The sequence below is a fragment of the Symsagittifera roscoffensis genome, chromosome 10, assembly GCF_963678635.1.
Source record: "Symsagittifera roscoffensis chromosome 10, txSymRosc1.1, whole genome shotgun sequence".
Taxonomy (NCBI): domain Eukaryota; kingdom Metazoa; phylum Xenacoelomorpha; order Acoela; family Convolutidae; genus Symsagittifera; species Symsagittifera roscoffensis.
The window spans coordinates 43,697,529-43,841,707 of record NC_087071.1 but is presented as its reverse complement, the minus strand read 5'-3'; the positions used below and the strand labels follow the sequence as shown (position 1 = coordinate 43,841,707).

Genomic DNA, 144,179 nt, shown 5'->3' with positions numbered 1-144,179 from the left:
ATATTCGAAAACATTTGCCTGCAAAGTGAAGGACAGACAAAAAAAATTTAAAAGATATATTTTATTTTTCTTTTTTCAAATCTTTTGCAATTTTGTTGTAAGCATTTTTTTAAAATTCAAACCTTCGTTGCCAAGGAAGCGCTAAAAACTTCCAAAAATTGTTTCTCAGAAAAACAAATTGTTTAGCCTAAGTTCTAAAATAAACACAAACTTTCATATAGCAAACGCTACTTGAGCTCTTTATTGCTCGAAATTGAACTAAAACTCAAAAGTTCAACGCATGAGTGAGAGTGCTTCAGATTGTTATAGCACTCGGCCCTTTCCAATAATTGAGTTTTGTGTCTTTATGAAACCAGTTTGTGGTTTTTTGATCTGATTCTTGGATCATGATGGTGGGCTTTAAGCGCTAGGGGCTACCATTTGACAAGCATAAACCGCAGTTATCGAAGTTTTCTGATAAATGTGCCGGCTTTGTATAACGTTTTGCATCTGTGGGGAACAAACAGACACAATAAGTCAGAAAAAGGCCGTTTGAAGTTTTATTTGGATTTTATTTATTTATTTATTCAAAGTTTATTGGGGAATGTGATCAATCATTTGGTCGGAAGGAGTCAAAGTCTCGCGACTAAGCTTGTCTTTTTTTTCTGAGACGACACCCTTCTTTGAATTATAAGGTTTGCATCCCCAATTTAGCATTTTTGCATTAAAAATATAATTTTCTAACGTTTTTTTGAATTTTTTTCTTCAAGTCAACGCTTGATCTTTCATAACAAATCTGTTGAAATACGTTATTGAAATCGAATTTACATTGTTCGTCATAATGGCACTGTAATTGACCAGTTATACGCCTGAGAATAGGTCTAAAATTGCTAATTTCTCGACCAAAAACAGGTGATTGTTTTTAAAAAATGATCAGGAACAAATTTTCAGACCAAGTGAGATCCAGAATGAAATATTGCACTTCCGAGCAGCTAACGATTTGTCCATTTGCAGGTGCCTTAAAACATTCGTCACCCTCCTTTGCAAGAAGGTAAATTTACAAAAATAATGGACAATTTAGTTCAACCTAGTTTTATGTCAAGCTCATTGAATTTACAAATGCTACTTAAACAATAAAGACTTAATCTGCCTTACACTTTTGAACAGTATAAAAATTTCGACATAATTTTGGAAAATTCGTTTATAGGTTTTTGACAAAAAATTCATTCATAGGTTTGTTTTTTCGCAGCCCAAAATTAGCATACTTTGTTGGTTCAGACAAAATTTTACGTTGAAAAAGGGTTAAAATTAAATGCCGTCTTCAGAATAGTAGGTCCTGTCACCCATCAAACCATCTCAGGTGAAAGCTTAGTTAAAACAATATGCAACAGATATATTTCAGATATGCGGCAAACAATTCATTAACGGCAACTAAAATATTTCCGGATATTCAAAATAGATGCCTCATTTTTTTTGTTATAATCGTTTGAACCTGCACCATTTTAAACTACCATTTTGGAAACTTCTATTTACCAAAGCTGGATTAAATTGCGCTATTTTTATGAAACATATATTATCTAATCACTGACAGTGTGTTAGTGTATTAAAAATGAGGTCTAGTTGCTTTTCATATGAAATTTTTTTCTGACTAGATTTCGAGCAAATTTATAAAAAATGCATAGCGGTTTTTTAACTACAAACACACGCACACTTGTCAACTCTAGATCTTTTTGATCACAGAAGAATATTTATCTAAAGATGTTTAAAGATGTTTCATTAAAAACATATTTTTAGCTTCTGTGTCAAGTTTAGCAGCTTTTTTGTGAAAGTTGTAAAATTTACCAGATTGAGGGTAACTTCCCATTCTCTGTTGAACTTTTTAGTTCGGGTTTCGTATTGAATTTTGTTCACGTTGCTCGTAAAAATGCATTCAAATTTATTTCTTTTTGGTTGCTGGTGTTTTTCTGTTATAGTTCGTTCGTGATAACTTCAACTCTGGGTTTTGTTCACACATTCCGAAAAATATTCTTCATGTTTATTTAATTCTTGGTTAATGATGCTTCCTGGTTCCAATGAGTTTGTTCATACAGCGTGATCGTGACCCGCTAACTTTTCCCCGTCACTCAAAGTGGTGTTTAGGGAGAGATCTTTCACCCAATTGGGTACTTTTCCCAACAACAGACTCTGTCTTTTCCAGCTGCTTTGACCAGAAGTGAAACAGACGTTTTGTCCCAAGTCACGTGCGTCTGTTAATAAAATACTTAAGGTTTAGTTAACAAATTCATTAACGAGTTTTGAAGCATTTAAAGTTTTTATCTTATGTTGTTTCACAAATTTTGTCTTTTGAGTCTCCAAATTCCTCAGAAGGAGCGCTTTTTGTACTCGCCTGATAATGGGAGTGTATCTTATTGATTAATTGATACCATTTGCACTTTCAATGAATTCTGAAGTCTGATAAGTTCCCTTTTGCAAAAATAATTCGAGTCTTAATTAGTGTTTTTGTCTTATTTAGTGTTTTTTTTTCTCTGTCTTAATTAGTGTTTTTTTCCTGTCGTAATTAGTGTTTTTTTTTCTGTCCTAATAAGTGGTTTTTTCTGTTTTAATTAGTGTTTTGTTTTCTGTCCTAATTAGTGTTTTTTGTCTTATTTAGTGTTTTTTTCTGTTTTAATTAGTGTTTTTTTTTCGTCTTAATTAGTGTTTTTTTTCTGTCTTAATTAGTGTTTTTTTTTCTGTCTTAATTAGCGTTTTTTTTTCTGTCTTAATAAGTGTTTTTTTTTCTGTCTTAATTAGTGTTTTTTTTCTGTCTTAATTAGTGTTTTTTATTTTTTTATTCTGTAGCATACTCACCTGTGGTTCCATCCATGTAATACAGGATGTAGAAATTACACATCTCGTCATCAGCAGTCGGCCCAATCCGAACTTCCTTCTCGCTTGTCTCGTACACACACCTGCCAAATACACACAAATATAAATTGTAAACACAAACAAACAACTATCAGAAAAAAACAACAGACAAGAAACCGATCTAACTACATTGTAAACTCTTTTTACAAAGAGAAAACTGCGTTGTAAATTATTTTTATAAAAATAAACTCATGAATCGAAAAAAGGCATTTTTTTCAGCAGAGAATCTTGGATTTTTTCTAGCGTATTAACAGCTTTGTTCATGCTTATGTAATGAGGGTTGAAAAAGGCAGAATATCTAATCAGTTTTTCATTCAGTTTGAGTGGTTTGATCATTCCTATAAGCAACTTTTTGTGACGTATGACGCGTGGCTGATCCATACGAAAGACTAATTTAAAAGCGAAACTTTTCAGCTTTTTTCACACTATTTGCAAAAAAAATATTCCAAACCGGCTGAGATTTAAACCTTTTTAGAAAAAAAACGTTAAAATGGTCTGCTCTATTTTTGATTCTTCATCGGTACAGATGAGATATAATTTCGAGAACAAAAAAACTGTTCACCTTAATCTTGTAATGGCCATTCTGTTTTTTATAGCTTATGGCTTTGCGTGAAATAAAACGAAGAGAAGAGTTAGACCTTGCGACGAGGATATCGGATGGTTCAATTAGCATATCAGACACATTGTAGAATGTCTGTTCTTCTTGAGGACTCTTCACCCCCAATGTCATCCACACTTTGTTCGCGTACTGGGGACCCTCAGAGCGATAGCTCATATACCTGCACAAAAAAAACAAGCAATAAGAAACAAAAATGACATGAACTTCATTTTAGCGTTTTTTCCACATGATATCTTTATGATTAAACCTACTTGTTAGCTAGTACTGTTCAAAACAAGATGATTAGAACACTGCTGTACAAGTAGCGCACAAATTTTTCCATCACGGTCATTGAAATTATCACAAAACAAAGGAAAAAGAAGGAGAAAAAAGATGTTTTAAGGATTTTTTTTCTAATTTTTGAACCAATTTTTTTTACCGGTTTCATGGGCAGCAAACACACTAAAACTAAATAGATTGACATTAAATAACAGTAGGTGTTTAATGGTCAAAGAACTCCGACAACATAGCGTTTCAAGGTATTGAAAATTAGTCGGAAAATTCCCTGTATGAAAAAAATTCTGAACAGAGCCAACAAACGGAGGAGAACTCGATTTAAATCGAGGAGACCAAAAAATGTGTTCACTCATTTTCAAAATTTTTTCAAATCATTGTCAAAGCTCTTGAAATTTCAAGAATGAATTATGAATCGCTTTTTGATAAAATGATTCAATTAGAGAAAACTGGGTCAATATGTATATATTTTATTGCCCTGTGAGATCTTAGTACTAAAATTGACTTTTGAAACTAAAATAAATCAAGTTTTTTGTCTCCATTTGAGTTTTCGTTTCTTAGGAGCGCTTCTATGCTCCATCAATGTATTTGAATTTCAAGCGCTTCAAAGTATTTGTATTCAATGCGTCCATTGACTGTGAAAATGTAAAATAGGAACCAAATTTTTTCAAATTTCACGCTAAATTTCAAGACCCCACTGGACCCTCATTGTGGTACTCCATTTATAGAAATATCAAACAAAATCTGGTTTTTTTCCCGATATCTTAGGGAGATCAGAGCATCAAAAGCTATTATATCTTTTGTTTCCTTGCGATCTACTATAAATATGAAATCTAAACTTGAAACTATTACAAAAATGTTGCAACATTGCGATTCAAAAGAAAATTTTGCTTCAGAATGGATTTGCAATGCTCCAACTAATTCAAAAACAATTTTTTTTCCAGTAAAATTAAAAAGATAAGTCCTCAATGCCACAGAAAAACTTTTCACCATAGAAAACTTTGAAAAAAAATCCTGAGACGAAATTTGCCAAAGAGCTGGTAAAACGCATGCAGTAGCCTGTAGATATGGTAACATTTAATTTTTGCATGCTCGTTCTTTTCTATGATAAAAAAGTCAAAGTAAATCTGTGGGTGCAATGTCACTCAGATAAGAATTGACAATCAATGCGTGTTATTAGCGACTATGATTCGTATGCATTTACATACTTCCATGATCACTGTTTCAAAAAAAATCCAAAAAATGAATTGAACTTTTCAATAAACAACTGTGTTTTAGCGAGTTTAGGCAGGCCAGAGCAGTAAGTATCACACCCAAAAATTTTTAAAATAAGAATGTTTTTTTTTGTTATTTTTCAACTGTTTTTGACAGCTTCGAACAACTAAAAAAGCTGTATAAAAAATGAAGTCCCAGATTGTTTTTACTTAAAATCTTTCACAATTCACAAAATTGTTGAGCAACCAATGCAAGCCATTACTTTACAAACAACTCTTTTAAACGTTGAAGTTTAGTTTTTTGAACTAAAGTTTGATCATCTGTGATAGCTTTGCTTGATGTCCAAGGAGAAATTTAGAAACTCAAACCAAACGACGATCTAATTTTTTTGAAGCCAAGGAGCAGTTTAAAAAGTGCTGTTTTACTTAACTATGCACATACTTTTTGCTATTTATCATAACTTTCAAAAAAACCTTTCAGTTGGGTTAGCGTTTCTCACAACAAATCCGCTGATAAGACGCCCGTGCGAATGAGAGTGCACTCGGAATGCAAACGGTTTCACGGTCTGATACCTCGGTATTGATTGTGGCGAACATATGATATCCATACCATACGTATCCTTTCCAGCCTCACTTTTAGATGGAATCGAACCAGCCGATCCGAGAACCAAAACACCTGCCATGAACTTAGTTGGAATTTTCTGGTACTTGAAAATGATTCCCGAGCTGTCTGTTGCGTCCGAGTTGTCTCGAAACATATCGGCCATTTTGTAGTGAAGTTGAATCACGAGATACTGAATCGGGGTTCCTCGGCCGACTTTGAAAGACAGCTCTTTCGGTAGCTCGTAATCACCGGCCTGGAAAGCCTCGAGGAATAGAATGTTGTCATCTTCTCCACCGAGGCATATTTCACCGGGAACTAACCCTTCATTTTTCTTTCGGTCGGATCTCGACTTCATATCACCACAAGCCCATACTTCGGCGTTTGCGCCTGGTTCCCGGCAACCATATAAAATTATGTGATGCGCGACTCCGTTTCTGTCAATGGGGGAAAACTCTCGAAGATACATAGTCCCGTCTGTGAGTTTTTTAAACGTGCACACATATTGGTTGTCGTAACTTGGTCGAAATTTGGAAATTTTAATTGAATCGCTTTTGATTTTGGCAGAATGAATCAATCCAAAAAAAACTGAAACCAGTACGAGAAGTTTTACAGAAAATGATGGCGCCTGATTGTACATTTTGTTGTTGGCTTTGTTTGAAGTTGTCAAAATATCGACTAGCTTGAAATGTGGATGCAGCTATAATCAAAATTATTTTTGCCTTTTGTATATTTTTAACGAGAATCTGGAAATCAATAAGTATGCCTTTTGAAACTAAAAGCGTTGTCTTAATTAAGCTTCTACAAAACGAAATAAGAAACATAGGTCTATGGAAAAAATCAATTGAAGTTTCTATTCAACACAATTATTGAAAACTGCAGTATTGAAAAGAATTGTTTCAAAATTGAGATACATTGTTTTGGTTTAGACCTGGACTGAAAAAAAAGGATGAGTTTTGAAAACTTTAGACACAAAGAATTTACGAAAAAAATTGATGATCTTCTGAGATTTTTATAAGAGTTCTTAGCTTAAAAAGCTTTTAGTTTCGTAATATGGTACTAAATTGTATGTAAAAATAAGCAAATAAGTAGATAAAATGCGCCTGAAATTTTTTTATTCTAGTTATATTGTTCTTTTTTGTCAAACAAAGCAAATTAGCGTTTTCAAAAGGTATCTAAAACGTTAAAAATGATAATGTGCTAGACAAAAATCACCAGCTGAAAATAATTCTGAACATAGCCAACAAACAGAGGGGATTTCAAATGAACTCGAGGAGACCAAAAATTGACCACAGTTCAATCTTTTTTCTTCTCATTGTCTGTTAGAGCTCTTTTAATCTCAAGAAAAATTAATGATCACTTTTTTGTTAAACTGACCCATTAGAGAAAACTGGGTCAATGTGTAATCATTTTATTCCGCTGCGAGTTCTTAAAACTTAAACTGTTTTTGAAATAAATCCACTAAGTTTTTTGGCTTCATTTGCATTTAGCTACTGAAGAGGGCATTTCGCCTTTTTGTCGGCAACTGAATTCGAAATGAACAAAAAAATCAAGTCAAATTGGGATAAATTAAATTTGAAGGTAAAAACATTTATTTTTTTTTCGAAAGTAGAAACATAAGCAAAATTAGTGTCTTCAATACCTTCCTTGTCATTGAAAAATTGAAAATAAGACAGTTTTTTTCCGAATTTTATGATCCTTATCAAGACCCTTATTGTGGTGCCTGATTTTTTTTTTGAAAACAAAAATTAACTCAATCTTTGACATATTTTTTCCCATAGTTTGGGGAGGTCAGAGCAACAAAGGCTGTGACTTCTTTCTTTTCCTTGCCACTTATTTTGAATATGAGAAAATTGTTATAACCAGACTAACCGGTAAGTTTTGGATTTGAAATGGATTGAAAACTTCTCTTTCATTTTAATAATACATTCGCTAAGCAACCTAATTCTCGATTTTCAAATAATAAAGTTTTCACCAAGTCTTAGAAATTGAGGCAAACTATTTAAGCAATTGAACTAGAAACGTTTCACGGAAATTTTGCGACATTGCCATTCAAAAGATTAATTTGATTCGGAATGGATTCGCAGAGATCCAACCGATTCGAAAAAAAATACTTCGAGCAATTGATGCAAGCTATATTTCACGAACTAATCTCTTAAACAATCAAACGTACAATTAATTTTGACCATCTGGGATAGCTTCGATTGATGCGAAAAAAGAAATTTAGGTGTTCGAGCCAAACAATGTACTAGTTTTTTGATAGCGTAGGAACAGGTAAAAAAGCAATTTATTTGCTGCAGTAAAGCTGTTTTCACAACGGAGTTTATATTTAAGTAATCTGAGAGCTCAAATTTCCAGCAATTTTTAGTCCAAAAAAGCACATCGCTCTTTTAATTTAACTATGTTTGAGCTTTTCGCTCCAATTACTATAAGAAAATTACCTTTCAGTAGGGTTGGCGTCCCTCACAACAAATCCGCTGATAAGACGGCCGTGCGAATGAGCGTGCACTCGGAATGCAAACGGTTTCACGGTCTGATACCTCGGCATCGCTTGCGGCGAACACATGATATCCATACAATACGTATCCTTGCCAGCCTCACTTCTAGACGGAATCGACCCCACCGATCCGAGCAGCAATACACCTGCTGTAAAGTCAGTCGGAACTTTCTGGTACTTGAAAATGATTCCCGAACTGTCTGTTGCGTCCGGGTTGTCTCGGAACATACCGGCCATCTTGTAGTGGATCTGAATAACGAGGTACTGACTCGGCGTTCCTCGGCCGACCTTGAAAGATACCTCGTTCGGTAGCGCGTAGTCACCGGCTTGGAAAGCCTCGACAAATAAAAGGTTTTGATCTTCTCCGTTACTGCAAACATCACCAGGAATTAGCCCTTCGTTTTTCTTTTGGTCGGCTCTTGAGTTCATATCACCGCAAGCCCAGACATCGGCATTCACTCCCGGTGCTCGGCAGCCATACAATATTATATGATGCGCGACTCCGCTCTTGTCGCTGGGTGAAAATTCTCGCAGATACATGGTCCCGTCTGTGAGTTTTTTAGACGTGCACACATATTGGTTGTCGTAGCTCGGGCGGAACTTGGAAATACGAATTGAGTCGCTTTTGAGTTTCGCAGAATAATTCAGTCCGAATAAAACCGAAACCAGAACAAGAAATTTTACAAAAATTGACGGCGTTTGATTGTTCATTTCGTAGTTGGCTTAGTTTGAAAATGTCGAAAGATGTCGATTAGCTTGAAATATGGCTGCAGCTAAAACAAAATTAATTTTGACTTCCAGATTTTTTCAATTCGAGGAATCAAGACAAACTGTATGACTTTTGAAACAAAACTCAATGTCACAAAAAGTTTTTTCAGTCTGAACTTTTCAAGAGCTCTTAATTTAGGAAGCTATTGGTAACCAACTCGTATATAAAAATGAGCAAACATGTTGATAAAAAAGCGCATTAATTTTTTTTAGTCTAGGCATATGGTTCTAATTTGTCAAACAATACAAATAAAAACTTTTAACGGGTGTCTATTACTAAAAAATTTAAAAATAGCAGACAAAACTAGTTCAATAAAAAACCTTTCACTTTTTCATACTAGAGAGAGTTAATTCAAATAGGCACAAATTTATTCGATTTTCGTTAAGTTTCCAAAATGTTGCATAACTATTATATAACTTGACAGCATTTTTGAATAGTTTATATGGTAGCTGGTTTTTGTCTTTCCTGGTTTGCATGACGCCCATAAAGGAAATGGGTAAATTTTAATTTTAAATGATGGTTTACTTAAATTCGATTGATTACTTGTTTTCGAAAAGCTTCTGAAAATGCCCTAAATCTGATTACTTTTCACTGATTAATAATTAATCACAAACTTGAGGCCGTTTTGGGCAAATTTGTTGGCTTTTAGAAATTGTCAGTGTTTTCGATTTGCGATAACTGATGGGTCCAAAATTCCCAATCATTCCTTCAACACGTAGTCGAGGTGGAGAAATTACAGGGCTCTGACGTTTTGCTCTTTTTCCTTTTCCCCCACCTCACACTAGCATCACTTTTAAGGTGTAACGAGTGGTTTTACGAGGTTAATTGTGAAGACCAAATATGTTTGCCATGGCCTTATTATTCCGTATGCCAATTTTCATTACAATCGAATAATATGAACAAGTATGAACAAGTTTTTCACTTGTAAAATTTTGCGGGTGGTGGGGAAAGGTAAAAGAGCCTGACGTTTTTCAAATATAAATTGATGGCCCCCTATTTCCTAATTAATATGTTAGTTGACCCAAGTTTTATCACGTACTTGAATTGCATGTGGTGAGTTTTTCAAAAAGAATGAACAAAAAAAATCACTTATCTGTCCTCTTTCTCGAAATTTAATTTTTTTTGTATACAGAATAGTAGAACAGAAACCCTGAAAAGCGGTTAAAATTTGCCTCGATTTCCTTCATTTTAATTTTTTATAACCAATTTGGCTCAAACTCTGAACAAATTTAATTTTTTGTTACGGTGATACGAAAAGATATGATTCCGTTTTGATGCAAAAATGAAGCTTTTCAGTTCGATTTCAATCGAATGTAAATCGAGCTAAACTTGTTTTTTTTTCAGTTCTGATTTTAGTGACAAAAAAAATTGATTTGTTTCATTTTATATCAAATTTCATCCACTTCTGTGTAATCATTTTCTGCAGATTTCAAAAAGCGTATTCTCCTAACTTTTGGCCTGAAAAAAAAACTATGAAGTTAGCTAATATGTAAATTTCATGCACCATAATTGAAATGTTTAATTTGAGTTTTTTTTTAATATGCCATCTGTCTAAGAAAGTCGCACCTAGAACGTTGATTTACAAAAAAAAACATTTTCATAAAAATTGCTTAATTTTACTTTTCATTAACGCAGAAACATTTAGATTTGCAAAACTTAAAAAGGATTCTATTTAATTCGTGTATTTGTAATAAAATATCCTCCTCAAGTGACCCTTGCTCTTGGTAGTCCTGATGTGGAGGTTTTTCTTGAATACAAATTTTTGATCAAGTTTCGATACAATAAAAATGATTAATTTAAAAGAACTAGTTTTATGAGAAAGAAGAGTTTTGTTTGAAACGTAACGAAAAATTAAATCAATTTTGGTTGAGATTTGGTTGATTTCACTAGCATAAAAAAAAATCTAAACAAATTGATGGAATACAAATTTTTAGAGAAAAAAATTTTTTCTTTTAAATGTAAGACTTCGTTTAAAACCATTCTAAAACAAATTACGCTTCTAAATGGGCTACCGTAAATCAAATACTATACAGTATGAAATATGTATAAAAGTTTATCTAAATCGAAATCAATCTCAAGTTTGTCAGTACGGGCAGTCTTTAATTGTTCCCATCGTTTTCCAAAAAGAAATTTTTTGCAAAGTATACGGAACTCTTAGTTACATTTTTTTTGAAAAATCTGCTTAAATATCGTGTAATTTAAAAAAAATAAGTTTAACATTGCCAGATGGTTTGAGCCATGCAATGAACTGAACTAAATGTCAGCTTGTGGGTATGAAATATGAAGAAAAGAATGAAAAAATCGCCTCTTTTTTCCATTTTTAGAACAATCGGCCATAGTGAGAAAAATTTTACACGCTAAATTTTGTAGGTTGGGATGTGGAAAAAAGCCAAAAAAAACAAAGTTGGATGTAATTTTGCTTACTTTTGATCGATTCAGGCTAAAACTGCATGAGGCCAAAAAACACCCACACTCAGTAATGAAAACGTAAAGCTGTTTATAGCAAATTAGCGAGGAAATAAATCAAATTATAAATCCAAGGGAAAATACACAACGAAGTTGAGTTTTTTGGGGAAATTGGTCTAAAAGAGGAAACGGGTTTTACAACAGGAGCACCAAAAAGCAATGTTTAAATTGGTACTACATGCACATGTGATAAGATAGCGTGAATAGATACAAACTAAGCGTGCTGCTAGCCGAAAATCAAATGTGTTACCATGTCATTAGGCCAAATTAATTTGCACTTTTTAATGCAATTTTTCAGATCTTAGCGTTAATATTGAGATTTTTCATTAATTCTCAGCACAAAACGAGAAAATGTACATCAAAAATTACTTGATGTTAAGATGGCCTATTTTAGTTGTGACCTTTTATGACTAATTTTTGGTTTACTGATACGGTGGCTCTGTGAACAGACTAGAATCATAGATATGTGCTCTAGATAGGAAAAAAGATGGCTTGATAATCAGGGGCAGAATGTATATTTCATTTCCCTTATCTACTCACGTTCAATTTCCACTTTTTCCTTGTTTCCTTTTCAATCTTTCGGGTAATATTTGGCCCGTGACGTACCCTTAAATGGGACTCCAATTTGTCTGTTACGTGGAGAGGTAATAGTCGGAAATCAAAGAGAAAAGAGAAAATTTCAATTTAGAATGCAAATGGAAAAACTGAACAAAAAAACGTGGATTTTTGTCTAGTATCTAAAGTTCACCAATACTATTTTTGTTTGTTGATTTTTGTTTGTATCAACATAAAAATAGTGTGTAGCTATGTTTGGTAATTATGGCGCATATCTTTACAAAAGATAAAATAAAAAAACAAATGAGTTTGAGCTCAAGTGTTCATTTTCAATCAGAAAAATGGTAGCCTTTAGTTTAACGCGGACAGGTAAATATATATAAAATTAAAAGCCACTGACGTAATAGAAATTGTTTATGTCGGTATATTGAAACTGTACAATAGATTGGTTATATAGATTCGGCGAGATTGAGATTTACAGGTAGTGAAAAAATGTACAGAAAAACAGGGAGAGAAAGAATTAAAAAAACATAATATACGGGATTAAAATAACAAGAACACATTTTTTCTTGTTTCTCAATTTGCTATACGTTTTTGTTTCATTTACTAGCAAATAAATATTTATGAAAAAGAGTGGCTGTTTTTTTTCTCCACTTTATTAAATTAATATGTAACTGGATTCGGTTTGAGAGTATGCCAGGAGTGAAAGGGGAAAGGGCGATTATCGGTCTTGCTTTCGATAAATTGCTTTCAAATTTACCTGAACTCGGAAATTTACATTGCTTCCAAATTTAATCTAGAAAAAAAATTAGGAAAAATTTTGACCAGTTTGGTTGAAGTAAAAAAGTCCAAATGTAAAACAAGGGTAGCTAGTTACTGTGCAAGTAGCACAGAATACTCCGACCATTGTTGTTAAAAAATACAACAAAAATGATTTTTCTTATTTGTGTAGTTTTTCTGCGTGGTGTGATATTACGTAAAAATACAAATTAGGCATATTCAACAGTCATAGTAATATTAATAATACAGTCAAACATTCAATCAATGGATTTTTTAAAAGGTTCGTCAGGTAATCAGAAGCCAGAGTAACTGCAAACTTATCAAAACCAAGATGTCTGATCCTTATTTTCAATTACGGCTATATAAAATTAATAGCAATAGGTAGACAACCTACCAAACAGACAGACCAAGTGGCAGAAACGTTTATAATCTCAATTTATTAGATCATTTTTTTCCGAAAAAAAGAAACTATCAAATGAATCACTGGCAAGTTTTAAGCGGTTTTGATGCAACTAATTATATCTAATTATAGGAGTGCTAATATATATAATTGATTTGAGCTTGCAAAATTGTTAGGTAGAAATACATGTTTCTAAAACAATAAGCCGCTGATTATGCATTCGCTTTAGTCAAAGAGATTTCGAGATCGGTGAAACTCAAGACCGCTTCAGTTGAAGAGTTGATTAACTCATTCACTAGTCAAATCTATTGATTTGAATAGCTGTTTTGTTGAAATTGTTCAGATTAATAGAATTACCTTCTTTAAAGTTGCAAGTTCGATTTATAAATTGTTTTATTTCAAATTTTCAAGAACAATAAGCTGCAGAACGTTTCAATTATGATTGTTTATTGCGATTAACATTACGAGGCCAAACTGTGCATTTTGTGTGTTTTTAGAGGATTCCGCAACAGGTCAAAAACAGAATTGTTTTTCTTCATTGATCTTCTTTGCTGTTTTGGATTCCACAGAAAAATAGCTAAAACACTGTTTTGCTCAAAATTGCTCCAAATACAGGCAACTTGCGGAATCAGCAACAAAATTTGTGGAACTCGCAACTAAATTTGTGGAATCCGGAACAGTTTGTGGAATCCACAAAAAAAATATGTGCTAAGTAAAATTAAGCTGTCTTGGAATCCGCAACTGTAAGTGGAGCCCGCAAATTGTAGGCGGATTCCGCAATAGGGAGCGGAATCAGCAAAAAATTGTAAAATTCACCTAAATTTGCTGAGTTCGCCTTCATTTGTGGAATCAAGAACAACTAAAAATATCGCTCATTGCAGAAACCGCAACAAAACTAATGTGCAGACAAACTTCCTGTTAGAGATATTTGTACGTGGAACCAACGGAAGTTTTGTAAGTGAATTCCACTTACATTTTAGAACGAATCTAAAGACTTGTCTCTGGAATCAAGGAACACACATACACCAAGTTGTGCGCCTATCTGATGTGCAGTTTGGCCTCGTGATAAACTGTACACTACAACCATTTTGAAAGCGTGAAATTGGCATTGACTCGATTTTTCTTTTGTTTCTTATTAAATTGCACTCAATTTTTATGGGAAAAATTTCGGAAAATTATGTGATTAGCCATGGAAGGTTTTTCACAGAGACGGGTTGTCTTTTTACATGCAAAGTTGCTTGTGTCTATAGATTTTTTGATGATTTTTTAAAAAAATTTTCATGTTGCGCCTAGATTAATTCATTGAAATCATAAATCAGCTTATGTAGCAATTACCGCACAGCACATCTTGTATTTAGATCTCACAAATTGTTATCAGAGTCCAGAAATTACGCCATTAATTCGCAATGTGTATGAAACTTTTTTTATAAAAGACCTTAATGGCTAAGCTAGATTTGATAATTAACAAATTCAAGGATTACCCTAGAACTCATTCAATTGTGTTTTCAATAGCCAAAAAAAATCCATACGAGCAACGCAAACACAAGCATTGTAGCCCATATGTTGTTAATATGAAAACATAAGTAGCAAAATCTGGCTTTCTTCTTGCACTAACTCGTGATTTATGGTTTAGTTAGTTTCATAGTTTCACATATATGTCCCATTTGATTTTTTTTAATTGTTCAGACTATCGAAAAAAGTGACGGATTATTTGTGCTCGGGATGATTTTTTCTCCAGACAAATTTCCACTTTTTAACTAGCCTTTTTTGACGAAAGTTTTCAAAACTAACTAAAGGGTATTGTCTTCTGGAACTCAATTTTGATTAAATAATTCACCTGTGATTATTTTTCGTAAAGTTATGGGAATTTAAAGATGGTCAATTTCGCCAATTTGAGAAATTTAACTCGCGATATATTTTGTGCTATTATCGCGTATTTAAACCGTCTTTGAATTGTGGTATGCTATTTGATCAATTTGATCTATTTAATTAGTTTAATGTATTACTTTGTACTTTAAATTGCGTGTGGGACAATGAATGTCGCAAAAATTATCTGAAATTTTTTTTATTATTATTTTTTGAATGTTTCGTCAATTTTTTCTAAAGCAAGCACTACTACATAGAGATTAGAACGTTGTCAAAACATTTAGAGCTTCACCTTGATACGAGCAGTTTTGTATGTTTTTGGCTTCCAAAAAAAAGTTACTTTTTGTTGATCAATTAGAAGTTCGCGAAATAACTGATATGCTACAAAAGTTAGTGAGAACTAGGTTAAAATTGTGGAAATTGATTCTTTTTAAATATCTCAACACAAGATGAGAATTCTGCAAATAGATAAGTTAGTTTTTCCAAATTCGGGTATCGTGGAACTACGCAAGGCGTAACTTGTATCAATGCAAACATGAAATACATCAGTGTATTTTCAGTACGCATTGATTCAAATTTAAGCCTTGCTTATTTTCATGGAATCCGTATTTAGAAAAAATACGGCTCGTTGTCAACCAACGAAAGCGGTGGTTGAAACCATTAGTTCTATGGACACCAGATTGAGTGCTCTATAAAAATAAATGACCGAAAAATGTCAAAATCTTCAGGAGCCGCAGAGTCAACCTCATATGTTTGTTAAAGGAAGCCCAAAATTTTTGAATGCAAATAAAAGTATATAGAGGTGGAGCTAATTTTTGAGAAGCTTTGCTTTCTCTGAAAACACTTCAAGAGTCTTCGAAACCAATGAACTACGTACATTTTTTTTTCATTAAATTTCTTTACAAATTGTGAATGCGGTAGTCCAGACGCACATACAAAAACCATACTAATTTGGTAGTGACGTGCTTTTATAGCAAAGCGGTGCATGTTTTATACAAAACTTTTAAGAAACAGATTCCAGTGAAAACAAAAAAAAATAAAAAAAGAGAAATAGTAGTAACAAAGCAGCTTGAGTATGTGTTAATGATATATCGAGATATATATTCGAAAATTATAACTTTTCAAACTGCAACTCGTACAAAAGTTTGAATTGCACGTTTTACATGGCTCGTTCCATCTACGTTTGATACGCTTAGAAAGAACAAAAAAACTCAAGTGGAAATCAGCCGCCAAATCTAGTATTTCAAAATTCATCGAAGAAAACCTGGAATAACGCTTCGCATGCTTTTAACATAACTTGTTGCTTGAATTATTTTAATGAAAATTGTTCGCTGTTTTTTGAAAATCAAACTAGACTTTTTGAGGATTGGAAATTTTGATTTATGAAATAAACGAACGCTTTTTACATACTTTCTTTTGTAGGTTGTGCTTAGCGAGAGTAGTTATGCATCTACAATGATGAATAACTTTTTCAGAGTTTTAAATCCTAAGAAAAAACTGTTTCGTGGAAAGTTTTAAGTACCAAATCTTTGTGGAATAACGTGGAAAAGTTTAGATGCCAAGTTTTTACTATAGATTGACGGTTTGTTTTTATGCTAAAGAAGATGTAAGGAATAATTTTTTCAACTGTAAAATAATTTCAAAAAATTATTTGTTTTCAAGAAAAAGAGGCGATTTTCAAAAATAGACCCAAACAATTTTCCCCGTCCTCAGCTGAATCTACTCCTAAGCGTGTCCTTCCTTGACACACTCATACCTGAAACTTCAAGTCTCCAAGAGCCACTGGCGTCTTAGGCCAGTTAAGAAAAAAAAGTATCATCGACTTGTTCTATACTTCTGCCATCTGAGCAAGCTCTCCAATCATCATAGACACATACGACTACGACTTCAGCTTATTGGAGAGATACCACGACACCACGTTTCCTTTTCAAAAAATCAAGTATCAAAAAAACAGTCGCACAAAATTAATACGACGATAAGTTAGCCTTAATTCAATTTGGAACATTTTTTGGCAATTTTTTAACTCTGCAAAAAATGATCGGAGGTACAATATATTTTTTATAAATTTGCTTTTAAAGAAGTCATTTTTCAATTTTGCAAGAAATGATCGGAGGTACAATATTTTTTGTAAAATTGATTTCAAAAAGTGAAAATCAACAATGGCGAAAAAAAATTTTTCGTTGAAAACTATTTTTTCGATCGCCAAACATTGACTGAATAAAAAAAAACACATCAAGCATAAACATTTCTTTTTTTCTACAGTTGAAGCAATCATTCAAAAAAAAAACTATGATCTTCTCATGAATAAGATATTTTTGAAAAAGTGAATCAAATTGGATCATTTGAAGTTTTTTAACTTGTCTAGATTTACTTGAGACAAAAAAGTGTTGCGTTCAAAAAAAGCGTTCTTAACTTAGACAAAATCAAAAGTTTAATGAAGTGATTTTTTGAAGACAACTTGCGCATAATTAATCTCTCTCATCTTATATGGTTCGATTTTACAAAAGTTTTTTTTCGAATTGCTGTAAAGTTCAAAAGAAGTCCTCAATGTGTTCTGGTTTGTTCTGGTCCAACTTAACTTTGTGCAGGCACATCTGAATAATCTTAAGATTGTATTTTAATAATACGGTTTTGATGAAACTTGGGTTGGGAATTTCCTTCTATAGTTCTAAAAAAGTTCAGTTGACCGTACTCAATGATTTTTGAAAATTTTGTTTAGTTTTTATGATGTTTTCGCACTAAGATAAATGAGTTTTTTTTGCTCAATTCAGATCTGAAAAAATCAATTTCAGATCCAAAATAAAAAAAGTTCCGACGAATAAAATAAAAAGCTTTAAGCCATTTAACAAGTTCACCAAACGAAGGATCTGAATTTGTTTCAAAGAAAAAATTTTCAGTCAATTGAAATCAAAAACGATAAGCAACTTAAGCAACCTAATTATTGCAACAAATTTATTTGATTATTGTTTTAGACGGATGATAATATCAAATTAAGGGTTAATGTATGTTGAGTTGACTTAGTATGTCATATTAGAAAATTTGTATCATAAAAATTTTCTCTGAAACCTTCTTTCATATATTTGAAAACTCAAAAGCCACGCAATTGGTCAAAATTATTCGAAAGAAATAATAAAAAGAGAATCTTTCGAAACAAAAATTCGGGCTCGCAATCTTCTCCCTAGATACTGGTTTTAAAATTTAGATATCAACAATCTCGGACCATCGTTCCAGGGAAAAAAATTCATGCAAATTATCATTTTATTTATAGAACAATTGGAGGTTATGTGCGCTAAGAGCAGAAGTTCCGTTAATGGGTAGATCGCTTTGCAAAACAGACAGACTGATCTAAATACTTTTTTTTGCATAATTTGCGCTCAAAAAAATAAAATTGAACCTTTTTTTTGGAAAATATGTACATGTAAAACAATTTGAGGCCATTTCGGCAAATTGCAGATTGAAACAAGAGTAGCCGGATCCTGCTCAAGTAGCAGAAAATATTGCGATTATTTTCTTCAATGTTCCTCCCAAGGCCAAAAAAGAGCAGTGCAATATCAAGAAAAGCCTAAGGAAAAATACTGAAAAAAAAGGGAAACCCTGGTCAGTTTTTAGTTTTTGAGAAGTTTTCTTTGTAGTACATTTGCTTTTTCTGCCTCTAGAGTGTTTTTTGTATAGTCTTATAAAAATAGTTGCCAGGAAACAAAAGCAGAAAATAGCGCTGGTCAAAAGGCGCCACTCTTGTCAGAAAATCTTCTAAAACTACTATATAAAACTTTAGCTCAAGACAATTATTATGATTTTTTCCCAAAAACAATTTTAGCAATATTTTTTTGATTTTTTTTCAGACAACTTTGTGGTAAAAGGAAATTGTAAAACGAGACCTGCTTTAGACTGAGCTTTCGTAATTTTTTCACTTTTAATATAAAAAAAATCACCATAAAAGAAAAAACTGTTAATAAAAAATGAAAAAGTAACCCCTTTCGTTGGGTTTTAGATGTTAGACACAAGCTTGATGCACCAAACCATAATTAAAACTGTGGTAAATAAGATTTTCAATCAATTTTTCCTTCAAATATGTCGCCCTTGTTGATGTTTTATCAAAAGAACATACATGTAAACTTACCAACCATCACACTAACTAGATGCGTGTTTGTAAATAAGTAAATTTTTTTAAAGCTATTAACAGTACAGAATCACAGTAAAATGAATGCTAGTTTAATATCAGTAAGTTTTATGACATACTAAACCATCTGAGTTTTGTTAGCAAAGCTTCCCAAAAGTAAAGTCGATATCTCTTTTTGTAAGGTCATTTACGGAGAACTTTGGATTTTCAATGGACGAAAAAAAACGGCTAGAAATTAATTTTTCATAAAATTTGTTTTTTGATAACTTTACTAGTTAGGCGAAATTCACCGGATACCGTTTAACAACAAGAACTCAAAACATTCTGTTAATTTTAAGCGTGCATTCTTGTTCCAATATCAAAATTGATGAAAAACAAAGGAACCGATTATTGAAAGAAATCGATGTTTCAATCGATTATTTTCAAGTTTTAAAAAGGCCTTATAATCCATTAAAACCAATCATAACACGTTTTGTTTTCATTAAAATCATTATTGTTCATGAAATCTCATCAAATTGAATACTTTGGTATTTGAAATTTACTCAACTTTTTTTTGAAACACTTACTCAAGCATTATATAAAACAACAACCCGAACGAACAAATTCATGTCCGTAGAAACCCCTCCCCCCATCCCATTGGTCAACATCTCACCCTACTTTAAGAACTCCTCCCAACCCACACCCCAACTCATAACCCCCCTTACCCCCGCCCTTACTCATCCCATACCACCCACCCAAGCGGAACCCATTAATAAACCCATCCCCCCTTTCTGATACGCATCCCCCCACGTTCAACCCCCTCTCATTTTACGACAATTACCTCACGCCTTTTATCTCCTTCCCCCAGATTACCGCCACTTGCCTTGCTTTCGCCCCACCCCCCACGTTCAGTAATTTTGGAGGGGGCGATAGACTGAAAAAGAAAATGACATTGCCCCTTCCTTAAACATGGCGGGGGGCAATGATTGGATTGAAGAGGGTGGAAACGAAAAGAAGCAATACTTGGAAAAATGAAAATTTATAGATAATAAGAATAAAATGTGTAGTAATCAGTTGGAAACAGAATAAATTTTTCCTAGCCAAAGTAAATCTCACGTTTGCAAACAATCCATTATTTTCGATTATAATCCAATTTTGTTTTCATTAAAAAACAATTTTGGTTGATGTGAAGTTTTTGTGAAGGCAGCACTTTACTTTTTGCAGCACTTTCTCATCAAGACCGTCTTCCAAGTTCGATTGGACGAGTTAGAGGTTGAGCTATTCGACAATGGAGCGCTGAGGACTGAGGAGGCGACGAACGTGCCGGACATTTCAACTTTTGTGCCACCTAATCTAGAGACACGCTTGGGACAAGCCTCAGGCATGCCACAAAGAGTGCAGACTGTCTTCCACTACTTGTGGCATGGCTGGGACTGATCCCAAGCGTGTCTCCAGATTAGGTGGCACAAAAATTGAAATAGCTGGCACGTTCGTCGCCTCATCAGTCCTCAACCCTCCAGTGTCGAATAGCTCAACCTCTAACTCGTCCAATCGAACTTGGAAGACACGATTCATCCAGGCGTGTCCTTCTATACTATCGAAGTGTATTCCATCAGTCGTGAATTTGGCATGAAACAGAGCTCTCAACTTGTGCTCCAAGTCTATTTGAATCATTCGTCCATCATTGCGACAAGCCAGATTACGCACTATGTTTTTCCACCTCACGATTCTTTCACTGGGCCTTCTTGTTGTTGCTGATTGTGTTGTTGATTTCATTGCTACTGTGCATACGGTCCTTACCGCGCACTGAGATTTCTGCTGCACCGCGGTAAGCAAGCACACTAGCATTGCTTCCTTTTGACCTGCTTCTGAATCTGAGCTTCTGGACACGTTGTTGGTGGCTATCAGAATCATCACACCCACAATTCTGCCCGGGTTCATCAACTTAACCCTTCTACAATAAAAATTTTAGCTATAACAATAGATTTATACCTATTCCCTCTCCTAGTTTTACCGTTTTTAATTTCATTTTTCTTTCTTAGAGTAAAACTATCTTGTTAGGATCTGGGCTCAGTGTTCGGCCTCATCTCCCGGATATGAAATACTTTGCTAAGTAACTCTTCTCTAGCTTCTTTATCCAGTCCAGTTCCCATCACGATAAGTTCTCCGAATTCAACCACAATTTCCCATAACTCCTCCTCAAACTCCTCGACATCCATCTTTCCTTGTTCCACCCTCTTATCCATCTTTCCTTGTCCAATGTATCCAGAAACATCGTTCTGCTTCCCTCAAAGGCGTTCTTTTCCTTGCTCTCATTACTAAAGAGCACCACGCCCATGTCCACAGGTTTGCTTCCAATTTGCAACTCTAAATTCTTCGGGGGAGATCCCAAAGGTGGCGCCGCGGTATCCGCCCACTCTTCCCCCTCAAGTCTTGGAGCAATTCTTTCGTGGTGCCAGGACTGTAACTCCCTGGCACTAATTCTTCCGCTGGGGTCGCCCCGATGTCCATATCTTCTTCAGGCTCACTGAGAGTCTCATCCAAATTTTCACTTTCATCACTTCAGATCGCTCATTCTTCAAGGCTTCCTCAAACCTGTTTTCCACAGGAAGATTCCTCTTGTCTCCAGGGGTATCAATCGGCAGAGGCGAAGGCATTGCCGGGTCCAGTTGCCTGTGCTCCGTGAGGGGCACAAAAAGAGAGCCAGCCTCATTCAGCCTACGTTCCTCATGTTGTAGCTCTATCTCCTCCAATCCGTAGGCACTAAATTCCTCCTCGTTCTGCATCTAGATTCTGCTTTCAGAGTCACGTGTCCTTCTCCAACTATCACTCGGCCGTCGTCATACACTGGTTTCTTTTTCTCGAACTTGACCTTCTCTAGCACTCTCCTGACCCCCCGCACATCGATTCTCGGAGGCATCGAGCCCCTCATTTTCTTGGCCTGAGTCGTCCAAGAATTTATTTTGAATTCACTCTAGTGGAAATATGCAGCTGCAGAATATCCGATAAACAAGGGGTCCCAGCCACACGTGATCGCCCTTTGCCGTCGTTCTACAACCCCACTAGCTTGCGTTGATGGCACCAGCATCGGACTGTTCATCCCCAGAGTCATGCGCCTCACTGTTGGAAACTCCGGGATGGTAGCCGACAGCACGTCCTGCACCAGGATTATCTCGGGCTCTTTCCTTATCAGGTGAAAGGCCTCCGTCCAAGTTGGTAATCTCCAGACTTTTCTAGTTTGCTTCTCAAGGGATTTCAGTTTCCAGAATTTTGGATAGGCCTCGATCGGGCCTTCTCGCTTTCCTCCCATCCTGAATTGTTATTGGCCTCTGAAATTCAATACAGTCAGCTCCGGATCCTTCACTCTCTCAAATAGTACTTTGTCGCTCATCTGAGTCCTCAAGTGTTTGTGCTTGCACCAATTTCGCGCCGTACCATCCAGAAGGCTGATTAAACTCACGTGCACCACCGAGTGTCGGTACGCCGTTATCAAGGGATCAGGAAAAGCATACGCCACAGCGGGCCCATAGATACAAGTCACTACTTCCTCTAACTACTCCCAGGGGATCCGACCGCATTGCCAGACACTGATTCGTCAGAAGGGGGATGCCCCCATTCATCTCCTTGACTTCTTCCATGGTATTCGGGTCCATTAATTTTCCCGTCAGGTGTCAATTTTGTATCAAGAGATATTACACCAGGAGAGTGTTAGCACTTTTATAGGAGTATGTCTCCAGACTCGGGTGAGCTCCATTCATAGCCATTGGATCCACACATTTCATCAAGCGGTGGAATACTGCCACTGTTTCTTTCTCCAAGAGGATCAGAGTCAAGTACCCGTATATCCTGAGAATATCCACGCCCCTGCTGAACATAAAGCCAGGTCTCATGTTGAATAGAAATCTGGGAAACACTAGATATAAGACCAATAAGAGGTTGATTGACATGCTCAAGAGGTCATTAATGAATGCTTCGAAGAGCGTTTTCCCCGCGGCGAATATCTCGTCCATGTAACTCTTTCGCCAACACGGACTCGAAAACCTCAGGATCTTGTGCGAAGTCCTCGTCCTCAAGTTGCCCGTGGCGTGACTTTTCCAGAAATCAAGGATTGTCGTGTGTTTTGCTAGGGTAACGATTTCCCCACCGTCAACACTTTCTCTCGGCCTGCTCAAGTTGGGTCTGCATCAATTTCCAAACCGATTTTATCAAAGGAGGTGCCGTTTCCTTCGCCTTGTCCGTCACATTCTGCCGCCTCGGTGTCAAGAATGGCCATCTCCCATTCTCTTATGTCAAGTGGTTTTTCATCGACTCCAGCTGCTTTTCCGCTCCCGCCACGTTGTTCCGTTCATTAATCAATCGTTTCGAGCCACTCGTGGAGCTTAAGATAGTGAGATACGTACTCCGGGACCACAGGCTCGCAGTTAAATGACTTACCACAGGATTGTCGTCCGCTATTTCCGTTTGAAACTTTAGCTGTCTAGCCAGATTCGAAACCTCCAGGCACAGCACTTCGTCCAACACAATCAAGATACTCGCCAGATCATAGAAGCCTCTCAATACATGAGACCGTCCGCCCAGGCCGCCGCCACTTCTGACTTTAGGAGCTTTGAGTTCACTGGCTCTAATTCACGGTTCGGCGCAGCCATCATCATACGTAGCCCACTGCCTTCCGCAATCAAGAACAACATCTCATACACAAACTGAAGCGCGAGTGGCATGCTCGAGCATCCAGGTGACGAAGTGAGCCCCACCTTCGTCTTCGATCCCAACCGGGTCTCTGCTAACTCCTGTACCTCGTTCATCGAGGCGAACAACGTCCGCACCTCCTCCCAGATCTATTTTGGAGTCAGGTTTCCGTTTCTCAAGGGTTCCAACAGTCCAGCTAAGTGCAGGTGATCATTCATCCCCGCAAACAACAACACCTCGGGTTCACAAGGCATCTCGGATTTTATTGCTACAACCAAGTTCAACATCTGGTTGAGCTCCGCTCCTGGTAGCAGATACCCAATAATTTCGGGCCAAAATAGCTTCGGTGATGTTCCCGCGAAATCCGAACCCGCCACGATCACCACTCTAGCAGCTCCAGGGTCCGATCGATCATATACAGCCAGTGCCTTGCCCAGCTGAGAAGACCCATATGCCTCTCCGTATCACGGGTCTTCTGCCAGTCCCGCGACCGCATAGGCCGTGTCCGGAAGTCCCATAATCTTAGGATCAAGAAGTTTATTCACCGCTCATAATTTTACCGATATCGCCACTCTTATTGTAGCTATGCCCGCACGATGCTTGGGTGGTTCCGCAATTAGACCTGGGCTCCCCAGCTCCTTAAGGGTTGATAGTTGACCGGGCCAAAAATTGATCATTTCGGGATTCCTGTCAAATCCGCTTTCACCAAGGTCTTCTCTCGAGAAAAATGCGCCTCGTGTGCCTTCAACCAGTCCAAACAATAGTGACTGCTCAGGTCCGCATGAGATAGGCTCTTGAGCTCTAGAACCTCCATCAACTCTCGCCTGCAGGCTAACTATGCTAAATCCAGGTTTTTCACTTTCTCCATACCTGGCCTAGACTCCCGGGCCTTCTGCCAACATTTTGCTCTCGTTGGTCTTCTCCACTATCACTACCGACAATAATATTGAGCTCTGAGGCGTCGACGATTCCGTCAAGTCTTTGTCCAAGGGTGTCAAGGCCGGGTGTCTGCTCTTACTGCTTACTGAACTTTCTCTAGAATCGATACTTTCCCATAGCCTGTCTTCCACTGACCTGGTCGCAAAGAAGGAGGCCTTGGTGGTGGACCAAAAGTGAAATGGCCAGCCTCCAGCAAATCTGACTCTAGACTAATGATATGCCTCTGGAAGACATTGTTCAACCATTCCAATCCTTTAGGCCGATCAAAGTGGATAACATCGAGCAATGTTAAGGGAAGAAGACTCTTCTCTTCGATCTCTCGTATTACATCATTGATCTGGCGCACTATTTAATTCATGCTCATTGAAGTCTTTGTCCAAAGGTGTCAAGGCCGGGTGTCTGCTCTTGCTGCTTACTGAACTATCTCTAGAATCGATACTTTCCCCTAGCCTGTCTTCCACTGACCTGGTCGCAAAGAAGGAGGCCTTGGGGGTGGACGAAAGGTGAAATGTCCAGCCTCCAGCAAATCCGACTCTAGACTAATGATATGCCTCTGGAAGACATTGTTCAACCATTCCAATCCTTTAGGCCGATCAAAGTGGATAACATTGAGCAATCTTGAGGGAAGAATACTCTTCTCTTGGATCTCTCGTATTACATCATCGATCTGGCGCACTATTTCATTCATGCTTATTGAATTCTCGTCCTGCATCATATTGTACGGCGCCGTGCAGATCGTGAGTATCGTAGGGTCCCAGTTTATCCTCATATCCTGCAGGAGACAGCTCACCTTCTCCAATAATGTCGTATCTCGTCATCTTCCTTGACTCATCGCCGGAGAAATCGTTGGTCCCCATCATCATGATGACCGCGTGGGGCCTGAAGAGCCCAAGATACCTGCTTGCCAATGCGCCTGGATCCTCGTCAGAACCCTGACGAGACTGTTACCTATTATCAGGTGAATTGTGCCCTCCGGTATCCTGGGCCGTCTGAATTATTCCACCCAGGCTGCATCGTGGAAAGTCGCTCTCCTTTCCCACTGGGCACCCGTCCAACCTTCTTTACAGTGTCGGTGGTATCTGCCTTCGGTGTTCATCTGATAATCGAATCTCAAGGCACTCCTCACTGGTTGTCTTCTCCAGGTATGCGCTCTGCTTCCGATGCGGGACTGTCAGGAGTTCGCGACTGCAACCTCTCCTGCAGCTCCTTGAGACATGATGTTCCTGCACTGGCCTGGCTGCCTACAGTTAAACTGGCGTCAGACCAACTAGCACCACATCCACCATCAGTGGCCTGATCCGACCTGACTCAAGATCTCGAGGAAGGAGTAGGTTCCGGGGAGTCCAGGTCTCCAGATCCTCGTTCATCTGCTCCTGCACTATTCTATCGAGATTAAAGCGACCACCCGCTCGACTCTGGTCTAGATCTTGTCATCGGGGGTTCAATTGGTGACCTTGCTTTGCGGTCTTTGCTGCTCCCCATCTCCTGCTGTCTTCTTTTCAGTCATTCAAGGTCCGACTTCAGCTGATCGCGATTGGCCGTGGTCTCCTGCACCATCTGGGTCTGTTCTAACTCGGCATTCAACAAGTCTCTTTCACGAGCAGCTTTGTCTTTATCAATAGTAGCTTGATATCTGTCAAGCACAGCTTGGTTTCTTTCGAGAGAAGCTTGATCCCGTTCTTTCTGGGCCTTTTCCAATTCTCTCCTTAGCTTATCGATGTCCGGATATGCCTCCTCCGTTTGTTGAGATCGAATAATCGACGCATTCTTGCCGGTTGACTGAGCTCATGTCCTCGTGATTGGCCTGGTCGGTAGGGGAAACTCACCCCCCCCCCCCACCATACTCAGTGGTGTTGTTCAAGCCAGGGTTTCTCGCCAAGTCGAATCCCCTCGGGCCTCCGTCAGTACGCCACGATAGCCACCTTGTCTGCTCCTGGTTGGATATTCCATCTGATGTATTACATACCATCAACACTGCTTCTGTCGCCGATTCTCTGCCCCCTCCTTGGCATTCCAGCATCACTGCCATCCTCTCGTTCTTTTGCGAATGGTCCAGTTCCCGCAGGCGTCTGTATAGCTCGTCAAATGTGGACTTCTTTTGAGCTGCCGGCATCGGCTTCCAGAAACAATCAGCCAATATTTTAGTTTATTCAACACTCAAGAAATTACCGTACCAGTTCAAAACTCAAGAAATTACCAATAGCATTTTGAAATTCAAAAATTTACCGTACCAGCTTGATACTCAAGAAAAACTGCCCTGTGGTGTGAATTGCTGAATATTGACTGATACTCTTGCTACTGGATTCTCCGCATGATAGTTTGGTTCTTGTTGATTACCAATCAAAGTCAATCTGAAAACAAAACTGAACTTTGGACCTGTCCTTTTCTTATCACCAATCTAATTTCCCTCCCCAAGCTTCTAAAACCTCATCTGAGCAGTCTTCGGTAAAATGATTTAATTAGTCGTTAAAATCATGCTGATCCATTCATGTTTTAGCACCATCATTTTTAATTGGTATTCTGATTGTCATGCTTTTTAGATTAAAACCTAATCTTAAGCCATGTTCTACCCCCTTCTTAACTCACGACCCTCTTGTGTACTCCAGACCCAAATCCCAACTAAAGACTTCCGTGTCCAATCGAGAATCAAGCAGAGCTCAGGTAATACTTCTTGTGTAGGTGTAGCAAAAACCACCTGCAGGATAGCATACAGCTCTTGGGAGCTAAATCTGCCTCTAATCGGATCGTAGACTGATATTGAGACTTCTTTTGTTAGAAAGTCCCTCAATCGCGTCCAGGCTAGTTCCACATCTTCAGGGTCCACCACATTCTTCTCACTGACCCATTCCTGGTCTCTGTCTGAACAGGAACTCCACATTTTGCTATTCTCTTTTGCAATCAGCCTCCAGACTGGTGTTAAAACTCATATCTGCTGTTATGCAGATTTCACTGGTCCTGTCTGACATGATGAAATCCTTATCCGTGATCAAGATGTTTTCAGAGTATTAATTTGGTGTACTCACGACCCTCTTGTGTACTCCAGACCCAAATCCCAACTAAAGTTTTCCGTGTCCAATCGAGAATCAAGCAGTGCTCAGGTAATACTTCTTGTGTAGGTGTAGCAAAAACCACCTGCAGGATAGCATAAAGCTCTCGGGAGCTAAATCTGCCTCTAATCGGATCGTAGACTGATATTGAGACTTCTTTTGTTAGAAAGTCCCTCAATCGCGTCCAGGCTAGTTCCACATCTTCAGGGTCCACCACATTCTTCTTACTGACCCATTACTGGTCTCTGTCTGAACATGAACTCCACATTTTGGTATTCTCTTTTGCAATCAGCCTCCAGTCTGGTGTTAAAACTCATATCTACTGTTATGCAGATTGCACTGGTCTTGTCTGACATGATGAAATCCTTATCCGTGATCAAGATGTTTTCAGAGTACTAATTTGGTATTTCAAATTTGGTCTTGAAATTTCTTCCAATGGTGGGCTCAGCTTCCTCCTGCTCCAGTTCTAATTCACAGGTTTCTCTCATTTCTCTGAGTTTGTTTTCCATTGAACTTTGGATGTGGGTAAGTCCTAACCCAACTCCCCGTACAAAAACGTTTATCGACGGCCCGTCGATGGTGCCGAGCTTAAGTTATCTGGTGGTATGTCTAACGGTCGATCCGCCGCTGTCCAGCCAAACAAGGGGCTTTACTTCTTCTAGGTGTTTGGCTGCGGGTATGTCACTAGTTGATTGCTTTGTTTCTCATTTTCATAGACTGACAGGCCATGTATTCATTCCAAAATCCTCAAGTTTTTGTGCTCACTTCTTTCTATTTCACTCTATTTTAGGTCCACTTCTTTTTCTGGATCAGTTTGATCCTCCTGCCTGTTCATTAGTTTGACTGTTCATTATCGTTGATGATCTGCAACTCCTTATCTAAGACTAAGTCACCCACGCTCACCAGGTCTGCCCCTATCTCGTCTGGCTTCATCTTGTCAATCAGGAAGTCATCACCATACCTATTGTACCTCATGCTGGTCTTTTTGCTCCCGCCTCTTCTTGTCTCCATTGTCATGGGCTTGTATGGCTCCACTCCGGCACCCCGTCCTGCTCAGGTTCATTCCAATCTTCTTCTGCAAAAGAGCCCTCAAACGACTTCTTTCTTTTCATTGTCATCCGTGCTCGTGTTCTCCTTGCCATCATTTTTCTCTCTGGCGCCCTTCTCGTTTACCTCGCTTGCCGTTTCCACTATCAGATACTCTAATCCTTCCATGTTTTGAGGCACGCACCAATCCTCCGGTGACGGGACATGAGGCTTCAGATTTTCATAATGCGCAGAGCGCCCTGTGCTCAAGCGGTAAAACCTACCCTGCTGGTGTACTTCTGTTATCATGAATGGTCCTCTCCATTTCTTGAATGACTTCTTTGTTCCCTTAGTAGGTTGACATTCTGAAACACCCAGAAAGATTGTCCCTTGTATTTTGGGTAGAAAAATGTCAACAGCACTGCCCTTTCACTGCCTGTAAGCATCATGAATGGATCGATCCCCGTTGTTGAGTGTTGAGTGCTGTTGTATGCTCTCACCACTTAGGCGAGTATTTTTCCCAATCCGTCATATACCTCGAGCAGTATACTCTAAGCATGTTTTAAGGGTTCTATTTTGCCTTTCCACCAGTCCATTCGTCTGGATGGTAAGTCGTCGAGTGTGCTTGGGCAATGTGCGATCTTTTTATCAGTTTTTGTCAAATCCCCAACGAAGGCCTTTCCGTTGTCTGATTAAAAATTCATGGGAAAGCCATTACTTGAGACCCAATGCGTGATTAAGTGGTCGCAAACTTCCTCCGCAGAGGGCATTTGGCACGGTACCGCTTCCGCTAGTTTCGTGAAGTGGTCTATGACTACCAGTATCTGATTGTATCCCGAGTCTGTCATGCAGATTTTTTGGTGGATTATCTGCACGACCTCGTTGAATTCTGAGCTCTCTACCGACTTGATCGGAAACTTCATCTTCCTCGGGTCTTTCACTTGCAGACATGACAAACATGCATTGGCCCACCTTTCGCAGGCTTTTCTCATTCCGGGCCCATCAAACCGATGCATTATTCTTTGTTGCAATTTGTCTATACCCTGATGTCCCATTTAATCATGCGATCTGAATAGCACCTCTGTCTGATATAGCTGTGATAGTATGATGAAATTTTGTTTGTGAAGTATCTTTTCTTCATCTCTTCTCTTGAAGGTCATCACGCCATCTGCCATGTGATAGAGCAATTCCTTTCGTTCCTTGTAGAGTTGGCTCAGGATCTTGCAGCTATCCTCCTCCAGATCTCCTTCTTCTTTCATCGCTATTCGGATCCATTTGGAGAGATGGTTAGTCATCTTTTCATTCTTTTGATAGCCTGTACCTTGTCTCCACATGCTCTTTCAATGCCATCATTTGCGCGGCAAGTTCTCCTGGATTGTTATTATCATCTCTCAACTTTACGCATACTATCCTGCTCAATATTTCCCTATCACTCTCTGGTTCTAGATTCCTCCTGATCTTCGAACTGCATGATAGCTCCCTGAAAGGTTTCCTTGACACTGCTATCATCTCTAGTTCTTCTCCTCCGTTCGTGACCTTACAGTCCAAATTGTACGTTCCAGACGAAGAATCCGTCTGCAATTTCCCTGTCCTGATTCCTTTTCTTTGCTTCTGCTAGTATCGTGCACAAACTGTATTGCTCGCCTTCACTATCCACAGAGTCTTTGTCGCACTCTTCTGACTCCCCGGAAAATCTTCAACTTCGCCTTCTTTTCTATTCAACACTCACTCCCCGGATTCTTGCTCTAGTCCGAGTTCTTCAGCCACTTCCTTCAATGACACTCTCGTCCTCCTTAGCGTTGTCTGCTTGAGTATTCCTTCCGGAATATTCTCTACTAGTGTCTGTTCCACTTCTTTGCTCTCTAGATTTCTCGCCTCCAACCGGTTTTTTTCACACGATCCTGCTCAATTTTGTATACTCTGGTTCTACATCCCTCTTGGTTGTGTCCACAGGTTTGTTGTGGGCCAGTTTCTGAAGCAACCTCATTAAATACTGCCCTACTATTGCTTTTCCTTTCTCAACTTCCTCTAGGTCGTAACTTTTCGCCCTCAACGTCTCTCTAGCTAATTTTGACCTGAGCAGTGTTTCCACCGGTATCCCTGATTGTCTCTCTACGATCGTTGTCACCTGGTGTTCAGTGGGTAAATCAGGGTGATCTTCGATCGTTTTCTCCGACTTGTCGAGCCATCTCGTGAGTGGTAAGCTGTCATAAGTCTCCTTACCCATGAATGAAAATCCATCTTTTATGTCAATCCTGTCAGATTCTATCTGCTCTTGCCTCTCGTAGCACTCTGTTTTCTTGCTTAAGCTGTCAGCATTCTTGTGCTTAACCCTTGCCATGTGCTCAATTATCATGTTGTAACCATCTAGTCACATTATCCATCTCCCCATGTAACTTGAGGTCCATTTAGTGCGTTTTCAGCCAGGTAGTTTGAATGGCTCATTGCCCAGGTATGCCCTGTATTTTTCCACAGTGACCACCGCAAAAATTTCCGCTTTGGGCGCCCCCTACTTCATTTCCGTGTCACTCAGTACTTTGCTCACGTGGGCTATCGGTCTCAAGACGGTCTTGCCATTTCATTCCTGCTCTTGATTGAATATGCCAGAAATCGCCACCACTGAAACGTCTGTGTCTAGGACATACCTTTCATTCTGCGTAGGCATGCCTAACACCGGAGCCTCACACAATTCTCTTTTTATTCTTTGAAAGGATTACTCAGCTGTGTTATTCCGCATGAACTTCTTGCCCTTGTGACTCATGAGTTGTTGCATCGGATACACCTTGTCCGCGTAACCCTTGATGAGTTCTCTGGAGTAGTTCACGAAGCCAAGAAAGCACATCAACTGATGCTCAGTCCTTGGTGATTTCCGTGTCAGGACTGCCTCTACAGCATCTGGGTATGGGGTCGGATGCTATGCTTGTCCACCATCCTCCCGAGGTATTTTATCGAGTCTTTCAAGGTTTCCCATTTCGAGGGCTCGAATTTCAGTCCTGCTCTTTTCATACAGACAAGCATTTCCTCCAATCGTTCGATTTGATCCTCCAGGGATGGCGTTGCTATAACCCAGTCGTCGACGTCACACATATCCAAGTAAACATAGGTCTTCGTCACTCTTGTTTATGCCTGCGCTATCAGTCGCTGAAAAGTTGCTGTTGCGTTGCATAGGCCAAAGGGACTCCTTTTTTCATTGGAACAACCCCAGTTCGCAGGAAGACCCCGTTTTCTCTCTGTCTTGTTTCCTAAGTGGTACCTGCCAAAAGGCTGACCCTAAATCAAGAGTTGTGAAAAATTTTGCGTCCCCCAATCTTGAAAGGCTTTCATCTATTCTCGGGAGGGGATGAGCATCCTTCGCCGTGACGGAGTTCAGATATCGAAACCACAAAAAATATCAGTTGATCTCTTTCTTCTTGTCCATCACTACTCCACACGCCCACAGTGATTTGGATTGTTCTAGCAACGTTTCAATTGTTTTTATTCATGAATCAAATTTGTGTGGGGTCATGCGTCTCGCCCCCTTCCTGTGTGGTACCGCCGCCTCTTCTAGTTCTATTTCGTGCTCAATAAAATTACAGCGCCCGATATCCGCTTTATGTCTCGAGAAAATGTCCTGATTCCTATCTAACACATCCTTGATGGATTCGAGCTGTTCATCCGTTATTTTTGTCCTTGAGAGTTCAGTTTCTGGTAATGACGGTTTATTCATCGGCAATTCGTATCCCAGTTTCCTTCCTCTCTGGATTGTGATCGGTATATCAAGAGTATTCAACAAGACACTGACGCAGAAGCCACTCCTGGTGATCGAGAATGATCTTCCTAAAATAGCAGCACTTTGGATTTTTGATTTTGGTACTATACATACCTACTTATTATCACTGAGTTCATTGTAGTTCGTCTTTCTCAAAATTACTATTGCAGCCTCATTAGCATTCAATATCACCCTCCTACTCAATAAAATGGAGTTTTGTTCTCCTTGGTTATAATCAAAACTACCGGTTTTATTACCTAATTCCTTTCTAGATTTGCAAACCTGAAAATCGCGTTGTTGAGAACAATTGTTATATCAAAGTGTCTGATAAAGTCCCTGCCTAAAATGAATTGATCCGAGTCGTCTAAATTTACCACTTCAAGAAAACTCATCCACAAGTTGCATTTCCCCCGATTTAAGGCTAATTTTGGTGTTCTGCCAAAGACCCTTAGTGCCCCTTATTTGCCGCTGACAGCCGTATTCTAGAGTCTATTAGGTCCTTCTTGTCAAATCCCATTCGTCTCCATTTTTTATTGATATCACGCTGAAGACAGCTTCCGTATCCAATAGTCCTTTTGATGGAGTTTTTTTTTGTTTATATCTAGTACATGCGTGGACACGTCTGCTTCTGTTCCCATGTGCATGGCGTCTTCCTCTAGCATGGCGCAATGCCCAATCGATCTCACTTTGAATTCCTCTCGACCCACTTAGATTTGACCCACCAGGTCCTCATCACACATTACCATCAGCACGATATCATCTGTTCAGCATGACCTCGTGTGGGCCATACGCTTTTGTGTATCTGCTATCTACCCTAATCGGTTTTCCGCCACTTCTTAACGCTCTAAGTGCTCTCGAAGGAGTCTGTGGGCTAAGGATACGCAAATAGTCAGCATTAACATCTATGTACATCAGTGTTTTGTCGCTTGGTTCGCTCAGATTTCTTTTTTCCCTCGTGGCCACTAACGGTGATTGTTGACATGATTCTCGCCCCTATTTTCGTGATCCTGAAAGGTTTTCCAGTTTCCATTTTCAAGATGTTGCAGTGGCTCCTGGTCTTCAGATTGTTGCCTGTTTCAGGTTCTAATCTTGCCGCTGAAAACGTTTCGTCTTTTGCTGTTTTTCTATTTCCTGTTTCAGCTTTTGTTCGATCTCTTTTGTTGCCAAGTCTTGTTTCACTTTGTTGATCGCGTCTGGTGCCGCCTTCTGGTAGTTTTTCTCCAGCGTATCTTTTGTTGCTAACCGGCATTTCTCTCTTCGATCACTGCCTTCACAGATTTTGTCAACAACTCATTACTTATCATGTCCTTGTTCTGCAAGTCATTCTCAGACTGTCTTTTCCTTTATTTTGCACAACCGCAAGCGCTAAATTGTGTTTTGGGTGATTCTGATTTTTCAATGCTTCCCAAAACAGGGGAAAGTTCATACTAAAGTGACCTTCTTGATTACCGAAGAAGCATCTCGCACCAATCTTGATGATCAAGCCACTATAGAACTCATGTTCTTCCATCTGACTCATGAAATCTGCATCTGGTGTATTTCCCACGCTTTTCATCCCTTCTTTGTAAGAGGTACAACCCGCTACGTGATGATCTAACGATCCACAATTTGCACATGGCCTTCGCTTGTCCATATCGTCTCTCGGCTTTTACCACGTCGACATTTGTTGTTGGCTTCCCCCCTTGCAGATTTCGACCGTCTAGAAACCAATACTTCTTCGATTTTAATATTATGTACTGTCTAAATTTTTTGTTCATCTCTTCTGGGGTGGGTGCGTTATCCTTCGATAGCGTATAGTATGTCGTCACTTTTCACCCCACCGATGAATTTTGAAGCAATGCTAAAGTTCTTCTTGTTGGCCGATTCCTTCGCATCGATTCCTCCTTGTTCTCCTCATGCTCTCTAGGTCGTCCAGAAATCAATCTATCGATTCGTCATCTCTCTGTCTAATTTTTTCAATTCTCATCATGGCTTGCTGCCACTTCATTCCGGATCCGAAGCGATTCAACAGAATTTCGAAATTCTTGTCAGCAGTGTCACGTTCTTCTTCCTTCTTGGCTACCACACACTTCAGTGCCATGCCCTCCAAATTGCTTAGTATCGCTGTGCAGGCTTGTCTTTCATCATTCAAGTTGTCTTGCGAAAGATGTAGTCTCAATACCTCAACCCAAGTATCTGTGCAATCATCCGAATCGTCTTTAAACTCCTTTGGTTTCTTGAAGGTCTCTCCGATTTGCCTCCTCCTCTATCGCTCGACTCCATGTTCCTCGTGGCAAATGCTTCTAATGTCTTGTTCATCGTTTCCGAAGTGTTTGCCCATGTCATGGCATCTGTTGTTACACTCGTGTGTGTTTCCGAATTCTTTGGTATCCTTGTTCAGTTCGACGCGCCTCCTTTTTTGAAACCATTTTGTCATCCCTGATCATATGGTAATATGGATCTGAGGCAATGGAGTAGATTCCTGTTTCTTGCGATGAGATTTTACAAAGTCCACCCTTGGGCCGGGTTGATTCTCCATTTTGTCTGATACCGTTTTTTTTAGTAGTAGAGTTTCTGAACAACGCATCCAATTTGGAGTGTATGGCACAGGAACTCTAACTCTCTGCTTGGTCTCTGCTCATCGTGTCCATTCTCTCCATATGTTGTAGCCTCTCTTCAGTTGCTCTTGCTAAGTTGAAGTAGTTGTAAAAGTTATCGTTTTTATTTTGTCGGAGCTCCTTCATCGTTTCCTGGCGGTCCTCCTCGCTGCACTTGAGTTTTTTGTCCATCTGTTCTAACTTTAGCATCAGATCTCCCCAATCAACTAATGATGCTTTCGATTCTGCTACATGCCTTTCCGAGTGACTCGCCGTTCTCTCTGTGACCTGTTCCTCTCATCGGCCAGCCTCCGTTACTATCGCGCAAACCGTTCCAAAGGACTTGCTTCTGTCGGTTCCTATTATCACCTCTTACTTATACCTTGTTTTCATCCCCACCATCGCTGCGATTCTCTCCGTGAAGGATGCCCTTTTTGTTTGTGAATTGTCTTTTATTGTTTCCGGTGTGTTGCCAGTGACCTCGTCCCATTGCCTATTGGTGCGAGCTCAATTGTTTTTTTTCCTTGCTCCTCTGCATTCGGAATTGATGTCGATTCCGTTGTCTTTCTTCCAACTTCATCCATGCTCTGTTCAGGCGTCTCAATATCAAGTTCCGTGATGGGCGCCCTTTTTGTCTTAAAAGCTTTTCTTCAGTCGTCTGCTCTTTGTTGTTCCGGGTTTTGACCATGTTAACTGAAACAATTTTCTTCAGTATTCTCGGTTTAGTTGTTGATAGTGTCTGCCTCTGTTGTCTTGATGGGCGATTTTGCTTTTGCCCAACTTCGCTTTTTTTTCCGGTAACAGCACTCTTGTTCTCTTCATGATATTTATTTACAGTTTCTTTCTATGTACAATTCTGCCTATTTACAAGTTTTAACGAAGAAATGCGGACTAAATAAATGAAAATATACAACTCATTCAGTATTCTAAAATTTTTAAAACAATCCCAGTCTAATATATATAAATAACAGTCCGATTTAAAACATAATTCTCCTAGTGTTTTATCTGGTTCCCAAAGAGCTATCTATGACTCTTGATTTTAGTGCACAGGTAATGTCCCTTTATTTACCTTCCCTAGACTAAGTGTTCGGACACTTAATTTTCTATTCCAGGAGCAAGTGTTGGTACACTTATTTTACTATATCAGGACTAAGCATTGGGCCACTTAATCTAATATCCCAGGACTATGTGTTGGGAAACTTAAATTACTATACCAGGACTCAATTGTTGGGACCCTTAAGTTACTATCCCAGGACTCAGGTGTTGGGAGACTTATTTTACTATAACAGGACTTAAGTGTTGGGACACTTAATTCACTATCCCAAGACTCAAAAGTTGGGACCCTTAAATTACTATCCAAGGACTCAGGTATTGGGACACTTATTCTACTATCCCAGGACTGCTTCAGGAACCCGTGTGAAATACGTCCACTCTCGGAACTCAAGTCTTGGGACACTTAATTTGCCATCCCAGTACTGCCTCCGGAACTCGTGTAGCCGTCCACTGTTGAAACACTCAATTTGTTATACCAGAACTGCCTCAGGAAATCATAAAAAATGTTACAACACCAAGTTTCATTAAAACCTTTTCCCAGTTTTTTTAAAATTACCTGTTTTTCCTCAGTCAACTGCGATGTAAAAGACAGCTGGTTTTTTACCCCTGGTTTTCGTTGAAATCGCACCAATGTTTTTCGAAAACTCTACGTAACATTTCAAAATCTGTTGTAAAATCTCGAAAAAATATCAAACTTATAATTCAAAATCGGCGAAGCCGTCTTTCAAAAAATTTGTCTGGTAACTGATTGTCACGCGTTGTTCCTCCCCCTTTAACGTTGTTATGGGGTGTTTACCTTCTGGGTTTCTAAAAACTTTCTATTTCCGATCCCCTCACGCGATGCGGCCAGGTCACCTACCTTGTTTGGAGTTTGTTAATGGGTACATTTGCGTTCCAACTCTTATTTTGGATCTTATCCTGATTAATCTAGACTCTAGTTAACCTATTGTAACTAAATCGACGGTATCGATTGTAAAGTTAATGTAATGAGACGCCCCACTTTACGATTTCCAATCACTAACCTCTACGGTAACCAACTCCCCTATCTAGCCCCCCACTAAACTCGAAAAAAACCTTAAGTGCGAAGGGTGCTAAAGGTCTCAAGAGAAAATCCGTAAAACATGTTGCAAGCTCTGCTCAATTAAAAACGTTTTCTCAAAAATGTGGGCTTCCGCTTATTCCTTTTTATACTTATCTCCTATAGTATAAAAAGGATTTTAACGACACCCGTTTAACCGAACAGCACACCCCGTTGATCCCCTACTGCTCTGGTCACACTGCTGGCAGTCTCTTCCCGGTAATGTCCTCTCTTGATTCCAAACTCTTAGTCTTAAAAACCACTTTGCTATCCGTCTGTTCACCTCTTCCAGTGAAGTCTCCCAGTGGTTCTCCAAGGTTGCAAGGCTATCTGAAAACCCTTTCAACGCCCCGTATCGGGCACCTGCTGAGTACTTGGTGTTTTGATTGAAACGATCGGTCTTATTGTAAAACAGTATCAGGATACTGTTAATTATTATGAAAGTCTGATCCATCTAATCTGGAAGCCAAAGTCACTGTCTTTTTTTTTTTTAGCTTTTCAAGGTTTGTTCTTCTATTTCTATACTTTTTTTTGGTTTTTGTTTCGCTATTTGTCTCTTACCCGTTTTTTGTTCTCTAGTGGGACTCCTCTTATGATAGGACGTCTGGACGTTCAAAAATAAAAACAATTTCTTATAATTTATTTTCCAGTAAAGTGGTTCAAGTCAAAATCAACAACCTTTGTTTAATTGCATTATTTTTGATGTCTTTTAAAAAGTTGAAAGTCATAAAACAAAATTGTTTCACTCCTTTCATGAATATAGCAATTACAATTTCGTTTGGTTTTGGAGTCTTTTGGTTCTAAACAACCATGTCTGAAAATTGACCAATCACAGACGAGTATTTCAACACTCCCCCTCAAAAGAAACTTCCAAAGAGAAGCTTGCGTACCTGCATCAAACCAATGCGTGGAAGTCTTTTCATCAGAACATCTGCAACCATAACTGTAGTAGGAAGATATTTAACGTCATCTTACCAGATCGAATTTGTTCTCGAATAAAGTGAATTTTAATTTCGATATCTTTGACTCTCGATCTTGAACCTGTTTCATGAGCTACACAGATTGCTCCTTAACACTCTCAAATACATGTTTCAGGAACAAAATTTCCTGAGCCAATGCCGATAGGGCCATAGGATCCGATTAACATGTAGATAATGATACGGAACTTTGTTTGCCAGTTCGCCAAAATACCGGTGAGTCTGACTCATTTAGTTTAATAAACATGTCAGATACAGAATTTCTGGTCTTTACGTCGCTTGTCCAATCGCCATCACTGTACGCAAAAATACCTAGACCATTATCATGTCGTGAATAAGTAAAGAAATATTCCGTGCCCTTTAAATAGCGTAGTACAGTCTTTGCTGCAATAAAATCTTCCACTGTTGGACTTTTGCACGCTTGAGAGAATAAGTTTACTGCAAAAGCAATATCCGGCCTAGTTGTTAAGGCTAAATACAATAACGCCCCCACTAACTTCTGAAAAATGGAACGATCTGTTAGACTTTTATCATCTGTTGCATTTTTAGTTGTAACCACAGGTTCATAAACCGGTTTTGCATATTCCAATTTACGATCAAATTTTTGACGTATCTTTCTTAAGAAAGTTTGGTACGCTTTTCAACAACGTGAGTTTTTGTTCCCAGGAAACATTCAGGAACGCCCTTATCTTCAATACGAATCCGCTTACCAAGATTGGCAATCAGCTCTTGTGCTGAAACTTCGTCAATATCAAAAATTATCATGTCATCAACATACACAGCAATGAAAATCATTATCTTAGAAAGATAAAATAAACAGGTGTCTACAGAGCTTCTTAAGTAACCAAGTTCCAATCAAATTTTTGTTAGAAACTGATTTCAAGCTCGACTCGCTTGTTTTAAACAGTAAACACATTTATTGACTTGCATACATCACGTTCACCAGACTCAAAACCACGAGGTTGCTCAATGAAAATTTTATCTCCTAGAGTAGAATTCAAAAAAGATGTTTTGAAATCAATTTGCTGCATTTTTCAAACCATGTTGTGCTGCAATGGCAAAAAATGAGCGAGTAACTGTCATACTAATAGTAGGTGAAAAAGTATCAGTATAATTCTGTCCATAAGTTTGACTAAATCCCTCAGCCGTATAACGTGCCTTATATTGTTTAATTGAACTATTGCTTTGATGCTTTATATCAAAAACTTATTTGCCTTTCGTTAATGGTTTTCCAGAAAGTGAAACCACAAGATCCCATGTTTTATTTTCTACTAGACTATTGAATTCATTATGCATTGCATCCTGCCTTTTTTCAGCATCAGCTGACAAAATTGCTTCTTCATAATTGAGTGGAACATTGCCATTGACGCTAGCAGCCAGAGCAAAATTACAGTTTTTGTCAGTAGAAAAATCATAATCGACCTTAGTGTCATGCTGGTCTTCAAATCATCCGACCCGTCCTAAAAGTTTTAGGAGTTTCAATTCCCAAAGCAGTAGAATGTTCTTCGCCACTCACAGATTGTTTTCTTGATTTAGATGATGTAGAAAGTTTTGATAAAAATGTATCGAACTGTCAGGAGTGGAGGAAGTAGTATTTTGCAGATTGTCTGCAGTTGGAGTGTGAGGAGAAGACTCAATGGCATTAGATAGATCAAATTCATCGTGAATTGTGTAATTTTCACGTGTATCTAAGTAGATTGGATCATCTTGAATCTCCATTTGCACATTATGAAGACTAAATGCTGAAGATAATCTTTGGGAAGTATCAATAGTTGTAGAAGTAGCTCCCCCTGTCGGTGATAACGGCTGTTTCAGAGTAGGCAATATTTCATTAGCATAAGTACACTTGTTTGTGCATTATTGACCCCCACTGAATCTGTGACAGCCCCCACTGGATCATTGCCCGGAAAAAAACAAAACACAAGCAGGCCTTGGTCCGTTATTGAGATCTCGGACTTGTTCTTCGTGAAATGTCACATTCCGAGAGCCATAAATGTTCTTTTTCAGAAAATCATATGAAATATATGCAGGACTTGAACCGTCATAACCAGTAGAAACTGCCTTTTGGCCTTTGGGTAATAACTTATGCTGGTGGCTTTCAATTTTTGATATACGTAAGCAAGCAAAAACTTTTACATGACGAACACTGGGTTGCTTTCCAAAATAAATTTCATAGGGTGTTTTATCATCTTTAATAGCAGATGTTAGTACACAATTTCTTGTGTATACTACAGTAATAACTGCCGTTACCCAGAAAGATTCTGGTAGAATTGACGATAATAAAAGAGCCCGTGCATTGTCAAAAATCGTTCGCCAATAGCGCTCGGCTATAACATTTTGACCTGAGTTCCCCACCATTATCTGACCTGAGTGTAAATCCACCATTATCTGACCAGAGTGTAAAAGGACACCGTATTAAGAAAAAATTATAGTTTTGCTAACGAATTGACTTTGGAGGCCATAAAATAGACTGTTGCATATCTTGAAAAATCATCAAAAAAATTATTGCATATTTGTTTCCATACAACGATTCCGGAAAAGGTCCTCAAATGTCATTGTGGACCAGTTCAACTTTTTGTGTTGCCCTATTTTGAGAGTTTTTAGATATGTCAGACGTAGATATCTTACATTCTGAAAGCGTAGTACACTTATCAATTGTCAATTAACATGATATAACCATGCCTTTTACTGCTTGATTTGTAGTTTTCTTCAATGTTTCACAATTTGCATGTGAAAGCATTGCATGCCACTTAGCAATAGACAAAGCCGATATATTCGGCTCTTCTCAAATATTTTAAAACCAAAAAAGACCATCTCTTTCATTAAAATAAGCCTTTTGTTGTCCCACACGTATGTGCGGATTTTAGTTAAAAGAATTGAAACCCTTATCAAATGAAATTTGAAGCTCGGCACATTCAATGCGCCTTGGAAATTAAACGTGTACTTAGCGTTATTACGATCGTAGAATGGGAGTCAAACTTCTCCAACACCATGTACTCGCTGTTGCGTCCCATCCCCATAGTTAATAAACATCGCACTTCCGTCCCCTTCCAGCATAGAAAGCGTATTCAACATTGCTTTGTCTGGAATGATATGATTCGTGCATCCACATTCTATCACAATATCCATCGACCCATTTGAAGTTGCAGTTAGTGCAAACCCAGAGAAACCGCCTTGATGGTTGCTCGATTTTTGCTTGTTTACATGCTGCTTTGCATAGCACCTGTCAGCAGTATGATTGTTACGTCCACACTTTGTACAGTACAAGGTTTTCTTGCTTCCTTGTCCAGTTCCTCCATTATATCGTCCTCGGCCAATTCTTTGAATCGCTAGAGCCGCAATGGACGTAGAACTCGTATCTTGGTTGTTTGAGCTCCCTCCAAGTGACCGTTCACTCAGTTGCTCTTTCAATTGTAGATAAGATATCTGCTGAAACTGTATTGCAGCTATGAATGAGTCGTATGCTTGTGGCAATGTTTTAAAAACTATGGCTATTTTCAGGTTGTCGCTGATCTTTTCATCTACAGATTTTAGTTTGATCACAATGTTGTCCACTTTGTTTAGAAACTCTATCACCGATTCATCGTTATTCTTGAGTTCCAGAAACTCTTGCTAAAATTTTTTGTAAGCATTTCCATATTTCGAATCAATTCCTGTTATTCTCAGCAATGATCATCTGTAAAGTAGCATCTTTGAGGTGCATAATGATTTCCTGATACAACTCCTTCTAAACAGCATCTCTATTGGCTTTTTTTCAGATTCTACTTTTAGGTTTTTATATTCAAACCATACAGGAAAATTTTCAGGTTTTCCATTTGAATTGAGCATTTTTTTTGTTCGGAGTCTATCAAAAAAGTTTGGTGCTTGGAAGCTTCAATCGACCATAACTTCTTATAATAGTACATCTGGTTGCTTAAAAATAAAAAGAATTTCTGATCGATTATTTTCATTAAAGTTGTTTAAATCAAAATCAACAACCTTTCTCAACCGCAATAATTTTGATGTCATTTAAAAAGGTAAAAGTCATAATTCAATCCTAATTCACTCTTTTCAATTCACTACAATAACGTTTAGAGTCTTTTGGTTCAAAACAACCATGTCTGCAAAATTGACCAATCACAGAGGATTATTTCAACAATCCCCATACTCGGTTAGCTAGGCCTCGTATTGCAAAGCGCACCGAGAAATTTTCACAACTTTCCTTAAAAAACTATCACGGTACAACCAGAGGGTTTACACGTTCCAGTTAAACCGTACCACTGGTACTCTAGAATGGGCTTGTGGCCCTGAGCTGCATCAAGTGGGTTCGATTCAGTAGTCTTGATATCGTAAAACACCCAGGAGCGCCATAAAAACACTATGTAACAGTCGTCTACTTAAGTCACATATGGGGTCAGGAAAAACAAGTCCTATAACCATTGGCTCAAGGGTCAGGGACATCATCTCTTGTGCTTTTATACCTCATTCAGTCGGAACCAATTCGTTTCGCGTAAGACATGAATCTACAAATCGTGTTACTGCTTAAAGCCACTCCTAAATTACCCCCACCCCACTCTAGGTATAAGAACGCCCCCATGGCTAAGTCTCTTAATACCTAAAACACGCGAACGCTTTTAAAAACAGGGCCGGAAGCTCTAGTATACCGTTAGTATTTATTGGACACTGAACCTTCGATCCATTTCAGATGGATCAACCTAAAACTCGCCTTATTTCAATATAATCATATACAATGCACTCGAGAAGTTAAATTAAGTACTCACTTAGTGACGATACTCAAGAATTATGTAATAAATATAAAAAAAGCAACTCTAGAAGTTTTTTAGTAACAAAAAGTTTTAAATCAAAAAGTTTAATTTTTTGAACTGTTGGGCAACTTCACTCATTTGCCTGCCCAATCAAAACTTTCTCTCTTCCAACGATGATACTCTCGTAAGATTTCGCGTTGCTCTCTATCAGGAACAAAGCAGCTCTACTCGAGTTGTTGATTGCAGTAAAGTTGCGAACAGCCATTTTACTCTTGACTGTTTTTTATCGATTATCCCGCAATTCTGATTTTCTCCTCTGATATAATTAACTTCTGATTTTCAGCTGTCGCAAGAAATTTGAGCACGACCTGTTCGATTCGAACTTTTCAAAAATAACGTCTTTTTCTACAAAATTAAGGTTAAACTTAAAAATCAAGGTCAAAATTCCAAATATGAGCGACTGGCACATCAATTCAAATTGACCCCTCAAAAGACGTTCATTCAAAACAGCCAGTTTTTGCACTGAACTGTTCCAAACAAAAATTCGTTGACGACATGCATTTCAGGTCATTTTGGTCGATTGTCACATCTCTTCGTCCGGATTCTGGAATCCGGAAGAATACCGGAGAGCAACTGTAAATTTTTATTTTATCAAATTGTAGCTTTGTGGAAGGTCCTCAATTGAATTAAATTACCATCAAGGTCATTTTCAGATCATGAGAAGCTGGTAGTTGAGGGAAAGGGTTGCTCCATCTCCGATTGATATGATGATTTTAATACTAAAAAAAAACAATAGTAATATGATTATTAAATAGTAAAACTGTTTTTAGGAGTACCGTCGTGGTCTGGGGATAATGAGACGCAGCCATGAGCTCAATATTTTTGCAGGTAACTGAGATAACTTGAGCGGTTCGGCCGATAGCCCTTAAGTTGTAAAATTCTGTCGACCCGTTGTTACGAGAACCACACACTGAACTGGTTTTGGTAGAGACGGTTTAAAGCATGTGAAGCGGTGTCTAAACGCTAGCCCATCGTTTTAGAACCTAGCCTTTTTTTCCGTCGGTATGTACTTCCGGGCGAAAGTTACAATAGTAATTCAGATAGTTTCTGTTGCAAGATATCAAAATTTAAAACCTAATTGCTGAAAAGAAAATTTTTCATGACAGTTTTTGTGCCATTTTCTCGTTTTGAAATCATTTGGCGTCTACTGTTGTTGGGCTCAGGTGCAGCTGGTAAGTTCTGAAGTTTTATCAAATACAATTTTAAGCTTTGACCTCAAAACTGTTTTCTAGTTTTGACCTCACAACTGTTTTCTATCTTTGACCTCACAACACAGAGGTCAAAGCTAGAAAACAGTAGTTTTTTTATGACTCAACCTTGATGAAAAATTTCTAAAATTAAGAGATGCCAGCTTATGCCATTTTTTTTCATGATACGAGGAACATTTCAAAAATAAGCAATAAATCCCAAATCTTACGTAATTCAACTCAAATCTTGAAAAAAAATTCTGAAAACTTCTTGAACATCGAAATTTTAAAAACAAAAATTGAACTCAAATATTCTTCCATAATACCGAATAAACTAGAAAAAGTAAATTGAAAGCAAATCAATATAGTTATCTGACACTTCCAAAATAAACATTTTCTTGATCTCGAAAATTTATTTGGTCTACACTCATTCTATTTACAGCTGATTACTTGCCTTCTAACTCTGCCAAATTTTTGCCCAATTATCCAATAAAATTAGACAAACCATATTGAAAGTTAATTCACATAACTATCCGATATTTCTGAAATATAAATTTCTTGATTTCCGAAAAATTACTACAATCAAAACATGTCTAGCCATAAATTAGCAATTGAGGAGTTTGACAAAATTAATTAAAATGCTCTATAAGAAATTTATGCAGATTTGTACGACCAGAAGGAGGACTATAGAAAGATTATCAACATCAATAATCAAATAGGGGGAAGTGCGAGTGGAATTTCAGGGCCGATTCAGCAGTCAAGCACCCAAAACATCAGTACGAGGACCCCAGTTATACGTGAATTTGAGCCCTTCAAAGTTCTCGAAGATACTAAAAACTTAATTTTGGGTTCTAGTATCACAGCTAAAATCAGAACAGAAACTATACCCAACGACACGATACTACATTCATATAGGGGATATAGCACAGAGGAAAAAATGAAAGTGCTAACTAAATATCCAAGCTCGGAACTTAAATGCGAAAAAATACAGGTTGGAACTAACTCTATTTTAAAGAAGAAATTGAAAACTTTGAATGACTTCTCGAGTTGATTGACTTAATAATGCAAAAACTTGCACCTGAATTTGCAAAATACAACCAATTTTGGATTACGTAGAGGCAAAAAAAATTGTGGACTTATATAATGCATACATCAATTGTACATACGGCGCTAAATCTGGTTATCTAGTGCTGAAACTAAATTTAATGATAAAAAGCAACAACAACTGGAGCTTTATCTACTGGGACAATATTCACTTAAAGGACGAGCACGGTGTCCCCGTTTTACGCAACTGCCTCAGATCTTTCATATGCCAATATTCTAACAACCTACCCCGCCGAAAAATGTACAACATTTCAACAGTCAGAAGCAAAACAATTCTGTAAGTCGGTTCCATCTTTATCAACGGTCACGCAGTAATTTCAATAACCTTGCTACGCCTCTAAACCCACATATAATTATATGCAGAGTTACTAGGGCTAGAGCTAGTTAAGAAGAATGTGGTATAAGTCTGGAGATTTCATTATTGCCAATGTTAACAAATAACCTCTTAACTAGCTTCTTTGTGCTTATGTTCACCGATTGCAACAAAATCATCATTTTTCGAGAATTGAACGAATTCGACAAAAGTAATAAAATTCCATGGGTTGCCAACTTATTCCCATTAGTATAAGTTGGGTGCCTCTCAAGCGCACTAATAACATCACTATAGTGCCTCTCTAGCGCACTTTACCTTAAATTTTTTTATTAGTAATTTTATTTTTACTAAGGTTACTACTTCTCATATTATTGATTTTATTGTCAAATTTACTTTTATGCTGCGGCAACATCTACCCAAATCTAGGTCTAACTGTACAATTTAATGGCATATCGGAGAGACTAAACGATTACAAAAAGAACATACAAATTCTACACCTAAACTCTAGGAGTTTATACAGTAAAAGATCAAGCCGAACAAAACTGGTAAAAACATGTTGATTAAACACAATTTATGGGTTCTCTGAGACATGGTTTAATGAATCTAAAGAAAACAACTTGTGGTGTTGATGGTGATCATTTTGTCACCTTTCGATGTGATAGATCAACAGTCGCAAGCGAAAAAAAACAAAAGGAGCGGGCGTCATCATACTCATTCGAAAAATCTTACACCCTAAACTACGCGCAGATCTAAGCCTAATTCATCAAAAGTATGACAGCATCTGGGTAGAATATAAAACATCAAAGAACAAAACTGAAAGATAAACACTTTTAAATATTTCCTATAATCAAAATAAATCTAACAAAACCGAGTTTGTCAATGAACTTGCTCTGTCAGTTGAATTTGCACAATCCTATAATTCAAATATTGTTCTCATGCGCGACTACAACCCTAACTATTTGATTACCGAAGAAAAAGAATCCTTGGATACAATTTTAACGCCCTATCATTTAGAAGTTGTCAATAAATTGACGCAAACCTAATCAAAAACACTGATTGCCTATATTATCACTGATTTAAACTCAAACGAACTGAAGAAAACAGTTTTAAACTTCACTACACCAAATACAACTGATCACTCAGCTACAATTTTTGATATCTGAAAAAAAGTTAGTTGATAAAACAAGGCCGTTTAAGCGCACCATCTACGATAGATCAAAATATTTAGAGAAGGCATTCAAAACTGCCCTCACAAGCATTAATTGAGAGTCTTTCTACAGGCAAAATAACCCTGAAAAAAAATTCAACATTTTAAAATCTATTATAGTAAGCTGCCTGAAAAGATGCTCACCACTCAAAACAGTCTACCTTCGTATTGATAAACTAAAAGTCAACCTGAAGGACGATAGTTTCATATCGAAATTATTTAATCCTAAAACAACTGAGCGGCAGAAATGGAACATAACGAATGAGCCAAGAAACTCGAAAAAATCAGAAAACAAAATCACAAAAGTAAAAAATTCATTTGGTGAAGCGGTAGCAAACAACTTCAAAATAGCAAGTTTTTTTAATTACAAGTTTTCTAGAATCGGAAGTTTGTTTGAGGAAGAAAACAATGAAAAAGTAATTGATTCAACCATCAAAAACACAAGGACAAAAAAGGAACTCAAAAAAATTGTTTCCGCTTTGGAAGTGAAATTAAATGCAAAAAAGAAAAAATAAATTTAAACGCAAATAGACCCCCGGACCTTCTGATTTTCCTGGCTGGGTTCTAAAAGATGGGATCAATGAAATATATTCACACCTTACATTTCGTATAAATTAAATTAAATTTAATGATAAAAAGCAACAAAAACTGGATCTTTATCTACTGTGACAATATTCACTTAAAGGACGAGCACGGTGTCCCCGTTTTACGCAACTGCCTCAGATCTTTCATATGCCAATACTCTAACAATCTACCCCGCCCGAAAAATGTACAACATTTCAACAGTAAGAAGCAAAACAATTCTGTAAGTCGGTTCCATCTTTATCAACGGTCACGCAGTAATTTCAATAACCTTGCTACGCCTCTAAACCCACATATAATTATATGCAGAGTTACTATGGCTAGAGCTAGTTAAGAAGAATGTGGTATAAGTCTGAAGATTTCATTATTGCCAATATTAACAAATAACCTCTTAACTAGCTTCTTTGTGCTTATGTTCACCGATTGCAACCAAATAATCATTTTTCGAGAATTGAACAAATTCGACAAAAGTAATAAATTTCTATGGGTTGCCAACTTTTTCCCATTGGTATAAGTTGGGTGCCTCTCAAGCGCACTAATAACATCACTATAGTGCCTCTCTAGCGCACTTTACCTTAAATTTTTTTATTAGTAATTTCATTTTTACTAAGGTTAATACTTCTCATTTTATTGATTTTATTGTCAAATTTACTTTTATGCTGCGGCAACATCAACCCAAATCTAGGTCCAACTGTACAATTTAATGACATATCGGAGAGACTGAACGATTACAAAAACAACATAAAAATTCTACACCTAAACTCTAGGAGTTTATACAGAAAAAGATCAAGCCGAACAAAACTGGTAAAAACATGTTGATTAAACACAATTTATGGGTTCTCTGAGACATGGTTTATTGAATCTAAAGAAAACAACTTGTGGACACTAGATGGTGATCATTTGTCACCTTTCGATGTGATAGATCAACAGTCACAAGCAAAAAAAACAAAAGGAGCGGGCGTCATCATACTCATTCGTAAAATCTTACACCCTAAACTACGCGCATATCTTAGCCTAATTCATCAAAAGTATGACAGCATCTGGGTAGAATATAAAACATCAAAGAGCAAAACTGAAAGATCAACACTTTTAAATATTTCCTATAATCAAAATAAATCTAACAAAACCGAGTTTGTCAATGAACTTGCTCTGTCAGTTGAATTTGCACAATCCTATAATTCAAATATTGTTCTCATGGGCGACTACAACCCTAACTATTTGATTACCGAAGAAAAAGAATCCTTGGATACAATTTTAACGCCCTATCATTTAGAAGTTGTCAATAAATTGACGCAAACCTAATCAAAAACACTGATTGCCTATATTATCACAGATTTAAACTCAAACGAACTGAAGAAAACAGTTTTAAACTTCACTACACCAATTACAACTGATCACTCAGCTACAATTTTTGATATCTGAAAAAAAGTTAGTTGATAAAACAAGGCCGTTTAAGCGCACCATCTACGATAGATCAAAATATTTAGAGAAGGCATTCAAAACTGCCCTCACAAGCATTAATTGAGAGTCTTTCTACAGGCAAAATAACCCTGAAAAAAAATTCAACATTTTAAAATCTATTATAGTAAGCTGCCTGAAAAGATGCTCACCACTCAAAACAGTCTACCTTCGTATTGATAAACTAAAAGTCAACCTGAAGGACGATAGTTTCATATCGAAATTATTTAATCCTAAAACAACTGAGCGACAGAAATGGAACATAATGAATGAGCCAAGAAACTCGAAAAAATCAGAAAACAAAATCACAATAGTAAAAAATTCATTTGGTGAAGCGGTAGCAAACAACTTCAAAATAGCAAGTTTTTTTCATTAAAAGTTTTCTAGAATCGGAAGTTTGTTTGAGGAAGAAAATAATGAAAAAGTAATTGATTCAACCATCAAAAACACAAGGACAAAAAAGGAACTCAAAAAAATTGTTTCCGCTTTGGAAGTGAAATTAAATGCAAGAAAGAAAAAATAAATTTAAACGCAAATAGACCTCCGAACCTTCTGATCTTCCAGGCTGGGTTCTAAAAGATGGGATCAATGAAATATATTCACACCTTACATTTCGTATAAATTAAACTAAATTTAATGATAAAAAGCAACAAAAACTGGATTTTTATCTACTGGGACAATATTCACTTAAAGGACGAGCACGGTGTCCCCATTTTACGCAACTGCCTCAGATCTTTCATATGCCAATATTCTAACAATTTACCCCGCCTGAAAAATGTACAACATTTCCACAGTAAGAAGCAAAACAATTCTGTAAGTCGGTCCAATCTTTATCAACGGTCACGCAGTAATTTCAATAACCTTGCTACGCCTCTAAACCCACATATAATTATATGCAGAGTTACTATGGCTAGAGCTAGTTAAGAAGAATGTGGTATAAATCTGGAGATTTCATTATTGCCAATGTTAACAAAAAACCTCTCAACTAGCTTCTTTGTGCTTATGTTCACAGATTGCAACAAAATAATCATTTTTCGAGAATTGAACAAACTCGACAAGAATAAGAAATTTCCATAGGTTGCCAACTTTTTCCCACTGGTATAAGTTGGGTGCCTCTCAAGCGCACTAATAACATCACTATAGTGCCTCTCTAGCGCACTTTACCTTAAATTTTTTTATTAGTAATTTCATTTTTACTATGGTTAATACTTCTCATTTTATTGATTTTATTGTCAAATTTACTTTTATGCTGCGGCAACATCAACCCAAATCTAGGTCCAACTGTACAATTTAATGACATATCGGAGAGACTGAACGATTACAAAAACAACATAAAAATTCTACACCTAAACTCTAGGAGTTTATACAGAAAAAGATCAAGCCGAACAAAACTGGTAAAAACATGTTGATTAAACACAATTTATGGGTTCTCTGAAACATGGTTTAATGAATCTAAAGAAAACAACTTGTGGACACTAGATGGTGATCATTTTGTCACCTTTCGATGTGATAGATCAACAGTCGCAAGCGAAAAAAAAACAAAACGAGCGGGCATCATCATACTCATTCGTAAAATCTTACACCCTAAACTACGCGCAGATCTAAGCCTAATTCATCAAAAGTATGACAGCATCTGGGTAGAATATAAAACATCAAAGAACAAAACTGAAAGATCAACACTTTTAAATATTTCCTATAATCAAAATAAATCTAACAAAACCGAGTTTGTCAATGAACTTGCTCTGTCAGTTGAATTTGCACAATCCTATAATTCAAATATTGTTCTCATGGGCGACTACAACCCTAATTATTTGATTACCGAAGAAAAAGAATCCTTGGATACAATTTTAACGCCCTATCATTTAGAAGTTGTCAATAAATTGACGCAAACCTAATCAAAAACACTGATTGCCTATATTATCACAGATTTAAACTCAAACGAACTGAAGAAAACAGTTTTAAACTTCACTACACCAAATACAACTGATCACTCAGCTACAATTTTTGGTATCTGAAAAAAAGTTAGTTGATAAAACAAGGCCGTTTAAGCGCACCATCTACGATAGATCAAAATATTTAGAGAAGGCATTCAAAACTGCCCTCACAAGCATTAATTGAGAGTCTTTCTACAGGCAAAATAACCCTGAAAAAAAATTCAACATTTTAAAATCTATTATAGTAAGCTGCCTGAAAAGATGCTCACCACTCAAAACAGTCTACCTTCGTATTGATAAACTAAAAGTCAACCTGAAGGAGATAGTTTCATATCGAAATTATTTAATCCTAACACAACTGAGCGACAAAAATGGTACATAATGAATGAGCCAAGAAACTCGAAAAATCAGAAAACAAAATCACCATAGTAAAAAATTCATTTGGTGAAGCGGTAGCAAACAACTTCAAAATAGCAAGTTTTTTTAATTACAAGTTTTCTAGAGTGGGAAGTTTGTTTGAGGAAGAAAACGATGAAAAAGTAATTGATTCAACCATCAAAAACACAAGGACAAAAAAGGAACTCAAAAAAAATTGTTTCCGCTTTGTGAGTGAAATTAAATGCAAAAAGAAAAAATAAAAATTAAACGCAAATAAACCCTCGGACCTTCTGATCTTCCAGGCTGGGTTCTAAAAGATGGGATCAATGAAATATATCCACACCTTACATTTCGTATAAATGAATTTATTAAGTAAAATTTATTTCCAACTAGAGTCAAAAGAGCGATTGTTACGCCATTATACAAAAAAATGACCCAGAAAAAGCAGAAAACATAGACCAATCTCTATAAAAGGTGCACTCTCTAAAGTGTTTGAGAAAGTACTATACAAACAAATCAATGAATACTTATTATCTAATAACCTGCTCAGCAAAACCCAATTTGGTTGCAGAACCTCATATTCAACGATGGACGACATCCTTTATTGCACTGAGTTCTTCCGCGAATCATTGGATGAAAAAAATATGTTGCCGTATCTTTATTAGATTTATCAGAAGCTTTCGATTCTATCAATCACGATCATTTAAAGAACAACTTGTATGATTTGGGTTTCTCTGAATCGGCAATTGCACTGAGTTCTTCCGCAAATCATTGAATGAAAATAAATATGCTGCCGTATGCTTATTAGATTTATCAGAAGCTTTCGGTTCTATCAACTACGATCATTTAAAGAACAACTTGTATGATTTGGGTTTCTCTGAATCGGCAATTGAAAAGATTCATAGCTTTATAAATAATAGAACGTAGAAAACTGTAGTAAATAATACTGAATCCAATTGTATCTCACTTCACTAAGGCGTACCGCAAGGTAAAAATTTGGGAGCTCTAATTTTCAATCTATACATAAATGACCTGAACACAAGTTTAACTGAATCTTGCAAAGTGGTACAATATGCAGATGATGCACAACTATTTTAAGATAATAATGACATCAACAGTGCTCTACAGCTATTGCTAAAGTCCTTTCAGAATTTTTTTCTGTAGTTCACAAAACATTCTGTAAAACTCAACACAAAGAAAACTGAGTTGATAATGTTTAGCAAAAAACATCAAGGCAGAAACCACAGTTTAAAGCTCAGTATAATATTAGATGATAACAAAATAGAAGAAAAGCCAGAAGTTAAGTATTTGGAGGTAATTCTAGATCAATTTCTAAGCTCTCAGGGAGAAGTTGAAAATATATTAGGAAAAATGGCTTGCGGGATCAAAACATTACAATTGATAAAAAAAACCACTGACAATAAAAACCTGATTACTCTTATTGAACGCTTTAGTCATAAGCCATCTGCACCACTCAGCTATTAAGCAGTTTGACATCCAATCTAATAAAATCCCTTGTGAAACAACTCAGTTGGGCAATAAAGATCTGCTGTGACAAGAAAATTTGATTCCAATCTTAAGCTGGAATACAAGGTTTTTCCGGTTTCCTTGTTTCTCGATTGGAAAATAGTTTACCATCTATGGAAAATCAAACATAAACTACTACCGGCATGCACAAAAATCAAGTAGCTGAACAACATAATTGACGAGAACAAAAGAACTAAAAAAACTACGTTTTAAAGCAAGATTCAGCAGCCATTATGTCGAAAATTGTTTTTTTTTTCTTCAGAAAATCAGTTCTTGTTTGAAACCAAATTCAAAAGGCAAATTCAATTATAAACAGCTGGAATTTAATTTACAAGTCGATGAAATTTAAATTTAAGCAATATTTTCTTAATATTTTTCGTGAAGATCCTTCTATGGCAACCTATGCAAAAAAAAACATGGAAACAATGTGACATTCGACCAGAATGGACAAAAATGAAGATGCAGCATTTTCGAGTTTTTAGCAGCGAACCTTCCGAATTGGCGGTTTTGAAGGAATAAGAGCGTTATTCGGATGATTGAACAAAATGTGAAGGCTGAAGGATTCGGAAGTTCCTAAATTTTAAAAAATCGAATTGATGACGTAATAATTCTAAGAAACGTCAAAAACGGCCATTTTGGCAGAAAAACCAAAATAAGAAGCAACAACAACAGTAGTTGCGACGATAACAACGGAAAAACTCAGAATCGGAATTAGAGACGAGCAGAAATAGCAGAAACCGTTCCGAGTTGCAACTATTGTGTCGCTACAATAGTTGCAAGGCCGTTGCGAACAACGGTGAAGGGTAGAAGACAGCCTTCCGGAAGGAAAATAGAGGTCTTACGTCCCCGGATTCAAGAATCCGGAGGGGTCTCGGGACTGAAACTCTTAGCCTTTTATATAAACTTTTAGCTTCCCTATTATGCCTGAATTGAATTTAATTAACATCTGAATTCATTTCGCTAGGATGAGAAGCTAGGAGTTGGGGGAAAGGGTTGATCCATCTTCGATGGAGATAAAGATTTTTTATCTACTGAACAAAAACAACAGTAATATAATAAGTAGTAGTAGCCCTGATTTTAGAAGTGACCTCGTGGTCTGGGATACTGAGACCCAGCCATGAGCTCACTATTCTGCATGTAATTAAGTTAATTTGAGCGTTCTGGTCAAAGCCGGAGAACAGTGACGTTTTTGTCGACCCGATGTTGAAAAAGCCACCAAAAGAACTGGCTTGGTAGAGACGGTGAAAAGCATGTAAAGCTCTGTTTAGACGTTAGCCAGTCGTCTGAGGACCTATTTTTATTTTCCGTCGATATGTATCTTCCCGGCGAATGTTACATAGATGTTTTTATGGCGCTGCTGGGTGTTATTTTTTTTAACATCATGACCGGCAGAACCGTAAACGAGCATTCCGCGCCGAGCAGATGCTCACATTAACGCCCTCAATAGGCCAAAACCGCAGGGGCGGAAGGGTAGTTCGGAACGCGGAAGCCTTCCGGATTACCGTGAATAGCTTTTTAACCTAGTTAAGACCGAAAATTCACGAACCAGGAAGGGTGGGGGGATTCGCGGTCCCGTCATCTCCTGAAATGTCCGTGACCAAAAACCCTTAAAGATATATATAAAACCAAACAAAAAATAGTATAGTACCCCAGAAAAACAAAAAACATAAAAAAATAACCGAAAAAACCAAAAACAGTAAAAAAAAAAAAAGTAAAAAATCAGTAGAAATCATCCCCCCAGACAAAATGTGATCCGACCCTCCCGTTTGTTGTTGATAGATATATTGTTGTTACAGGCATTTATATCAGTCAAGATTGTTACGATCAATTTGGTGGCCCGTTTGTGAGGCTTGTACTGTAGGGTTATTTGAGCATTTAAGCACGTTAATGATAAATTGCGCTCAATCCGGAAGGGTCTGCTGATTTGCGCTCAATTCGGAAGGGTCTTGGGAGGCGACTGATCCGGCAAGCAGTACAAGGAGCAACAAGAAGGGGCTCAACAACAACGAAATCGACTGTTGGGTATCGTTGACAAGTTTTGTATCCCTTTTGGTACAAAAAGTAAGATAGCAATCTGTGGGGGGCTCGACAGTGCTGCACTGTAGTGACCCTTCACCGAACTGCGAATATCCGAGTTAAGCACCTTAATTCGGATATTAAACAAACCCGGAGGGGTAAAGTATTACTAATATTATTACTTATATAGCCTATATTATTACTCTTATATCCTTTTCAGTAAAAAAAAACAAAGGAAACAGACCGGTTTTTAGGGTCAAAATAGCGATATTTTGATCCCCCCACAAATCGCGATTTTTGACATATCGATATTTTTTGAAACGAAAAAAAAGCGCTAAATAAGTGCGTTAAATTGTAATTGCACTACTATAGTAGGTAGAACCGGTTAAGTTTAGTTCGGAAGTGGTTGGAACTATTTTGGTACCAAAAACCGAGTTTTCGTGATTTGTGAGAAAACGGAATACTATAAATTCAGAAAATTTTTGAAAATTTTTGAGTTAGGACAGTAAAAACAGTTGTTCGGACAACGTCCACTAGTTAATCTACAGATTCTAAAACCCGCTTCCCGAAAGCCTTCCGGGTTACAGAGAAATCGAACTTAACGTGTTTGATTCAAAGGATTCATCAATCGGGAGGGGTCCAGGTAGCATAGTTTTTCGCAAACTTTTTCAACTAAAGCGTTTTGGATCGGGTCTTTTGCATTGAACTAAAAAAATATGGGCCTTTTGAGCTCGGATCAATAATTTTTAGGTCGAAAAGAACAGAATTGCGGAAAAAGTTAGGCGGAACCTATAAGAGAGAAATTTCTTGGCTTTGGAAAAAAGATGTTTTGGTTAAAAACTTTGAAACTATTAGACAGATCTAGTTGATCTTGGTACCAATAGATCAGAAATTAGCTGACCTTACTGATAGGAGCAAAAGTTTTTCGAAAAGTAAGCGTGAAAATTTTTTTTGAGATTGTTTTTAGCAAATTCACCAATACGGGAGGGTAGACCCCTCACGTTTTATAATTTTTTTTTTGGAAAGCCCTTACACCCCTACCAAAAGGTAGAAACGGTAGGGTAAGGCAATTTTACGCCGTTCTAGAAAAATAGGGAAGATTTGAGGCACCAGAAAACCTTGATAGAGCCGGAATTAGGCTAGCGATAAGACCCTTCACCGTTAGCGTGAATTGTCAAATAAGAGGCTTAACTTCAATCCGGAAAGGTCTAGGGAAGGACCACATACCCTTCAATGTTGATACAAAAAGCATAATAGCATCGGAGAACGTATCCGGAGGGGTATAGGTTGAAAATTAAGGAAGTCTCAGAAAAGCTAATTTTACGAAACCAGAGGGCTCCAAATCCGGAGGGGTCAAAATTTTTTCAAACTCGAAGGGGTCCCAATCCGGAGGGGTCTTGTTTTCACAAAACCGGAGGGGTCCCAATCCGGAGGGGTCTTACATTTACTAACTCAGAGGGGTCCCAATCCGGAGGGGTCTCATTTTTGCCAATCCGGAAGGGTCCTATTTTTGCCAATCCGGAGGGGTACTGTTTTTTTTTACATGCACAAAAATCAAGTAGCTGAACAACATAATTGACGAGAACAAAAGAACTAAAAAAACTACGTTTTAAAGCAAGATTCAGCAGCCATTATGTCGAAAATTGTTTTTTTTTTCTTCAGAAAATCAGTTCTTGTTTGAAACCAAATTCAAAAGGCAAATTCAATTATAAACAGCTGGAATTTAATTTACAAGTCGATGAAATTTAAATTTAAGCAATATTTTCTTAATATTTTTCGTGAAGATCCTTCTATGGCAACCTATGCAAAAAAAAACATGGAAACAATGTGACATTCGACCAGAATGGACAAAAATGAAGATGCAGCATTTTCGAGTTTTTAGCAGCGAACCTTCCGAATTGGCGGTTTTGAAGGAATAAGAGCGTTATTCGGATGATTGAACAAAATGTGAAGGCTGAAGGATTCGGAAGTTCCTAAATTTTAAAAAATCGAATTGATGACGTAATAATTCTAAGAAACGTCAAAAACGGCCATTTTGGCAGAAAAACCAAAATAAGAAGCAACAACAACAGTAGTTGCGACGATAACAACGGAAAAACTCAGAATCGGAATTAGAGACGAGCAGAAATAGCAGAAACCGTTCCGAGTTGCAACTATTGTGTCGCTACAATAGTTGCAAGGCCGTTGCGAACAACGGTGAAGGGTAGAAGACAGCCTTCCGGAAGGAAAATAGAGGTCTTACGTCCCCGGATTCAAGAATCCGGAGGGGTCTCGGGACTGAAACTCTTAGCCTTTTATATAAACTTTTAGCTTCCCTATTATGCCTGAATTGAATTTAATTAACATCTGAATTCATTTCGCTAGGATGAGAAGCTAGGAGTTGGGGGAAAGGGTTGATCCATCTTCGATGGAGATAATGATTTTTTATCTACTGAACAAAAACAACAGTAATATAATAAGTAGTAGTAGCCCTGATTTTAGAAGTGACCTCGTGGTCTGGGATACTGAGACCCAGCCATGAGCTCACTATTCTGCATGTAATTAAGTTAATTTGAGCGTTCTGGTCAAAGCCGGAGAACAGTGACGTTTTTGTCGACCCGATGTTGAAAAAGCCACCAAAAGAACTGGCTTGGTAGAGACGGTGAAAAGCATGTAAAGCTCTGTTTAGACGTTAGCCAGTCGTCTGAGGACCTATTTTTATTTTCCGTCGATATGTATCTTCCGGGCGAATGTTACATAGATGTTTTTATGGCGCTGCTGGGTGTTATTTTTTTTTAACATCATGACCGGCAGAACCGTAAACGAGCATTCCGCGCCGAGCGGATGCTCACATTAACGCCCTTAATAGGCCAAAACCGCCGGGGCGGAAGGGTAGTTCGGAACGCGGAAGCCTTCCGGATTACCGTGAATAGCTTTTTAACCTAGTTAAGACCGAAAATTCATGAACCAGGAAGGGTGGGGGGATTCGCGGTCCCGTCATCTCCTGAATTGTCCGTGACCAAAAACCCTTAAAGATATATATAAAACCAAACAAAAAATAGTATAGTACCCCAGAAAAACAAAAAACATAAAAAAATAACCGAAAAAACCAAAAACAGTAAAAAAAAAAAGTAAAAAATCAGTAGAAATCATCCCCCCAGACAAAATGTGATCCGACCCTCCCGTTTGTTGTTGATAGATATATTGTTGTTACAGGCATTTATATCAGTCAGGATTGTTACGATCAATTTGGTGGCCCGTTTGTGAGGCTTGTACTGTAGGGTTATTTGAGCATTTAAGCACGTTAATGATAAATTGCGCTCAATCCGGAAGGGTCTGCTGATTTGCGCTCAATTCGGAAGGGTCTTGGGAGGCGACTGATCCGGCAAGCAGTACAAGGAGCAACAAGAAGGGGCTCAACAACAACGAAATCGACTGTTGGGTATCGTTGACAAGTTTTGTATCCCTTTTGGTACAAAAAGTAAGATAGCAATCTGTGGGGGGCTCGACAGTGCTGCACTGTAGTGACCCTTCACCGAACTGCGAATATCCGAGTTAAGCACCTTAATTCGGATATTAAACGAACCCGGAGGGGTAAAGTATTACTAATATTATTACTTATATAGCCTATATTATTACTCTTATATCCTTTTCAGTAAAAAAAAACAAAGGAAACAGACCGGTTTTTAGGGTCAAAATAGCGATATTTTGATCCCCCCACAAATCGCGATTTTTGACATATCGATATTTTTTTAAACGAAAAAAAAAGCGCTAAATAAGTGCGTTAAATTGTAATTGCACTACTATAGTAGGTAGAACCGGTTAAGTTTAGTTCGGAAGTGGTTGGAACTATTTTGGTACCAAAAACCGAGTTTTCGTGATTTGTGAGAAAACGGAATACTATAAATTCAGAAAATTTTTGAAAATTTTTGAGTTAGGACAGTAAAAACAGTTGTTCGGACAACGTCCACTAGTTAATCTACAGATTCTAAAACCCGCTTCCCGAAAGCCTTCCGGGTTACAGAGAAATCGAACTTAACGTGTTTGATTCAAAGGATTCATCAATCGGGAGGGGTCCAGGTAGCATAGTTTTCGCAAACTTTTTCAACTAAAGCGTTTTAGATCGGGTCTTTTGCATTGAACTAAAAAAATATGGGCCTTTTGAGCTCGGATCAATAATTTTTAGGTCGAAAAGAACAGAATTGCGGAAAAAGTTAGGCGGAACCTATAAGAGAGAAATTTCTTGGCTTTGGAAAAAAGATGTTTTGGTTAATAACTTTGAAACTATTAGACAGATCTAGTTGATCTTGGTACCAATAGATCAGAAATTAGCTGAGCTTACTGATAGGAGCAAAAGTTTTTCGAAAAGTAAGCGTGAAAATTTTTTTTGAGATTGTTTTTAGCAAATTCACCAATACGGGAGGGTAGACCCCTCACGTTTTATAATTTTTTTTTTGGAAAGCCCTTACACCCCTACCAAAAGGTAGAAGCGGTAGGATAAGGCAATTTTACGCCGTTCTAGAAAAATAGGGAAGATTTGAGGCACCAGAAAACCTTGATAGAGCCGGAATTAGGCTAGCGATAAGACCCTTCACCGTTAGCGTGAATTGTCAAATAAGAGGCTTAACTTCAATCCGGAAAGGTCTAGGGAAGGACCACATACCCTTCAAGGTTGATACAAAAAGCATAATAGCATCGGAGAACGTATCCGGAGGGGTATAGGTTGAAAATTAAGGAAGTCTCAGAAAAACTAATTTTACGAAACCAGAGGGCTCCAAATCCGGAGGGGTCAAAATTTTTTCAAACTCGGAGGGGTCCCAATCCGGAGGGGTCTTGTTTTCACAAAACCGGAGGGGTCCCAATCCGGAGGGGTCTTACATTTACTAACTCAGAGGGGTCCCAATCCGGAGGGGTCTCATTTTTGCCAATCCGGAAGGGTCCTATTTTTGCCAATCCGGAGGGGTACTGTTTTTTTTGTCAACCCGGAGGGGTATTATTTTATTAGAGAATTTAGGTAAACAGAAGAAAAGATAATAGTGAGGGGTGTTAATTTATTTAGAGACAGGCTAGGAACCAGTGACTGCACTGGTAACTTGCCTTTCAAGAAAAAGACCAGACCAAAACAAGACAGGTCCAAACTCGGATATTCGCGACACTAAGTCTAAATTAAAAAAGAGTATGTAACTCATTGGTGTGGATTGAAATCTAAAAAGTTTTTGAGAAAAATGACTGCCCTGAGGATTTTAGTAGGTGTAGCTCGGGCAGTCCGAAGGCAAATAGGTAACACAGTACTCGGTGGGTGCAATTGAAGCCCACTTGAGAGAATTACTGCCTTCAAAGTTTTGTCTGTTTGGTGCAGCACCAAGCAGGGAAAGCTCTTTCTTTATAAAAAAAAGTTCGACTATTGTATTGCGACTGACTAAAAGTACAATACACATACGTGTTTCATAAAATTATTCTTATTTTGTTATATCTGGTTTTGAATCAACAATTTCTGCTTAATAGGGTAGTGAATACACTATCTTTTAAATTGACTGATATCATCATACTTTGCTAGTTCTCAAATCTTACGGCTATAATCGATTGTTGTGAATAAATTGTGAATACGCTGTGCTGTGATAACATACAAGGATTCGTGGTCACCATTTAATAGAAATTTTTGGAATTTTTTGTGTTGTGTTATATTATCGATAGTCGAACTAGAAGGTCACTAACAATCGAATTGAGTGTATAGGCAATAAGAAGTGATAAATTGAGAATGAGTCTAGACAAGTCAAGAATACCTAAACGAGGTAATAGCTCTAGGAAATTCATACCTAAAAAGCAAAGAAAAGCATGGACCGATCCTTTTGTGGATCGGATCACACGAGCCTGGACCGACAAAGGGGAGACGGTTTCAGGAAGAATGGTTGAAACTAGGAGTCAGAAGTCCTCAGAAGAGCGAAAAACTATGTTAGAAGTGGAGGTCCAATCGGACCATGCCGTGAATGAGAACCAGGAAATACATGGACCGTAGGGGAGAGACAGAAGGCTGGCGAGTGAATTTACTCCGGTAGAACAAGGTTATGATTTTGCCACTTCCACCGGGACATTGGACCGAGAGGAGATGTCATAACTGTCCGACGACTCTACTGAGATAGTGGCAACTAGAAGATCTCCAACAGACAACACCATGATGGCAGGCGGGACTGAGAAACAAACAACGTCCTCATCGTTCTCAGAAAGAATGAAGAACACCTTCGGAAACATCTTCCCATTCACCATGGGAGTGGGCACAGGAAATGAAGGTGAATCCCAGGAGGAAGAAGAGGACGAAGAAGAGCAAGTGGACTTTGGATCTCAAGTCAGCCTCAATAGTTCGACCCAGGAGAATGAGGCATACGTCGAAAGAGAGACTGGAACCATGGACAAATTTGGTTTGGTAAGAACGATAAGCAAAGACGCAAACACACCAGGCCAGTCGAGAGGCTTTGCGACTATGACAAATCCAGAGACGCGAACTGGGGAGAGTAGAAACAAAGGGCTAGGCAACGCATTGGCGGATCCTGAAGTGGATAATGAAATGACGTCGAGGCAGAGAATCAAAGCCCGAATCTCAACCAGCACGAAGCTACCTGGGACCAACAGGGTGACACCGCCACTAGTGACGCCACTAGTAGATAACGGGGCAGCATTAGAAGAAGCCTTGAACAACATAGTGGGCAGTATAGGAGAACAGAACGAACAAATGTCCTTAAGAATGAGTGAACTAGAAAGAGCAGTTCACATTTAAAGAGAAAGTCTACGGGAAGAAATAAACCGCAATAGACAAGAAGTTGGTAAGAGCGAAAAACGCTTGAAGGAAACAACGGACGAGCACATAGCGAAAAACTTGTCGCGAATGACAAGAGAAGCGAAAGAGAGAGAGAGAGAGTTACGCTTAAGAGACGACATGGAGAAGTTAAGAATTCAGCAGTCTCTTGGGACTCTTCTTCATTTTTTCTGAGAGCAGTCTCTTGGGACTCTTGACACAAAGATAGATGCGATGATGGAGTGGCGAACTCAGGCTATCATGGATAGGTTGGACGGGCTACTAGGTAGCAAAAGTGGACCAAAAGAAGGGGAACCGAACTCGGGAGGTCCCAGCAGGGAGCCGAAGGTGAACTTCAATGACGATCAAACGAGGAGGACATATGGATCCACTAGAGGTAGGGGCAATTCATCAGGCTATGCCACAAGGGATAATAGAACATGGGGCCCAAACAGTAGAGCAAGTTAAACTGGGAACAGACAGACCTCTAACGAACGACCGACGCAAGGCACACATGCGACTGGGAGAGGTGATTCCGGTAACAGGAGACATGCGAGCCCAGGGAGGAGTCATGAGGGCCAAGGGGCAAACAGGCACGGCGATTCGGATTGCAGGGATGCATCGAATACAAGGTGCGATGATACTCAGGCGGGGCACTCGAGAGATGCTACGGCAATGGCCAACAGCCTTCGAAACTCTGAACAGTTCTTTGGAGACAATCCTGACGAGGTTATCCAGAACCAATGAACGCAGTGAAAAGTCCAGAAGAGTCTTTAAGAAACCAAGATGCTACAAAGACGAATCTGATGGCTGTATTGATACCTGGATAGAGGTAATGAAACTGCATTTCGAGGAAGAGGATCTTTCGGAAAGTGGAGGGGACAGCCCTGAACTGTGTCATGGCAAAGAAGCAATATCAGCGAGATACCGCTGAGAAAATTTTCGAAATCTTGTTAAATCGTTTCGGAACAGGGGTGCAGGGGCACCAGGCAATGATGCGCTTCGAGAAACGGAAGCAACGAGAAGATGAGACGATAGACAAGTTTCTAGACGATTTGGAGATGCTTAGAAGACGCAGCCAACCGGATGAGTCAAACAGAAGGATGAACCTGGCAGTAGCCTCGAAATTCATCGATGGTGTGAAGAATGATGAACTTCGAACAAAGCTAGCAACGCATTACACACCACTATCAACCAATGCGCCAACACCAGAGGAGTTGAGACTCAAGTCAAAAGAATATCTTTTGTTGAAACCTCCTTCGAGATCTGGATACTATAAGAACAATTATGGCAATTTTAACAACGGACCAGCAAACCAAGGGAACAACTGGTACAAACCGAGGGATGATATGGACAAGAGACGCTCTTGTGGCAATTGCAGTTCAACGGACCATCATGTGTCAGCATGCCCAACTTACAAACAAGGCATGAAAGCAATAGGCTTTAGCCTCGAGGACGGAGATGCGTCAGAAGTTGACCATGAGTATTTCATGAGAGGAGTAATTGCAAAATTCGGCCCGAGGTGTTTCTTTTGCAACTTGGAAGGTCATTTTAAATCAGATTGTCCACAGTTCTGGGATGCAGTGGCAGACATCAAGCATCCAAGGCATGAGGAAGCTTTATCAGGAGCGAAAGCCAGCAAGGCTCGCCTGTTGAGTGAAGCGGAGGCGCGCAGAAAAGACAAACCGCAAGAGCTTGCGACGAAGAAAATGCAAGCGGTAACTGAAGAGACATGTGAACCGGAACCAGTGACTGCGGCCGATGACTTCAAGATTGATTATAGGTCAGCCGCGAGGGATGCTCTAAATAGAGTGCAGCAGGAACTGGTGACAAAAAAGATCGAACAGAAAGTGAAAATGAGAAACTACAGGAGCAACTGAATACCTTCGAAACAACGGAGGTCTAAGAGACTAAAGCACCAATCAGTTTGAGCATGAAACTTAATGCGATCTCCGGTCAGAGCTTCGGCATGGTGCCGCAAGGAAGCAAGATACAGTCGATAATCTCGGTGGCTGGACACCAGGTAATCAGAAATCTGAGTGAACCATCCGAGTTCACTTTGATGCATTTGGACGCATATGCAGATTATCTGAGGCAGGTGGAGTCACGCACTTAGTCGAGAGCTGTGCGAGCACTACTAACAACGGGTGGCCCTCGCATAAAGAAAGTTCATGGACGCTACGAGGAAGTCTATGGGCCGTATCAAGTGATGCTGAACGTGGATGGAATCAGTATCTACACTAGGACTTATGTGACAACAGACAGTGAACAAATAGGGCAGATATATTTGGCTGAGGAGGAACCGCAGGATATGCCATGACGCCATGATGGAACAAGATGCAGTACACATTGGGTACGAAGCAGATGTGACCGCACATCTGCTCGACACCAACGGAAAGAAAATCGGAGTCACAGGGCTTCTGGACACGGGAGCGGTAGTGAGTGTGATGCCGATAAAAACTTGGGAAAGAATGGGCTTCATGAGGGAAGATCTAATTCCAACGAATCTCCGACTGGCAGCCGCCAATCGAGGAGCGATTTACGTAGCCGGAAGAACACCAATAACGGTTCTCCACATGGGAGGACGGGATCTTTGGATGAGCTTCCTGGTAGAGAATTTGGACGACGCCGAACAATTCATCTTGTGCAGAGATTTCGTCAGGAATTTTGACGTGATGATTGACCCGAACAACGGTCTGATACGGATTAGAAACCCGGACCGGAAGTATGTTAAGAAACCATTTAATAGGATAATAACAGACGAAAACAAGGTACCAATTTTTTTAGACAGAAAAGTAAAACTACAGCCAGGGCAGGCTGTGGTAGCAATTTTTAGAATGAGAAATTTAAATTCGTTAAGTGATAGTAAACAGGTTTGTTTGGTACCGAATCCAAATAGTCAAAGCTCAGTGATTTTAGGCCGGAGCTTCTCGGTACGCGAAACGGACTGAGTGTCAGTGTGTTATTGAACACACTGGACACTACGGTTTCAATCCAGCGTGGAAAGAAGCTTGGTTACGCTTTGCCAATGAGGACCGACTATGAGGAGACACAAAACTTGAAGAAACATAGTGTGAAAGACTGTCCTTATAATGCAAATAAAGATAAAATTTTAAAGAGGATTAATGAATTAAAATCTATTCATAAATTGTTTTCAATGAAATCCGAAACGGATGACGGCTTATCAAGCTGCTCGAATTTTCCGGAACGCCCCTCGTCATATGAACTAGAGTCTGACAAACCGGTTTTGCCAGAGATAGAAAACTTAAAAGGGAAAATAGGCGAGGGAGATTTCGAGCTAATAAGAAAGGTTTTAAATCGGAACGCGGATGTATTTTCAAGACATAAGGCGGATAACGGTTGCTGTAATTTCGTCGAACACGAAATCGAACTCGAGGATGGCGCCGTTCCCCATAGGGAAGGCGCAAGACGAATGACGCCACATAAATCGGAAGCGTGCCGAGCTAAAATAGAAACGCTGCTCGAATACGACATGATAGAACCCTCAAAATCGCCATGGGCTTGCGGGGTAGTAATGGCGAAAAAGAAAGGGGGCAGCTTAGGTTTTGTTGCGACTTTCGCTACTTGAACGCGGTAACGATAAAAGATGCGTACCCGATACCGCGAATAGACGAAAGCCTCTCTAAACTTGGTGATGCCAAGTTCTTCACTACATTGGACTTGGGTTCTGCCTTCTGGCAGGTCCCGCTGCGGAAGAAGGATAAGGAAAAGACCGGATTCGCGTGTGAGTTGGGGTTTTACCAGTGGAAGAAGATGCCCTTCGGCTTGTGCAACGCAATGGCCACTTTTCAAAGACTGATGGCTCAGGCTTTGACCAGAGTGACCAAGAAATACGGGAATCTCGAGATATGTTACGTGGACGACGTGGTCATAGCGACACCGACCCTGGAAGACCACATTGATCGGCTCGATGAGGTCTTTGGATGGATGAAGAGAGCAGGCTTGAAGTGCAAACCATCCAAATGTGAAATCCTTAGGGATTCAATCAAGTACCTGGGAAGAATGGTGGACAGGCATGGTGTGAGGCCGGACCCAGAAGCAGTAGAAGCAGTGTTGACATGGAAGGCTCCCAGAACGGACACACAGCTCCTGAGCTTCCTAGGGTTTGCCAACTACTACCGTGAGTTCATAAAAGGATATGCGGACAAGGTGTATCCGATGCAGAAGCTGATGCGCAACAAAGGGAAAAAGTTCGAATGGAACGATGAAGCACAAGTTGCCTTCGAGAAAATAATGCGGGAACTGTGCGAAGCGCCAGTGCTAGGCATGCCTACAGAAAAGGGCATGTATGTTCTTGACACAGACGCATCGGTTTGTAGCCATCTCAGGAATATTGCATCAGGAGCAAGAATGGAATGGAAGAACGGTTCTCCGTCCCATTGCATACGGCAGCAAGGTCTTGAGTGACACTGAGATGAAATATGGTGCACCAAAAGCAGAAATGTTTGCAGTAGTCACATTTGTGGAAAAATACCGCGCATACTTGGGGAGCGCTCCCTTTAAGTTACGCGTAGACAACAGAGCGTTATCCTGGTTGAAGACCTACTCGATGGATCAGAGTTATATTGGTAGATGGATAGTAAGATTGGATGGCTACTACATGATAATCGAGCACAGGATGCGTGATAAACACCAGAATGCTGACCGCATCAGCAAGAAAACTGAGTTCTATGAAAGATTGGAACAGAAGCAAGCCAATCAGGCAGATTCTCGTTTCTGGACAAAGAAACTTATGAAGCGCTTCCCTTGTCGAGATGGTTGGATAAGTCTGAACATCCGATTCCAGGGCATCCTGAGTTACCTGTCGAGGAAGCAGCTGAGATAAAGATCCAATCCAAGGAGGACCCGGTCCCCTTGGATCTGTTGCTGCGCTCAAACCTGGTCCAGCAAGAACTCTCTCGCATGAACATAAACAGCCTCTCATTATTGGACCAAACGGTGTAGGTCACACCGCAAGTGATGCGGATGCTGGGTGGATTGATAGAAAGAGAAGTGACCAGAGATGACCCTGAGTGGACAGCAGCAGTGGCATCATTAACAGTTAGGGAGAAGGTGAAGATCATGCCGTCCAGACGACAACACGAAGAGAACGAGAGGGATTGTAGGACGATAGTTCAGCAACAAGTATCCTCAATACCACATGAGGTTTTAACCAGTACTTCGTACGGACGGAAAGAACAGGGGAGCAATACGCGGAGGAAAACCGTTACCTTTGTGGAACAGGAAAAAGAAGGGGTAAAGGTAGAACGAAACCTGGTGCAAGATTGTTTGTCCGGGGAGACGAACAATGAGGAGAGCCAGCGAGTACAAGAACAACACCCGGGACAAGGAAGTTTGTCCGGGGAATCTGAGATGAATGAAGAAGTTCCTGATGAAAAACAGGACCTGGGGAACAAAGTTTTGTCCGGGGAGTTCCAATGGATGCGAAGAAGGCACAGACATGATCTTGAGGAGGGTGCACACTCCATCACAACCTCCTCAACAGATAGAGACTCCCGAAACTCCTCAGGAATTGACACCTACTCAGACAGGAACTCGAGCTCGGGATCAGAACTGTCCGAACTAGCGATCCACACACTACTAGTGGAAACTCGTGCAAGGGATCTGGATAAGGAGATGTACCAGGACCCTGATAGTGATCGCTACCTCATACCAAGTGAGAGAGTCTTTGACAACGCAGCGGATGATTTGGAAACAATAGCGGTATCGAAACGTTCGATAAGTCTAATGCCACAAAAAGAGGTAGTCAGGACTGATCTGCAGCCGTTCAAGCAAGAATCACAGCCGTTGGCAAGGATTTGGTGCGTTAAGATGGAAGAAGACACACACCAGCCCAATGAGATGAATAGTCAGATGAGGGTCATGAAGACGTACTTGAAGGCGAGATACAGACTCTCGGATCTTCTAAGGGCGCAGAGAAATGATCGCATGACAAGCAACCTGAAAAGGTGGATCGAGAATGGTTCTCCGGATAAAGGGGACCTCGAGGAATACAGTTACCGTATCCTTAGACAGTACTTCATGCAGAAGGAGGGGAGGTTATATTTGAACAAGGATGGGATTGTGGCTTGCAAGAGAAGAGAAGAAGACAAAGTCCTATACAAGTATAACGCAATAGTGTTGCCGCAACTCTATCAGACAGAACTCTTGTTTAGGTCGAATGATCAGGTGGGCCATCAGAGGATGGATAAAGTATATCCGAGGATCCTGAAGCGCTTTGAGTGGCGTGGAATAAAAAGGCATGCGAGAAGTGGGTAACAGCATGTCTGTCATGCCAGCAGGTCAAGGATCCAATGAAATTGCGATTTCCTTTAGAATCGACCGAGTCGTCTGAATTCAACGAGGTGGTGCAGATAGATCACCAAAAGATATGCATGACAGACAGTGGTTATAATCAGGTATTGGTCATGATAGATCATTTCACAAAGTATGCAGAGGCCGTGCCCTGCATAACTGCCTCGACGGAAGATGACATGCGACCACCTGATCAATACGTGGATAGCGAGACATGGTTGTCCGATGACGTTTCAATCGGATAATGGAACAGCTTTCGTAGGAGAGCTTACGAAAGAGCTTATGAGACGCTCACAGGTTGCTCAGGCTCACTCCACGACATACCATCCACAGACAAATGGCTCAGTGGAAAGGCAGAATTGGACGTTAGTGTCGATGCTGAGAGTATATTGTTCCAGGTACATGACCGATTGGGACAGATACCTTCCACAGGTGATGGGAGCCTATAATAGCACAAAACACTCCACCACTGGGGTTAGTCCACACATGATGCTAACTGGACACGAGAAGTCTTTACCCTTAACACTTTTCTACCCAGAGTATGAGGGAAAGAAAGCGTCTCCACAGGTCTACGTGAGGGATGTAATCAGACGTCAACAGGAGTTGAACGATTTGTGTAGACGAAATACTCAGCAAGCACAGGCAAGGCAGAAGAAAAAATTTGACAAGAAAGCAGCTGGTGCAAAAGCTTACTCGGTGGGAGACTACGTATGGATATTTCAGAACGTTATACCACCGAAAGGAACGAAAAAGCTCCTAAGAAATGGAGGGGACCCTTCATGGTTACGGAGGTGCACCAGGAGGGACGCTTTTATAGACTGAGTACTGGCCGAGCCCTCCACTACGAGAACATTAAGCCACACAATCCATCGACAGAAGACTGGTGTATACCCGCAGACATGGAAGAAGGGGATTATCTAATGATGGACCCTGCTTGTGAGGTCAATGAGAAGGGCACCAGGGAAAAGAACGATGGAAACGAAGTCGTGGAGGAAGGAACGAATACACCACTGGACCTGGATCCAAACGAGGTGATCGAAGCGGACGATGAAACCTTAACCTACGCAGAGGAGGATTGGCAGGATCCCGAACAGATGGAGGTTCCCAAGAATTTGGAACCAGATCTTCCGCTTACGGTACAGACTCGACAGAGCGCCGGGACAAGACCAAGAAAGAAATATAACCCTTAGGGTGACGACTTTGTAGTGGATAGGATAGATCTGAAAAAGATAGTGGAAGAAGTAGTGGGTCTAGAAGAAATAACTGTGTCACAAAACATTGACATAGTCGATGATCACGACGAGGAGTGGGTCGACGACTGGTTGAAACCCGAGGTAGAATTCGACGACGAGCAACAGCAGTCATATGAACAAGACTTGACGAATCTGCGTGTCTTAGAATGGTTGAACGAAATGACGTCGGACCCAAAGGAGACCAGTGTCACGATTCAAGATGTAGATCGTGAAAGCATACAAAACATGAAAACCGAACCAGATGATCCTCCCTGCGCTGCCCAGGAAGGCGACTACTCATTCCGGCTTCCAATCTCGATTTGATACCCGGTATCCGATCGACGGGGACGTCGATGGATATTTTTGTCCGGGGAGTGGGGGTAGGACTTACCCACACTGAAAACTTGATAATAAAAAAATTGAGAATAGCAAGAGAGACAGGAGACTTAGAAGCAGAAACAGGCAAAGAACCTAAGAAACCTGACATAGGGAGGGTAGTTGAGTCATATTTTAACCTACCAAATGAATATTCAAGTAGCATAATACTAACGGACAGTGATTTCATACTCACAAATAGAACATGTGCGATAGCAATCACAGCAGATATGAGTTTTAGGACAGCGTTAGCGGCAGATTTTAAGAGGGAATATAAAAACATAGAATTTCTTTGGAAACAAAGACCAGGAGTAGGGGGTGTAGCAGCCTTGCCTCCGGCGGCGTCACAAATACCGGGGAAATACCTATGTTTCTTAGTGACACGGGCGACGGAGAAGCGGCACGTAGACCCGGAAAACCTAGTCTTGTCCTTGACGAGATTGAGAGACTTCCTCGTAGAAAGGGATGTGAAGGAGCTTTCGCTTCCCGTGTACGACCCGAACAGAGGACGACTACATCCTCGAGAACTGTACGCGCTCATACATGTAATCTTCTCTGATACTAATATACAAGTATATTTACATAAAAAATATTACTTAAGTATAGGCTGAGTGACGTGTGAGAGGGTGTTAGGAATAGTTGTGTGATATGTGTGAATCGTTAGGAATAGTTGTGTGAGAGGGTGTTAGGAATAGGCTGAGTGACGTGTGAGAGGGTGTTAGGAATAGTTATGTTATGTTATGTGTTATGTTATTAAGATCTTGGATAAGAAGGGGTTAGTGACCACGAACAACTGAATAACGATCTTAGGAATAGATCCAAAGTTTGGACTGTCCAATCTTAGGTCGAATTCCAAAATTTTAGAGACCGATTGATTTTAATAAATTTTACGATAAAAATCTTTTTATCTGACTGTTTTTAAATAAATTTTAACGAAAAGTTAAGGTGAGACTGACAAATGTGATTTTCGTGACCTCTTTTCTAGATCCTGATTGATCATATAATTGCTCACTTGAGTCAAATCCTTGGAATCAAATCAAATCGAACCTGAAGAACAGAATGGATAATTTCAACTTGGATGAATTGATGGACCTGGCAGAGGCATATGTAGGACCGATGATAGATGCGATCTATCGTCGGCTAATGGATCGAGACTTCGCTCTGGAGGGCCCAGAGGTGGTCATGTTGCTGACCGCCCTGATAAACATCTTGGGGCATAACAACCGTGGGGACCGCCGCAAGGAAGTCCTATTGATGGCAGCATACGGAGAAAGGGGAGTACTAGACCGCCCGAACATGAGAGTGATGAGCTGGAGAAACGAGGCTCTCTCAGGGAGTAACTTGGCGAATGAGCCTGGATTGGGAATGCATCGAGAAATGAACAGCGAGGCTGCCTCGTCTGGTTCACCACTGAGAGCAGCTGTGCCACCAAAGAGGGCGAAAGTAGAAAAAAGTTTCAGACGAACCAAACCATGCAAGATCTAGATGGGATGAAGGATGAGCTGGAAAGGACCAGGAAGGAGCTGGATGAAGTGACTAAGATCATGCTCATTACGGAGGACGACAGAGACATGTGGAAGAAATTGTTCGAAGACTGCAACAAAAAGCAGGGTGAAGAAATTGAGCGCTTGAGGCGGGACTACAAGGAGCGATCAGACCGGGCGGCATTGACTGCAGCCGTGGAAAAAGCGATACCTGCAAGGAGTAATCCTCGTGGGCAGTCCCCGATGGAGCTCTTGACGCCTCGAGAGATGAGTCAGACAACGGAAACACGACTCCCGACAGCAACAAGTCGAGTGACAATCCCGGACCCTAGTGACACCTTGGGTGACCCAGTCGTGGAACAAACGGTGAAGAGACTGATAGAGACAGCTGGACGACTAGTCACCAACAAGAATGCACAAGGTTCCGGGGTGACTGCACCCTATGGAACGATCGACGACACGGGCAGAGTACGACTCTCACAAACCGTAATCAGACAGGGAGTTAGCGACACGACGCCACCAATAGGGAGCTCTAAGGCCCCAGAGAGAAGAATACAGAAGATGCCAGCGAAGAAAGTTTCTCGAGTAATAGACGTACAAAAGAATAATCAGTTGAGATATAACTTCACGGGAGTCCCGGAGACAGATCCGAGAGCTTGCTTCAATCGAGCGACTTGGAACCCGGCAGTAAACCTGCAGCAACCGCCACTTGGGACATCACATCTGATACTGGGAGACAGCTTAGTCAGAGTACTCTCGAATTTGAGGACCTCTTGGGTCAACACTGTGATGGCCTTCGGAGGCGCGACGATAGCCCAGTTATATCGGATTGTGGAACTAATTAATCCAGGGAGGATCCCCAATGTGATGATCCTGGTTGGAACGAATAACATCTCGAGAGGTTCGGATGAGCAGGAAGCACTATGGGAATCAATGATGGTGTGCTTGTTTACTACTCTCTGGCAGAAATTCAACTGCGCGGTACTGACCGTTTGCACTGTGCCAATGAATACAAGGAGCTTGACAGCAACAGGGAGAAGGCACAACGAAGGAGTGGTCAGGTGGAATAACATCTTGAGGAATCTCGCAAGTCGGAATGCCGGAAGAATGATCCTCATGGACATTGAACATGAGTTGAGAGCTATGGATCAGGCCAGGCTGACCACGGACGGCATCCACTTCGATAGTATAGAAGGACAAGCTTGGTTGAATCGAGTCTTCCAAGAGCGTTTGGATGAGTTGGAAGTAGAACTCTTTGACACAGGAGTGCTAAAGGAGAAAGGAGCATCGAATGAAACGGCGATTACCACCTTTGTGCCTCCTAGCCTGGAAACACGCTTGGGGACGGTTCCGGCCGTCACGAACTATAGACAGCAGAGCTCCAGCGAACCAGGGCAAAGAACAGACGTTCAAGATTGATTGGGAGAAGCGCCGGTGAGGAGGACCATTCATCCTAGGAGAAGACTAGGGCCTGTCAACCCGATGGAACAGACAACTAGCACGTCTAAAGCAGACACGAGATCGGAGACGACAAGTACCAGTCGAGAGGAGAGACGCCCGGATAGAGGCTCGTTGATGTGGTCAAGGCCCATACCATCTCCCTGGCATGTGTATAAGGACGAACTAATGAAGCTGGATCTCCAGAGGGTGAGCTTCATCGAGGATGCCAGGAGGATGCTGAATGGAGCGAGGCTATCCGTCAGTAGATTGTACTCGATAACAGGCGTAGACTGGTTGATAGCCGCTGGCATAAACTTCAGCTCCACGACGGCCTTGAGATTTGCTGATCTAGAGGGACTGCCCTCTAATAACACAATGGGACCATTGAATGCAAGACCATTGCAGGACATGAGGTTGAATCATGATGAGGGGAATCGAGAAGAGAGACCGGGAAGATTTCTGACAACGAGGGCGCCGATTGGACAACATGTGAAGATGTTCGGGCAGGTGGCGACACCCCCGAGTCATGTGAAAGATAGAACATACCCGAAACAAGTGAATCAAGATGGTGATGTCCAAAGGTACGGCGGATTGAAAGCGATAAAGAAAGATGAGTTCATCTTTGCCGCGTACGACAAAGCAGAACTGAGGAAGGCCAAGATTATGATAGTAGCGAATTCAGAGTTCGTGTACACTTCCAAGTCTCTGTTTTGGCCGGATGTCATAATGTTGGCAGCGGTCGATCTGGACCTACTGCAAGCCGTATCTCTGGCAATAGGGGTACAAAGACAAACGGACATGAACCCAATTACGATCGTGTTTGCTGGCATCAATGACCATTTACACAGTAGAGGTTTTCTGAGCAGACTCAGAGATCCTACAACGGCAGAAAGTGCTGTGTGGCCAGCAATAAAGGATATCCTTGAGTCAATGGGTGAAGTGGTGGATGCGACGAAGGAGGGGTCGTTCACCAAGGTGACACCGGGAGTAGTGTTCGCGCTGTCTCCCGGGTATGCATGTCTCCCGGTTGAATTGAAATTCGTGTATGCGATCGTGACCTTGCTTTCGGAAGGGAAATATGATGTAATCATATCGGCCCCAAATCGCATGATAGAGATGGAGAACCTGAGACCACTCAGGACTGAACTACCTGCGGTGTGGTCAGATATCTCGAACGCGATCAGAGGATTCAAGGACCATGCGCTGCACATGTTAGTGTTGGATGAGGTGCTGGGGTTGGAACTGTCCAATTTCAGTCGACAGCTCAAACTTAAACCGGGAAAAGACGACGACCATCGAGTGGTCATAGCGATGTCGAACGACGTATGGTTCCGAGCAATGGAAGCGACAGGTGAAAAAGCGAGAAGGAAAAATTCCCAGGAGACTAGAGCTCATTTGGAGGCGATGGTTTTGAGGACCAAACCGGAGGCCAACCAGTGGCTACATCTAAGTCCTCGAGTAGCGGCATTGGGTGCAGATGCTTTTGAGCAAGGCCTCGTAATGATCAAGAAGATCCATGCCTACTTGTTAAAGGAGGCGAACCTAGCGGAAAATGCTGAAGAAAAGACAGCTGAGTTTGTGAACAGAATGGGCCAGATTAGCCTGGAAACCTTCTGGACCCAGGAAGTGAGGGGGGAAGAAGGCTTTGAACAGACAGATAGCATGCTGGAAGGGTTGGGAGCCGGATGGACCGCGTCCTTCTTGGCGAAAGTCTACCCCAAAGTCTCTCAATACTTGATAAAGGAATTCTTCCAAGCAGTAGTGGAAGTATCGATTGTGGAACTATTAGCCTTGTTCGTGACGTTTGGAGCAGAGAGTTTCGTGAAAGGACCGGCGGTACTGCTCACCGAAGGGGTTCAGAATCTGCGGTTAGATGGGCTTCTAACGTTGATTGCGATTACCCACGGAAACTTGGGAGGATTGATGAAGCTGACACGTTGTCCAGAGCAGATGAGAGAGAAGAAGAGAAAATTAGACATGAAGAAAGCCACGGACTCGTGGAATAAGATAAGAGACCTGAGACACACTCTTATCCAGTATCTCTTGCACCAAAATCGCTTTGGAACGGGAGAAGATGAGACTATCGAAAGAGAAGAAGATGTGAGACGACATGTTGGGGGCATGCCCCTACTAACCGATCTGAGCTTGGCTATGAGGACCGACCCCTTAGCGTTGATCAGAGGAGCCACGGAGTTTGTGACAGTGATCTATGGACCAGCAGTCACATTTGCGTTCCCTGATGTTAAAGTGGAGGCGTATAGGAGGTCGGTGCTGCACCTGAACCTCATATCAGCAGTGGACGGTAGTGCGCCGAACTGGTGTGAGCAGCACGTGTTGCGGGAGCTCATGAACGAAGATCTGTTTTTTGCGAAGATATCAGAGCCAGAAATGAAAGTCATCAATTTTGACGATCATTTCCGTGATCGCATGGGAGAAGTAGAGAGAGGGCACATTGAGGTGTTTCCGAAGCTCTGGAATCTGAGACCCTATGATAAGACGAATGGTGAAATAACCAGAGTTCCTCGTCTCACTGCAGCATATCACGAGGTGAAAGAAGAGACGAAAGACTGGGGTGATTACGAGAAGCTGCCGGAAGAGATCCCTGAATTCCCTCTGATAAGAAGGATGTTGTTCGGAGCAGTCTCCTTGGTAGAAACTCCTAGGTTGAGAGCATTTGAAACCAATGAAAGGAGAGTAGGGAAATTCGTGGAAACAATGGATCCATGCTTTGTGTGGAGGAATGCTGCCGTTTTACATTACACACGATTTGCCTACACGGATCAAGCGACAAGGAGACGAATCAGCAACGCCGCGACTCCCAAGCCTGGAGGGTTTGATGAGGAATGGGCGAGGTTAGACTTAGCGCCTATGAAGATGAGAGGCATAACCGAACTGCCTGAGGCCTCCTTGATCCTGACTAGTGTGAAACCGGAGTTGAAAGAAGGATGAACGTTGCAGACGAGAACCTTCCTAGCACCCTTCGGCTGTGAGGAAATCAAAGTGGTCCATGTAGAAGAGGAAGATGGATCGGCCGGCACACTGATCATACCGAAGCCTGAGCCAGCAGATGAAGGCACTTCGACACTGGAACCTCCGTCAGCCTTTACAGAAATGAAACGGAATTTGCCGGAGAGCAGCTCTCCTGGCAATTCGAGAAATAACGAACAAAGAATCCTCATGGAATCACCTAGGAGAAGAAGAATAGAGGGCTCTGCCAGAGTACCTTTCTTGGGAACGTTGCCCGAAGACGAGTGGGAAGTACATCACCGAGACCATGAAAGTAGGAGGGGATGTAGATTGGACAGAGTGGCGTTCATGGAAGAAGTCTGGACAGTGGTTCAGAGCTATGAGACCCAGTCCATTTTGAAAATAGGTCTCAATCGACCATTGATGCGGGAAGTCCTTGACAAACTTGATGAGTGCGAAGGGAGATTGAGTGAGTTGTTGATTGACTCAGCCACTGATGAAAGTGAGGCGAACTCTCCCATCAAGATGAGACCGCAAGATGATAAAGGAGAGGTGGTATATCTGTCAAGAACCAGGAGGGGAACGATGCGATCGAAATTGGTGATTGATAAGATCAACGAGATGAAGATGAAGTTAGGCAGCAAAGTGATGCCGAGGAGAGTAGGAAGGACGAAGGTGGATTCAGAGATATTAATGAAGGCTGTCAATTCAGCGAAACGAAAACGAGTCGAAGAGGCCATGGATTTGGGACAAGGTGATTATCAATTGCCTGGCACGGACAGAATGTTAACCGATGTAGCGATGGTGCCACCCATTCTCATGGCAGGGATAAAGTCAACAGGTTACAAATCCAAAAGGAGTGACCGCACTCTGACTGGAGCAACCTTAGAAATGGAAATACTTAGCCAATGTGGAGAAAGCACGATGAAAGACTTTAAACCATCTCCCATGAACCACGGAAAGGGAAAAGTCGCAGGACAACTAGTACCAGTGGAGTATAACCGACTGACAGTGTCGGAGACGGAGTCAATAGATGAACTCGCCGGTGGATACATGGAGATGTTAGAATACCGAAACTCGGCTAGAGGGTATGTGATGGCTCTGGAAGACAAGGGTGCCATGGAGGGTTATCTGGAAACGATGTTGCAAGGCACCACCCTCAAGCAGAAGGCGTACGGGACTCTAGCGTCGTCTGAGATGCAGGCGGAAACGATCGAGCAATTAGTGAACCTTCCATGGAAAGCAGTGGTGTTAAGGTACTATGAAGAGGAGATGAGAACTACGCCGAGAATACACGCTCTCATGGCAGTACCTTACGTGAGAACCGAATTACAACTGAGGTTCGCCTGGTGCATGATGGGATTAACTCTCGGGGAATATGACTCAGAAGAAAGGAAAAGGTCAAAAGGAGAAAAAGTATTCCTGATGACGAACCTGAGGGATCTGATAATCCAGGAAGGAATGGCAGTAGCGTGTGCGAAGCGGAGAGATGCTCTCTGTTTCATTCGATTCCTGATAGAGCAGATTTCAGTACCAGGATTGAACACCTGTGTCAAGATGCTGAGGGAGGGCGATGATTGAGCAAAATCCTTACTCTTGCTAGCACTGCTGGAGATGCATCAAAGCAAGCCGATGAGAGTGAATATGAAAGAACCTGAGGAGTTAGACCCTATGAGAAAGATAGACGAAATCAGGAGAATTTCAAACAAGGAGCTGAGACTCACTCGAGAATCTATGGGGGCACTACCGAAATCCAGTGAGTACTGTGGACCGATCAAGAAGAAGTCGTACAGCTACGTGTCCGGAATCATAGGGATAGCGTACAACCCTTTCCTGAGTGAAGACATACGTGATTGCTTCTTTGATTACGAGCAGGCAGTGTTGCTGAGATTCTGGACGTCGAGAATTGTAACGATCAAGAGCGCTAATAATCCGCAGACCAAATTGGGACTGGTCTTGGAGGAAGAGGTGACTGCACCTTCCGTACCAAAATCCGACAAAAGAGTGGAGTTTGGGTTGGGATTCTCAGATGAACCACTGAGAACGAGCTTGATGGTAGTGTGGGAACTGATGAGACCATCATGGTGTCCTAGTCCCAATGCTGACTCGATATTACGGGCGACACAAGATGTGCAGAGGGAGCTGAATGCAGACTGTAACATGCGTGACCTTAACATCATATATAATGTGATGATAACAGCCTCTAGGAGCAACGGGGAAGACAAAGTGGAGTTGCCTGGCTGGGGACCAGAAGACTGGGTCAAACCTGGTAGCTGGCTGGCGGAAGTCTGTGGACTGGAAGGTCACGTTTGTGGAGGTCTGGATTGTGTGAAAACCCTAGAGAGACAACACAAGCAATTGACGATATTGTTTGGGAGTGTCGTGATGAAAGCAAGGACGGAAAGGGAACTGATTGCAGATTGCCATGGAGGGACCGAGGTGAATCTAGTGACTGCACTAGGATTCTACAGCATGTTTGGTTCTTTAGAGTCACTATTGAATCTAGAACAGAGACATGAGATGGTCACAGCCATCAGTGTGGAAGTGTTCCCAGGAGTTTTGCAAACTGAGCAGAAGCACATAGGAAAATGGAGGGAAGCGATCGAGGCGAAAATGAACATCAGACATAGGGAGACTTATTGTAGACCATCAGGAGCACGATATTTGGTGGGATCGACATTGGCTCCAATGTGCAAGAGCAGGTCCCAGTGCATTTCGTAGCTGTGGATGTAAAGAGTACGAGAACGATCGTGGATCAATTCTTCTCAGTGCCAAAGTGTGTGAGACTAACGAGAAAGTCCAAAAAATCTTACGAGTTGCTATGTAAGATGTTCTCAGCAGTTCCAGAGAGAACAAAGGAGTTGGAATTGATATTGGGAAGGAAGTTCCTGGGATACATGAGTGGGAACTTTAGTGACTTTGAAAGACAGAAACAGAGAGGATCAACCGTTACAGATTACAATACAGTAGACGAGAATGCTGAAGTTCACCGAGTGATAATGCAAGTGGAACCATTACTGGAAGCTTCGGGAAAACTTAATTGGAGGAGCATCATGTTGACACATGACGAGTTTCCCTGCCACTGCTTGCTGCTGACTTGGTGGTATTCCGAGCGTAGTAATCTGGTGTTGATTTGGGACTCTGGAAAATTGCTCTTCATGGGTTCACCAGACTCATCACGGCCCATAACAATAGTGATAGTGGGCGTTATGATGGCGATACGATGGCTGGAGGCTCATGTGAGAAAAAACAATAGACAGGAGGCACCAACGAGAGAACAGTTGCAGAAATTGGATTGTCTAAAAGATTTGGATCTTTTTGAGACAACGTGCAAGATTCTAAAAGTTCCGAAGGAAGTGAAAAAGATATGGGCAAGAAGACGATTGATGCCATGGTTCAGAGCTAACATGACTGCATGGTTGTACGAATATGCCAAAAAGCATATGTCGAAGCACGGCAGGGTGTACAGTGGATATCAGCTGGTATTGGAGCAGAAGCTTTCAAGCGAGCTTTCGTGACTCATCGGAATGCAATGACCACCGCTGTGAAAAGAATTTCCAGGACAAGTGAACGTAGTGAAAAGGAGAAGGAAGAGATGTTGAAGGAAGATTTGGAGAGAAACGTGACGTTGTGTCTCCACAACAGCTTCCAGCTTCTGCAGGAACAGAGAGTCTAATGTGGATCCTCTACCTTGTTGCAAACAGAGGGTAGAAGAGCAGAAGTGTTGGAGGACTGCTTCCAACAGCGTCAGAATAGCTAACGATGTGTTGCAAGACACAGAAACTGAAAGTGCAGAGTCAGTGTCACAGGAGGAAGAGATGGAACATTGACAAATGGTCGAGAGAACAAGAGATAAAAAGAAAGAAATTTAGAAGAATTTAGAAGTTTTAGAACTTCTAAACGACGAAAAGAAGAGAAACAAAGGAGTGACGAAGAGGAAGAAGTTAAAACTCAAAATTGTTTTATGTGTGTGAAAAAACTCAAGTGAGAAACCAAGCAACCAAGTTGTAATTGAAAACTGAAACATTTAGTTGAGTTTTGAACATTAAAGAATTTGTTGCATTTATAAATTTGCATTTTGACTTTAGTTAGTGGCTTTAGAGACACTTACTATTTATTTAGAAAGGCTTGAGTAAAGAGTATATTTAAATATTCCAGCCTGCATGACTATTTTTAATCATCTAGGAGAACTGATTACTTTGTGGTGACATGAAGGGCTTGGGTAATCTCTTGAAGAGGGAGATTGTTTCATTGTTCTTTCTAACCACAGAGTTACTTAGTTTTAATATTCAGGACAATAACAAGCAAGATATCCGACGGGAAGAAGCATAGTAGGATAATTTTAGCCTGTTGGTTAGCAGGACTGTCCTGCGAACCAACATCTTTTAAAAATCTAGGAGAAAAAGTTTTAAATCAGGACATTGACATTGGAAGTCACAAAAGATGTTTTTATCTTGGGTCATATACTCAAAGTGCAGATTAGTGAAAAAATTTAGAAGGCTATAGCGATGTGGTATGATGCCATTTATATTCTGCAGTGAGTCGATATGACGTAGATAAAAGTTATTTCGTGCATTTTGTAAATTCTGTTCGATGACACTGTACCAATTTTACGAACATTGCGAGATTCAATGGGGACATTGACCGGACTGTCCGGGGAGTATGTGACATTCGACCAGAATGGACAAAAATGAAGATGCAGCAATTTCGAATTTTTAGCAGCGAACCTTCCGAATTGGCGGTTTTGAAGGAATAAGAGCGTTATTCGGACGATTGAACAAAACGTGAAGGCTGAAGGATTCGGAAGTTCATAAATTTTAAAAATTCTAATTGATGACGTCATAATTCTAAGAAACGTCAAAAACGGCCATTTTGGCAGAAAAACCGAAATAAGACACAACAACAACAGTAGTTGCGACGATAACAACGGAAAAACTCAGAATCGGAATTAGAGACTAGCAGAAATAGCAGAGACCGTTCCGAGTTGCAACTATTGTGTCGCTACAATAGTTGCAAGGCCGTTGCGAACAACGGTGAAGGGTAGAAGACAGCCTTCCGGAAGGAAAATAGAGGTCTTATTTCCCCGGATTCAAGAATCCGGAGGGGTCTCGGGACTGAAACTCTAAGTCTTTTATATAAACTTTTAGCTTCCCTATTAGGTCCTGAATTGAATTTAGTTAACATCTGAATTCATTTTGCTAGGATAAGAAGCTAGGAGTTGGGGGAAAGGGTTGATCCATCTTCGATGGAGATAATGATTTTTTATCTACTGAACAAAAACAACAGTAATATAATAAGTAGTAGTAGCCCTGATTTTAGAAGTGACCTCGTGGTCTGGGATACTGAGACCCAGCCATGAGCTCACTATTCTGCATGTAATTAAGTTAGTTTGAGCGCTCTGGTCAAAGCCGGAGAACAGTGACGTTTTTGTCGACCCGATGTTGAAAAGGCCACCAAAAGAACTGGCTTGGTAGAGACGGTGAAAAGCATGTAAAGCTCTGTTTAGACGTTAGCCAGTCGTCTTAGGACCTAGTTTTATTTTCCGTCGATATGTATCTTCCGGGCGAATGTTACACAATTTAAGTTTATTTGAAATTCGAACCATTAATTTGAATATTTTGTAAATAAGTATGTAACCCAGAAAAGTTGTGGGACTTACTTTTGCTTAATAATATTGATTATCACTTAAGTCAAGTCAAGTCAAGTTTTTTAAGACCATTAGGCAGTGCCTCTTGTGGTCATTTCAAATGTTTTTTCCTATCTCCGTTCGAATTCGTACAGGTCCATTCCAATCGCTTTCCAATGTTTGTCCAGTTTCCACTTGAATTCGTCGATGGTCTTGCTTTGCACTGTTTCCTGCATTTAATTTACCAATTGAAGTGTTCATTTTTTTATTTCGTTATTTCCGTGTCATTTCTGTTTGCTATCTTGCAATGCTGAGCTTTATAGTTGATTTCATGTCTTCTTTTGTTTTAGGTGTCTTCTTTTGTTAGTCTTCCCATGTTTGTCCAGTTTCCACTTCAATTCGTCGATGGTCTAGCTTTGCATTGTTTCCTGCGTTTAATTTAGCAATTATATGTTCATTTTTTTATTTCGTTATTTCCGTGCAATTTTCTGTTTGCTATCTTGCAATGCTGCGCTTCATAGTTGATTTCGTGTCTTCTTTTGTTTTAGGTGTCTTCTTTTGTTAGTCTTCAAGTGTTTTTTAGAAAAAGCAATGGATTTCACGAAACTTTTAGATGATACCAGAGTACTTCTCAATGATTGCGTTGCTGACGAGCGTGAAAATATTACTTTTGCGGGTCGACGTAGTCTTTTGAGTAACACAACAGTTGGTTTTGATCATACGTTTTTATCAGCCAAGAGGCAGACAATGAACGAAACCACATTTGTTGCTAATGAGCACTCAGGAAATACTATGGCCCTAAGAAGTTGCCAAAATTTTGCCGAAATTATGAAAGATAATGAGATGCTGTCTACAATGGACAAAATTGAGAAATTTATTGACTTTCTCACTTTTGAGCTTTCGATAGTTAAAGAATCCGATCGCAGTTTACCCTCAAATCTTTTTCTACAGCTTGAGTTGAATACTTGGAAATTGTTACTTTTCCTTTCCCAAACCCGATTAATGGATGAAAACGAAAATATTGATGTTCAAAAAATTCTTGAAAGTAATTATAGCCACAAAGTAATAAGCAACGCGCTTAATAGCTCAAAGCAAGAACTGAAAGAAGTTGGAACTCTGATTCACTGGCTAGAATCGATCTATGCGAAGCCATCAATTGCGCCTCCAGTCGGATTCACTTACCTGGAAGATACTATTCATGAGTTGGCCGCTAAATCGAAAAAGGGAGAATCACAATACCACGTAGATATTGAGTTTGACCCGAATCTGAAAGTAGGTGCAGGTGATAGAAGCAACGTTGACGCTTTTATGCGCTTTGCTTTTTCGCTAATTCGTAGCGGTAAATTTTCCGATATGGAGCAGTTTGCCATCAAAATGGGGTTCACGTGGCTTCTACCTGTACTAGAGGGTAGTAAATTATTTGATGACCCTAATTACAAAAGATTTGCGACCAGCAACGAGGAGAAAAGTCCTTCAGGTAACAAAAATAGACATCTTTGGAGGCAAGTTGTTACTGAAATAGTCAAAAATCCGTCCATCAATAGCTTCGAAAAAGCTATTTATGCTTATTGCAGTGGAAATATAGATGCCCTTTTAGTAGTTGCTAAAACTTGGGAAGATAAGCTTTGGAGTTACTTAGTTTGTCTCAAATCAGCGGTCGAAAATTACAACATTTCTCTCTACGCTGCTGAAAATCAAGATACAATGCTTGAAGAGCCCGAAATTGATTTCCGGGATATTTTCATGAAAGTTGATGCTGTCGAGGAAACACGGGAAAAACATGAATTGAGGTCATTTTTCCGTGGTTTGCAAGCTTGTGTAATCTTAAATAGTTTGGATACTTCTCTTGTTGCAAAACTAGAGAATCTAGAATGCTCTGAAGAATCTATGTCTCTTCTTTGGAATCGGTTTAGTGCTACCTTCTGCATTGTGGTATCGCAGTTGTTCAGCACTTCACTTGAAGATACAATTGATCGGTTTGTGACTAATTTAGGCGCCTTTTTAGTGACGTCATCTCAGTTCATGACAATTATGCCATTTTTGAAATATACAGCCGACCCTGAAAGTGTATGTCTTAAGTTGCTCGTAAATTCGAAACTAGCAACTCATAATAGTTTTCTTAATGAGCTTGAAAAAGATGGTTTCGATACTTGTGCGATACGAAAGCAATTAATAGAGCACTATCAAGGCAATTATCATCCTCAAGAAAACGAAGTTGAAGAAATAAATAACGAAGAGGTATTACTCATTGATTCGACGCTGAAACTTCGAAAGGGTTCCGAAAACCCGATTGAATTTTTATGCGCCGTGAACTCTCTTGGTAGAAAATTTCTTGGAATGAAAAGATACCAAGCGGCCCATAAATTGCTGTCGGAAGTTCCGAGATCGATAATAGAAGAAACTCTTGCATTTTACAAAAATGTCTCTATGTCTGTCCAATCAGTGGTTGAACTGCCCAATCGGGAGTCAAATATTCTGCACGAGTTTCTCGACTTAAGAAATGTTGCGCTTATGATCCTCGATTTGGATCAAATTAGAAACGCTTTCAATCGCAGTACCCTTGAAAACGGAGAAATTAGTTTAAATATAGACCACGAAACAACAAGAGATCTTATTGCGGTTATTGAAAAAGTTTACCAGACTTTGAGTTTGGAGAAAGGATGGCTTTTGGATGAATTTGACTTAGAACGGACTAACGACTCATACTTTACGGACATGCGAACAAGACAAATTCAACTCGTTCGTTCAATTGCAATTCCGGATATAGTTATAAAGTCGCTAAAATTGTTGAAAGATCACAATCTGTTCAGCATTGTGCAAAGTTTGATGGTTTGCTTGATGAGCGAAGAGAATAAATTGATCGAACTTTTCAGCCCTGAAACTCTGGAAATTGTGAACGAAGTTGTGCTTGATGTCGATATAATAGAAGATGTTTTGATCAGTCATTAATATATGCGTGTATTAATTAAAGTAACTTGTTGTTTTGGATTTGTTGAGTTGATTATCTGCCAATTTATCAATTGAGTGTTCAAAAATTTCTTTTTGAATTAGGCATTCACAAATTTAAATATAAAACTACAAAAGATTTTTTTTAGTGTTAAGTTTTCAAAGCCGTGGATGCAGTTTGCATCTTCGACTTTGGTAAGATTGAATTCGAAATCTTCTAAATGGGTATTGCAATCAGGTACTAGACTTTTTTCCCATAATTAACTTGGTACAGAATGGTCAAAATTAGAAATCGTAAATTTAGGTTCAGTTTTTAGTTCATTCTAATTTTTTGTGTCTCCGGCACAATTGGTCTGAAGGTAACGAATACGCCTGGGATGGCAAAGGTGCTGGCTTCGAATTTGACAGAACCTTTTTTTTCAGATGGGAATTTTTCCGTTTACAAAAAAATTGTCTGATCATTATTTCTCTGCTTATGTTTTGTCGTTTTAGTTGTCATGTTGTAGAATTGTTTTTTTTTTTAGCTTTTTGTTTATTTTAGTTTCTTTAAGTGTTCTGATTTACATCCGATGCTTGTAATTTTAGTAAACTTCATTCTGCTCAAATGATTTCGGCCGTTTTATATTGGCTTAATGACCTAATATCGATTCGTTTCAAGGAAAACACAGTTTTTATGCTCACCTCTGGATCGCACAAGATGCTAAAAATCTTAATAGAAATTTTAGTCCAAATTTTTCGTGACAACATTTTTTCGGCTTTTTTTCCTTTTTCGACTTTATCGGTTTAATGGCCATATTAGGCCTTTCGACGAGCGAAAAAAATTTATGCGCGTGTCTGTGTTTTGAAGGCGAGGGTGACTTATTAACTTCAGTCTTGTTGATTTTTTTTTGGCATATAGTGTTTCCTCGAAGGTATTTTTTGTCTTTGTTACCGTTTGTTATTTTTTCGTCTGATGCTTATTTCACATTCCATTGTCTTGGCATGTTTTTTTTTAAATTTGAAAACTAACCTTATTTTTTTTGATAGATCTAGTTTTTTTTCTATTTCTTAGATTGTTTTTTTTCCATTCTTACTTAGCGGCTTTCTTGTTTTATAACGGAAGTGGTGCGAAGCTCAGGTTCGCCTATAAGTAAAACATTGAATTTTTCTTGTGAGCCATTTTTACTCAATGAGTTGAATTGTTACCGGTATGAAAGTGAGATCTACCGAGAGAGTTGAATTGTCCTTGGAAACAAATGTTTGATTTCGCAAACCAAGCAATCCATTGAAATTGACATTCAAATGTGAATGAAATGTTGTTCGGTTAAATAGCCTGAGTAGAAAGGTCGTTGTTGGCTTAACTTTATTAATAGTTTGATTGATATAAAAATGAGGCCTGTAATTTACTTCAAAAGAACCAATTTAATGATTTTCCATTTCACATTAACTTTTTTGATGCTTTTTTCTTACTCAACTCATGGAAAAGTATCGAATTCTGGTGATGGAAAAACGGAAAAACTAAGTTATAAACCAATATCGACAATTGTGAATGGATTGGATAGCAAACCTAGATTGTTCTATGTGCGTGTGGCGACTGCGGTGGATTTGACTTGTGGCGGGGCAATAATCGACCCCCTGTGGGTCATAACTGCTGCCAGATGTGTATTTGAAGGCAACGGTAAGGACGGAACAAGGCTTCAGTTAGTAATAAAAATGGTTTCCAAGTGAGGTCATTACACGAGTTTGGAAACATTACGAGGCCAAACTGTGCACTGGATAGGCGCACAATTTTGTGTCTGCATGTTCCTGGATTCCATAGAAAAGTCTTTAAACATGTTAAAATTTTGTCGGAACGATCAAAGGAAAGTAAAAAAAAGAAGAACAAAGGGAGTGTCCTTGTTGCGGAATCCCCTTACACTTCACAAAATGCACAGTTAGGCCTCGTAATGAATAAGGAATTCTTTTACAGAATCATCACTTGGGAGAGCGCCATAAGAGTAGTACCTAGCCTGTTTTAGGCGTCTCAAATGAGTAGTAATTTAGGAGTTTGTCAAACAGATGCTTGGGATCGATCTGTAAAGATTTCGAGAATGCTATTAACTGTGGCGGACTTCTGCAGCTTTTGCGGTTGCATGTAACTAACTCGAATAACAGCATACACTAAACAATAAAGCTGATGCAGCTTTCGATTTGAATGACGATTTTTTTAGTTATCACTTTTAATCTTCAAATCTCGTGTCTGAGAACTGGAAAATGTCTAAATGATTTTTTTTTGCTTTTCTCAGAACATTTCCCCCTCAGAAATAGCATACCCAAGGTAGAGTAAGTTTTTGATTGAATTGAATACAAAGAATTATTTCTCGTGAACTTTGTTCAATGGATTATCTCTTGGAGAAATCGCACAGGAGGATTCTGTTGACATTTTACATCTTTTTTGAGCATGTTTGTATTTTAAATACCCGTTCTCATTGAAATTTGTATTTTATTTCGGTTGCACAAGTACTAACTACGTTTTGGTACAGCTCTTTAGTAAAATTTTTATTTCTTATGTAAAGGTTTATTCAGCTTAAATCGTATGTTATATTGGCCTAATAGTCTATTTTTATCTCATTTATTGAACAAAAAATTTGTTGGTGGAAGGCGGCGTGTAACCTTCATTTTTATGCTAGGGGGATCAATTTTTTTCATGCTAGGTTAAAAGGATATTTTTTTCGGCGCAATGGTCGTATAATTTAGCTTTGTTGGCTTACTTACCGAGTTGTTATTTTTGTTCAAATGCTATTCTAAGATCGGCAGTTGTCTTTCTCGAAAGTTTTTCAAATGAGTTTCATTAGCAAATGGTGCGAAGCTCGACTTCGTCTCTGTGTAATCATTCGACCACCGAAAGTGAAAGTCAGCAAAATGATACAAGCTGCAGATAAAACTTACTTTCGAAAAGTTTTTTCATTTCCTTTTAAACATTTTCGGTAACAAACAAGAGTTTTTTTTGACGAAGGGACTAGTCGCAGCATTTTCGGTCTTTTGCACAGTGATCTTCTTGCGTTTGCATATTTTTATAGCCTGCTCATTAGTTGGCGATAATATTGCGAAGGAACTGAATTTTTCGTACTAATCAACTACAATGAATGTAATGTCTAAACAGAACGACTTTAGATCTGAATACCGATAAAATTCGAAAAAAAAATCCTTTGGAGGGTTTTTTACAAACTACTTGAATCACTATTTATAGAGTTGGAAATTGAAACCTTTTTTGAGACGGCAGAATTGCTATTTTCATCCAACATTGATATCAAATTTTACTAGTCTTTTTTTCAGCTAAGTTGAGTGTGCTACGAAGCGTATATATTTTTTTCCAACCAAGATGCAGAATTTATTGCTCTTTTTGAAGCTTAATTGCATAGTGCTTAAGCTAAATTGCAGTAAGCTAAATTTCCTGATGTTTCTACATTATTCAATAAGAATTTCATTTGAGACCTTTTTAAGTAGTCCCAATGTTCTCATTGTTCCGACCATTTGAAAAAAGGCAGAGGAAATTTGTAGTCAAGTGTGTTTTAGTTTTTTTTGTTTTTCGCGCAAAGTCAGGTACCACAAATAATAATTGGATTGAGTTGAGTGATATATCATATTAAAAATCTTTTAGTCGTGATACGAACGACATTGAAAAATTTCGAAAAAATCGCAGTGTCAAGAAAAACGGGTTTGAAGTTCGTGGGTTTTCGTCTAATTTTGACAGAGTAAAGTGGCAGTAACTTAATAATTTGTTCATTCATTTAGGCTGAAAAAACAATTTTCTAAACGTAAACTATTTTTGAAAGCTATATATTGGGCACTTTCTTGGCAAAATTGGTATCGAGTTTTTGTAAAGGTTACCATCAAAAAGTTTTTTAAACATAGCAAAAGACTGCAATTTCAAAAGAAGGATAGACGATTGCTGTGCAAGTAGCACAGAATGTTCAGACCAGATTCATAACAACTGCAAATAAAAGTTCTTCAAATTACAAAGTTCTACTAATCAATGTCGTTTTTTGTATGAGGTGTGATGCGAAAACTTTACATACGCGTAAAAATAGTAAACTAGCTTCTTGCATAGATAGACTCTCGGCCCTTCTTTATAGAGCGGGAGACAGGTAACTGCTGAGATGAAGGACCCAGTTTTTTTTATACAAGAATGATGAGAATTTTTTCACAATGGGGACAATTGCTGACCGGCTTGCTTTAACAAGTCGATTAGTTTCTTATTTTTCTGTTTTGCTTAGCTTCATTAAAATTGTTAATTTAAAATTCTGTAGCCCGGATATTTTTTGCCTACAAAAATACGTTTTTTCAAAAGATAAAAATACAAAAAACACGCTTTTTTGAGGATACAAGGCCACTAGGATTTAGATATTTAATTGCCAGTTTAGTTTTGTTAGAAAAAAAAATTAAACTCATCTACAAAAGCTGCATGATAAGTAACCGTTTCTCTATTTGATATTTGATGGAAATGATTTTACCTCGATGTCTGCCAGCAATATCTTTAAAGTGTTTGCTAATCTTTCATACCTTTATTGATTTATCAATATTTTTTTACAGAATTTTTTTAACGAAGTTGCTTCTTTTTTAGAAGTCTCAATCGATTTTTATGCGGTTTTTTTATCAAAATTTTTGAATCAGGCGCTGATTGTCTTATGTTATGTGAAACCTGATGGATTTCTCAAACATATTTTTTTGATATGTTATTTGTTCCAAAAGAGCGTAAGTATTATGTGGAATCTCTATGATCCCCTCAGATACTCATGTGTGATACCTGAATTTGTGAGGGAAAACACGCCCGAATACAAAGTATCTCCCCACCTTGGTTGGTCGAACAAAAATGATCTCATTTTGCATGAAACGATTTTTTTAATAATAAATAATGCTTTTTTTCATTTGAAATCTACCAGCTTGAGGCGCTTAAAGTAGACAATCATCATACTTGCTTGATACATATATGACAGTTAAAGTTGATGCCAAAGTGATCTTAATACTTGCAGTATGGTTTCCAGCTATTGAATCTGAACGAAAATTAAATGGAAAAAAAATGCTGGTAAGACAATCCAGGTCAATAAAAAATTTATCTGATCCATCAATCTAACTTAAAAAAAGCAAAATAACGGTCAAGTTAAAAAAGTTTCTACTTATTCAGTATAATGAACTGTAATTAAGTTTGCAAAAATAAATTGAGATCATGTTGTTTTTTAGCTTCCAGGGTGCTGATTGAGTCTGGTGAATTCACTCCTCCGAAACAAAGTAACAAATTCTTCGTTGGAGTAGAGCAAATAATATTTGCACCCAAGTTAGTTAAAAGTGGTTTGAATCTTTTATGATGGTCACATTATAATTTTTCAATCTATTCGTTAAGCAGGTATTGTCTTACCTTGACTACTGTTTAGTTGAAGTGTGTTCTTTACTTTTTATTCTAAGTTTAGACTGGGTAGTTCGAAAGAGCATTTTATTATGGTGCAGTCATACATTGACAAATCTGGCATGAGAGGGAATCCCCCCATTATCGCAAATCACACGATTGACCCCTCAACTCCATGAGAAAAACGGATGGAAATGTTTCAACTAGCACTGAAAACTAGAGAAAACATCAAAAAAGAAAACCTTTTTGATTTCGTTGAAATTGTTGAAATCTGAATTTCTAACAGATAGAAGAGGAACAACACAATAAATCAACTACAGCAAGAACTGAACGTCTAGCTAGAAATCTAGAACAGAAATAAAAGTTCGTTGAAAAAAACGCCAAGCAAAAAAGAACTTTTTTCTTCAGACAAATTTCGACTTTTAAACTAGCCGTTTTTGACGCAATTTTTTTATATCATTCGAAAGCTTTTGTTGTCCTGAGCTTGAATTTGAAAAGATATTTCACCTGTGATCATTTTTCGTAAAGTTATGGGGGTTTAAAGATTGCCATTTTGGCCAATTTGGGACAATTAACGCGCGATAAATTTCGCGCTGTTAACGCGTAAGCGAGATTTAATCCGTCTTAGAAATCGTTCCAAATTGGTTCAAGGAAACTTATTTGCCATAAGTGATTTGTTAATAGGCGCACAATCTAATAGGCGCACGCTCTGTTAATAGGCGCACGCTTTGTTAATAGGTGTACTTATTATGACGTGTGGGGGGATGTTTTTACATAAAATCTCAAATTTTTTCAATTTTTTTTTATTATTTTGAAATTTTTCATCTTTTTAATGCTCCATAGACCTTAAAAGGCAGTCGGAACATTCAGGGCTTCGCCCTGATACGAGCAGTCTTGTTTGTTTATGACATTGGTTTATTCGAGGAAGAGACAGATTCAATTTTCCAACAAAACGAAGCACAAATTGAATCACTTTTAGAAACTCATTTAATTAAAGAGCAGAAGTGTACCATTCTATCTTGTAACCCCATTAATATAAAATTTGGATGATAAAAATCTAGCGAACACCACAAAAACTAGAAAGTCGAAGGTAGGTTTATAAAATCAGTTTTTACTACTTGCAAGAAAGGCACGTAAATCAAACTCGAGTGAGACTCGGAAAAAAACAATAAACGGATATTTAAGAATAAGCACTAGATGCCAAACATACACGAACTGGTAAATCACGTCAGATCTATTTTGTTCAATAACTCCAAAGAGGAAGTATGTTTTACTAATTCAGAATATTTTTGAACTCCCCATAAAAAGATTTTTACTGTAAAAAGGCCAAGATATATAAATTCTTTAAAAAAAAATTAAGGGTTAAGTTTTGAAAATTCTGAAACACGTGGGATCCCATCCGAAGATAAAATCACTGCAATTAACTCTACAATGATTCCTCGGAATTCAAAAATTTTTTCATAGTTTGGGTCGAATTTTCAATTCATGAAATTTGTTTCAAAATTAGCATCCTAAATGAGTCCCTTGCAATCTTTTTTGAAAAAGAAATCAACATTTAAATGCTAAAATTAACACACCATTGTTTTGAAAAACTCAAATCAAAAATTCTCAACCTGACGTAACGACAAACTTCGATGTAAAACGTAATATCAGAGTTAAAACCGATGCTTTCCACAACAGACTGGACATTTCCTTCCACAAGATTGATTGAAGAACAACTTGTGTAGGAAAAATCTGGTCGGTCAAAAGAACAATATCATTTTACACAACGCAAACCATTTTTGTTGAAAGAAAGAGCTTTCAAATGGGCTGAAATTTGAAATTTGAATTACTTTACCAGCTACATATACAACGCCAAAAGCAATATATTATGCCTGGAGGGAGATCCTAAAGAGCAGTGCTGCTCATCGAGTAGGATATCCTGGAGAGTGAAGAGAAGACAGCCAGCATCAACTCAACAAACAAATTAAATTAAGGGCTGAAATTGAAAAATAGTTTGTAGAGGTCCTGATTGTCTTTTAGGTAAGTTTGAAAAAATTGTTTGTAGAGTCTCAAACAACTAACTTCTGACATTTCATGTATATTAACAGATATCAAGTCATTTTGTTTTAAATTGTTAAAAGCCTGCACAATTCTAACTGTACGCGATCTCTGTTTAGCGGTAGTAGAAAATTTTGCCACTTTAATTAAGCCTTTCGCTTTGCTCCTGGTACATGGTCCACTTTTTTGGGAGTAAATCTGAGACAGAAAACCATTTTTTCTGTCCGATCGCAATTCCATAAGCAAGTACTTAAACATCTCAAAAAAGTATAAATCAAAAACAGTAAGCAACTTGTATTCGTCCATATTTTCTTTAATTGATTCATATCTACCTTTAAAAAAAATTGCTCTCAAGTTTTTTTTTGTAGTTTCATTATCTCGGTAAGGTGAGATTGGGATGTACTGCCGTATATTAAAATTCCATAAGTGATTGTAGGATTTACATATGCTTTGTAGAAGCGAAGCATCTGCTGTTTAGAAAAAAACATACCTAGCTTTCCAGACAATGCCACAAAATTTAGTTAACTTTTTGCACACATGTTCAATGTGAAATTTGAAAGTAAGTTTCTTATCAACAAAAATGCCTAAATATTTACACACATTTGTAATTTGAACTGTAGTACCAAAAGCAAAGTAATCTTTTGAAAAGTTAATACCAAATTTTATTATTTGAGTTTTACCAGGAATGACACAAAGTCCATTCGTTCTGAACCATCTATCCACTTTATTTAACGAACTATCAAAGCTATCGCAACAGTTTTTTTCTGCATTGCATATTGTAGTATCATCAGCAAACAGAACAACCTCAGATCCTTCAGCAATTTTCGGAAGATCATTTATATATATTAAAAACAAAAACGGACCTAAAACTGACCCTTGCGGTACTCCACACGACATAGAGCGACTAGAAAATATTTTATTATCAGTTTGAACAAATTGAAACCGGTGTGTAAAGTAATTTTTCAGAAGACAAAAAATCCGGCCTCTAAAGCCGTATTTTTCCAATTTTGCCAAAAGAAGATCATGATTTATGGTATCAAATGCTTTTTTGAGATCAACAAGACATGATTGACCAAACAATTTTTTGTCCCATCCCTCTCTAATAAATTCGGTGAATTCGATTAATGCGTCCACGCATGACTTTTTCTTTTGAAATCCAAATTGCTTTTCATAAAGAATCTTCTGCTTGTTAGCAAAAATATACATTCTTCTGAATATTATCCTTTCGAAAATTTTGCTGAGTGAACTGAGTAAACTAATAGGTCTATAATTTTCCAAAGATTCTTTTAAACCTCCCTTAAAAAAAGGAATAACTTTTGCAACTTTTAAACCTTGAGGAAAATAACTACTCTCAACACATTGGTTGAAAAGGCTGCAAAGTCTTACAGAAATTACAGGGAGCGATAATTTTATAACTTTGTTATTTATGCCATCATGACCATTTGAACCTTTATTTTTTAACATATATATGGCATTTTCAATTTCCTTGTGGGTAATTTCATAAAACACCATTGATTTTTCGATGCGATCTACATAACCCAACGCTTGTTTGTAATCAAATTCAGGATTTCTCAGTTTCTCGCCAATTGAGGCAAAAAATTCATTAAAAACATCAGCAGCAAAAAAACTCGTGTTTTTGGAGTTTTCTTTGCAAATTTCATTAAAGGCCTGGAACAGCGTTTTCGAATTTCTACCAATTCCAACTTTTTTGTCGTAATAAACTCTTTTTTCATTTCTTATTACCTTGGTTGCTAAGTTTCTAGCTTGAGAATATTTCAATTTATTCAATTCAGTGGGATTTTTTACCCACTTATTGAAAAGCCGATCGCGGTTTTTGAGGATCTTTTTGGTTGAGTCGGTAACCCATGACTGTTTTTGTGATTTCGATTTTTCTAAGGGAGCAAAACGATCAACTGATGAAACTATCGATTCAACTAAGAGACATAATTTTTCATTGGGATCACTAAGCTTATAAAATTCGACAATTTATTTTCTAAGAGGAACAAATATTTATAGATATTATCGTCACGGTAAAGATTTTCAAGATTTCTATAGCAGTAATCTTGCTTTTCTTGCGGATCAACATTCACGTAACCAGATATAATTACGGGAAAATGATCCGAAATGGTTGAATCCAGTGTTTTTACATGGCGTCGAAATTAGCAATTAAATGATCAATACATTTACTCGATGTTGGAGTAATGCGGGTTGGATCTCTATTGAAAATTTCAGCACCATAGCTTTTAATTAGATTAATATAAGATTTGGAAATTGGCTTGCAATCTAAAGTGTCGATATTAAAATCTCCACAAACAAGAAAATTAGTTTTCAAAGTATTTAAGTACAGAAGGTAATTCTCAAAGTGATTCAAAAAAACCTCATTTTTGCTCTGTGGGGGTTTATAGACAACGGAAACATTTGTCTTGACTGATTTATAAACGATGGATTTGTTGATGCATTCGAAATTAACCTCTACATTGTTTAACTGAAAATTCACATCGTCGCGCACATAAAACGCAAACCCCATACCTCGTTGATATTTCCGATGTTTAGAAATTAAGGGATGGTAGCCATCAAGATGATAGAGATTCAGACAATCATTATCACAGAGCCAGGTTTCGCATAGCGCAATAATCAAAGGTTTTTGTTCTAACTGATTAATATCTACAACGAGTTGGTCATGATGGCATCTGAGGGACCTTATATTTAAAAAATACAAAAAACTGTCTTTTAAGTCGCCCATTTGACGTTCTTCTACATTTCTCTCCATTACAAAAAAAATAGGACTTCAATCAAGTAGGTTGAATTTATTTGTTAGCTTCTTCTGTTACTGTTTTTTCTATATTGAGCGCTTCTGATTCATTTTAAATATTTAATTTCTTCGAGGCCTGATTATCAAGATTCAATGTTTCTGGCGATAAATTCCTCTCTGACCATCTCCTCGAAATACCAGGAGTTGAATTGGTATTTAGTTGAGCACCAGTATGGCGCCCGGTAATGAAGGATTTTTTGAACTGCTGGAGGATAGTTGTGAGGTCTTGGCCGGCTTTGATTGATCTGTTTTTTGGCTGCAATTTTAGCTAGTTGTTCCACGCCAGCAAGACTATTTACACTTTGGGAATAAAATGAGCCATTTGGTCGTTGGCAAAAAACTTTCACTTGGCAGTTATGTGTCGTTGTAATAAGATTCATGTTATCGCATTTCCTTTTAATTTCCATATCTGATTTCGGCAACCGTTCATTTATGAATAAACTTTTTCCCTGAACGCCCTTCTGCCCAGATAACATACGTCTCCTTCCGAAAATCTCATCTTTGTCCGAAAAATAGACAAATTTCAAAATGATTGGAACATTCTTACCAGAATCCTTGCGCGTCGGAAGAGGATGACATGCCTTGATAGCTCCCGGTGATAATACATAGCCACCAAAGTAATGGTAAACTAGGTTGCACATGTCAGAAATCAGGTTGGGGGAGTATGGGTTGATATCAAAATTCGAAAAAATTAGGCAATCTTTGCTCGAATATCTTTCCTGAAAATTTACTCGCTTTTCGAGATCAAAAACATTGTTTTTTAAGTCTATTATTTCCTGGGTCCTTTCATTTAATACATTTTCAAGAGAATCAACTCTTGCCAAAAGGCTATTGATAATAGGAATAATTAATTTAGGGTCAATAATGGAATCTGGGGGAAGATTTTTCAATAAATCAACGTAATTTATTGGATTTTTTTCGGCCATTTTGATGGTGAAGGTCAAATATTTCAAGCAATAAATCCGAATCAAAAAGCGCAACAATAAGAGCAACTAATCTCTAGAATTCATTTCGTCTCTGACGACGACAAAACCAAAGATAGACAACTTGATAGTCCGCCGGAGAAAAGAAACAGACAACCAGATACCTCTAACTAGCCATGCCAAGAAATTATTCTAAATTTATAAAAACATTAATCGAAAGAACGGGGAACCGACTTTCATACGTGAAAATTATACACTCCTTGGATTCTGCAATTAAAATAGCCACCGCTAAAACATTCCGGGAAATTGGATGTAGCGACCCGGGTCGAGATCCGCTACTTAAGAAAAGACTTTGTAAGTCGCGACGCATACCGTTTTTAGACTGGATTTCGCAGTTGCGCCGTGTGCTTAAGTCGCACCGTCAGTTTTTTCTTAAGTCGCGCCGCATAAGTCTTTTCTTAAGTCGCGCCGCTTAAGTCTTTTCTTAAGTCGCTCCGCTCAAGTATTTTCTTAAGTCGCGCCGCTTAAGTATTTTCTTAAGTCGCGCCGCTTAAGTCTTTTCTTAAGTCGCTCCGCTCAAGTATTTTTTTAAGTCGCGCCGCTTAAGTATTTTCTTAAGTCGCGCCGCTTAAGTATTTTCTTAAGTCGCACCGTCAGTTTTTTCTTAAGTCGCGCCGCATAAGTCTTTTCTTAAGTCGCGCCGCTTAAGTCTTTTCTTAAGTCGCTCCGCTCAAGTATTTTCTTAAGTCGCGCCGCTTAAGTATTTTCTTAAGTCGCGCCGCTTAAGTATTTTCTTAAGTTGCACCGTCAGTTTTTTCTTAAGTCGCGCCGCATAAGTCTTTTCTTAAGTCGCGCCGCTTAAGTCTTTTCTTAAGTCGCTCCGCTCAAGTATTTTCTTAAGTCGCGCCGCTTAAGTCTTTTCTTAAGTCTTAAGTTTTTGAAGGAAGCATTATCGCCCCGATTCAAGTAGGAACGATGAAATCGAAGGAAAGAAGACTGGCGCCAAGAACACTGCAAGAAGTAGCCATTACTCCGTCGGACAATCTAAAAAGGACTGGAGATTTCAGATTTTATCTGAAGACCGCCAAACCAAAGGGACAAAGACATCGTCACGGAACATCCGACGGAAACGATACCGGAAACTCGGACTTTCACGGAACAGGAAGCTCAAGAAATAGTGAATTCTCCGCCACTGACTGGGCTGAGAGTTGTTGTAATTCCTCCAAACTGTTATTTAACACGATATTACTTTGCATATAAGGATTGGGGGTGATTATGCTCAACGAAGGAGCTAAACTTAGTAATCAGCTCCGTTTGTTTTGATCATTGATTTCGATATAACATTTTTTTTCAACAATTGGTCTAATAATCAATTGGTTGGAAAAAATGGTTTATTAAATTGATAAAACCAGTGGTGTGCGCAGAAATTTTCTGGGGGGAGGGGAGGTGGTTTTTGAAAAAAAAATTGAAAAATCTAGTCCTGTTTTTTAGGTTCACCAATTTGAAGCTATTTCAAGCTCTCAGAAAATATTTTGAAGAACCCTATTTTGTCAAAAGTTTCCCTGATCCCCTACCCCCCCCCCCCCCCCCCTACTTCTCGGTACGCTACTGGATTAAACCAATAACTTTGATTGATTTACTAATTTACCAAACACTTTCTCACATTTTCTCTTCAGCTTCGATCTTCTCTCGGATCAAGATGACGTAGCTCTTCTGAAACTGAGAAGCAGTCGAGTCCTTCACAAACTATCCCGTTCCATTCGACTGTGCAGAGCCGAGAAACCCGAAGATACTAAATTCGGTCGGGCGGGAATGCATATTCACTTTTTTGCAAACCAAATACGATTAAATATTAATCACTTCAAGTATTATACGGTCGGTGCAAGTCAATTTTTTTTTCATTTTTTTAAGGTCGAGATTCGGTTTTTTTGGTGTTTTTTTCAGCGCTTGATATTAGTCCAAACATACAATGCTGAAAATGTAACTGCACCAACAAAGTTTATTTGCAAAAACATACCTCCAATTTTGATATTTTTTATCAGAATGGAAGCTGTTTGGCTCATGAAAAATGATACCAGTGTTTTGGTCTAATTTAAACTAAATTTGTAACTGTTACTTGAAAAGTTTTGAAAAAGAAAAAAGTCCCGTGAAATAGTGTTTCTGAACGGTTGAGAGTCCTAGAAATGGGCCTCTGATACGACTTGGGCAAATTGCCTAGCAAAATTTACAAAAAAAACTTTCTTAGTGCTTTAGTCAAATACTTGTAGATAATTAATCAACTTGCAAAGATTGCAGTAAGTTTTTTTTTGGTGCGAAATAGTAAAAAAAAATTGTGGTAGTAATCTGACATCCCCGCACAATTTCGAGGTGCATGCGGCATGGGAGTAAGTCTGACTGGCGATACCCGTCATCTGCAGGAGATGGTGTTTTGGGACCCCCTAGTGAACGACGGCCAGAGTGAAACTTGTAACCCATACAACATCTGTGTAGACACCTTGGCTGGGTCTAGTATATGTGTCTATGATCAGGTGATTTTACCTACCCTGATTCAATCACCCTGCTAAATTCGAAAATTTGTTTGATGGACAAAAAGTCTATGCCAATAAGTTCATTTCATGCTTTAGCATAGATTAAAAAACCTAAACAACCAACATAAAAAATGTAGACAATTTTTTTTGGAAACATTGAACCCCAGGGTCAGATTTAGGAGAGGGCGAGTGCGCGCTCCCCTTCATAGATTTTACCCTCCGCCTTTGCTACATCTTTAAGCCCACCAACCGTTAAATATTTTTAAAGACGTTTTAAGGGGGCACGCATTAAATAAATGATTATTTTTTTGCAGTTTCTTTTCATAATTGGCCCAAAAAAATTGTCCCGGTTGAGTTTTAAAAAAGTAGCTTGGGCTGAGAAGTTTTTGACAAAATATGGTCATTATAGTGTTTTTGGAGAGCTCAGAAAGATCATTTAATAGACCTGAGAAAGATAGATTTGATTCAAATCTTGTCGGGAAATCCTTGATACGCTTCCGAAGCGAAAAACTTGTTGAATGTTTTTGAATTTGTGTCGTTTTTTGTCTTCGTTTTATTTAATGATTTTTTACCAGTCCCAGTGCGAAACTTAAATTGTTGAAAGAATTCCTTTTAATCGTTCTGGCTGGCGTTTGTTTTTCTCTAGCTTCCGCAGTTCCATTTGATATAATTAACGTCCTTAGCTATTTTTGCCATTAACAAAACGTTTTTGAGTTTCGTGTTTTGATATACACATATTATGACTAGCCGCTTTAAAATGACGGTGTTTTTCTAAACAGTTGAATTGGTCTTCGTTAAAACCGTTTTTAGCCATGATGTGTGTATTGAAGCACGGATCTCAAAAAAAAATCTCAATGTCAAAAACATTAAGATAATCATGACAAAATGAACTGTGGAAAGAAGCAACGCAAAAAAATTTCGTCAAAAGATCATTAGCGAAAAGAAAAATTACTTTTCTCGTAGCAAACTGCAGAAGCCTTCGGAAATGATCAGATGGAAACTTTTTCCACTGATTAAAACTTTGATTAATGAAATAACGATAAACGCTAAACAAAAACGCAGACAAAAAAACTACAATGCGGTTCTGTTCAAAAACAAGGGAAAGCAAACAATTAACAGAAATTTTTCATGACTCTCACTTACGCCATAAAAGTAAAATTAATAAAAAACATTGTTGTTTTTGAGACCCTTGACAACCGTTGAAAAAGAACAATTCTTTATAAGATTGAACAAAAAACTTTAATCAGGGCGGATATACCTCAATCAATTTTTTCTGCTATAAGTACCATACAATTTGCTGAACTGAATGATTTGACTGAAAATATTTTGGACATTATAAACTACGAAACAAAAATAGCAAAACTGATCCTTAAACAGAACAAGACTGCTCGTATCAGGGTGAAGCCTTGAATGTTCCGACTGCCATTTAAGGTTTATGGAGCAGTAATAACATTAAAAAATTAAATGAAATAAAACTAAATGAATTTTTTTTCTAAAATTTGAACTTTTTAAATGAAAATCATCCCCCCACACGCCATATAAAGTACAAAAGGATAGTTTTCGCTCTTTGTAACAAATGAATTTTGGCAAATAAGATACTTTCAATCAATTTGAAACGATATCTAAGACGGATTAACTCTCGGCTTACGCGTTAATAGTGTGAAATATATCGCGCGTTAATTGTCCCAAATTGGCCACAATGGCAATCTTTAAACCTCCGTAACCTTACGAAAAATGATCACAGTTGAAATATCTTTTTAAATTTGAGCTCAGGACAACAATACCTTTCGAAAAATATAAATAAGTTCCGTCAAAAATGGCTAGTTAAAAAGTCGAAATTTATCTGAAGAAAAAAAACCCACCCCGAGCACAAATATTCCGTTACTTTCGTATCGAAAGTCGGAACGATAAGGATAAAAGCTAAACAAAAACGCAGAAAAAAACTACAATGCGAATCTGTTCAAAAATAACTTCGCGAGGAAAAGCAAATATTTAACAAAAGTTTTTCATGACTCTCACTTACGCCATAAAAGTAAAAAATAATAAAGAACATTGTTGTTTTTGAGACCCTTGACAACCATTGAAAAGAACAATTCATTAGAAGTTCGAACAAAAAAAATGCTTTAAGCTGCCAATACTCAATCAATTTTTCTGCTATAAGTACCATACAGTTTGATGTACTGATTGATTTCAAACTAATTTGGAGGTTATAAACTTTACGAAATAAAATAGCAAAAATGATCCTAAACGAGAAAAACTAAATCATTCAAGACTATTTATCAATAAAATACCCGACAATCTATTAAAACAGTTTATCTACAACAGAACATAAAAACTTGTTGTAGGGCAAATTATACTGCATCCCACTAAGTTAGAACTCAGATCGAAACGAAGTACAGCTGGCTCTATTGCTTCTTCAGTTGGATCAACCCCGATTTGATTGGGATCACCAATCCATCGAAACTCATTGTTCAGTTTTTGATTTGAGAAAATTTTTTGATAATTTTGTTCACCAGCTTCTTCCGAACAAATGTTAAGATTACGGAAAAAGAAGACCAGCAAATGTTTTTATAGTCTGTGTGCATCAACCGAAACAAATCTCTGTAAAAGTGTTCAACAAGGCTCAATTCTGGGAACTCTAAACTTTTTGCTGTACAGTAGAAGATACATCAAAGTTGAATGAAAGTACAAATGTTTGTCCTTATACTGACGATACGGCGTCTTAAACTCATTCTCAAAAATCTATTCAAATTTTCAAATGTGGAAACTTGGGTTTGTATATCAATAAAAAGATTTGGGACCGATTTGGAGTTCAGGGACCAGTTTGATTTTTTACGAGGTTAAATAGACAACTTTGAAAGAAATCTTGTTGTTAAATATGATGACTCATCTCAGTATAAGGGCCGACATTCAAATTTAACTTAGAGAAAATTGATCATAAGATGACTAAACTTTTATTGTTCAAAACAAGTTTGAATCGGTACGATTTATGGCGGAAAACAACTATATAGAAGGCACAAGAACTTCTCTTTTTTTTTCTTCTAAGATCTGGAAATTTTTACCATTGACCCTCCTAATTTCTCCTATTTTTTCAAATTTATTTGCAATAATCTCGCCATGAAGTTAACATTTTTATACTTACATTTCTGCAGACTAAAATGTTAGGAAAAAATGATCTATTTAACTTAATTTCTAAATAATTTTCATAGTGGCAGTTTTTTTCCATATGTTCTTAATCTCATCGAACTTGACAAATATTTGGCGAAAACAACTTCTGTTACATCAATAGTTTCAAAATTGATAATAATTTGAAAAAAATACCGGTGCTTTACACTTCGTTTTTTAATCTCAATTGCTGTTTTTTTTTGCGCTCAGAGACGTCTGAAAAGAGACATAATTTGCCAAATGACGATTTCCCAGACTGGGTTTTTTCTAAAGATTCATTCAAAAAAATCAATTTCCTGAATGTTGACCAATACTTAGAAAGATTGGTTGGAAAAGCTGGCCTGGATATTTTAGCTTTTTGATATTTCAGCCAATTTTGAATCACTTTTGAACGTTGAGTACCAACCCCCCTATCTATTTACCAAGAAAACGTCCAATATTACGCGAAAAAAAAACGAACATATTGGGTTAATGGTGCTATAGTATTGTGTGCTCCAGGGCGACCCCCTCTACGCTTTCGATTGTGCCAACGAAGAACCTGAATGTCTTTTTGGTGTAGCTTCCTACTGGAACAGATCGCCCGAGGATCCCGATGAAATTTTTGGATGTGGGGGAGAAAGTGTCTTCACCCGGCTGAGTCACCTGACTTCGTGGATCGAAAGGACAATCAGACTCTACTGAGAAATACGCACGAAAGATTTAAAAAAAGATATATGATTAGGTGAATTGTACTAAGAAAAAAACATAATTACCAATTAATACAAATGATTTGAAGGACGAATAATTGTTATGGTAATTCAACTGAAGTTTATTCGAATTCCTTTTCAGTTGAACCCAATTCAGGTTCGCTGAAAAAAAATAACCGTTGCCCTGTTTTGCACTATTAAGTCTATTTATCCATCCATACTATATTTAATTGCTTATTGCATGTATGCATGGTCTGTTGCTTTTGTTTCAGACTTTTCTATCCAGACATACATTATCTTACTATGAAAAGTGTATGATTTCCATTTTATTTCTAAAATAGCGTTTTCTTCTACAAAGTCTTTTAAAACTAAATATGAGGACGCTCGTAGTTGATAAACAACGTTTAGTGGGGATCAAATTAGTTATAAAATTAAAAAAACTCCGAAACAATTCCAAAATTGGGAAAAAACTTATTTAATTCTTTTTTTTTTCAAGCCGCAAAATCATTTCTATGCTCATGCATTCATTTTTCGAAAAAAAAAGCAACTTAGCTTGCAAAATTGTAGTTGTTTGTCTATAACGTAATCAAGTCAGATCAGAATGTGTTTGAAGGGAAATCAGAATTCGTTTTTGTAGGGTGAGACAAAACTGAAGTATGCCGAAAACAGGCAGCGATTTGGAAACATTCAAATTTTTAAAAAGAATTTTTCGGCCGTTCACAAAAAATTTTCATTTTTCGATAAAATTATGTTTAGCGACCAAAAGTAAATTTAAATGGCGAATCTCCAAATGCAGTTTTTAATTAGGATGCTTACCACTTGACTTGCTGGGTTTCTCATACGAGATGTTGGTGGGTTATTATGCCTCAGGACTCAAAATAAAAACATAAAGCCAAACTCAAAATGTAAATTAATTTTACTGACGGACAAAATGCTACTCACGCACTCTCATAAAACAAAAAATGCGAGTCGTAGAGTTATCAGACAATTTTCTAGTTGCTTGAAATGCTTGTTTCCTCGGAGTGAAATTCTGTGCTTAGCATTTTTTGTCCCCCTTGTGTTCAAGCATTATGGACGATGGACGATGTCGCTATGTTTCAACTTAATCTTCAAATCAGTGCTTTTTAAGTCATCTACGACTATGCTTAAGTGATACATACAAAGTTTCATGGAATGAAACATAGATTTTGTGAGACTCATTTCTCTATATAAACGGATTTCAGCTAAAAAGTTCAGAATCCGGCGTCATAAATCTTTTTCGATTTATTATTACTTAGCCACCGCTGCTCATGGTTTTGAACTTATTTTGAAGTTTTGAAGTATAATTTTGATTCTTGTCCGCTCTATTATAGAGTAAACATTATTAGAAAATTTCTAAACTGCAGAAGCCAGCACGTTTATTTGTCTCAGTCAGTAAGAAGCTAACGTGATTGTGAAAAACGGAGGTGAGCTGTTTGAATCTCGTAGTAGGTTGGTTTTTTTTCGTTTTTGTTTTTCTTTTTGCTAAATTGTAGCTTTTTTTTTTATTAATTGCTCCTTTCTGATTCTGCTTACCTAGAGCAACTTCGGCTCTGTGCATAAAAATATCGGAATTAAATTTTTACAGAAAAAAAACAAATCCAAATTGTTTCCAAATCTATTGTTTCTTTCATTATAGGTACTTGATTTTAGACCATTGAGTAGAGCTGCAATTCAGATTACCTGAGAGGTTCTTAAATACTTTTTTGAAGCTTAAATTTGAATAAAATTTTTAAAAGAATTTGTACGAGGCAGTTTGCCTTGTGACATATATTTGTTTTTGTTGGTATAGACGCCTGTATATAGACACATGGGTAGAATTGCAAGTTCCCAAATAAAATTTTAAACTCCCAGCTATTTTTTTTTAGGAGAAGGATGTTTGAAAGTGATTTATAAATAGTTTTGTGTTCCATTCTAACTCAGTTTTTTTTTGTTTTCTATGCTAAGATATTTTCCTTGCTGAAGCTGGTACTAAAAATAATCATTGGAATGGGTCGAGTGATACATCATCGGAAAGCTCGTTCCATCGTAATTCTAACGACGATAAAATACCTTGAGAAATTTTTTTTTTCAGCTTTGAGAAAAACGGGTTTGAAACGTTTCCTTAAATATTTAATGAATTGGATTGCTTTTTATGTCATTATAAAGCTTTTTTAGTCCTTATAAGCACGTGATTGAAAAATTTGAAAAAGTTTTCTCTGCCTCGAAAAAACTCGTTTTGAGAAAACCACGCTGGTGAAAAAAAAAACTTTTTTCCAGGAAAACTACTTTTGGAAGCTTCATTTAGCGCTTTCTCGGCAATGATGAGTTTTTCTTAATATTAGTTTTCGCTTTACTTTTTCATAAGCAATTGTTGTGAATTATGCCTAAGTTTCTTGCCTAAGCGTTTGGTTACTTTTCTCATCTCAACATGCGAAAGAAGAAAAAGAAAGTTATTTAATTGAAAAACTTACGTTCAGCATTTTTTGCACGTTTGTAACTAGTTCGCAGACAACAAATACGGAAACATGTCAACGTATAACTTTAAAAATATATCAAGTTTTTTCAAAATTAAACAGTAAAAGATCATTCTTGCATTGTTCATTTAGCTCATAAAGTTTTGGAACATATGAAAAGTATTTTCTTATATCACCCAATACCATCTCATTGACTTTACTAGCACCGTTATAATTACCAGGTTGACCTTTACCCATCGAAAGCGCTAGTCATACAGTTTTAATCAGTCTGTCAATTAAAAATTCTAATCATACCTACATAATGTATGCCATCTCGCCAACTAATTTGATTGATTTGGTCTTTGTAATTTGAAAGCTATATTTTTATTTCGTTGCATACTTCTATTAATCTGTGAGGTTTCAAATCTTTTTTTTTCAATTTTTGGGTAAAACTCTACAGGAACACGAAACACTGGCAGCATATTTCGCTTCTTACCAGCCATTTTTTCCTATTTCCTTTTAAAAACCTCTTTAAAATAATTGCAGACTTTTTCCAAAATAACAGGGATGCTTCTAAGAGCGTGATTACTTTTTCTGAGAAAGACAACCGCGATTAAACTTCTAATGCAATACACGAATGCTAATCACTAGGTTATCCCGATATCAGCCCGTTTCTACCCGATAGACACAACATATAACATTTAATTATATCGTGATTCATAAAATTGTCATGTTAAATTAATCTTTTATATTGAAAACCATTCAAATATTCCGGTTTTGGTCCTCCCTATATTTGCCAGTTTTAGCCTAAATAAGAAGCCCATTCCAATTTTGTGTTGTTTCAATTTTTTCGACCAGGTTATTTAATGAGCTTGAGGACGAACAAAATATAGTCGAAATAAAACTAAAGCACAAAAAATAAAGATTTTCAGCAGTCAATCAATACCTGCCATAAATATATATCAATGGTATAGTGAAAAAAGCTGGGACATAGATCTTTATTAAATCTTTTTAATTGTACGACGAAATATGTGATAATGCGAAAGAGAACTGTATGGCTGGGAGTGTCAGTCAACCCGGGTAGAGTGTTTTTGTTTTGTGAGATATAACATAGACTGCATCATTACTTGAAATCACATGTTTCAAAAATTCTAATCACTACATCATCTCGCAAGGAGAAAATTTATGATAAGTTTCAATTCATAATAATTCAATAGAAAATCAATCGCGTTAGTACCAAAATATTCAATTGGCCTAAGACTTTTAAGCCGACTAGTTTAAGTTCTTGGTTTAAGGTCGCCAGTGAGCGCGCTATGCGCGCGTCGCCGTTTTGCGGTGATAACCGGCTCTAATTTTCGTATAGACTCCTACCCTCTGTTGCCAAGCTCGCAACACGTTGGCGCGACTGCGACGGTCACTATACTGCTGTTTAGTTTTCTTCTGTTTGAACAGTAGAAAATTAATGTAATAATTTGTTGGCTCACAGTTTGACCAATCAGAAATCGAGTTGAATAATTTTGGTAAAAATGGGACCGATTTTTCTTTTTGGTACAATTGAACGTTGGTACAAATGAGACTTCACCTTAGTAAACTTAAGATGTAGTAGAATCCGCAAATTGAAAGAGGAATACGCATAAATAAGCGGAGTCCATTGACATTTGCGGGTTCCGCTTACATTTGCGGAATCCGGAACATCTACCTATCATCGCTCTTTGAGGATTTTGCAACAATACTAATAAGCCAAAAAAATGAAATTACAAGTATTTTTACGAGGACTCCACAAAGATTTGTAAGTGGAATCCACTTACAATTTGGAACATGATAGAAGACTTGTCTATGGAATCCAGGAACATTCAGACACCAAATTGTGCGCCCATCTAGTGCTCAGTTTGGCCTCATAATGTAACAACAAACGTAAGCAGATATTTTAAAAAATCCTTGTGTTAATTTTGCTACAATGAAGTAAGTGCACGTAACGTAATGAATAACAAAAACCCGATAATAATTGTGCATAATTTGCAATAAAAAATCAGCAGTCGATTATGAAGCGAATTATTGCAAAGTATATAAACACAAATTGAGCCCAAATTTTCCACAACAAATAATTAACCACAGTTATTCTAAAGTACAAATCAATTACATACTGCAAAAGCTCACAAAAACGTTTAAAATTAATATATAAATCCAAAATATTACTGAATTTAGCTTCGAAAGGTCTCGTTGAAGTAATGTGATGGACTAAATTCAACGATTTCTGATTTACATTCTGCAGAAGCATGAGATCACCCGAAATCAACTTGAAATTTATAAAAACAAGAATAATAGTTTCAAATTGCATCTTTGAGTTTTGAATTGCATAAAGATTGCACCTTTTTTGACAACGTTGTTCGATATCAAAAATTATATTTAAGCGTCTGCAACCAAAATTTGACAAGGCTATGACTGAACAATTAGCTCGAGTAGCGAAACTTGGCAAAACATTAACAATACTCACACTTTTCTAGTTGTTTGCAGCATTTTCTGAGGAATTAATTGAATTGTGGAATTTTAAAAAAACTGCCGAAATGCCGTTTTGGTCTTTTTTGGAAAGATTTGACCAGAAAATCGATTTTTTTTTCGTTGAACCCACCCTAATTGACCTTGGAGCCTTTAGGAAAATTATGGAGCTGTCAGAAGTATGGGTCGGACAAAAACTGATACCATAAATAATTCCCGAAGAAATGACCCTTTGAGTTATGAGCTCCCCCCCTTCCGCCCAAAGATGCCTCTGTTTCCCCGCCCAAAGCATGTTTACCATTAGGTAGAAGAGGAGGGGGTATTTGAGTTTCATCTTGGTGCCTTTGAACTCGAAATTAGAGTTGAAATAATCGAACTAGCCTTATCAATCGCCCCAGAAAAAGACCAACCCGCATCCAGTTCCAAGCGTTAATAATCGATTATATTACGATTTTAGTACCAGTCTCACTAAAATTGCGAAACAATCGATTTTAATCAATTAATAATCAATTATAATCTCTCTTTTTAAAATCAAAATATAATTAATTATAATCCATTATAATCGATTATAATCGATTATTTATTCGTCTATTTTTCGACACAATTATAATCGATTATAATTGATTATAATCCATTTTTTTATTCAAATTTCTATTTCATTAGTTTTGCACAAAAATCCATTATAATCGATTATAATCGATTATAATCCCTTTTGTTTGTCCATTTTTGTCTTCAAAGTTGCAACTAAAATGTTTATATTTTATGCTTTTTGTGGACGTTGGTTCCAATGAAAAATGAGAAAAATATTTTTAAAGTTTTCCAATTAATTCAAATTTATAAGTTTTTTTTTCATTTCTTCCCCAATAGAGTTGTTTTGCGATGCATATTTTAAGCTTTTTTGAACACCAAAACATCAGCAAATTGATTTAGTTTCATGATTGATTCGGAAAATTTATTTTTCATCTACCGCGAGAACCTTTCCACTCATATGAAAGGATCTCTATGAAACTTTTGTTTCGTGGTAAAACTTTGTGTTCAGATGAACCAAAGTGTTCGAGAGATCTCTCTTTTAGAGATTTTCTTATTGACACAAAAATAATAACCCATAAGATATAATTCGAAAAAAGAAAAATTGTGGCATATTAAGAGATTATAATCGATTATAATCGATTATAATCGATTATAATTGATTTTAAGGGTTTTTAGTAAGAACTATAATCAATTATAATCAATTATAATCGATTATAAAAGATTATAATCTCTTGGAAAATATCACGATTATAATCAATTATAAATCCCTTAAGGACCTAATTTTGGTAATTATAATCGATTATAATTGTCAAAAAATCATCATAATAATCCGTTATAATCGATTATTTACGCCTAAACTTGGATGCGGGAAGAGAATAAAATTTGGCTATTTTTCCTTTCCTCCCACCTTTCGCGAGCATCAATTTTATGGTATAAATGAGTGGGTCTTCAAGGTGAAATATGAAGACTAAAAATGTTTGCCATGTACTAATAAGTCCGCATGTCAATTTTCATACCAATCGGACAATGTGAAAAAAAAATTAAAAAATCGCTGGTGGGATGGAAAGGGAAAAAAAGCCCTTGTGGTGGACTAAAATATTCGTCTAAGCTGTCAATTATCACTTTTAATTCATCCACCAAAAACTATCAAGTACATCACTTCTCAAGTTACCAAGTATACCACTTAAAAGTTTCTCAAAATTTTTCAAAACCACCATAAAATTTTTCCATCAAATCTATGAGCATCAAATATAGGGGGGGGGGGAATTGGGGATGAGGGGGGTGTCGCAAATACTTATCCTGACCTTGAACTTGACTTTGGCGCCGCACTTAAGCTGCTGAACTTCTTGTGACCCCGAGCATGCGTTTGACCTTTGACCGGAAGTAGCTGTTCATGATTAAGTACAGCAACGGGTTGATTGAGAAGTTCAAACAGAAGAACGTCTGCACCGCCACTTTCAGACTCTGATTCGAAGGAGAGGCAAATTTGTACAACTCGGGTCAGCAATTTCTCATATATTTTTAGATGAATTTAGGATCGCATTAACCATCCCCCTGTTGTAATGAGGTTCTTTACAATGTGCATAATTTACAAAATTCTCTAGAAGAGGGGGAGATTTAATAGTTAGTTCTTTTTATTCGTTACTAAACGCCATGGAGAGATTTGAAGATAGTTATTTATTTTAAAAAATCCTGTTAATTATATTTTTTGCCTGTTCATGTTTCAAATAAATCTCCGTTAACGAGTCACGAAAAAATAATTCATGATTTTTTATTTAACAAATTTGTGTTTGTCTTAAAATGTAAAACGGTTTTGCCACTTTAAAATTTCAATCAGTTAAAGTTACATGGATTTACCACGAGTATAATATCATTTGTATTAATTTAACCTGTCCAATATATTACATGAGTAATAACTGTTAATGAGACTGATCACCTTTCAGTAACGGCTCACGACAAAACGGAATCGAGTTTTTAAACCATATTATATATAGAACTGAAGAAAGCTCCGCCAAAAAAAAAATCAGCATGTATAGCAGTTGAAATAACCCCTATTAAACAACTTTTGATATAACAGGTTATAAAGGAACCTATTTGTACTACCCGAAAGATCATTTGCTCATTATTAGGGTACTCTATTATTGCAGAAAGAACGTTTTAGGTAGTATAAATAGGTTCCTTCAAAACATAAAAAATTAGTTTAAAAGTTTGTGATTTCTTTTCACAATAGGATATTGAAGTTGTGAAATTCAAATATTTTTAATGCTCATGCAACTCGATTCATTTGTGGTTTGTCGTATTGTTGCCTTGAAAAATGGTTTTTCTCGGAATTAAAAAAAAATCATAATAAAAGGAAACACTGCAACCAGAGCTTTTTTGGAATAAAATATTGTTGTAGCTTAATTGTTGAGCAGCGATGAGCAGCGTTCCAGAGAGCTTTCAGAAATCCAGTTATAAGAATAAGCAATTTTATGCCGAACAAAACCAATCAAAAATTAGGCTTAAATGAAAAGCAAAATTAATTTTCAAAAAACGGAAACGCATGGTGCTAGTTATCACGGTGTATGCTATGTTTTCTCAAAAAAGTCACTGGAATCTATAACGAGCAACGTTTTAGAGCAAATGGTTCATCTCATTCAAATAGAATTAAAACTAAAACTTATTGTGTTTTTGACCGCATACGCGCTGATAAAAAAAATGATCCAATCTTCTGGCCAAAAATTTTTGCCACCACGGCAAGAATGTATTAATTGGCTGAGTTTTGCTGTTTGTCAAAGTGTTGCCTTGAAAAATGGTTTTTCTCAAAATTTAATGGAAAAAAACATAATAAAAGGGAGGCGCACATAACCAGAGTGGAACCTGATCTAAACTATATTTTATGATTGGATAAATTAAATGTTTTACCAATGTAAAGTATTTAATATTAACCAATCATGATCCATCTAACTAACAACCCACTTATTTGTAAGTGCTGAAGTTACTTGTAATTTCAGCACCAGAGAGATTTGAATTTAACTTAGAAATTAGTTGGACTCTCCCGAGCACTTCAGCAGCCGCAATAAACCAGTATACCCTAGATCTATTGAGCCTAGCAGAGACTAGTTAAACAACCTGAGACTAGATAGTATAAGAGTAAGATTAGGATCGGTATTAGACTAAGAAGTTGCACGAATCTATCCGGCCGAAAATAAGATAGCGTGACGAGCAGACGGTGTACCCTATCCGAAATTACTCTATGAGTTACACTTCGGTCCTAACTCATCTGGTGCGACCATAAGTCTCGAACAAGACCTTACTAGATTAGAATTAACCAAAAATAGATTAGAAATTAGACAAAAACATTTACAAAATGTTATACGACAATAATTTAATTGAAATGTCTCTCCGACTCAATAGATCAGAGCCAATATTCCGAACCATAACAGAACTACCCGGAATTGGAAGAAGACCTCGAACCAAAGACGACATACGACAAAGTAGAAACTTGCCGTATAGTTATATGATAGTTCGGCAAAAGCCAGAACAAACTTTTATATTTCGAATACTACTTGCAATGAATTTAGATTTCCATTTGCAAACATAAAACCTTGAAGTTACTCTTCAAAATCATTTCAGGCGCTAAACAAAATTAATATTATACAATAACGATTGATAAAAAGATCTAAGATCGTTTTCCTAAAACTCTGCAGTATTATACAAAACATGTTTGAAAAATATTTATTGGAAAATAAAAATAAAAATTAGTAGCATGACAATAAATGGTTAGTAATCATAAATCATCCTGTTGTTCCAGCTTCATCACCTAAAACATAACAGCAATCATCAACTCACTAACATCATAAAACACTAAATCTTTCCTTTACACAAATTTAAAACTTTATTAAAACTTAAAGTCACTTAATTTAAAATCAGATCATCAAGGCTTATCCTTGGATCTTAAATCATTTTCTACTTAATTAAATTTCAAACTTGATCATCAAGGCTTATCCTTGGATCAAACAGAACAACTTTGTTCTCCCCCACCCACTTAATTAGTGTCTAACGACCTCAAACGTCGATTCACTACCCAACCCTTTCTAAAGACCCAAGACTAACAGAAATTTTTAAACAAAACTAATCATTCAAATTAGGATAAATAGTGAAGAACTTCGGTTATTCATCCTTCACTTGACCCCCCCTCTTACCAGACCCAGGATAAATCTTAGACTTAGTAAGTTTAAAATAGTATCTAACGAACTACTCGCGTTCTAATTATACCTGAACCTTGTGGATCGATTTACTATTCTCCAACCCTTGAACACAATCACTACCCCTAAGTAAGATTAAGTAAGTTAACACCTTAGCTTATACTAGTCACGAGAAAGTAAAAATCATTCTTCGGAATCGATATACTTTTCTCTCCAACCCTGAACAAATAGACCCAGGTTAAGCTAACCAAAAAATCGTAAGAACTAACAGTTTAGGAAAATAGAAATCATTTAACAACCCTTTGCATCCGTCATTCTAAACCTTATGTCATTTAAAAACCTAGGAAATAAACAAACAATCGTTTTACACAATTGTGAAATAGATAACAAAAAATACGACCTTGTAATCACACCTCATACACAAACAGTTGGATACATTCGAACAAAACGACAAACACTAAAGAGGAAAATAATAACTAAACAAAGACAAATAACACGAAAAAGATTTTCAAAAAATCGAAACGCATTTTCAGAATCAGAAACCAACAGTTTAGACGAACTTTACAAACTAAAAGAATCAATAGATAAAAATTACCCACTTCACGATCAATTATATTTTTCTGACTCAGAAACAACTTCAAATTCATCACAAAGAGGAAAAAGAAGAATAAAAAAACAGTACAAACACAAACCAGTACATCTATACAATTGGAATCAACCAATTCGACACATTAATAATTACATATTAACAGTCATCGAACGAAAAAATGAGCTCAACGCACACTCCAGGTGAAGAAACTCCAGATGATGATGAAATCTTTCCTTTTATAGTAGATGCAGATACCGATAGAGGACAACACATATTTTGTCAAAATTTACTCGTAAATTTATTTGAACCCGGAATTAGTCCATGTAAAACAGAATTCCCCGATGTAAAAATCAAAAGACAAATCATAGATCACTATCTAAAAGATATATGCAACATAACACAACAGTATGGAATCTACTCTATAGAATTCACTTCCCCAAACCATAATAATAGAACATATACTATTCAAACAGACGATCTTGATTTAGAATTTTCAAAAGTTTTTTCAGAATATATAAAAAGCATCCAATACCATAACTCACAAAGAGCAAACTCCATTTTCACCAATGAAGTTTTCGCAATAATATATAGTTATATTTCGATATTAGAAAATGAACTCCCATTAACAAATGTCTCACCGACAGAAACATCTAAACATTTAAGAGTACGACATGAAATCACACTACTCTCTAGTTATTTAAACATCATTAAAGAAAATTTCACGAAAGACGACGTTTCACAACATACCAAACACGATTTACAAAAAATTTTGGCATGGTTCATAATAGATTATTTCACACACAATATTGATTTAATTGCACAAGCAAGAAAAAATTTTAGACCCCAAAATTCGAACGATGATACCGCTATCACAGAACAATCAGATTATGTTTGGGACCCCGAATGGTCTCATCCCGCATTTATAAGCTTTCCACAATCAATCTCAAGTCAAGCAATAGGTACAATATCTTACATAAGAGACTATGTAAGAGTAATACCATTAACAATTGATGCAACACCATTAAACTATAATACATTTTTACCCGATACACAAAATAATAGTTTAAACTCTACAGTCATACACAACGAAAACCTCAATGGAACTAGGAATCTTACTCAACAAGATATCCAGACACCATCACACTTCATAAATGAAGAAATTGTACACACAACAACTACACAACAAAGTATTTCACCAATACGCCCAAATTTAACAACACCAAGAAATACAAATCCTTCACAAACACAGGTAACCTTACAATCAACCGTTAAACCTTCGGTTGCCCCTAAATATTCACATATGGATTACCAAACATACAGACCCATGACAATACCATCAAAAACACGCAAAACATTCACTAGAAACAACTTTGCAGACCATAATTATAATTATACACATCCGTCAAAAACAAATTATCAACTACAAAGGAATTTTAATCAATATACAAAACCTCGAAACTGGGATAACCCAACGGCCCAATATAATTCCAAAAATTTTCAACCAAATCCTCCACAGGATCGCAGTGAAAATTACCCATTTTTTCAACAAAATAAAAATAAAAAACAAACATCTTATCAAATGGATTATTTATCCTCAGATGATGATTTTTTACAACCAGATATATTTGCACAAAATACTCAAGAATATCGTAGACAAGGAATACAGAAAACACGTACAAATCATAGGAATTTTTCTCCACAACCAATTAATACACAATCTTTTCAACCAATTCAACAACAAAATCCAATGACTGCACACTCGTATCAACCATCACAAATGCAAAATGAAATACCACTCCCATATTATCTTCAACAACATGAAATAACAAGAAACCAACTTTCAAATTTTTCTCAAATGCCAAATGCAGCAGAATCATTACAAATGACAATGAATCCATACCTTATGGGTGGATCATCAATAACATCAAACAAACCTTTAATGGTTTTCACAGGAACAGACCCTGAATATTCTGTAGAAGATTATTTAAATGCAGTAACAGCAAACCTGATTTTAAACATTGGACCTGAACCAATTAATACGCCACTACATCAAAACTGGATACATCGACGCACAGCGTTGATACAAACAACCTTAGATGGCGCAGCCCAAAAATGGTTTTCAGTACTACCTCTAGAAATAAAATCAAACTGGAAAAGATTTACACAAGAATTTTCAAAAATGTTTGACTCCGAAAGAAACAAACAACAACAAAGAGTTTTATGTAATGAAATTCGCAGATTACCAAACGAAACCATCAAGCAAATAGCAGTACGAATCGAAACACTAGTTCGAAAAGCATACTCACTAAATACACATGACTATAAAAACACAAAGATGACAGAAATCTTAATGATGACCTTAACACCACAATTAAGGAAAATAGCAATAAAAAAGAGAGCATCCCATCCTTCTTCAATTCGAGAACCCGATTTAGATTTTCGAAAACTAGTAGACAAATTAGAACAAGCAGAAATCACGATGAAACTAGAAGAAACGGAAAATCTGAAATTACAATACGTTAACAAAATTGAAACGACTCCCACTAATATTAATAATATACAGGAATCAGAGACAGACCTCGTTGAAAAAATCACTGAAATACTGAATATTTATGAAAAGAACCCAAACTTCAAAGGCAAACCATCTTTCAAAAAATGGTGTAATTATTGCCGACGATACGGACATAGTATTTCCGAATGTAGACAAAAACAGCAAGATAGTCAAAATAAACCTCAAAAATACAAAGAACCAAATAAATCATTCTATCAATACATGAAAAAAGATCAAAATCTACCGAACAAAACAGTCCACAGCAACAACAGTTCAGGAAAACCACTCCCGAACAACACAAATTATACAAGAAATCAATCACCATATAACTCAAGTTATAGAGGAAGATCACCAGAACGAAGAAATACACAAAATTCATCACAAAATCACTACAATAGACCAAATAGTAGAAATAACTACTCCAGATCAAATTCAAATACACAACGATTTGTTTCTAGATCTAATTCCCAATCAAGAAATAACTACTATCCAAACAACCAATCACGAAATTCATCATACAATAGGAATAGAAACTACTCCTATAATAGAAATAGAAGTTATTCAAACAACCGAAACCAGAATTACTCGAACAATCGATCAAGGAATAACTCATATAATAGATCGAACTATAACAGACCAAACAATAATTACCAAAACAGATCGCGAAATAATTCACAAAATCGACACCCAAGTTATAATAATCGTTATAGAAATTATTCCCAATCACCACACCGAAATAATAATAACTATAATAATTCTAATAATCGCCACAGAAGTAGTACACCTAAACATCAAAGACAAATCAATCAAGTACAATCTAATCCAGAAACAACATCAGACCCTCCAGGTATTGATGACACAGTAACTGATACGTTACAACTCAATCAAATAAACTGTACATCATCAGATTCAGAAAGTGATACTGAAAACACTCTTGCTATCAATATGATAAAAGTCGAAAATGACTATGAATCTGTCATATATGAACAACCCTTTCCATCACATATATATGAAAATCAATCAGAATTTCTTCAAAATTATTACACTACACCCATAAATTCCACACCAACAACGCAAGAAACAAATGAGATTAACACTACAAATCAAACCAATAAAAACACCAAAACAAAATGCTTGAATACAAACCACATTTATCAAAATATACAAAAAGAACAACCCAAAGAAAAAATTTGGACAATACCATTTCTCTTAGAAAGCCCAAGAAATAAAGAATTTCAACCACCAGACCTTGAAATAGATTTTTTAATTGATTCAGGAGCAGAATCAAACATAATAAACATTCCCACATGGAATGAAATAAAAACTTTACACCCAAAGCTAACACCTCTTGAAACCTCCAGTAAGCTAGCAACAGCACAAGGATCAACATTGATAAACTACGGAAAAATCCAATTATTTCTCCTCCCTACCAGAACAATGGAGCAAAGTAAAATTCTAAACAAGCCATTTAAACAAATATTCCATATCACTGATATTAAATATAATATCATTGGAATACCATTTATTTCAAAGTATATACCAACAATTAACATACTAAATAGTAAAATATTAATCAAAGATAAATATACAAAAACAAAAGAAACATCCCTAACATTTTTTCAAAGATTAAATAAACAACCACCATTCTTTTCAAAATTCTATCCAATATATAACCAACAAAGAAAACACCTGAAACCACTATCAGGAAACATCTATAATTTTTCAATCAAACAAGTTCACCAATATGATAAAGAACAAAACAAACAAAAATTTTATATGTCAGATTTTGAATTCAAACCTATTCATAAATTTTTCAAAATCACAATCTCTTCAATAAAATATTTGAAAAATTCGAATTCAGATATTATTTCCTTACATGTTTATAACAACACACCTTACCAAGTAACATTACCTTTAGGACTTTTAGGATATTGTGAAACCAACGCTACAATATCACCAATACACGAAAAAGCCTATCGCGTAAATAATATACTCCAATTACTAGATATTTGCCAATCTACAATTCTTAATGAAGAATTATCTATAAATAATATAATAAGTAACGAAAACAGAAATACGGATTATTTCACAAAAACTCCATATTTCAAACCTACATTCAATATAAGTAACTACACAAAGGACCAACAGAAATTTTTAACAATGTTTAATTTCCAACATTCACAAATAACACAAGACGAATTTGAAAAGTTAGCCAAACAGCTAATTAAATATTCATCAGTCTATGCAACATCAAAATTCGATGTTGGCAAAATCAGTTCATCACTACATCTCCCATTAAAACCTGACGCAGTTTTCAAAAAACAGAGAGCAAGTAAAGTACCAATTCACTTACATGATAAAGTAAACAGATTACTCGATATTTTAGAACAGTACAATATTATATCACCAGTTAATAAAGAAGAACAACCAAAAGGCAACACATTCATCAACCCCGTTATCATTCTAGCTAAAGGAGAATCATTAAAAATCGTTCTCGATGCTAGATACCTCAATTCACTTATAGACGAATCAAAATGTAATTGGCCCATTGAACCAATACAAGTTATTTTAACAAAAATAAACGGCAAATACTTTACAACCGCCGATATGAATAGTGCATACAATCAAATGCCACTAGATGAACAATCACGACGTTTAACACAATTTGTTATCGGAAACCAACAATATGAATTCAACCGCTTATTCTATGGAATATCCATAGGACCAGCAGCATTTTCAGCTTTTATGAGCAAAATTTTTAGACCACTGATACTCAAGAAAAACGCAATCACCTATTTAGACGATGTTTTTATGCAATCACAAACAAAAGACGAAATGTTCAATGTTTTAGAAAAATATCACCAAATACTTCAGAACGAAAATCTGAAGGCCGCCCCCGATAAATCACACTTCTTTTTGACAAGAGTTAAATTCTTAGGACATAACATAGAAAGAAAAACAATCACTCCACTGAAATCACGCATTGACGCTATTCAAAAACTTCAACCACCAACAAATAAAAAGAAAATCCAAGAATTCCTTGGAATGTTAAACTTTTTAAGTAAATATGTTTATAAAATGCAATTATATCTACGACCATTTTACAACATCCTTAGACAACAAAATAATTTTGAATGGAATACAGAACATCAAACACGATTCGATGAAATAAAGAAACTTTTAACTGAACAAATTTCAAACACAATTCCAGATCCTGATCAACCATTTTATGCAATGTGCGATGCTTCGAACTTTGGCATCGGTGCAGCACTATTACAATCACATAATGGTACAAATAAAATGAACCTCATATCAGCAAATTCTCGATTATTCACTCAAGCAGAGCTACGAATCTCAACTCTAATGAGAGAATGTACAGCCATAATATATACACTGACAGAATATGAATTTCTGATCCTTGGATCAAAACATCCAACAGTTTTATTCACAGACCATAAACCAATCATCTTTCTCTTTACACAAAAATCTAACCCAAACCACCGAGTTTACAGATTTCAACTAATTCTAATGAAATTTCCAAACTTACATATAGTTTGGACTGCAGGAAAAAATCTTGCATTACCAGACACCTTAAGTCGAAATACACCACCTGAATTACTTACACGAAAAACAACAGTTGAAATACCCAAAAACATAAAATTCTACCTTGCAGAAAACGAAACATCACCCCGATTAGAATGCAAATATGCAGTTAAAACTGATATTGAACAATCACAAATAAATAATTTACAACATTTCCCACTTTATTTAGATTGTCAAAATAATCATTATGAAGTTGATTTACTTGGAACATCAACTTTCAAACCAATCCCATATTCTCAATGGATAAAAAATAACACCCAACAAAAACGAACAAAACAACACCTGCCTAAGAAAGACCATTTTCCACTAATTGAAAAAGAAGATTTAACTGATAAAATAAATTTATCAGGACCACAAACAAATGATTCAAAATACACAATAAATCAAGTTTTTGACCTTCACGACCCACTTGATACAATACCCTTATCTACATTAGAAATCGAAAACATTTTTCTCCCCCCAACAGAAACAATTACAATTTCAACACTGAAACAATATCAAAACCTTGACCCAGTAATTCGACAACTGAAATCATGGCACAAATATAAAACTAAACCTATCAAAGCAGATTCAACCATTTTAGGAAATAAAACACTCCTCCGATATTTTCGAAAATTCAATAATACAACAATTAACGAAAACACAGACCTTCTAGAATACAAATTAAATGAATCTACAGTTCCATGTCTCCCTTTAAGTATGATTCTTATAGCTTTTAATATTTCACATACACAAAATATTAAAGGACACTCTGGATCAGAGAAAACATATTCAAATTTTATACAAAACTTTTATTTCCCAAATGCACCAATTTGGATAAAAGTACTATGCAATGACTGTATAGTATGTCAACTAAATAAACCTTACCCAAATCAAAAACAAATAGCACAAAAACAAGATTTTAAAGGACAAAGTTTGTACTTTAATCATCGTATCTCATTTGATACTAAAGGACCAATTTCACCCTCATCAGAAGGAAACTCCTACATTATGGTAATTGTTGACGCATTCACACACTATGTAGCACTTAACCCAGTACCACATTGTAATGCTTATTATGCATATACAACACTTTATGAACACTGGATAGCAAAATTTGGACTACCAGAAATTTTAGTCACAGACAATGGTACAGACTTCATAAATAATGAAATAATAACACTATGTCATTTATACAACATTAAACACAAACCACGTACATCTCATGCACCTTGGACAAACGGCTTAGTCGAAGGTATGAACCGTTCACTACAAGAATATCTTAGATGTATCATCAACGGAAATGATACAAAATATACCGAATGGTCAGCAGATGTAAAATTATTTCCCTTAGCGTATAATTCACAAATAACGACAACTTTAGGAATGTCACCATACGAAATGGTTTTTAACCAAAAGCCACGCAAACCAATAATGTTTACAGCAAATTCTCATAAAAACGCACAAGGTTATTGTCAACCAAATAAAGACTCAATTTGTTATAACCTACCTTTACATACACACGATGAAGATCATTTTCATCACCCACAAATTCTTAAATTAGCCTCCGGTACACACACCGAATGGATTTTAAATAGAGATAAGAAACACAATGAAATTTACCAAAAAATAACGAAAAAGTTATTACAAAGACAAAACATAAATGAACAAATCAATTCACGTTTTACACCAGCTTCCGATTTAAAAATTGGAACATTTGTTTTAATACCTAATTTTAATACTCAAAAAGGAATTTCTAAAAAATTACAACCCCTCCGAAAAGGACCCTACCAAATAATTGCAAAACCCACTGATGTCACATATAAAATTACCGACTCAAACAAAAAAGAAATCGTTCAACATCGAAACAACCTACTACCTTATTACCCAAAAGAATACGCACTCCGCGAATTAACTCAATTATATTCTTTCACAGGATTAAAAATCATTCAAAATGAACCACATCTGAAAAACACAGAACAAAATGATAACCCCACCGAAAATCAAAACACAAAACCAACCGCCACCAAAAACAATACACAAAATCATAAAGAATCCCCAAAACACAGAAAAAATAGAAAAATGACAGAACAAATAATACCCCAAGAAGAAATAGACAAATCTGAACATAGAAAAACAACAAGACTCCGAAATCAACTACGTAAAAACTACAAAATGTTCATCCCCCAATCTAAAATATTAAAGAAAGTAGAATTTAAAAAGTAATTTTAAGATTTTATACTTCACAATCTTGAAACCCCCGTAACATTTTTCATTTCAATTTTTCAAAATAACATGCTCACAAGTACGCAATAATTCTAGTTCAAAATAGACCAATAGGATTCATCCAATCCGCCACTTTCTCTAACTCAAACTAAGATCAATTAGACGAATAATCTAGAACTCCAGGCACATCTTTAACTATAACTTTACAACCTCCAGGTCAAAAATAAGCAAACCACTCCAACTTGACAGCTAAAATAAATATCACCATAATACCGTACCCCTCCCTTATCTAATAACCCAAAGATCAACAATATTTCCCCAACTCAGACCACGAATACCCCCAAAACAAATTTGATAACTTAGCCTAAAGTAACAAAATGAAGATTTTAATTAGCCTAAGGTATAAAAATCTCACCATACCCCGGATCATTTGACAAACAAAAATAAAGAAAAAGACGACCTCCCAGTCACCATGAAAATTGCCCCCAACAATTTTTTACAAAACTCAACCCACTTGTCAAAAAACTAATAAATAATTCGACCACACTAGAAAATCGCCTCAAACAGCAAAAAATATTCGACCAAGAGATCATTTCTTAAATGCTCTTCTCTCAAACAGTTGCTCAAATACTTATAAATTTTAAACATTTTTTTTCAATACTTGAAGCCTTTATAATATTTCTTTTTGATATACTTGAATCTTTTCTAATAATCCTCATCATTTTTTGTAACATTTTTTAAATTTTCTATACAATACTCGAACTATTCCTCCAACTTTCCAAAACCCTTGAATATATCCACAGGTACGATTTTAACAACTTGTCTAAATGATACGAACAATTTTCAGTAGAACCGATATTTTTTTATTATTTGTAATTTTCATAGCATTCTTATCATCCCTCATTTTGACCATCTGTAAATGTATAAAGAAAGCAATCCTCACATTTGCCCTAGCAACAGTCCTTCTCATTCTTTTTTTAGAAGAATATTATAATAAACACAAAATTTCTCACTAAAGTAACAATTCAAAAATCCATCAAAAATTGCTACCCAACAGTCACAAAATCAGTCTTCACCGACATCATCCCAAGATAATCCAACACCACCTTCAACTACTCAAAATCCTCAAACATCTACACGAATTTCTTTTCAAGACAATCCATACACTTTTGAAGAACGGCACGCTCGTTTATCAGAACCACTAGAACCAGTTCAACGACAAGCACCTCTAAGCGAACCAACATATAACCTATACCCAACACTACCACAAGAACTAAATAGAATAAGAAATCCTAGTCAAAACCAAAACACAACAGAAATAAATAGACAAATTATACATCCTCGACGAAATAGAAATTTTCAAACTCCCCGAGTTCATTTTGATATACCTCAATCCCCATCACAAACCACTCCAGAAAACACCACTGGTATCACACCAGAAACTCCTACACTTTTTTCACAACGTAGCACCTCAAGCTTACCATCAGATTACTTAGGTTCAACACCAACATCTGAACAAATACGTGAAAATCCTTTTAACCCCCCAAACCTAACATCACGACTGCCATATTGGACTACACATTCATTTACACAAGGTGAACCAAATTTAGCCAATGACCCCATAGATATTTCTACGGATACAACAACATCCTCATCACTTCCAGAAACATTATCACTACCATCAACACCATCAATAAGCCAGTTTTCACCACCACCCTTTAACTTAAATTTTCCAAATAATCTCGACGCCAGATATCGAGAACAATCATCAATAAATATTCCTTTAAGATTAGATTGGAATACATTCACAGCACCTCCACCATTATTTGGACAACATCAAGAAAGTAACCGCCTTCATAACTGGGCACTTAATAGATTACAATATCGCCAAGATATTCACAACGATATCCGTGATCACAATATTCAAATACTCCAACAAAACAGTTTACAATTAAAGTTTGAAATCACAGTTAAATTAAACAATATTACACAACATCCCTACCCATTAAATCCACCTAACATAACAGCTCAATCACTACCACCACCGTTTATAACTACTGAAGTAATATATAAATACGACAGATACACCAAAAACACAATTGGTTACATTACATTTTATAACCCATACTCAGGATTATCATACACATGTATATTCTAAAATTATTAATTTTTCTTCAACTCCCTTTTCTAGTAACCTCAAATCAAAACATAAACCCTTCCCCTCGTACAGGACCACAAGATTTATTAGTAACACATTACGATTGCGAAGAAAATGAACAAAAAACATTACACAAATATGCAATAAATCAAGTATCACAATGTGAAACAGAACCACAAGCTATAGAAACCACAGATATAATAGCAACACTCTATTCAAAAGCCCGAGCAACAACAGTTACAGGTTATAAATTCACAGCGACATTTTCCGAAAAGAAAGTACATTGTTCACAAGTCTCGAACGGAAACAAAAACCGACTTGACCATGAATCATTCTATCAAAGTAATATAGAACGTCTTTTACATCTCAATCCCGACGATTGTAAAAATGAATTACTTAGACTAAACATCACACAAAATAAAAATTCCCAAAGAAAATTAGTCAATTTTCAAGTTTTTTCAGACTCTGTACACCAATCACAACTTGAAAGACACCAAGGACATATAAAACTAGACGAAAAATACCCGTATAACGGCGCACACGGACGATTAACCTATGACCTACATGATAAACATTGGATACCACACATTGGTATAAATAACCCATCAAACTGCAAAGCAGACACAAAAAATAAAGGATACCAAGAAATAATGTTTTTCGATTGGAAAATACAACTCGAAAAAATACAACTCACACGAGATTTATCTGATAATACAATGATCTATCAAGGAATCCGACTACCTTGTAAAAATGATCAAGGATATTGCGACCCTACAACAAGAACACAAGCAACAATTGTTTGGTTCCCCGAAGATACATGTACAACATTTCAAGTAGCAAAAATACACGCTCGTATGATAAAATTTCACGAAAAATATTTCATACAATCAATTCCTTATGAACAAGTCCATCCATCACGCAAACTAAGTTCCGATTTTAGAAACATAGACAATATAGAAAATAAATTGACACGATTTCAAATATATCAAGAAACAGAACTTGCATGTAAATACAGGAATCCACTTCACAGAACACAATACTCTGAAATATTAGTTGAATACGAAAAAGGATTCGACATGACCACTGGAAAAGTAAAAATCGACCCATATGCCACAGGTCATCCTCTAAACGAAGGAACATCCTATATACCAGTTAATTTTGAAAAAAGCAACGGACAACCTGGTGGACATCTAAAACCTTATGACACCAGAAGCACACGCTTACAAGAATTATCACTAATGAATACTACATATTTCGGTAATATCCACTATGATATTCATTTGGATATGAAACTAGACTATACAATTAGCCGCATTTTTCAAGAAATGTCACTCTCCGAATTAGAAACACTACACCAACTATGCGAATTAGAACGAACACAAATATTACAATCACTTGCACTAGCAGTATTAAAAATACCCTACGCAGGATACTTATTATCAGGAAATAGATCAAATTTTTTAGACTACGAAGGAAACATCTTATGGTTTTATACTTGTACTAAAAAAGTATCACCACTATACGTTTTTGAAGATAAACGATGTTATAAAAGAATCCCTATCTTTTATAAGAATAAAGTACATTTCGTGGATACACTTTCACGAAGAACCTATTTCTGGGATACCGCAGTCCCATGTGGATCAGAAAATAGCCACAATGTAGTACAACTAAACCCTGATGAAAATAAATATTATCTTCTCACTCCATATCCCACATTAATGCAATCACTCAAAAAATTTTCACCAGAAAGCATTCGCGCTATCGCTCGAAACCCAAATATAGACTTACAATCAATAGGAATCTATTCAAAATCAGATATTCAACATCACATTAGAACACAACAATTCCAAGAATTATTAACACAAATGGACACTATACAAAGACAATCAATTGACCAAAACTTACGCAAACTTGCAGAAACCGCAGGATTTGCCGATATCTACACGCAAGACTATAGCGGATATTTTAAAGACATTAAAGATTATATATATCTAAACGGCGAAAAATACCGTCCCCAAGATATATCACCAATTAACATTTTCAGCTTTGTTACACTCAAAAATGAAATCCTTGATTTTCTAGGATGGCCCTACTACATCTTAGAAAAATTGACTATTTTATACGCAATGTTTAACTTTATTGGATTTCTTTTCTCACTCTTAAAAGGAATCTACAATACATGTGCTATACACACACAAGTAAACAGACAAGCAAGCGTAGCACGCATACTCTTTGCAGGATTTTTTGGAATCCTTTCTACATCTATAAACAAAATTCTTTTAGACGCACAAATAAAAGAATATAACACAAAAATAACAACACGACAAAATACATACGACGAAGAACATAACAATGTAGACATAACGCCAACGGCACCACAATTACCACCCTTACCAAATAACCATCCACTATCCCTAGTCCCACGAAATTTTCGAAATTTAGCCATCACACATAACCCAAATTTTCGACTCACCACATCACAAAGTCCCATTCAACATATAATGACACACCAGCCACAAGATGATAATACTTATGAACAAATTATTGAACAACCCCATACCACCGCTTTTCAGTCTCAAAATAATCATTTTTTTAGCCCACGATGAGCCGCCAACTTGGATCACTACACCGATCAAATTCCCACCCAACCAATCTTACCTCTACATTCCCAATAATACCACTTTTTGCTTTTCCGCCACCCGATTTTCCATCTAGTAATGTAACATCAGGCATGAATTCCGACACTAATTCACACATCTCAGTTTTATATTCCATCTCACAGCTAAATAACCCGAATATTGAAACCCCCGATGAATTTGCCGACTCAGAACCATCCCCATCCAATAATTTTCATAACCCTTCTAATTTTTCTCAACCCCCTTTTCAACCCATATTATCCAATAACCCTGACCCAATCACCCCCACACCCTCTTATGCTTCCCAAGTTACCCCAACCTATTCCTCATACCATTCTGACCGATCATCTCATTCTCCAGACACCCCCCGAATCTCCCCAGAGCTAGATAATTTTATTACCCTCCAACAACAACCCTACCACCTAAACACCCCGACCATAAACCAAATCTCCTCCACTACAAATTCATCCAATCCCCCTACACCCTCTTCAAATTATACTGAATCATTAACACCATCATCCACATCCACTATATCTTCACTAAACACTAACAGAGCTTACCGCACTTTTAAAAGAAAATTCCCCAACCATCCTTTCCCAGCAAAACCAGGAACAGCCCGTGAATACATCAACCACCCCCAGCATACTAACACTAAAGAATTTTTAGCTATCACTTTACCCTCGTTTCCACAATACACCTTAAACACCCCTCACGACACTAACGAAACACGCAACTTTGTAGATGAATACGTTTTAATGCCCACTCTCTCTTGGACCTCATACTATCATTTCACTAACCCTCTTTGCTTACCTTTATCCAACACTTCCATCGATATAGAACGAAACAAAGACATGCTATATCGACTAACTACACCACTAACCGCTAGACAGTTTACTTACGTTGGATATAAAAAATCACTAAAAATACACACTGCACCTAGAGCTAATGAATATACACTAGAATACTACGATCACAACATCATTAGAGCTAACCAAGATCAATTCTTAGACGACGATCGCTTCGCTAATCCACAAATCACCGAGAAATTTTTCATCAAGACACCATATGTATTTACACTAAACATCTTCGACCGAAAGTTTGATCACATTATTTCAGAAGCACTAACAAACACACAAGCATACGAAAGTTTTAAAGAACGCTTCCAAATCTTTTCACTAACCTCTCATTTCCTTGCACCACACGAAAGAGATTTGCACTGCTCACATGATATTATGTTGCGCACTAAACAAACACATACATACAGTTACTATCGTTTCATCCAAAATCACTTTGACCTCCACACACCCTCTAGACAACCACACCATCGTTTTCAATTCATCAATTCAAAATACACTTCACCGTATTTCCTAAATTTCACATATTGTATTAAAGACACTAACCTCCATGGTATTCTTCTTAATTATGACCCCATAACCCAAATGTACATTTTCTGCCCCATCACCAAGACCTTCAACGCCGAAGAATCCCGACCCTTCCTTATCCCGCACGAGTTTGTACAGCCTATAGAAATCCCAATTTTAGAATTCATCCACAACACGAAATTTAACCACAAATTATATAACTTAATCCAAAACACACCTTATGAGTTTGCAGTAGGCACTGAAGAACTAACCACTATTAAGGCACTTCAATTGCTTTGGCCACTACTTCAGACTAAAAATATCATCCGCATTCTAGCTAAACTACTAACAACTTCAGAACTAATTCACGACATCTTCCCCCACGGTTTTTTCCCCGACGACTAACAGGTAAGTATGAATTAAATGAATATCACTAACTAATTAAAATATTAAAAACTCACCATTCTTTATTCATGTTTTCTTTAGATTTTTAGCCTTCATCCTAGACCATCTGCAAAATTCACAAAAGAAAAATAAAAAATAGCAAACTTCTTCAAAACTGTTTAAGACCCTATTAAACTTTTGCACCAACAATTAAATAAATATAATACCAATGCAGTAAATTAATTTATAAATTTTCCCCCCATTGCAGTAAATCTAATTATGATGAAAATTTGTATCTTAAAATTCCCCCATAACTAGCAGTAAATTTCCAAATTCTATGCAGTAAATTAATAAAATGCAATTGCAGTACTAACCTTTTGATATTTTTATTCATTTGCACAGAAATTCTATCCACACTCGCACAGCTCGCCCACGAAGAATTGTTTAAAATAATGAATTTCAGTTTCAAGTTTTCACACTCAACAACTCTAACATACAATAACATGTTTCAAACTTTCCTTTAACCCGGTTGGAAAGGAATCATATACTAAACAAAACTAACCAACGCAGCTTACTAAATACCACAAATCATAGAATAACAGCATGACTAAGAAAAGGAAACCAACGGTACCCAAACCGGATTAACCCAGTTTAAAACTGGATAATTTATTCTTTTGAAGACTATTATAAAGTCTTAGAAAGAAATAATAAAACACAAAAAAGTCGAAAGACAAACCCATACCACAAACAATTTGCTTTTTGGAAAAAGTACATAACCAACAAGACATAAGTAAAACCACAACAAACCCAACATAAAACGTTGTCACATAACAGGACCCCTCACAAACACCGCATGAAATCATACTCCCACTCCTGGCCTAACCCACCAGGAAAGGACGTCCTGAGCATGCTCTATAGCCGGCCTAACCCACCGCGCTACATCCACGCTTTGTGACCACACCTTTATTTTTAATAAGAGCTACTCAAGGGTGAGTAACTCTTCAAAATAACCGAACTAAAACAAAAAGCTTTTGTGAAAACAACTAACTAAAATCATGATTAAAAAATATTAAACTAATAAAAGTTTTATAAAATGTAAAATCACATGATGCAATTTATAGATCAGAATACAACACCAAGGACGAACATCAAAAGACAAGACGACCTCACTACACTCGAGAGAGAATAACCAACTACAATCGATATGCCGCTCACAATCACAACTCAAAGGATTTAGAGTACGACTTGACTTCGCAGAAAAGGACTTCATTGAACTAGACCAATGACCACCTCGATGTTCAAGTATACGTACAGATCCGAGTAACCAGGCATCCCCTCCACGCACAATCTCCACGCCATTCCCAAGCTAGATCAAGACACAAAAGAAGTTCTCCCCGAAGAACAGAAAAACCTGACATAGCCAACCATTCTGAAATCAGAATTGATTTTGTTGCAAAGACTCAGTCGTTGTCACAAGAAGAAGCGGAAGAAAATTATGATGTTCGCCAAATACCAACGTCCATCATCCACCCTTGAATTACAGAAGAACTGTTCTAAAAAACTCTGTAAAACCCGGATGGGTGGAACCTGATCTAAACTATATTTTATGATTGGATAAATTAAATGTTTTACCAATGTAAAGTATTTAATATTAACCAATCATGATCCATCTAACTAACAACCCACTTATTTGTAAGTGCTGAAGTTACTTGTAATTTCAGCACCAGAGAGATTTGAATTTAACTTAGAAATTAGTTGGACTCTCCCGAGCACTTCAGCAGCCGCAATAAACCAGTATACCCTAGATCTATTGAGCCTAGCAGAGACTAGTTAAACAACCTGAGACTAGATAGTATAAGAGTAAGATTAGGATCGGTATTAGACTAAGAAGTTGCACGAATCTATCCGGCCGAAAATAAGATAGCGTGACGAGCAGACGGTGTACCCTATCCGAAATTACTCTATGAGTTACACTTCGGTCCTAACTCAAGAGATTCTGTTGGTTAAATTATTGTTGTAGCTTAATTATTTGAAAAACTTATCAACGTTGGATGTGACCCGACAAACTGGATAATGCATCAATGAGCAGCGTTCCAGAGAGTTTTCAGAGATCCAGTTATAAGAATTAGCAATATTTTGCCAAACAAAACCAATCAAAAATTAGGCTAAAATGAAAAGCAAAATCAATTTTCAAAAAACGGAAACTGATGGTGCTAGTTATCATGTGTATTCTCGAAAAAGTCACTGGAACTAGTAACGAGCAACGTTTTAGAGCAAATGGTCGTCTAATCAAATTGAATTGAAAAAATTTTCAAATCTGGCGCTGGAAAAGGAACTCAATTGAAGCTGCCAAGGTTTTCACTAAATTGGAGGACTTGATAATATTCGATATTTTACGCGGATTTGTTTTCTGATGTCATCTCAAAAATCTATGAAAATTTGGTCATTCAGGAAGCAATGACAAAATTTACCCTGCAACAAAACAGTGGCCACTCGTAAGCACTCGTAGTACCTGAACAAAGAAAAAGTGAACTGGAAAAGTGAATGAACAACTAAGGACACATCAATTAAATACATCTAAAAGCATGAAACAATTTCGATTTAAATCGACAAGTCGAGAAACAAATTATAAACCTCATGCCAAAAGTGAAAAAATACCCCCGAATCTTCAAAGAAAAACGAATCTGACTGCGTATCTGCTTCTTTTTTCAAGTGAAAACAACCTTATTTTATTGGTTTGAAGTTTTAACGTCATTTGAGGGAAATATCAAGCCCAAAATTATATTTATTTCAAGATTGTTTTGAAGAATTTATTTTGACACAGCTTGTCCAAAAAACAAATAACGATAAAAAACAAAAATCTAGATCCAGGGAGTTTATCAAAATAGCAACATCTCTGAGCTGGAAAATTTTCTGAATACCACGTTGTTTCATTTGACCATAGATTCAAACCAGAAACAAGAAAAAGGTGGTTAACTTTTAACTTCTTCCAAAATTCTATAAAAAACTTCACAATCAGTGATGTGTGAAAGTTTAACGCTGCATCAGAAACTGTGGTACTCCGGAGGTGAAACCATATCAGTTTATAAGTTTTTTGAAATGCTCTTAATTAAGAAGACCCAATACAAACAAAAGTGAAGACACAAACATTTTAGCCTTTTTTACATTGCGTGTCAAAACGAAAAATTTTTTTTAGCGAATGAACAAAAAACGATAAATCGAAAATCGATGAAAATTAAAAAAAGTTTGTAAGCCAACAAAAAAGCTGAAAGAGACATGTTCTTGGGAAAAAAGAAATTTTTCTTGTATGAAAAATTGGCTAATACTCAAAAACACAACTTATATTCCAATCGTTGATTCAAAAGATGTGTATGAAAAGACCAGTCCTCTGTTAAACTAATGCCAATGATTCTGAGATAGCTGAATACTTCAACATAACACTTAACAAAAAAATTGTTCATTGTTGGACCTAAGTCATTACGAGGCCAAACTGTGCATTTTGTGCATTGTCAGCGGATTCCGCAACAAGGACGCTCCAATTGTTCTTCTTTTGTTCTTTACTTTCCTTTGATCGTTCCGACAAAATTTTCACATGTTTAAAGACTTTTCTATGGAATCCAGGAACATGCAGACACAAAATTGTGCGCCTATCCAGTGCACAGTTTGGCCTCGTAATGTTTCCAAACTCGTGTAATGACCTCACTTGGAAACCATTTTTATTACTACCTGAAGCCTTGTTCTGTCTTTACCGTTGCCTTCAAATACACATCTGGCAGCAGTAATGACCCACAAAGGGTCGATTACTGCCCCGCCACAAGTCAAACCCACCGCAGTCGCCACACGCACATAGAACAATCTAGGTTTGCTATCCGATCCATTCACAATTGTCGATATTGGTTTATAACTTAGTTTTTCTGTTTTTCTATCACCAGAATTCGACACTTTTCCATGAGTTGAATAAGAAATAAGCATCAAAAAAGTTAAAGTGAAATGGAAAATCACTAAATTAGTTCTTTTGAAGTAAATTATAGGCCTCATTTTTATATCGATCAAACTATTTTTAAAGTTAAGCCAACAACGACCTTTCTACTCAGGCTATTTAACTGAACAACATTTCATTCAAATTTGAATGTCAATTTCAATGGATTGCTTGGTTTGCGAAATGAAACATTTGTTTCCAAGGACAATTCAAAATTTTTGGTTTTAACTACAATTTTCCGCCGGAATTGTTTTTTTTATATCATCAAAAATTTTGCAATTTTGACCTCAAACTAAAGGTATTTTTCACCAGTAATTGGTTTTTAAAAAGTTACAGGGGTTTAAACATTACCAATTTGGCTATTTTGTGATAATGATTCAACAAAGTTTTTTTTTTCGTGATTTTAAATTGTAAGCGGAAATTTATCCCGTCTTACAAATTGCTCCAAAATGATTTGAGGCATGATATTTGGTCTTAGCGCTGTGCTATTTGCGTTGCGAAGCATATCAATTTTTATTTCACGTAACTTGTGGTAGAATGAATTTTGAAATTAAAACTTTATGAAACTATATTGAAAAGTGAAATTTTTTTTTTTGAAAAATTATCATTTTTTGAAGCACAAACAACTCCATAGTGTCAAAAATTTCGTTTGTAAAATCAGAGTTTTGCTTTCATACGATTAGTTTTCATAAAAAGTATGTTTTGTTAAGGTGACGCTTTACTGTTTTGACTTTCTAACTAGCTATTTCTGACTAACGAAAATAACGGAATATATGTCCTCGGGGTGGTTTTTTTTTCAGACAAATTTTGACTTTCTAACTAGCTATTTTTGACGGAATTTATTTTATTTCATTCGAAGGGTTTCGTTGTCTTGAACTTAAAGGTGAAAAGATATTTCAACTGTGATCATTTTTCGTAAAGTTATGGGGGTTTAAAGATTCCATTTTGGCCAATTTGTGACAATTAACGCGCGATATATTTCGCTCTATTGACGCGTAAGCGGAGATTTAACCCGGCTTAGAAGTCGTTCTCAACTTCTTGAAAAAAGTTTGTGTGTCATAATTGATTTATTAAAAGGAGCAAAATCTATCTTTTTGTATTTTATATGGTGTCGTCTTGCGGAATGTGACTGTTTAGACTCAATCTATTCCTTCTATATTGTCCGCTAATTTCCTTCCCTAAATACCAGAACCAGCAAGGGATGAGCTGTGATCCGGTATTTGGCGACAATCCCTTCGGTTGAAAGGTTGAATTTGGTGGTCGATCGATGTACTACACTGGGTTGCGCCCCCTTTTCTCGATTGCTCTCGACTATCGACTGTTCTCTTCCTCGGAAAGAATTGCAAGAAACTGGATAGTAATTGAATTCAGAGATAAATATATAAATTGCCGAGTATAAGGACCGCTAGGTGGCCTGAATACAATCTATTAAGTAACAATGAATTTAATCTGCGATAAGTTCCGGAAAGCTGCCTCTTGCAGTTCACTTTACAAGCAATTCTAAACAACTCTTTAACTTTGTTTCACAAAGCTTCACTAAAAATCTCGCGTCGAGAACTCTTGTTGAAAATTTCACGAGTCACTTTCAGGACCCGTCTGATTTCTATAAGTCCCACAATTGTTCTCTTCTAACTAACGGAAAATCAACTATTCGATTTGCTTGCAATAATTCTTCTGACTTTTACAGGCTCTCCGGTACCCTCCAATTCCTTATCTTTCTTTACACTTAGTTTTAGTTAAGTCACGCCATTCCCTATCAGTCCTGACATCCGCCTAAATCACCCGTCCGCTCACGTTTAAGGCTACATCCCTCCCCCTGTCAACTCTGCAACGTGCCAACTTCGGTTTCTTTTATCAATCTTTTCACGCTTTTTAGATACCCGGTATGCGGTAGCTGTCACAATTTGACCAAGTAAACAAATGTCATACGATTTTAATCAACCAATTCCTGAACTCTCTCAACTTCAGCTTTCGAGTTCAACTCAACCTCCAAACCATGCTATGTTTACGCAGTAATCCTCCCAAGGTCTTTATTTTAATTATTACTATTTTTATTATTACCTTTTTTCGGTAGCTAATTATAAGCTAATTGGGTAGCTAATTATAAGCTAATTATAAGTATTATTATAACCTTAAACTTTCGGCCTCCCAAGAGTAGACGAGGCCCTTTTTTGGGTAGCTAACTAATTTCAGGCATCTAAGTTTTCTATCTGTACTCTATTCCAATCCCGACCTTCTAGCTATCAGGGGAACGTAGTTCGTCCATTAGGGGTCAAATTAAACCAAAAAATCACCTCCGGAGAGCCAAGTAAACTTCCCGTCCATTCATACTGTTTAGGAAACCAAAATCTCATGCTATGCTTCTATTACTACCAATTTCCTCTGGGACTACTTTTCTTTTTACCCTGATTGATATTCTATTAATAGCGCATTCGCCGAGCTAAATTGAACCCAATGTTTACCAAGTCCACTTTAAATTAAATCCTCTACTCCAAGGTTGTAATGTAAAAGCTATATCTCTATCAGCTTCTGCTCTAGTTCCCAATATATAAGTTTTCCCCCAATTTTTAGCAAGACGACTCATTCTCATTTCCAGGGTTTGGGCTGGGAAATACGCCACTTTCTGGTGTTAATCTCGGGGTTTTCCATGCAAGTTTGGGTCAAAACGCTCAAAGGTCAACTTAAGGTCACCCAGGGGTCAACCGGGGTCAAAGTTCCATATTTGGGTTCAGAATCCCATGGGGGCCCTAACTACCAAGTTTCATTCATATCCCGTTAATACTTCCCAAGTTATCCCATTTCTAAGGTCCACTATCACTTTTCCCGGGAAAAGGCTATTAACACCGGAAGGAGTCACCGGAGACGTTTCAATCACTAGGGGTCTTTTTTCGGTGTCCATATCTTATGTCCATTGCCGCAATAAAATCGATATGCCCTCGCTCATTATTTCGCGAAAATTGCCTACTTTCGGTCTAAGGGGGTATTTTTCCAAGTGCTAATAGCTTCCGGTCCAACCGCCGTATTTGGTTCAAAATATAATACAAGATGTATCTTGCCACTACCTATCATCCCTCCAAGTTTCAGCTCCCTGCAATCATTGGAGGTCGAGTAACGACTTCCGGAAGTTAGGGGTGGGTTTGTTTACTTAGGGCATAAAACCGGAAGTGGGGGTCTGAGGAGTCTGGGTTCCCAAACTTAAGCTCCCCTTAACCAGGCCTACAACATACTAGAATTTGAGCCCAACACCGCCGCTAGTTTCCGAGTTCTGATAGGGCCATTTACACTTCCGGGGACCGTTATCACTTGCCCCCCAAGGGTCTGAGGGGTCCCGTTTTTTGTATGCCCGGGTCAAATCATCTCTAGTATCGCTCCTCTGAATTTCATAACATAAGCTTTCTTAGATCCGATTTGGTGGGGGGGGGGGGGTTCGCCGGCTTTGCCAATTTTTTTTTTCTGGAATAGGAATGACATTTTCTGCCAACTTGATCTATTTTAAGCGTGACTAATTGTTTACCTATTTACTTATCTTATCGGATAATAACTCGAACTACTTGTATTTGAATTTTGAGTTGCAATTTTGTGTGTAAACCGACAATACTTCAAGATGAAATATTCTGAATAATTCAAAATTGTAGCTTTTCTTGAGGCGGGATCTAACGAGCGTAAAGCCATGCTCCGTGATTTGCCCCGAAAAGACCGTTATGCATTCCGCCGCATGGCTTTATCCTTTTCTCTTTCTAATCATACACTTTATCGTTTCGGGAAAGTGACGTTACACGACGGAAACGCTGCCTCTACCCTACAAGATTTGCACGCCTATGAATTAGAGCACCAGGGTGGTTCGATACGTCTCGAGCGAGCCGCATCCTCGAGATTCTACTTAAAGTCAATAAGAGCCCACTGTCGAGCCGCCAGCGGTGCTTGCAACGGTTGCAAAGTTCTTTATGCGATCATGATCGACGACGGACCGATGAGGCACCTTAGTTCTAGCACCAGGGAAACGGTGTGCCGGAAGTTTAATCTCAGCATGGGCAATATCCCGTTACCAACGGAGGACAGCCCCACCATGAACTTAACAACACACGAACCGATCACCCTTGAGTGTGCCCGCCCAAAATCGAGTTGTTTTATGGATTGTATTCACTATTTGCTGACAAGTAAACCTCATAAATCTACACGGCTGCAAGCCGAGTTAACCAAACAGCAACGGGAACAGTCATCTCGTTACAACTCTTTTTATTTCCCCCTTTCAATCCCGGGCAATCCCTTCTAAACTGGGGCATTGTTGAAGCTGATTTACACGAACTGGCCCAGCTGCTTGGGGTTCATTTTTACGAAAACTGCGCTGAACAAAAACCCCCAGATGGTTATATATAGCAGGAAATCACCGCGGCCAGAATGGCTCCGAAGCCATTTATTTGTATTATTGTACTCAAACTGAGGGACCTCAGCAGGGTGAAGGACATTCGGCCCTTATCACAGGAATGAGGCCAAGAGCTTCTTAGGTAAGCCTAGAATTTCATATTCTACATATGGCATGGGGGGATGTTTTTCACAAAAAATCTAAAATTAAAAAAAAAATTTCAATTTATTTTATCACATTTATTTTTTAAATCTTATTACAGCTCAATAGACCTTAAAAGGCAGTCGGAACATTCAGGGCTTCTCTCTGATACGAGAAGTCTTGATGAAAAATTTTTGATCCCCAGTTTATCAGTATGGGGCTGAAAGAGTCCAATTTATCTAAAAATGGCTAAATTAGGCCATTTTTTAGTAAAAGGAGCTATATGATCCCAGTATAGCAAATCGGGCTCTATCTTTTGTTCTTTTTAATTTTTTTGATCGATTATAATTAGTGGTTACCCCCCAATTTTGTTTGTGTTTACATTTGCTGTGGTGTTTTTGATCACATATTCTGCTGTAAAGTGAATTAACTGACTTCAATTTTTTATCAACGGATTTGATGCAAATATGTTACATCAGCAGCCGGCTCTTTTTCATTTCTCATTTATTTTAAATTCCTTCTGATAAACTGTTTTAATGCTGACATTGAGCAATGAAACTTGGTACGATGAACAAAATAACGATTGTAAGAACGTTTGTTCTTCATACTTTTTATCGTAACATCGCGCCATTTATCTGTATTATTACGTAACACAAGATAGGAAAAATTGAAATTTGGAAAAAATTGGAAACGAACAAAGCAACTGTCCTGATTTAAACGGGAAGCAACTTATTAGCCAAACTTGTTTGCTGAAAAACTTAAGAATTTCAGCTTTTAGGTCTTTCTACTTAAGTTTTGTTGGATTGATGCAGTTTTTTTTCTCTGTCAATTTTATGTTTGAAACTTTTAATTTTTTTTATTGATAAAAATAGTTAGTTAGGGCAATTTTTGCTGGCAACTATCTGAAAATGGACAAATTTTTTTGATAGTTGGCAGTTATATGCTAATAACGATAAATCATTTCAGCTTAAAATCTAAATTCCGACCCGAGTGGTTCAAATTCACCTTTTGTTTCTCGACCCATTCATCCGTCTCTTCGTGGAATGTGTCGGCTAAGTTGACGAGGAGCTCAGGGATTGTCAACATGGCAAAAGCGGAGCCAACACATATAAACAGAATCGATAGTTTTTTCTCGTATTCGATGTTGCTGAATCTAAAATAAATACTCAATTATTTAAAAAAAAGGACATTGATTGCTCAATTATTTTTAAAAAGGAGCTTGATTGCTGAACCTCTTTTCGCTCTCTAAATTTTGTGTTTTTCTCCTATTCTTTTCAATCCAAATGGTTTACTAAGGAGCAGAAAAAGCTAATATAATCATAATTGAAGAGACCACATTTGAACAAAGTTAACGACGGCGATGATTGGTTTAGTGTTTTTACCTGCTAAAAGTCATGCTAAAAATTCAAAAAAGAAGGTATCAATCTAACATCTTTATCGAAAAACATAATTATCGAAAAAAATTAGCGAAGCAACATAATTATCGAAAAAAAATCAATTGACGGGATCTCTTCAACTAACCCACTGCCCTTTGCAAGGAGCGGGATTCGTTACTAGGTACAAGCTTACATATATTTAACTGTTGAATTAGTTCTTCATAGGGGTACAGTTCGTTACTAGGTACCAAAGGGGGGAAATAAAAGAGGTCCAATTACCGGGCAAACAACCCGATGAAGAATGAGAAAACCCCCCACACTCGACCCTTGTTCGTTTTAGCCCCGTCCGAGCTGTTGTCCCTCAAGTCCGACTGATAGTCTTCATGCTCATCCGTTCTTATGTCATCGCCTGGTCTGTCTTCCGTTACTTCACGAGTTACGTCATTCGTTACGTCATTTTCAATTGCGACATCATCTCTCACATCATTTGTAGAATCAATTTTCTCGTCTTGCGTCACGACTGAAAAATCGGGCGATTCTATGACGTTCGTTTTCCTTCCAATTTCAATTTTAATTGAGCTTCGCGGTTGATCCCCTTTTTGGGACCGCTTCCTGTACAGCCATTTGTTACCCGGGAAAATTACAGTCTCTCCGGGTTGCTTTATGACTTCAGAATGACCGCTAAGGTGTTCGGCTTTTTCCGGTCCTATTCTGGACCCCGAGGCTGGGTCAGTTGTTGACTCAGCGGTCATTCCTGTCAAACTGCTGTCCTCGGTTTGAACATTTTGTTTTGGTTTTATGAAAGCGATGGCTTTTGCAGCCCTGTGTTCACCTCCTGAAATAGAAAACAAAAAAATTCTCAAAAAGCCACAAAAAAATTCCATGTAATTCGTATGAATCGTATGAAGGGGCTCAAGAGCTGTTCTCATCGAAGAGCTGCACAGTTCATTTGTTGCTCCTTTTCTCTTGTGGATAAATACCTTCGATCATTTTTTAGCAAGTGGTGTTAAAATTTGGCTCATGAAAAAGTTGAATGACTGGAAACGTTTTTCCGTATGATGGTCAAACTGAAGTCGACATTCGTCTTTGATCGGCATATCTAGCGCAAAAACTTTTCAATGATTAAAACTATTGTACAAAGTTATATACCTAAGACGACCAATCGGAAAATGAGACGGCTTAGCATCTGAAAATATCTGGACAAAACGAATAAAAACTCCAATTTAAAACGCGTTTTTCTCAAAGTGGTTCGACATAAGACAAAAAATGATGGCGACAAAACTAGCTTTTGGTGCAATTTCTTTTGCAAAATTTGGGACCATAATTTTACCCCAAACCTCTCGGGTTGACCTCAATGCACCAAGAGTGCTTATCATACAATTCCATTCAACAAAAATCATTATCAAACAATTCCATACATCAAGTGTATGGAGAAAATGCTTGTCATAAAATTTTCATACATTTTCGAAAAATATTAGAAAAAAAACTCAACCATTACTGCGGCTTTTTGAGAACAGTTGAACAGACTGGTGACAAAGAAAAAACAGATTTAATTTTTTTTTCAAAAATGCTTACCATACAATTTCCATGCATGAAAATTGTATGACTGGAATTTTGTTGATGGCGACACAAAAAGTTTCCCAAAAAATTTTGAAAATTTGCCCCGAAATATTTTTTTCAACCTCAAATTGAATTTTGTACGCAAAAAATATTTTCCGAAAAAAATCTTTGCATGCAAAATTTAATTTTTTGTGTACATAACGTAGCCAAAATGATAATAATGGCTTTTTTTCTTTTCACTTAAGTTTTTTTATCCAAAAGCGTTGAAAATTCCTATTTCGTTTGTACGGTGTGTTTATGTATGCCTTGATCAAAGTCTGATAGTTTGAAACTTCAAAAAATTAGACTAATCATCATTGAAAAATTTTATCAAAAATTGAAAGTTTGTTACTTTGTTATATTATTTGTGATAGACAGCTGGAAGAAAATTCGTGTCGTTTTCTATGCATTGTAAATGTAAGACCGTCCAACCTTTGGAGCTTTGAGTAACCAAGGTGTTTGTTAATTGTGTTCGGTTGCAATCGCACACCAAAATTTTTCAGAAAATAAACTTAGAAACAAAAACAACTTTTTGGGTTATGGTCAAAAAACCTATCATAAAATTTCCATTTACATGAAAATGTTTTATCATAGAAATTTCATACCATTTTCTGTATATATCGAATCGAATGGAATTGTATGAAAAGAAAGTTCCAGATTATGAGAACTGTATGATAAGCTTTTTTTGTTCAACCCGGGCTATCGTTTTTGTTATTTTAACCAATAAAAATCTAGGCCACAACTACCAGGTGCTAGCAAAACTATACCAATGTGAGCCTCTTATTAAATCTCTTAAAACAAAATTTAAAAACGGTATAATCTTCAAAGTTTTATATAAATAAATTTATTTCTGTTCAATAGCCAATAATTTTACGTTATAAAATCATAGTTTTTTTTTTGAAATTAATTTCCATTGTTTTTGTTCAAAACTTTATAGGTTACACCTTTCAAAAATTTTGGTGGACTACATAAGAGGAACCCTCTGATAAATTTGTGTTAGCATTTGTCAGATCTGGAGTAGTTTTTTATTGGCTAAAAAAACTCAAAAACTCCTCATCATTTTTTGCTTAAAGTAGACCCATTTTGAGAAAAACGCGTTATAAATTTCAAGTTTTGTAATTTTGTCCAATTGATATTTAAATCAGGACTGTCGTAAATTATCGTGGTACAATTTCAATTCTCAGCAACACAACAATAGTCATTAATCTGAAAGCATAAAAAAGAAACTGCTGGTATTTCAGGGCAAAGCCCTGAATGTTCCGACTGCACTTCAAAGCCAATTTACTTGTTTTTTTTTTGTAAATTTATATCCCCATACGCTAATGTAAACTACATAAGGATGAATTTAACGTCTTTTATCCCAATAATATGACCGAAGGATTGGACTCAGTTCTATTTGGAACACACTAGTCCGCGTTTACGCTTGTTATAAGCACGTAATATGCCGCGCGTTAATTATAACAAATTGGCTAAGTTAGCAATTTCATATCTCATAATCTTGGAAAGATAATAACAGGTGAAATATCGTTTTAAAATTGAGTGCAGAAAAACAATATCTTACAGATGATATGAAAAACTCTATCAAAATGCTTAGTTAAAAAGTCAAAATTTGATTGCACAAAAAAAACCCACACCAAGTATAAATAATCCGCACTTTCTTTGAAAATCAGAACAAAAAGAGGAATATTTTTTCGTTAACTAATTTTAGGACTCATGCACTCCTAGGGGGAGATTATTGTTCCGACTTTCGTAACGAAAGTAACGAAATATTTGTGCTCTCCTGGGTTTTGTTCTTCAGAATTCAGACAAATTTCGGTTTTTTATCTACGGATTTTTTTACTTAACTAATGAATTCTGTAACAGTTGCACAACTTGAATTAAAAACATTCGATCTAAATTTACTGAAGGACGTACGCATCAAAAATAGAATTTTAGACTTGCGCTAGAGCTTTCCAGTCAAACATCTATTTTTGCTTGGTAGAAATTTGCTTTTTTAATCTTCTCGACAATGTCTTCTTTCTTCAAAGAGAGAATTGTTAAGTAGATCCGTTCAGATTACGGTCCGTAATTGTCTGTTGAGTGTTAACTTAGTTGTGATAAAAAAAAGTAACAATTTTTCAGAGAATGCGGCAACAACCTTCAGTTGGTGATTAATCGTACATTTTCAAGTTTGCAGTTTGAATTGAATCAAATTACATGACAAAAAAATTAGTTTGATCGCTTTTAATGTTTTTTTTTGCTGAAAAGTGCTATTTACAACTGCGTATTTTGTCTTTTATAAATCATTTCTTATGCAAAAATTTTATCAGAGGGGCAAAATAATTTCGATTATTTAGTAGCCCGAGTTGACAACATTTTTTTGACAGCATCATACTTTGGAACAATCATGTCTTGGTCAAAAAATTTGAATGAAAGTTTTGACAACTAGCATTTTTTCTTGCGTTTGATTAAGTTTTTTTGCCTTTTGATTATTATGTTTTTTATAGAGTTCGGTGGTTAACAGTTTGGGTAGTTTTTATTTACTAAGTTTGGCTATCAAAACCAACATATTGCTTATTAAAAAAATCTTTATGTTTTGTTGAAGCTACGTTTTTCCTGACTATAAGTTGAAAAATATGTAATTTTAGCTTCAAGTTTTTTTGTAAATACTTAACGAACTGAAAACGTCAAGTTTGTCTGAAAGTCTGGAGCAATTTAACCAAACTTTGAAGATTCTTTTCATGATACTGAAAGATTGACACAAAGAACTTCAATACGAGGCTAAATTGTTCGCTTTGTGACTTGTAAGCAATTTCTGCAACACACCAATAAGATAACCGTTGCGGAATCATAAACATTGCACTTTTTCTTTTTTTTTAAGTATTATTTGATGATTTGTATTCCACGGATAAATAGCAGGAATAAAGTATTTCTGAAAAATGCTCCAAAACAGGCATCCGCAATACCATTTGTGGAGTTCGAAACAAAACTTGGGGAACTCGGAATAATTTGTGGAATCCGTACATATAAAATAGTATTTGTGTTTAGTATACTTCAGCTCTCGTGGAATCTGCAAGTTGTTAGCGGAATCCGCATAAATCTATGTGAAATCCGCATAAGTTTTTGAGATCTTCTTCCGTTTCCGGAATCCTCTTTCAATTGCAAAATCAGGAACAACTACCAAAATTCAATCGTTGCGGAATCCACAGGAATTTTAATAGGACAACAAAATTTCTGTAACAGGTGTTTGTACGCACATTTCAGAGAAATTTTGTCTGTGGAAACTACTTACTTTTCGGATCATGTTTAAAAACTTGACTCTGGAATCCATGAACACAAATACACTAAATTGTGCGCCTACACAGTGCACAGTTTGGCCTAATAATACTGCTCGGCGATTGATTTTTTGTGCTAACGTGAATTGTGATAATTTAATTAGTGTTACTAATTTTCTGTACGACGCAAACGAAACTTATTTGCAGAAAACTTGCAGCAGTTCAATAAATTAAGTCAAATTTTTTTTTACCAAAAACTATTTGAGGCCCGACTCAAATATGGGGCAGCTATAAACCCACAAGTCGAGAATTAAAAGTCTCGCAAAGAAAACTGCATCTAAATTAACGCAGAAAGTTTCATAGGCAGATTGGAAACAGAAGTATCAAAACTTTTTGTATACAGATGGAAAACTTTCTGGTGTTCAGAGTTAATTGGCTGAAAAAAGTGGCCTAATCATTTGGCACCTTTAAATTGGTTTCGCCAGTAAAAAAAAAACTTTTTTTGTTTCGAAAAAACTTAATGTGAGATCAAAGTTAAAAACCGTCAACCATTTTTGAGCGCCGATTTAGAAATTAAACTTGCCGATCTTACAGCTTCTTCGGTTTGAATTTTCATGACTAACGGTTTTTTTTGACGAAAACAGCTATAAAAATTTTTTACGCTAAAAATTTTTTTTAAATTCACATGAGCCACATTATTTGAGTTCTACATTATTTTTAAATTTTCTAAAATTTTTTTCATATAAAAAATCATGACTAGCGTTACTTCTTTCCACATAGCTAGAAATTTATATGACAAATCATTTTGGCGCTAAGAGGTCAACCCGGTGAAAACAAAAAAAATCAAGGTGGCATTGATATGCGACTACCAAAACTGATTTTTGCTTTTATTTGGATCAAAACTAACTATCTGTTTCGAGGTCTGATTATTTTATAGATCTAAAATCAAGGTGTCTGAAACTGCTCTCTACTATCTTTCTTAGAGATAAGACTATTGCCCTTAGACATGCACAAATCTTTCATTATCTCCCGTTTCGATTATAATCCATTAAAATTATAATGGAATATCTTGGCAAAAATAATCGATTTCAGTGCCAAAACACATGGACTATAATCTATTATATTGGATTATAATGGAATAGTTTGGTTCAAAATAATCGATTATAGTATCAATATAATCCATTTCGTGGTTTGAATTTTACATCTTTAATGGGTTTCAATGATTTTTTTTTTGTCTCGGAAATCAATTAGAATTGATGAGCGCTCGGTGCGGGATCTGCCGATTTAGGAAAAAAGTTATTATTGTATGGTTTAATTGCCTGTTTATCACTGAGATATTTAATTGAGCCTATCAAATCACACCCGCGTTGACATCCATAGAAGAAAAGTGCTTGTTATACAGTTTCATTTATGAAATATATGGAAAAATGCTTATCATACAAAATTCATAAAATTTTTTAAAAATGTTTTCTTTTTACAGTTTTTTAATGAACATTTCTTTTCTATTTGCCTCTTTTGCAGCTTTCTGGTCGTTTAAAAATGATTAAATCTGTTTGATAAATAAGGCTTATCATACAATTTTCATGTATGAAAATTGAAAAATAATAATTTTGTCGTAGAAAAAACAAAATTTTCAAAAATCACCAAAAAACGTTTTTGTGTAATTTTGAATAGATTTAAGTGATTATATTTGTTAATCCTTTTTTTTTATTGCAAACTTGTTTTTGAGCTAAACTATAAATTTTACAAAAAAAATGCCTGCAAAAGGACTTTTTATGTTTATAGCACAGTCCATGATGAATTTTTAACCCAAAAAATCCAAAAATCACGAAAAAGTGTTGATTTTGGTAAGCAAGATTAGGATTTTTTGTTTCCTTTGCTAAAATAAAAAATATATTTGTAAAAGAGCAGGCTTTTTTTTCTGCTTTAAAATTTTTAAACTAAAAATTATCTAGCCATATGCAAAAATTTACGTTTTTGGTGTGTAATTCCAAGTCAAATTTTCAAAGTATCATTCATGGCTAAAAGCACCTAATGCAGATTTTCTGCGTGGTAATTGCCAATTACACACTGGGTTTCCTTAGGACAAAAAAACTTTGGCTAATGTTTTGAATAAAACACAAAATTTCAAAATAAAATTTTTAAATGATTTCATTTATGGAAAAATTAATGGTTATCATACAATTTCATAGTATGGAAAAAAACCTCATCATACAATTTCACAGTATGGAAAAAATGGTTATCATGCTTGTTTCATACAATTTTGGGGATAAAAAGACAGATGAAAAACCTCAAATTTAATTCCAGAAAAGGAAAAATTCTTGATATGAAATTTCATTGTATATGCTTAAATTGCTATTTTCAAACACTTACTTTTGCTCTATGAAAATTTATTAAAGGTATGATATGCATTTTTTCTCTATGAAAATTATTTCATATTTCATATTTCTTTATGCATTCTTTGTCAACCTGAGCAGCAATGAAATATCACATGAATTATATTTGTAATATTTGTATCACATTAATTATAATACTGGTTGAAACTACTTGCGTTTTTCCGCAATGCGGAATGGCAAAAAGCGCTTCTCATCTAATTTAATATTATGAAATTTATCATACAATATCATAGAGGAAAGTTTTGAAAGAAAATGGCAAATTTTCCCATAAAAAGTAACTTTATGCTCGGCATTTTTTTCGACAACCAAAAGAAAAATTTACGGACAAAGAAGTTAAAAGTTAAAATGTAAGTTACAAAAGGCAGACAAAAATGAGTCAATTTGATTTCTATTTTTTGAAGAAAAAAAATATGTGAAATGTTACCAGACAGAAAACTTCTGTTCATCAAGTATCACTAAAAGAGCGGAGGGTTCTTCGGATTCTAAGAAACTTCAAAAAAATATATCTCAGTTTTCAGCAAACGACAATTTTTTTTTAATTTTATCGCACTAATTTGCGGTAAGAATTTTAAAAATTTGAAATC

At 37.3% G+C, this 144,179-nt stretch overlaps 3 protein-coding genes and 1 long non-coding RNA gene across 6 annotated transcripts; 2 read left to right on the top strand and 2 right to left on the bottom strand.

The window, feature by feature from the left end:
- Positions 1-1,351: 1,351 nt before the first annotated feature.
- Positions 1,352-19,117, bottom strand: LOC134855382 (peptidylglycine alpha-hydroxylating monooxygenase-like). 3 transcript variants are annotated; one of them, XM_063871888.1, is made up of 5 exons: positions 19,048-19,117; positions 8,032-8,860; positions 3,522-3,662; positions 2,827-2,927; positions 1,352-2,225 (listed from the first exon to the last, which is right to left on the bottom strand). In XM_063871888.1, exons 2-5 carry the CDS (start codon positions 8,796-8,798, stop codon positions 2,062-2,064), a joined length of 1,173 nt encoding a protein of 390 aa, XP_063727958.1. In that variant the 5' UTR covers positions 8,799-8,860; positions 19,048-19,117; the 3' UTR covers positions 1,352-2,061. The 3 variants fall into 3 exon arrangements, with proteins under 3 accessions (XP_063727958.1, XP_063727957.1, XP_063727956.1); XM_063871887.1 differs by lacking the exon at positions 19,048-19,117 and adding an exon at positions 11,863-12,271; XM_063871886.1 differs by lacking the exon at positions 19,048-19,117 and adding an exon at positions 11,281-11,504.
- A 62,321-nt stretch (positions 19,118-81,438) lies between these two features.
- On the top strand, positions 81,439-83,892 carry LOC134855232 (nuclear pore complex protein Nup107-like). Its single transcript, XM_063871691.1, has one exon. The coding sequence runs from the start codon at positions 81,463-81,465 to the stop codon at positions 83,818-83,820; it is 2,358 nt and encodes a 785-aa protein (XP_063727761.1). The 5' UTR covers positions 81,439-81,462; the 3' UTR covers positions 83,821-83,892.
- Positions 83,893-85,111: 1,219 nt separating this feature from the next.
- Positions 85,112-101,667, top strand: LOC134855418 (anionic trypsin-like). The gene is made up of 5 exons (XM_063871932.1): positions 85,112-85,474; positions 89,017-89,110; positions 96,631-96,755; positions 97,322-97,482; positions 101,146-101,667. The coding sequence occupies exons 1-5, from the start codon at positions 85,186-85,188 to the stop codon at positions 101,326-101,328; spliced, it is 852 nt and encodes a 283-aa protein (XP_063728002.1). The 5' UTR covers positions 85,112-85,185; the 3' UTR covers positions 101,329-101,667.
- A 6,523-nt stretch (positions 101,668-108,190) lies between these two features.
- Positions 108,191-136,697, bottom strand: LOC134855121 (uncharacterized). Its single transcript, XR_010164451.1, has 3 exons — positions 136,626-136,697; positions 135,976-136,123; positions 108,191-108,277 (listed from the first exon to the last, which is right to left on the bottom strand). It is a non-coding gene; the product is annotated as an uncharacterized LOC134855121 (long non-coding RNA).
- Positions 136,698-144,179: the final 7,482 nt, after the last annotated feature.

Bases quoted from the DNA above. Each gene is read 5' to 3' on its own strand.
- LOC134855382 (XM_063871888.1), bottom strand. From the start codon at position 8,798: ATGAACAATCAAACGCCGTCAATTTTTGTAAAATTTCTTGTTCTGGTT. The intron at 3,663-8,031 runs GTAATTTTCTTA...TTTTTTGTGCAG, and splicing joins GACGCCAACCCTACTGAAAG to GTATATGAGCTATCGCTCTG. The intron at 2,226-2,826 runs GTGAGTATGCTA...TTTTATTAACAG, and splicing joins TTACATGGATGGAACCACAG to ACGCACGTGACTTGGGACAA.
- LOC134855232 (XM_063871691.1), top strand. From the start codon at position 81,463: ATGGATTTCACGAAACTTTTAGATGATACCAGAGTACTTCTCAATGAT.
- LOC134855418 (XM_063871932.1), top strand. From the start codon at position 85,186: ATGAGGCCTGTAATTTACTTCAAAAGAACCAATTTAATGATTTTCCAT. The intron at 85,475-89,016 runs GTAAGGACGGAA...GTTGTTTTTTAG, and splicing joins ATGTGTATTTGAAGGCAACG to CTTCCAGGGTGCTGATTGAG. The intron at 89,111-96,630 runs GTTAGTTAAAAG...TTTTCTCTTCAG, and splicing joins CAAATAATATTTGCACCCAA to CTTCGATCTTCTCTCGGATC.